We start from the raw sequence: 141,846 nt of genomic DNA, 5'->3' as shown, positions 1-141,846 counted from the left end.
CAAGGCTGAATTGTGGACTCCATGGTCCTCCCTGGAGCATAGCACAGCCTGGCCTCCCTAAGGCCACAGCACAGGGACTACATCATTGAGGTCCTCTTACCGCCATTCACACTGCACAGAGAAGCCACTTTGCTGATGTCACCATTTTGTCAATTCATCACCCTTATCTCTTGTCACCTCCCACGGGCCACGGTGATCGTGACCCTCACTTCTGCCTCTTGAGACACTCACTCCCTGGGGTTCTGACCCTGCCTGTGCTGGGCTCCTGGTCAGGCCGCCTATCTCTCTCCCAGTATTACTGGTGGGTAGTGGGTCACTTCCCATCCCCCTTGCCTCTCTCAACCCAGTATAACTCTGTCTGTGGAAATGCCTCCATGTTCAGAGCCACAGTGACCCCTCAGCTCACCAATGCTGACCTCCGACTGTATCTCACACCTTCTATCTCCCAGAATGGCCAGAAGCTCCCTGGGCCAGAAACCTGGGTCACCTGCAGCTGAGTCCTCCCTCAGCCCAGGGTGCATTCGACATGAGCAGTGATCTGCTACTGCCACCACTGTTGCTGGTTTTGATCACAGCTCGGTTTGGGGTTGTTTTATGTTTTTCTTTCAAATGTTGAATGCTTAAATTTTTTTTCTAATGCGCCAGATACCACACCAACACTTGACACTTAATACCACACATGACTCTCTCACATTCCTTTTCTACTGTCAGCCAGTTTTACTGGGATACCCAGACAGAATGCCTTTCCCAAAGCCACTCAGAAAGGTGTCTGGAGCAGGTTTAGAGATGGTTGACTCCAAGTCTCTCTTTGCATGTGTGTGCATATGCATGTGAGTATAATATGTGTGCATATGCATGTGTGTATAGATATGTATGCAAATGTATGTGTGTATAAATGTGTGTGCCTATGCATGTGTGTATAGATGTGTGTGCATATGCATGTGCATATAGATGTGTGTGCATATGCATGTGCATATAAATGTGTATATATGTATGCACATATAGATCTATACATACATGCATATATGTAGATATGTGTATAGCTGTGTATATATGCATGTGTACATAGATGCACATGCATATATGCATGTATGTGTAATGTGTGTGCACATGTGTCTGTATAGATGTGTGTGGAAGTCAAAGGAAGGGAGTCAGCTACTCTACCCCTTCCTCTGTGTGGGCCCTGGGGATTAAACTCAGGTCATCAGATTTTGATCGACTGAGTCACCTCACTGGAACCCTGACTCCAGGTCTTAACTCTGACATTGATACTACTAAGCTGCTCAAAGCCATGGGGCTCCTTTCCACCCTCCCACTCTGACCACTCTCAAGAAAACTGCAGATTCTAACTGCCCCTGTCTGTCTGCTCTCCCTTTCTGACACCCTTCACTTTCTCTAGGGCTTCACAGACACCACGCTGGGCCTTCCACATGCTGCCTCTTGCCTGGTTCTGACACAGCCACACAATGCCAACCCCAGCTCCTAGCCTCTGAGGAGCTGGAAGGGAAGGCAAAGACTTGGGCAAGCAGGCTGTGGGGACAGCCAGCCAGGCTTAAGGGCACAGCGGTTTTGCTTGGTTCTCTCTCTCCCTTTATCCTTCAATGGTGCCTGTGGCTCTGTGGCTTGACTCTTTCTAGTGGCATGTCTGAGCATCCGCTGACGTGACTCTGTGTGGAGATGGTTTCTCCAGAGTGCTAGGCCTGGCAGAAGGAAGGTGACGCTGTCCTCTGCGCCCAGTGGGCTGTGAGGATGCCACGCTGTCTTCTGAAATGACTTGGCAGGTTGAAAGGTCATCGCAGCTTCATCTCACCATCGCATCACCCAAGTTCCAGGCCCTCCTCAGAGTCTGAGGCCCAGTGTGCGTCCACTCCTACAGCCCTCTCAACACTCCTGTATCCACCCCCCATTACTGAATAAAGGGCTATGGCACGTCAGAGTCAGCTTCCTCTGCTCTCTGGATCCATAAATCTAGGGATTGAAGACCAGACACTGAAACTCCTCAAAAACAAGTGTGGGGACCAAAGCTCGAATGTACAGACTTGAGTACTATAGTCATTCACCCAACCCAAATGTGACAAATAATAAATTATTCTGGCACAGCACCCACTGTGTGCAGGGTGCTTACCTAAGTACCCGAACTCAGTACTTAGAACAACCTCACAAGACAAGTACAACTGTCATTCCTTAGTTTGGGGACTGTGACTGAGGGTATGCCCAAAGTCATATGAGAGGACACAGAACAGCAAGGTCTGACAAGCAGCGAGGGCTTTCTTTCTTTGTCATATGGCAACCGTGTACCCCGTGGTATACAACCGTATACCATGGAGACACGGGCCATGCGCTCTCCATGGATCTCAGACTTGCCTCTTTCTCTGACCTCATTCAACCATTGAAATAAGCAAGGCAAACCAAACTTTCCTTCTGAGCAGACTTCCCACGCCCTATCCCTTTCTGACACAATATCTTCCCACAAAGCCCGGGGCAGTTAAGGCACTAAGAGGAAAACCTGAATGGTTTATTCTTTGCCCCCGGGACACTGTGGGATTCAGCCCTCCCCTACCTGTCTTTCTGATCTTAGCAGGATTGCTCCAGCTCTGGATGACAAACTCCTTCTGGGTCTCAGTCTCCCAGTGCCCCACCCTGGCTCATACACAAGCTCAACCCCAGCCAAGCTCGACTGAGGCAGAAGAGCCGCTTATCCGAGAGGCAACCTTCCAAATGCTCTTCTGGAGAAGCCCACCCTTCGAGATGACTCCTTAGTTAAGAGCACTGGCTGCTCTACCAGAGGACATTGATTCAGTTCCCAGCACCCACCAGGAAGTTGGCAACCATCTGTAACTTCAGTCTCAGGGCTTTCGACATCCTCAGAGGCACCACATGTACGTTTGCTACACACATGAAAGCAAAATACTCAGACGCGTAAAACATAATAGTTCTAAAAAGCCAAATCAAAACCAAAGACATGGGCTGGAGAGATGGCTCAGTGGTTAGGAGCACTGACTGCTCTTCCAGAGGTCCCGAGTTCAATTCCCAGCAACCACATGTTGGCTCACAACGTTCTATAAATGAGATCTGGTGCCCTCTTCTGGCATGCAGGCATACATGCAGTCAGAATGCTATATTTGTAGTAAATAAATCTTAAAAAAACAAAACAAACAAACAAAAACATCTGCATAGTGAAGGGTCAACCTCAGAGCCAACGAGATGCCCACTAGTAGAACCACATAAAAGTGGAAGGAGAGGGTTAGGGATTTAGCTCAGTGGTAGAGCGCTTGCCTAGCAAGCTCAAGGCCCTGGGTTCGGTCCCCAGCTCCAGAAAAAAAAAAAAAAAAAAAGTGGAAGGAGAAAACCGACCCCAAAGTCATAAGTAAATAACTTACTTATCTATTAATTTTAGGTTTTCAAGACAGAGTTTCTGTTTTAGGTTTTCAAGACAGAGTTTCTCTGTATAGCCCTTGCTGTCCTGGAACTCACTCTATAGACCAGGCTGGCCTGGAACTCAAGCAATCCCCCTGCCTCTGCTTCCCAGTGTTGGAATCAAAGGTATGGGTCACCAATGCCCAGCTTAATTTTTTTGTTTTTTAAATGAATCCCCTTCACCCAAAGAGAGCTCTGGCCTTTCCTGGCTCTTGGCCCAGGGGAACAGACTTGGAAATTGCCTGTTGCTTGTCACCAGTGCCTGGTAGGTAACAGTTTCCCAAGTGTTGACTGTGCTGTAGGCCTACAGAACACAACTGTATCCAACTTTACAACAGTCATAGTTAATATATATATATATATATATATATATATATATATATATAACACCTCGGACACCTGTGACCTCTTCCTTCATTGTACAGTTAATATATATATATATATATATATATATATATATATATATATATATGTTTGTAAGTAGGGTGTGGTGGCTTATACCTGGGATTTCAACACGTGGGAGGTGGTAGAGGCAGGAGAATGACCATGAGTCTGAGGCCAGCCTTACCTACATGAGTTCCAAGGTAGCCTGGACTTCAGAGTGAGACCCTTCCAACTTTTTTTATTTTAAAAATTAGAAAGCAAGAAAAAAAAAAAGAAAAAGAAAGAGGGGCCTGGAGAGATGGCTCAGTGGTTAAGAGCACTGTCTGGTCTTCCAGAGGTCCTGAGTTCAAATCCCAGCAACCACATGGTGGCTCACAACCATCTGTAATGGGATCTGATACCCTCATCTGGTGTGTCCGAAGACAGCTACAGTGTACTTATATATAGTAAATAAATAAGAAAAGTAAAAAAAAAAGAAAAAGAAAAAAAAGAAAGGAGGAAGGAAAGGAGGAAGGAAGGAAGGTTGGTTTATGTACTATAAACATCTTCAGTGTTTATTAATTCAATGACAAGAATGGAAAAAGTAACAACACAGGAGGACAAGCTGAGCAACAGGTGTTTCTAGATGACCTTCTAGAAACTAGAAGTCAGAACTAGAGGCAGGAACCTGGGGGGAACCCTTTCAACTGAGGAAAATGAAGGGGTCACTGTAAAAAAGACCTTCACTTCCAGAAAGATGGCAGAACAGGGCATTCACTGCTGGTGGGAGGCAGTGAGTGTCTCACCAGGGCCCTCCTGCATTAGATTAAGACAATGGGCGCAAGGCCCTGGGTTCGGTCCCCAGCTCCGAAAAAAAAAAAAAAAAAAAAAAAAAAAAAGACAGTGGGTTGGGGGCAGGGTGCAGGCTGAGGACCGCTGGGGAATTAATTGGTGAGAGACAGCTCTGTTTCTTGACCAGTGGAGGGCGTGTTTAAACTCATTTAAATAGCAGCCAGCCATTCTTGGGCCGGTGAGATGGCTCAAGGGGAATAGGTGCTTGCTGCCAAGCCTGAGAACCTGAGTTCAATCCCCAGGATCCACACGGTGCAAGGAGAGACCTGACTCCTGGGGGTTGTCCTCTAACCTCCCCCCTGATGCTGTAGTGTGCAGAGATACACACATCCTCCCATGAAATAAAGTAATCTTTTAAAACTTTTTCTTTTTTAAATCAGCCATTTCTCAGGCTTCCGCCTTGGAAGGAACAATCGTCAACCTTGCCCAGGACCTCCTCATAGGTAAAGGCCTCATTTCATGGTCCTGCCTGCCCAACCCAATGTCATCTCTCTGTCTCCAAAGACCTCAAACTGGTCAGAACAGCCGGGCTGGGCTGGGAAAAGGTCTGTCTCCTTCATCCTTCTATGAGGAAGGAGCCAAGATTCAGCCTTCCCAAGATATCAGAGTTTCCAAGGTGCCCCCCAGAGCAGGAAGCAGCTAGGCCTTGATGCTGTGCAAGGCAGACTTTCTTGATATTACTCTGTCTTTCCCCAGGACGACACCAGCAACCTCGGACACCTGTGACCTCTTCCTTCCCTGCAGAAGCAGAGCCAGCGGCAACCCTACGCTGATAAGATTAATCTGCAGGGCTGATTATGGTGTAATTTCCTATGCTGAAACTTTGTAGACTTTTTTTTTTTTTAAGGGTTTCATTTTCCAATTGGTCTGATTTCACAGGAAAATTTACCTGTTTCTCTTTTTTCTCCTGGAAGAGAGATGCTGATTGGCCCGAAATAACTGACAATCTGGTGTAATAAAAATTTCCAACGTAAACTCATTTTCCCTTGGTTTCAGCAACTTTAACTCTATATATAGAGATGTCTTTGTCACCATTGCATTGTTAGCATCTCTTGGTAAACTTAGTTGTCTCACGTCACTGACTGTAGAGAGCTATTGATGGGTCTCAGCCCCCACCTTGCTGTCACCCTGTTCTGCTTTCTCATATGTACCGGGAACGGTATCCACGGATGTAACGACAGCCCTCTGAGAGAGATCATCAACACTTTGAACCAGGTCACAGAAAAAGGGGTGAGTACCCTATCTAGCACCATCTCTCCAGACACCCAGGTGATGCTGCGGGCAGGTCTTGGCTCCGAGGGCTGAGCTGCTAGAGACGTGGATGGCAGGTGGTTGGGGCAGGACTGGGGACGAAGCTCGGCTTCAAGAGACCCTGCTGCTTCCACCTCGGAGGCACAGGGAGTCTTCTCGGGGCTGGGGGATGACGGGTGGAGCAATGCTTTCTCTGTCCTGTGTGGATTAACTTTTATCTTCCGCTCTCATTTGTATCAAGACTCCATGCACCGAGATGTTTGTACCAGACGTCCTTACGGCAACAAGGGTAAGTGGACCGGTAGGGTCGGCTTTGACATATTTGGGAGGTGGGAGAGGACGGTCAAACACAAGTGTCTGAATGAGAAATGTCTGTGATAGAAAACCAAGAGGCCCAAAGGGGGTGTTTTTATACTTCGTGGAGGCTGAGTTACTCTCCGGTGTGTTTTACAGTTTCGGATTTCACTAGACTTAGAAGACATGTCACAAAGAAAGCCAGGATTTATTCGTTGTAACAAAGATAGGGGACAGATATCTAGAGTCCTACCCAGCCTTGACACGGTATCTGGATCAAGTCACACAATTTGTGTTGTTGAGTGAGAAGATTCTCTCTCTCTCTCTCTCTCTCTCTCTCTCTCTCTCTCTCTCTCTCTCTGGCCATGCATTTCTGAAAAAAACCAAATACTCTCTCAGAAACAGATATGAAGATTACAGGCTGAGAGGCTTTTGCTTTGTCTAAGAGACTTCCTATGGTCCCTACAGGTCTCCTCTTTCTGGTCACCTAACAGCCAGCTGGGATGGTGGTCTGCTGCACGGCTCCTCAGATCGCTGTGTCCCACCCCGGTCCCCAGTCCCTTCAGCCTAGGTTGCAACTGTCCTCTGGTGGGAGTCTTGGGCATCTCTCTTCCCTTTCTGCCTCCTGCACGGCCTCGCCCCCGCCCCTCCATCTGTAGTGGGCGGGAACAGATGTGACAGCTGATAGTGCATTTTCTCTGACAAACACATGACTGGCTATGCTGTATCAATAGCTTTGTGCACTTCAGTTCCTGTTTTCATGGAAACACACAACTGAGAATGAAAGGCCCCAAAGCCTTGACTTACCAGTGGTCTCCAGACGCCTGCCTTCCATGTTCGCTGGGCTGAGGTCAGGAACAAAGCCCTGGGCGTGGCTGGGGTCCCAACCCAGCACCTGGGCCGTGGATGGTGTTTGTCCTGCTTCACCAGAGATCTGTCCTTCCGGCTTTATCTGGATGATCTTATTTTATTCAAGATTACTCCAGGAGTCTGATGCAGGATGAGTTTCTGAAGGACAGATGTGTACATATATATATATATATATATATATATATATATATATATATATACATTCATGTGCATATATGTCTACATGTGTTTATCTTTTTCCCTCTCTATCAAGATATATATATGTGTGTGTGTATATATATGTGTATATATATGTATATATATATCATTTTAAGTATTTACCGATTCTGAGTCCTTCCAATGTCCTTCTGGTACCTACCAGAAGCTGAGTCTACTGTCCTGCCCTAGCAAAAGCCAGAGCAGGGACCAGCTCTTGGGGATAAGGCCTAGAGGAATTGTAGGGCCTGGGTGAGAACCTTTGGTTTTGGCTGCGATTCTGCCGTTCACAAGCCAAATGGCCTTCCGTAGGTCTTCACAAACCTCGGAGGCTCGGTGTTCACAATCGGAGATACAAAGGTTGATTCTGAAGGTCATATGAGGGCTGGTTGGAGGGCAGTTGTAAGAACTTAATTGAAAGTGTTTGCGTGTGGCTCTAGGACTCGGCTTTCCTCTTACTCTGCCCCGACACTTACATGTGTTTACATGGGCCTTCCCTGGTTTCCTTCACACTCGTCTGTTTCATGAATCTTCCCCCCAGTTGCTTCTTGGGTTTTGCGCTCCTCCCATTCTATTTGCTTACCTTCACAGTATGGCTTATTATTCTTCACACCCCTTATTTATTTATTTATTTATTTATTTATTTATTTATTTATTTATTTCTGGAGCTGGGGACCGAACCCAGAGCCTTGCGTTTATTAGGCAAGCGCTCTACCACTGAGCTAAATCCCCAATCTCCCTCAAAAGTGACATGAGGAGGACTGCTTCTTTTGGGTTCCCAAAAAAACTACCTTCCCAAAATCTAGTACCTTTAATTCTTTTTTGGAATCAAAAATCCCAGCATCTCCAAGCTGGGTGAGCCTGTTGGTGTTAGAGTGTGTAAATCCTGGGCTTCACACGCAATGCCGCCGCCACCGCCGTGGGCAATGTTGATGGTCATCTGAGGCAAAGCAAGTGGCAAGCGTCAAGCTGGCTGCTTTAGGAAGAGCTTCTGGGTGTTCCATCAGCTGGGTTATTTCCAATTTTAAAAGGAGTTTAAAGACTGAAGCCCTTGAGATGCAGTGTGTGTGTGTGTGTGTGTGTGTGTGTGTGTGTTTATGCATCTGTGCTTGTTCACATGCATGCACATCATGAATACATGAGTGCACATGTATGTTCATGCACATAGTAGCACCCTCTATAGGCTGCCTTTTTTTTTTTTTTTTAAGATACTCCCTAATTGGCCTGGAGCTTGCCAAGTAGGCTAGGCTGGCTGTCCAGTGAGCCTCCTGTCTCTCTGCCTTTCCAGTACTGGGGTTTCTAAGGTGCACAATCACGTCCAGCTGTTTAAAAACAAAAATCCAAGCAGGTTCTAAGAATTGAACTCAGGGGGTTGGGGATTTAGCTCAGCGGTAGAGCTCTTGCCTAGTGAGTGCAAGGCCCTGGGTTCGGTTCCCAGCTCTGACAAAAAAAAAAAAAAAAAAAAAAAAAAAAAGAAGAATTGAACTCAGGCCTCCATGGTTGCAAGGCAAGCACTCTGGCCACTAAGCCATCTCCTCTGGCCCCACTTGGTTTTTTTTAACAGAGTGGTTCATCTGGAGCACTGGCTGATTGGTTTTGAGTCCAGTTAGAGATAAAGAAACGTAGCAGGGACAGGACTAAATTTTCACGGGCCAACGAGGCTGGTGGAGACCCCATGGTGCAGAGGTTGCTCTGTTCTGTTTGTTTGTTTGTTTGCTATATGGAACCCAGGCTCTCACACATGCTAGGCAAGTGTTCTACCACTGAGCTCATCCCCCGTTTTGATAGTAGCGTAAGAGTTATCTCTCGCTGGTGGGATAAGGGAATTCATTTTGTTAAATAAACCTCAATAGTCAGAAAAAGAAAGGCAATTGTGAAAAGTGAAACAGTTTAGAAACTGGTCGAGCCTGAAAGGCTCCCCCTGCTTTCACTACCACACATCCTGGCTCAGTGGGCCCAGGGCGAGCCATGAGAGCTGCTTAGAAGCATAGGCAAGAGGCAGCCTCTCTCAGTGGGATACAGAGACTCACGCTCACACTCAGACACTCTCCATGATCTGTCACGGGTTCCCTACTGGTGCCTTCTGTCTTCTGAGATCTGAGTCCACAGGAAGAACCAGGAGCTCCTATCTCTACCAATGATGGGCAAAGGCTGACCAGGGCTCAGGTCAATGGCAGCCTCTCCCAGGAGCCTTTTCTGACCTCCTAGACCAGGCTCCTGGACGCTTTGCTCACACTGAGCTCCTATCTCTGGCTTTCTTGGGGGCACACCTTAATCCTTCCTCCACTGGGCTCTGAGCGTCTTCAGCTGCTGCTCTCTCCCTTGGGTAGATCCGCATGGAGCAGGTAGTCAGCCGACAGCAAACATGGAGAGGTTCCAGGGCCGTGCAGGAACAAGACCCATTTCTGGCTAAGAGCTCACATGGGCACCTTGAGCTGAAAGAAAAGTCCACCGGGTAGAAAGATGAAGACTGGGGATACAGACAGGTGCTTTTTTCATTGACCTAGGGGGGAAGTGGTCCCCACTCCGCCTTTGACCTAGGGGTGTGATCTTACTGACCTCAAGGTTTTCCTGAGAGGATTTTCAGAAATACTTTCAGATTCAAAGTCGAGGAGATCCACATTCGGGGCAGGAAAACCTCTCAGGCAAGTTCAAAACCAGGTAACCAACAGCCTTCTCTATCATTTCTCTTTGCAGAACACCACGGAGAACGAGCTCATCTGCAGGGCTTCCAGGGTGCTTCGCAAATTTTACTTCCCACGTGATGTACCTCCGTGCTTGAAGAACAAGTCTGGGGTTCTCGGTGAACTGAGGAAACTCTGTAGAGGTGTCAGCGGTCTGAACTCACTGGTAAGTGGAGCGGAGCAACAGGGGACTTGGCACGGCATTAGAGACCAGTAGACAGAGCTCCTGCTCCTCGACGGAATGTTCTAGGGCAGTAGTTAGAAGAGACGAACAGCAATACAATGCCCAGTCATGCTCACGCTGTGAAGAAAGGCATAAGAACAGGAGGGTGGATGGCTGCGCAGATATCTGGATTAAGTGAGGAAGCGGGCCAGATGGCTGACTGCCATCCAAAAGCCTGGAGGAGGGGCATGCCCTCCTGTGTGGCTGGACCAGAGTCAAGAAAGTAGGTTTAGCCGCTGGGTTCACGAGAGCCGTGGATGCTGCCCCACGGAAACACCCAGTTACCTACAGGGTAGAGCCCATGGTGTACACCACGTGCTCTTTGTTTGCACTGACCCCTGGGTGGAGGGGTGCGCGCAGAGAACAAGATGGTCTGACAGAGGGCCATCCTAATATGGCCAGGAGAGAAAAGCAGTGGCTCACCCAGACTTGGGACAAGGGAAGTGGCTAGGTCTTCATTGATGGACAGTGTCAGCGCTCCGTACCACCCCACCGTTGTCCCCAAGGGAAGGGACTAAAGTTTTTGTAAGTGAGGTGACTGGTCTAACCTATGCAGTGAGTAACTGGAGGAGCTGAGACCCAAACTGCAGCATCAGCACAGAGGGTGCGTCCTAGGTCTCTTGTTGCGTCCAATGTCCCCATGCTGAAATGCATCTGCTTCGTGGACAGAAGAGCAGTAAGGCTCTCACCTTGCTCCACAGGCTGGGTGACAAGAGAGCCAGGTCTGAGCCTGTACATTCTGTTACTCCCTCTAGCTGTTTCTGTCCATGACACCCCCCTCTGGAGGCTGGGCCACCCCGATGGCAGACCAGTAGTGACCCTAGCACGTGCTCAGAAAGCAGGTCAAAATTGTCTGGCCTCATGACAGCCAAACTCAAGGCCTACACAGTCTGGAAGCCCTGGTTTGAACACGTTTTGGAGGCTTGACCAAGGTCTGATAGCGAGACCCAAAGACATATTCACACAACGAAACGTTTCTTTTATAGAGAAGCTGCACCGTGAATGAGTCCACGCTCACAACACTGAAAGACTTCCTGGAAAGCCTAAAAAGCATCCTACGAGGGAAATACTTGCAGTCCTGCACTTCCATGTCCTAACTTATGAGTTTTTAATGGTTTTATTTTTTTAATATTTATATATATATTTATAACTCTTAAAATAAAATATTTGTATAATATTTGTATAATGCAACTAATGACGCTTCATTTGGCAATAAGGTCGTAGTTTATACTGTTAGAGAAAGCATTTAATTTACTGTGGCTTCAGTGCTGCGGGTATAGGAGACAGCTAGCTTCCTTTCCAGGAGTTCCCACTCTCCTCAAGAACACAATGTGCAAGATCATTAAGGGACAGATGTGGGCTGGAGAGCTGGCTCAGCAGTTAAGAGAACTTGTTGCCCTTCCAGAGGCCCCAGGTTCAATTCCCAGCACCCACATGGCAGCTTAAAACAATAACTCAAGTTCCAGAGGAGCCGATGCTCTCCTCTGGCCTCCTGTGGGGGGTACACAGACCACATGCGTGCCATGTAGGCAAGACACCCACACACATACAAACAAAATAAAGTAAGGTAGAAAGTCCAGGGAGGAGAATCCAGAGGTAGAAGAGAACTGATTCCCTGGAATTGTCCTCTGACACCCCCTCCAAACTCTCCTCTCTCTCCTCTCTCTCCTCTCTCTCCTCTCTCTCCTCTCTCTCTCTCTCTCTCTCTCTCTCTCTCTCTCTCTCTCACATACACACACGCATACACAAATAAGGGGTATATATATAGACACATATACATGTATACACACACACACACACACACACACACACACACACACAAGTAAATAAAACAGAGAAGAAGAGAGGCATGGCACCACACCACACCACACCACACCTTCCATGGGGAGGGGTTACTGAGACAAGGAGCCTGTGGCTGGTGAAACAAAAACCAGACATTTAAAAAAAAAAAAGATTCAGGGTTGAGGATTTAGCTCAGTGGTAGCGCTTGCCTAGCAAGTGCAAGGCCCTGCCTGGGTTTGGTCCCCAGCTCCAAAAAAAAAGAAAAAAGAAAAAAAAGAAAAAAAAAAGAAAAAAGGAAAAAAAAAGAAAAAAGAAAAAAAAAGATTCTTTCAAAGGACAAGGAATTTAGCACTTACCTACAATGCAGTTTGAAGCATAACAACATGGATCCCCAGAATCGACGTAAAAGTAGAGGGAGAAAACCAGCTCTACAAAGATGTGCTGACCGCCACATATGCATCATATGCACACACAATCATCATACATATATTAAAGAAGATCAAGAGATTTAAGTGTTTAAAACTGTTAACATAATAGAACGACAAAGCTTGACTACAAAAAATTTCATAGGGGAGCCAGACGTGTGGGTGTGGCCTTAGACCCGTGGGAGACTCTGGTGGATTGAAGGAAAATGGCCCCCATAGGCTCATGTGTTTGAATACTTGGGACCTAGTTGGTGGAACTGTTTGGGAAGGATTAGAAGGTGTGGCCTCATTGGAGGAGGTGTGTCGCTGGGGCAGGCTCTGAGGTTTTAGAAAGTCCAGGCCATAACCAGTGTGCTCTCTCTGCCTCCAGCCTTCAGATCAAGACATGAGCTCTCAGCTGACCTCTCTGTTCTGCCATAATGGACTCTAACCCCCAGAAACCTTAAGCCCCAAATTAAACACTTTCTTTAATAAGCTGCTTTGGTCATGATGCCTTATCACATTAAGAGCAGTAACTGAGACAGCAACTGACAGGGAGATTGTTTAAGGAACAGGAGTGATTGGTTAGGTGTACACCTTTAATCCCAACACTCGGAAAGCACAGGCAGATATCTCTGTGAGTCTGAGGCCAGCCTGGAGTACATATTAAGCTCCAGGCCAGCCTGAGCTACATAGTGAGACCCTGTTTCAAAGAGAAGAGAATGAGTTGTTGGGCAGGAGTGATGGCTCAGTGGTTAAGGTCACCTGCTGCTCCTGCCAAGGGTCCAGGTTGTTGCCGAGCAACCACATATGTCTCATGATTATCTGTAACTCCAGGGGATTTGACACCTCTGGCTTCTGCAGGCCCTGAACTCATATGCACATATCCACATGCAGACACATACATCTACACATAATTTACAAGAAAAAAAAATAGCCAGGTGGTAGTGGCACATGCCTTTAATCCTAGCATTCAGGAAGCAGAGGCAGGTGGATATCTGAGTTCGAGGCTAGCCTGGTCTACAGAACAAGTGCCAGGACAGCCAAGGCTACACAGAGAAGCCCTGTCTTGAAAAACGAAAATAAATAAATATTCAAAAAGGGGGGGGGGTTGGGGATTTGGCTCAGTAGTAGAGCACTTGCCTAGCAAGCGCAAGGCCTTGGGCTCGGTCCCCAGCTCCAAAAAAAAAAGAATGTGAGTTATGACCAACCTGAATAAATGGAAATTTTGCCTCAACTTTGTGTTCCCGACCTCCACGACAACAACAAAAAAATCTTCATTTTTCAATAAGGAAATCAGTGTGTGTGTGTGTGTGTGTGTGTGTGTGTGTGTGTGTGTGTGTGTGTGTGTGTGTGTATGATAATTAAGAAAATAGCTAATCGTAGTCATGAATTGAGACAGCTCAGCTCAGTGGTTATGAGCATTGACTGCCCTTCCAGAGGACCTGGGTTCAAGTCCCAGCACTACATGGTCACTCACCACCATCTGTAACTCCAATTCTTGGTCATCTGACACCCCTTTCTGACCTCTGTGGGTACTGCGTGCAGGATACACACACAAAACAACGCGACTAAATCTCAGTCTTAATTAATGCTGTTATTAAAAGGGAAGGAAGCGAGAAGAGAAAAACCCACCATGCTCCACGCCCTCAGACTTGCCCGTCAGAAGATGCCCTGTGCGGTATCCTCTACTCCAGGGATCTAGTAATAGTGACTTGGCACTCTTCTGACCCTCAATCACATGTGTGACAAAAATTAACACCAACACTGACATCACACCAAAAATACATACCAACTTTTTTAACCCCTTCACAATAAGAGGGAAAAAAATCAAAAGCTTAAAATCTCACCCTGACCACAGTCAGTTTCACCCTGCCCACATGAAATACCAGCTTGCCAAGGGTAATAGAGGCTTCTAAGGCCAATCAGGGAAGCTATGCAGCGAAAAATTTAATTTCCTCTCTCCTTTGATTGAAACTCATTTGCATGTCCTGGCTAATGTGAGCTGAGTCTGCCACAGGATATGAGTTGTGGGTTTGCACTTGGTATGTGGGGCCAAGATGATAAAGGGACAGCTGTCAAAAAGAAAGACCTAAAATAAATCAAAGGACCCAGGCAGGCTCTAGGTCAGTCAGTCACACCCTAAGCTTGGACGGTCAGGACACACTAACATTTTTGTTTGCATCCAGACAGGGAGCCCCAGACTCTGGATTTAAACATCCAATCGTCAGCCTCTGATTTGGCCAAGGGCTGAAGAGAACACAGGTTAAGGACAACCATAAAACATGTGTGGAGAACCTTGAGGATTAAGTGAAAGTTGTGATTGGAGCAGTTACTGAGGCCACAGCCAATGCATGCTAGTCACTGAAGATGAAGAAGGATGAACTCTTGGCCTCTCTCCCATGATGCACATCACCTCTGCCTTTGCCCTCAGACTGTGGATGGGTTATCTCTTAACGGCATCTGGCAATGGGTAATAATTCTCTCATGGATAAATGCCTAACAAAACCATATATATACATGCATGCAACATTCTTGGGAGGGGGAGGGCATTAAGAAATGGTGGCCTTGGAGCTATGGCTCAGAGGTTAAGAGCACTGACTGCTCTTCCAGAGGTTCTGAGTTCAATTCCCAGCAACCACATGGTGGCTCACAACCATCTGTAACGGGATCTGATGCCCTCTTCTGGTGTGTCTGAAGACAGCTGTGGTGTACTCATATAAATAAATAAATCTTAAAAAAAAGAAATGTTGGCCTCTGATAAAAATGCCACAGGGATATTCCAGCAAGATTAAGAAACTTCCTCCAAGGTTGAAGACCTTAGTTTGGTACCCAGGACCTACAAGGCGAAAGGAGAGAACTGACTCCCACAAACTGTCCTCTAGTCACCACATGTGCGATATTGAGCGCACACATATTCCTGAGTGTGTTTGCTTCTTGTTATGGTCTCTTTGTACTATTGCCTATGACCCCAGTTTTTCTTCACTCCCCTGTACCTGTGCTCTCAGTTGGCATCCCATAATATCAAGATCCTTTCAAGACTGGGCAGCTCAAGGCAAACTGGAGAACACAGCTTCCTCATGGAAGAGGCCCAGTATGGCCCCTCAGCACACAGGCCAGTGTCTCAACTCTGTCGACCTCCACCCAGGGCAAGGCATGAGCTTTCTCTAGTCTTGTCAATTTGCAGGGTTAACTTATTCAAGGCAAGGGAAGGTTCCACTCAGGTACTAGAGCCCCTTAAGTAGCTGTCGTCGCTGATACCTCCTAAACTGGCCTCTCTTGAATTTACCTAGGTCAGGGTTGGCACACACCTTTAATCGCAGCACTCAGGAGGCAGAGGCAGGTGGATCTCTGTAAGTTCAAGACCAGTCTGGTCTACAGAGCTAGTTCCAGGCCAGCCAGGGCTATACGGAGAAACCCGGTCTTGAAAAACCAAAAGCGAGTTTAAAGTAGATTTCCCCCTTCTGCTTTAACCCATGACTGTGCACAGCAGGGACGCACTTAACTATGAGGTTTACCCCTAGCCCTCTTGCTCTCCCACAGAGACTATGATGTTCCCACCTTTGTGCGTGTGCACAAGCATGTATGTATGTGTGCCTTTACACTACCATGTGAAGCCCAGATAATTTCCTGGGTCTTTCTTAATCACTGTTTTGCTTTCTTTTTTTATAAATGTGTTCGCACACTGTGCACGTGTGCACATAATATGTGTATCTGTGTGGCATGGTGCACACATGGGTATCAGAGGTGGAGCTCAGGTCATGATTATGCAGCACATGCCTTTTACCAACTGAGCCATCTCCCTAGCACAAGATCGCTTCCCATCTAATTACCTCTTCCTGCCACTTAGTGGCAACCTGCAGAAGGAAATCCTGTCCCTCCTTGGAGAGAATCTCTTGTGTACTGTGTGTAAGTGCCACCCATCAATAAACGCTGATGGCCTATTAGCTGAGGCAGGAAATAGGGGGTGGAAGTTCCGGTGGGGAGGGAGGAACTCTGGGATAGAGTCAGGCTTGGGAAGGGACTCTTCCAGAACTCTGAGACAAGGTGCACGAAACTGAGGCGAGGTAACTTGCCATGTATGTGGCACTCATAGAATAAATGGTTAATTAGGCTACTGGGTAGTCAAGGGATGAACCAAAGCTGTGGTCTAGGTATTTACTCATAAATAGTAAGTCTCAGAGTCATTATTTTGGGAACTAGGGTGTTGGTGGAAAAGCCTGAAATTAAACCTTCTTGTTCTCCATTAGCCAGTGTCAGAGCAAACAAAGTATGCTTTCGTGCTGTGGGCCCAGTGCATGCCGAGCGCCCATTTGGCATGTGTGTGGAAGACACGTTTGCTCCCTTGGACTAAGAGTGGAAGCTGGCCCTTCTGCCTATTGTCTCTCCAGCCCACAGCTGGCATTTCTGTTCTAAAGGACGCACTACATGCCTCAGGGGGGAAGGTGGTCAGTAGACTCCTGCTGCAACACAGGAGAGACACGTTTAATTTTTATGATTTTTGTGTGTGCATGCGTGCAGCATGTGTGCAAATGTGTGCACTTGCCTGTGTGGGCCCAAGTACACAGTCCAGAGGACAACACTGGGTGTCCTGCTCTACCATTCTGCCATGTGTCTTTTTTTTTTTTTTTTGGTTCTTTTTTTTTCGGAGCTGGGGACCGAACCCAGGGCCTTGCGCTTCCTAGGTAAGCGCTCTACCACTGAGCTAAATCCCCAGCCCCTTGAGCTAAATCCCCAGCCCCTGCCATGTGTCTTTAAGACAGGACCTTTCACTGAAACGTGACTGTGTCTGCCCCCAGCAGTGCTGGGGTTTCGGGCACCGATGGCCATGTTCCACCTTTAAATGGGTCCTGGAGATGTGAAGTTGGGTCCTGATGCTTCCTCAGTAAGTGTCCTTGCCCCACTGATACATCTCCCCAACCCCAAGATACACTTAGGAGGGCACCAGGGCACTTAAACATTGCCGATGGCAAAGCAAGCTGGGGCAGCCACCGTAGGACTGTATGGCGGTCCTTACTTAACCATAGGTGAATCGTATGATTCAGCTGTCAGCCTGATGGATTGACTGCTCTACGGAGATGCCTGTGCAGCTGCAGTCACTGGAGCACTGCCGTCATGAAGACCTGGAGCCGAGGTGTCAACAGATGACTAGATAAAGAGTACGGAATCAGGCTTAGGCGTGAAGACTGAAGTCACGTTTACAGAAAGAATGGAGCTGGAGACTGTGTAAAGCCAAATTGAGAAAGACAACTTCTTCCATTTTATGCAGAACCTGGACTTAAATCTGTATGTTTAGAGCATGTGTACGTGGGTAAAGGGAAAGGGAGTTAAGAGAAGCAGGAGAAGAGCTGGAGAGATGGCTCAGTGGTTAAGAGCAGTGGGTGTTCTTCCCAAGGACCCAGGTTCAAATCCCAGCACCTGCATGGCAGTTCACAACTGTCTATAAATCTAGTTCCAGGGGATCTGACACCCTCACACAGGCAAAACACTAATGCATATAAAAATAAATTTGGGGCCGGGGGGAGACCATCAGGGATAGGATGGTCAGAACAGCATGTGACCTGTGAGAATCAGAAGATGAGACTATTTGGAGGAAAGAAGGGGAAGGAGAGTGGATGAGGGGGGCTAATTAAACACATTATTAATAGTATATGTTACCATTCCTCCTAGACTCCGCCCCCACAGTTACCTGGCAACGGCCTCTCTTCTCTCTCTGACCCCTTTTCCCCTCGCCCTTCCCCTTTCCCCTTTCTTTTCTATACTCTGTCCTTGTATGGCTGGTACCTCAGGGGGAAGGGATGCCTCAGCATGGGCCCACAGAGGGCACCCCTCCCATCTCACCATACCTCGCTCTATCAAACATATCCTTGGCTCTTTCTTTTTATAAAACACCAGTATGTGTGTATGAGGATGCCACAGTGAGCCGTCCTGTATGCCAACCTAAAAGATTATCAGCAAAAGGGAGGCAGTCCCGCCAGTGAAGGGCGAAACTTGCTGGAGATTAGAAGTTGCGGCTAGCATAGGATTTCTGCAGCATCTCTTGTACCAACTCTTAGGTTGAGTTAGGCAATATCCTCTTTGTTAAGATTGATATCGGACTCTGAGAAAATTTTATTCGGCTGTAAAGTCCCAGTTGAGTTCTTAGCTACAACCGGAGAGATGTAGCCTTTGACTAAACTCAAATTTCCCCAGCCCTCCTAAGGGGCTGGGGGAGGGGAGCAGGTGTGGGAGAGCTTCTGATCTGCCCTACTCGAGAGCCATAACCGTGATGGGGTAAGACAACGTGATGTTCTGATAACACTGATAAAAGTAACTTGAAGGTTGGGTCGCAGGAAGCCCAAGATAAATGCTGAGAGGAAACAGGTTGTTTTTGAAGTAGCCCTCTTCACAATCATTTTCCCACACGAGGGCTCAGCTTCCGAAGGAAGCCGGAATACCTCATTTGCTTTGCAAATGAAAAGAGTTAAAGAAGGAACAAGTCTGCTAATCCACTCACACGTTTGTCTGGAGGCTCTTCCCCTCTGCCTGAAGCTCCCGATGTCCTCCCTGGACTTGGCCTGACTGATCACCATTCATTCAGATACTGCCTAGTTTTACAAATGAATTTGAGTGATTCACTGGAAAAGATGAGGACAGGAAACAGTAGGGTGACTTGCCTTGGTGGCCCCAGCCTGTGATCTCAGCACTCAGGAGGGGGTGGAGAGGGAGGGAGAAGCAAGATGATCAGAAACTGAAGGCCATCCTTGGCTACATACAGAGTTGAAGGCCAACCTGGGCTAAATGAATCAGACTCAAAAAAGGACATTCGGGCTGGGATGAAACTGGATTGGGGTAGAGATTGTTCAGAGGTTAAGAGCACATAGTGCTTTTCCGGAAGATTGGAATTCAGCTCCCAGCCCCCATGCTGTGTGGCTCACAACTGTCTGTAATCCCAGTCTGAGGGGATCTGACACCCCCTTCTGGTTTCCATGGGTAATTACACTCACATGTACATAACCTCCCCACCTCACCCCGACTCAACACAAAAATAAAATCTTAACAGTGGGGAAGGGGCATGGCTGGAGAGAACACTCAGCAGGTAAAGTGTGACCCCAGCACTCAGGAAAAGGCTGAATGAAGTGTTGGCAGAGAAAGCAGCAGCCCTGGAACTAACTGGTCCCCTAGCCTAGCATACCCAGCGAGCCCTAGAGCAGTAAGAGACCTGCACCCACATGTGGGCATGTATGTGTGCACCCCAAAACTATTGTTATTAGTCTTAAAGAAGAGAGGGAGTAGGAGGTGGTGACTCAGAGTCCACCAGGCAAGAGTAAGGAGGCAACCATTAGACCTTACAGTTCAATCAATCAAAGAAAAACTTGAGGGCTGGGGAAACACCTCAGAAGTTCAGTGCACTGGCTGATCTTGCAGAGGAGAGGGGTTTGGGTCTCAGGACCCACATGGTGGTTCAACTGTCCCTAAGTTCAGTTCTGAAGGATGGGATGTTCTCTCCTGACTGCTGCAGGCACTGGGTAGGCTCACAGTGCACAAGCATAGATTTGGGCAGAACATGCAAACACATGTTAAAAAGGAAATGGAAAAACATGAGGACACCCTCTTCTCAGAGGACTTTGGGGCTGTCTGGGAGCCTCCTGAGTGTCCAGCCGTTCTTCCCAACCAGCTATATGTAATTCTAACTAATGGTCCTGGGGTCTTTGGTGGAGAAGAACAGAGGGAGATGGTCCCCTCTACACAGCCATGGAGAAGCCATTATCCCAGAACAGCCACACGGCACACATGTGGTGTACACACATGCATGCAGACACTCGCACACAACAAAATAAAAATGAAGAAAGATGTTTTAAAAGACAGTAGGTGTTGGGAAGGCATTTATTTCTCATCTTACCGTGCTGCATGTACACACACACTGATATATACAGCTTGGACAAGTACATATTTATACATAAAACACAACTCAAATGTGGATTTTGTATTAACACAGCAAACTTTCTGTACAGTTTGTATCCTGGTCGGTAACAGCACTACAGTAACGCTACTCAGGGTTTCACTGATTCTAATTAGTCAGACTGCAGGGGCAGCTCAAAGGCACTAGGAAGAACTATGGGTTCTAGTATTTTAAGGAAAAGGAAGAGAGAAAAAATTATATATGTTAAGGGGTGGAGGAGAAGCTGGGCATAGTGGTTCGTCAGGTGGAGGTAGGAGGATTAGGAGTTTAAAGGCTAACCTGGGCTACACAGAGGGTTTGTGGCCAGCCTGAACTATATTGGACTCTATCTCAAAAGGGAAGAGGGGGAAGGGGAAGAAACTGGGCAGACACAGGTGTGTGTAAATGTAAACTCTGCCCATTCCTTAATTCACAGCTCTAAAAGTAAAAAGGTATTCCTTGTTTGTTAATAGTTCAAAGAGAGAAAGGGGGAAGGGCCACAGCAACCTAAAATGGAAATGAAATCGCGGAAACTATAATCATAACTCTAAATCAGGCTGCGGATGAAGTAACGATTCCCCCTCTCCTTCCAAACTAACCTTGGTGTTCTGGCTGCCAGAAACAAAAATTTGAAAATCACCTTTTCCAGAATACAAATGAGACGGCTTACCAGAGGATTCTGGGACACACACTGGCTGCAGAGCCTTCCTCTCAGCCAAGCCTGAAGTGGGGAGGACATTGAGTGGGGAGGGCCTGACTGTTAGGGTATGTAAGTGCAGAGCCTGCTGTAACATCCTATTACAGCTCCTTTCAAATAAATAAACACTACTCTTTTTTTTTTTTTTTTTTTTTTTTTGGTTCTTTTTTTTCGGAGCTGGGGACCGAACCCAGGGCCTTGTGCTTCCTAGGTAAGCGCTCTACCACTGAGCTAAATCCTCAGCCCCATAAACACTACTCTTAAACCAAGGGAAAAAGGGTGCATCAACAGCCTGTTTATAGATCTGTTCCACTCATTAAAATCTGTACATTTATTTTAAACATTAAGCAAGCAAGTCTATCCATTCATGAAATTAACACTGAAAATACAAATTATTCCACTGTAGATGAGGACACAGTGCAGGAGAAGCAGCCACAGCACGGCTGTGACAGAGTGGGCGTCCTAGCCATCTGCAGCAGACCTCCCCACCTGGCCAGACTTTCGTTTGGTTTTCAGAAGTGAACACTGTCCGCCTGATTGGAGTTTTAACATCAGTGCTTTAATAAGTGCGTGACTTGACATGATGCCATACATCCACAATTCCAGCAACTGAGGCTGAGGCAGAAGGATCAGGAGTCCAGGCCAGCCTGGGCTAACACAGAGAGACCCTGTTTCAACAAAACAAACAAGCAAGCAAACAAAATTACCAAGTCAAGATGCCTAGTCAAGTTTCTAATATTTTTAGTTTATGGAGTTATTTTTGTTACTGTGATGGACTTTAACTAGATTTAATTTCTCTCGTGCTTTAGCCTAATTTACAGCAGCTATTCCTTCTGGGGCAGCTGAGCTGCTAAATAATGGAAACGTGGACTTTAAGACGAAGGCGCACAGAGTCTTCTAATTACTAACAGTTAAACTTACATCACTGCGCTGCGAAATCTGACGCCACCAAGACACTCGGCTCACTTGAGCCTTTGCAAGCGATACACAAGGCTCACCGAGTCACAGCAGGCCACACCTTGAAAATGTCTTGAAAATGCTGCCACAGTGGCCATGCTCACACCAGCACCCGGTACATACAGGATACTCAGTGCTCCAATTCAAGAAAGCTGAAAATGAACCGCCATGCCTTCCTCCACCTCACCAGGGCTGCACCTCTCTGTTGAGCCACCCACAGACACACAGGGCAATGTAATTATAAATCAGTGTTTATCCAAACTTGTTAAAATCGTAGCAATCTGATTAATCCTAACTTGGGAAGTCTCAAAACTTTTGCAATAAATAGCTCAGAGTGGATTGTATAATTCCAAACTTAGGTTTAGGAAGCTCATGACCTTCAAAACATTTGTATAAGTAAACGACGAAACCAAAACCTTCTATTTACTATAACTTATCTCACTATACAATGGACGTAACTTTTTTGTGTAGAAGAATACTATCTAACTGGATTAATCAATACAAGAAATCAGAAGAGAATATATATATATATATATATATATATATATATATATGAAAATTAAAAGGCATTTTTGACTTTGCTTCATTTTCTGAAAAGTGAGTCTGGTCTCGATTTTTATAGTTATTTCCATCAAACTTAAAATGCAGATGGGGAGTGCCTGCAAGCTGTATGTCCAGGGGAATTTTTTAGAATGTGTGTATGACAAAGGTAAATAGCTCCTCCTGGCTTCAGGAGAAGTGGGAGGTCAACTCAGTAACAACAAAGGCTGAGTGTGGAGTCAGAGCGACAGAAGTGGCGGGTGGACAGGTGAAGCGCACGATCAAACTGTATTTAACTGCATTAAAATGTAAACCTGAAAAGCTATCAGATTTTACAATTTCCCACCGGAGATCAATAAAGGCAGTCACTGCACACTTAGATGCAGTTAATATTCCTATAAAGTTGGGCTGCACTTAGGCAGGCCAGGCAGGTGTAGGACCAAGTCTCTGCTCAGATGAGCAGCCCAGCACAGGACACAGGACAAGGAGATCTGCTATATGCTGGGTGCAAACAAGACAGACTGGGTTCTGTTCTGAGACTCTGCTTGTCTAGAGCCACAGGCGTTGAATACAGAGCTAAGAGACGCACAGTCACGAACAACCACAGTGCCCTTACTGCCTGCAGAGCGTGTGACAGACAGTGCACCATGCCCAGCGGTCATGAGCTGCACACTTACATGTTACAGAAACTAAAGAGTCTAAAAAATGTTAGGAAAACTGCTATTCCAGTCTCTCTCCGTCATTGACAGCTTCTATTATGTGAACATACAGGTGTCCTCCGTGTCTTAATTAAGGACTTCTCTCCAGGCATGAGAATATCACTTTTTATTATTATTATTGTAACTTTAATTCTGTAACATTTACTGAAGTAAAGAATCAATTACGGTCTCAGGCTTTGCAGAACGCTTTCTGTTAAGAGAAGAAAAAAATGCAAGGTGAGTGGTTTTCCCTAAGAGACTGAACTGCCAACACTTTTTGTGGTCAGGGTCCAGGAATGGACCAACACTGCCCATGCTTGACATAGCAAGGTTCGCCTGCTACCCATTTTTTCCAGGGTAGGTCACTGAAAGCAAGCACAAGAGCAGGTTGCCACAGCACAGTATTCCAGAGTGGTGAGCAGCTGAGCGTAGGCGGGGTCAGACAAGGTGCAGTCAGGTGGCAGCTAAACTTATCAGGGATGCCCCTTGGTCATCTCCTCCGAGGACGCTAACAGTACAGGCAGCCTCAGAGAAGCAGGAAAAGCAGTCACTTGCCAGGTGCAGGCGCTGAGCCTATAGGAGTCTGTCATGGGCTTTCTTTGTTGCTGTCCAGCACACTCAACTGCAGGCCTCTCAAGAAGCACTGCTCTGTTTTCTTATTTCTTAGGATAACTACGGGGTTTTTCCAGGCCTGGATTCTGTTACAGAGTAGAGTCTGCATCATATGTTGGCCCACAAGTATTTTCTTTACCTTAAGTTAAACAAGAGGCATATATTTTACAGTGGTGCATTATAAAAACTAAATCAAAACAGCTTGCCAAACTATTTGTTATAAGATCTATACAGTTTAAAAAATGTAGTTGAGTAACCTGGGTCCTCTTTTTTTTTTTTTTGGTTCTTTTTATCGGAGCTGGGCACCGAACCCAGGGCCTTGCGCTTCCTAGGCAAGTGCTCTACCACTGAGCTAAATCCCCAACCCCACCTGGGTCCTCTTTTAAAAGGCAATAGTCCAGTAATAATGGGGCCTCTGTTCCCACACTAACAAGGGACAGAACCTCTCTCCCAGCTTGCTCCCCTGCCCTGCTCTGCCTGTTTCTCTGTCAAGCCAACTGTCTCATTATGATTCGCCCCATTTGAAGTGCATCTTCATAATAACTGGCGAGCAGAGACGAGCATCTTCCAATGGCAGAACAGTGGGGCTGCAGGGATGTGTGGTGCTCAAGGGCATTTGTTGTTATTCTGAAGACCTGAGCTCACATCCCAACACTCACATGGTGGCTCTCAATCAACCACTCCAGGGGACCTGACGCCTGGTACACATATAAGCATGCAGGGAGACACTCATATATAGATAATACTTATAGATTTAAAGATTCCATGTACAGATTCAGTTAGCATATAAAAATCTTTAAATCATCTACATGTTACAAAATGCAAAACTCTTGTAATATTTTAACAGGCAACTGATTCCTTCAAGCCCTAGTTTAATGATCTCGATTTTTTAGTATTACATTTAAAGACTATGTAACACCAATTAACCACCCTGCATGTAAAACAAAAGTCTTGTAATTGGTTCAAATCAGTTCAATGTAGGAACACAGGGAGCATTAGCCCCAAGCCTCTGCGCTTAGTGATGAAGCACAGACTACACAACTATCAAAACTGGTGCGAGTCACACGCGCTTCTCTTGAGATCTAGGAAATCAGTGTCCTTGGAGCAATGTCTTTTGAGAATCAAACTAGGCAAATTAATTAGTATCTAAGTAGGAGACTTAGTGTAAAAATTAAGACCCTCAACAAGAGAGTAGGTGGTGGGTAAACACTAGGAAAGGTCTTCCCGGGGCAGAAGTCTGAAAGAGCTGCTCTTTTCCTGTTTTGTTTGAGACAGGTCTTACTGTGAAGCCCTGGCCATCTTGAATGTGCAATGCAGATGAGGCTGGCCTGGAACTCAGATCTTCAGTCTGCTGTCACCCACGTCCTGGGAAAAGGTGTTTGCCACCACAACTGTCCCAGAGTGCAATTCTTTATCTCTACTTTGCTTATCAAATTGTAACTGCATAAAGACATAATTTCAAACTGTGCCATTTCAACTAAAGTTTGACTGCCTTTAAGTGTATCTGAATCTACCTTCTCAACCTGCTCACCTTCTACCGGTCTTTGGCCTGGCCTTTCCCTTGGAGGTCCGTGGCCTTTCTAACTTCATCAGAGACTGACGCAAACTCTCCTCTGTATAGGCGAGGTACACGTGGGAAAGGTCTACTTCAAATGGCTACAAGAAAACACATACGCATGTTAAACCAGAATGGGGAAGATTTAAAACTTGTCGGACATGAGGCAGAAGAACCACTAAAGAGAAAATCAAATAACCCTTAAGGTGTTTTCTGTCCCAGTATGCACGCTGTACTCAAAGCTCGAGAATTACAGGTCCCAATGCACCACAAAGTCCCCAGATGTAAAGAACAACTCCGGCTGACCTCAGCCTAAGGGAAGCAAGGCTAGATCCTAGTCCCTGCCATGTCCCCACAGCCCAGAGTGGTGAGAAGGGCACCAGAGTGACAGGCTGTGCTTGTAGAAGAGGAAAAGTGACTTTGCTGAGTGCAGGAGAGCAGGCCTGTCCTAGCAGCCCCACCAAAGAGCCTGGACTTGAAAACAATGAGCCACACTGTGCCCCATCCTACAAAGACAGAAGCAGTCTGTGTGCTCTTACGTCTCTCTCCTTCTTGTCAGGGACTGGAGTTTGTTTCCTCATGTTATTTCCTGTGTAGGCCACACATTTCTGAAAAAGGAAGAGAGACACATGTGAATTAATACTGTGACCTGGGAAGGGTCATGAGATGCCCTGCCCACTCACTAGTGAGCACCAAGGAGCCTAGTCCAGTACCAGGAAGCCCCGGCCCAACCTACTTCCACAAATGGTCTCCACGCTGCTGTGAATCAGAAAAATAGCCTATCGGTGCACTGAGCTCTGATCTGCTCCGTCCTGCACCTGCTCCTCCACCACCCCCCACCCCCGCAGCAGCCAGCACCCTCCACACTATAATTTCACCACGTGTGAGGGATACTCACCAGCTGCCATTCTCCTATGTCTTCATTCCAGTGGACGTAGTTTTCAATCATTTCCTTCAAAAAGAGTAAAAATCAACAATTAAGGCACTGAAAAATACCAATAGGCCTGTGTATACAAAAGCGACACAGCCATGAGTGACAGACGTCTTCCTATATGTATCATGGCATCTTGCTCATAAAAATCCCTTTGACTTCCCCAGGCCTTGAACTAAGTAAGTTCCTTTAAAGGCCTTGCATTTTATCACTACTGTGTGACAGACATGATGGGGTAGGGACATGTCATGGTGTTCAGGTGGAGTCAGTGCTCTCTTTCTATACCTCTATGCGAGTTCCAGGCATTAAACACAGGCTCCCAAGTTCATAACGAGCCTTTACCTGCTGAACAATCTCACTGGCCTAGTAGACCTACAGTTTCAATGTTAAGTGAAAAAAAGGTGTTTCTAAACATTTTGGACTGCAGTTCTGCTTTTGTTTTGAGACAGAGGGTTTCCCTGTGTAACAGCCCAGGCTATCCAGGAACTCACTCTGGAGACCAGGTTGGCCTGGAACTCGGAGATCCGGCACACCTGCCTCCCGAGTGCTGGCATTAAAGCCCTGCACTATTGTTGCCCAGCCCGCATCGAGCATTTATAAATACACACTCTATGGGCTGCAGAGGTGGCTCAATAGTTAAGAGCAATTGCTCTTGCAGAGGACCTAGTTCAGTCCCCAGCACCTACATGGTGGCTCACAACAGTGACTCACAACTCTAATTCCAGGGGCATCTAACACCTCTTCTCTGTGGGCACCAATCCTATACACAGTACACATATATACATATAGGCAAAACATCCATATACATAAAAGTAAATTTAAGTATACACACATTTCTTAGGAACACATGTTCATAATATTCAACTACATAACAAAAGGCTAAAGTTGGGATCCCAGGAATCAGAAGGACAGACAGGCTGGCCCAGGAATCAGAAGGACAGACAGGCTGGGCCAAGAATCAGAAGGACAGACAGGCTGGCCCAGGAATCAGTAGGACAGACAGGCTGGCCCAGGAATCAGTAGGACAGACAGGCTGGGCTGAAGAGGCTAAGAAATAGAAAAGCCGGGAAAGCATCTGGCTAGAAACAGGTTACAGTCTGCATCTCAGCTCTGATTTGGGTAATGAGTTTGTGGAACTAGGGCATCCTGGAGTATACCAGAAACCCAGGAATGACTCTGGGTACTGAGTCAAAAGGGAAAATTTCAGACAAATTTCTCATAGCTTCACTGAGAATCATAACACACACACACACACACACACACACACACACACACACACACACACACACGTGTATCAAGATATACTAGAAGGTGGGCTGGAGAGATGTCTCTAGGGCTTGAGTGCCCACTGCTCTTGCAGACAACTGGGGCTAAGTTCCCAGCACCCACATCCAGCAGCTCACAACCTCCTGTAACTCCAGTTATAGGGGACCCAATATTCTTCCCTAGACTCTATGCACAAACCCACATTCTCACATAAACACAAACGAAAGACAAAATAAAATTTTTGCTAAGAAAAAGATAAGATTTTAAAGTTATCAACATAACAATTATAATGATAATGATAACAATTACTCATCTGAAAATGATTTCTGATGATGTCAGGTTGTACAAGGAAGTGAATAAATTTAGTGTTATTTTTTTTAATACTTTTTTTTTTTTTTTGGTTCTTTTTTTCAGAGCTTGGGACCGAACCCAGGGCCTTGTGCTTCCTAGGCAAGCGCTCTACCACTGAGCTAAATCCCCAACCCCAAATTTAGTGTTATTGACTGTATGACTAGATGACTAGAGTGAGCAATTTCATGTTCTGTCTATTTACACAGAGAGAGACAGAGAAAGAAAAAGAAGAGAAAGAGAGAAGAGAGACGAGAGAGAGGTGGGGAGAAAGGCGGTGGACAGAGAACATTCATCTTCTGCTTATTTTTTTATTTGAAAGTTATTTACACATGAATTTTGTGTATTTGTGTGTCTCTGAACCACGTGTCTGTCTGATGCCTGCAGAGGAGGGAGTTGGATCTCCTGGGACTGGAATTACAGATGGTTTGTTATGTGGATGCTGGGAATTGAACCTGGGTCCTCTGGAAGGGCCACCAGTGGTCTTAACCATTGACCTACCTCTTAAGCTTCCTCTGTACTTTCTAATAAAGCATGCTAATGAATTAATAGGTCTGTCACCTCCTTAAGCATACATTACATGAACCAAAGTCCTTCCAATGGGCTGACACATTCTTATTTAGATACTTAGATAGTCAAAACGATAATTACATTCTAAAGAAAATTAAGAAAATTAACATCTTTTATGCTGGCTAAATTTATCAACATGATGTGCACTAGAGTTATCTGAAAAAAAGGGACCTCAATTGAAAAAAGTGCCTCCCGGGCTGGGGATTTAGCTCAGTGGTAGAGCGCTTGCCTAGGAAGCGCAAGGCCCTGGGTTCGGTCCCCAGCTCCGAAAAAAAAAAGGAACCAAAAAAGAAAAAAGTGCCTCCCTAAGAACCATGTGCAGGGTGTTTTCTTAGTGACTGGTGGGTGAGGGATCAGCCCATGTGGGCAGTGCCCTACCTGGACAGGTGATCTTGGGTGCTGTAAGAAAGCAGGCTGAGCAAGGCATGAGGAGCAAGCTATTAAGCAGCATCCCTCCATAGCCTCTGCATCAGCTGCTGTGTCCAGGTTCCTGCCCTACCAGGATAAACAGTAATATGGAAGTGTAAGCCAAATCAACACTTTCCTCCCCAAGTTGCTTTGGTCATGGTGCTTGAACACAGCAACAGTAACCGTAACCGGGACAATTTCATATGATGGCATTGGTTCAAACACACTTTACAGAGGACAGTTGAAATGCAAACACTTAACATCCTAGTTACAACGGCTTATTCTCTAGCCTTCGCCAATGACCTAATGTCCAGACTGGAGTCTCCCTCACCTGGTAGTCCTGAGGTATGAAGTTATCAATGATGAGCATCTGAAGTCGGAGCTCACGGCTGAGCTGCCGAATGTTCTCCAGGAGGCCTTCAATTTCCCTCTGATGCTCTTGCTGGAGATCAGCCATCTATCAGAGAACCATGACAGTGTAAAGTAAACAAGACTTGAAGCACAACACACCTGGCCCAGGACATTGAGGCCCAGTAAACACTGGCCCAGTTCAGACAGACTGATACCACTGTTGGCTATTTCAGATCACTTATAACTAGGAACAGGAGGGAAGGTTGGAGAGCTTAATGAGTAGCTTAAAATATATGGAAAGAACTTTAAAACTCAGCTTTAAAACCGTAAGCACGGGGTTGGGGATTTAGCTCAGTGGTAGAGCGCTTGCCTAGCAAGCGGAAGGCCCTGGGTTCGGTCCCCAGCTCCGAAAAAGAAAAAAGAAAAAAACAAAAAAAAAAAAACCAAAACAAAACCGTAAGCACACAAAGCCAGGGCAGAGTGGCACATGCCTTTAGTACTAGCAGAGGCAGGCAGATGTATCTCTGAGTTCAAGGCCAGCTTAGCTACAGAGTTAGTTCTAGAATGGCCAAGGCTACACAGAAAAACCCTGTCTCAAAAAACAACAACAAAAACGAAACAAAACTGCAGGTCACGTTAAGACTCTACACTGCATGATGGGCAATTTTCAAGATACCAACCTCTGACTTTGCAGCCATCAGCATGGTCCAGACTTTCTTTAATTTCTTGGTCTTTCCTTGTGCCTCCTCTTGCAGACTGGTATATTTTTCCTCGATGTCCAAGCGTTCTTGCTATGATAGAAACAGGTTAACTTTAGAGTAATTTCCTTAAGTCACAAACTCAGTGTAACAAACGATCTAGACATTCAGCAGTTGTCGTCTTCGAAATGACCCCTAACTTGCTAGCCATTTAACTTGTGGTATTTAAAGCCAAGCATCTCTCTCTGGAATTTGGGAAAGGTGATCATTCTGCACTCAACACACTCAACATGGCGTCACCTCTTTTTCCTCTAGTTCTTTCCGAAGTTGCTCAGCTCTTTTCCTCCGCTCCTCCAGCTCCATATTGGACTCCTCGAGAAGCTTCTCTTGCTCCTCAGCTTTGGCCAACAAGTCCACACCACCGACAATCACCTTCTTCTCCAGCGCAGACAGTTTTTCCAGCAAAGACTGATGCTCTTGTCTGTAATTAAAAGAACACCCTGAAGTGATGCCATCCGCTCTCCAAGTCTCGCCGCCCCATGTGAGCGGGACTGAAGCCGCACGCTCAGAGAACTCAGCCATGTCATCTCTCCAGATCATAGCCCCACACAGCATTAACTCATCACACTGGTCAATATTATCTCCTACACAGAGAGTAAGTGATCAGAAAGATCCAAGTCTTAGAAACATATCACACTCAGTGGACCCACCATCCACCCCAAAACAGCTATGCTAGAGACGAAAAATCAAGTTTTGGGTTGTTTTTTAATTGATCGATGTCCTGATACACAGTCCCTGAAGAACACTAGTGGCCTGTGGTGAACCCCCAGCGCCCCAGCACGCACACTCACTGGGCTTTCAGAAGGTCCTTCTCCCGTCGCTCCAGCTCAGCTCTAGCCTTGTTTCTTTCTTCTTCCTCCATGTCGAGTTTGGTTTCCAGTGCTTTTCTCTCCTCATCAATTTTCGCTTGCATTTCCATCATCTTATCTGGGGAAACTTTCTTTTTACCTATTTGAGTCATGTAAGTGCAGCAGTCACTAAAACCAGTCGGTGTTTCAGACACAAGATCAGCTTAGTACAGCGGAGCCTGTGCTCCGTCATCAGCACAGAGAGCTAAGCTTCCGCTTCTACTCAGCAGTTCCCAGAATTTTTTAGTTCATTAATAGACTCAAACTGTTGTCCAACTGTGCAGTGATATGTAAAGGAGAAAATGAAGAGGGCAAACAGATGAGCAGAATGGGGGAGACAGTTAACAGAGAGCCAACTAAAAAGCAAAGCCTGGGGGGCCCCAAACAGCACACAGAAGCTAAACAGGAAGATATCTGCACTCGCTTTCACCCTTCACCTGTAAGCTACTCGCTCGAGTCAGGCGTGTCGCCCTGGTAAGCCGCCCTGATCAATCATAAATGAGCCGCCAAGGTAACTTCCTATGTCCAACTGGACCTCACAGGCCCTGACTCAGACCAAACATGCGGGGTATGAGGGCAGCAAAAGCACCACCGCCAACGAGGCTGAAAAGCAGCTTCCGACCGACCGACTGACTGACCGATGGCAGCGTGTTAATGCGCGCAGACATATGCAGCCTGCTCACATCAGTTCGCCAGTGAGCCTCAAGTTCATGCAGTTATATGAAAAAAAATCACCAAGAGAAAACAAGCGCTAACTTATTAAAATGGTTCTGAAACTGAGCCAATGACAATTCATTTGTGGTTGATGCAAGTTCTAAGAAATGTGTTCCTTCAGAACAGCAAGCGTTTCACAGAACTGTCAGCCTAAGGCCCTGAAAGCTTCTCATTCTCAACTTCCTTCCCAAGGACAAGGACAGAGGATTATAGAGTAATACCTCTACCCTAAATTGAGCCCCTCCTGTAAAGAAGGAAAAGGAACTGAAAACCAGTCATGAGGGACCACAGATCTGAGTAGACTCTTGCAGAAGCCATGAAAGGCAGGATCATGCGCAGGTCTTTTCAACTCTTAAGACGAAATCGCATTAGGAATTCGAGAGTTTAACAGCATCCTTCCTGCTTCAGAACCAAAGTCTAAAGCAAAGCCTAAGCACAAAACCAAAGGGGAGCTGAGAGCCGTGATCCAGGCGGCTGGTGTGGTGTGATTCACTGCACTCTGCCCGAGGTGGGCCGGGGCCTGACGGCACGGCCATGTACCCTGAACCTTCTGAATTACACTGCTCAAGAACAGTTTTCACAAATAATTTAATTCCGATTCCCGATGAATGCATGGAAAAACTTCCTATCAGTAATAACTTATTAAAAATTTGAGAACATAAGTCCAAGCTCAGGTTCACAAGGAAGCACATACACATTAAAACATGTGACTTCTGCCTCAGGGTCACACACATTTAGAGAAAAATGGTAAATACGTTAAAAGAAAAACAGCATGTGTAGAAGGCATGGATTAACTAACAGTAGAGATAAAATGCTCAGATCGGTATGTGGATGTATTTTTGGACTCCTAGTGTTTTGTTTTGCCAATAGTTATAATTAACTCCAAAAACCTACCGGGGGCAGTAATACAAGACAGGACTGCATAGAAAAACGTATAGACGCTGTCTCTTGCTCACCTGCCACAGTGACCCCTTCACACTCACGCATTAGATGCAAGTGTCTCACTGTGCTCGAGAGGGCTTCATGAAGACACTGTGCACACAGCGAGGGTCATTCAAAGGTCCACACAGTCAAGTTCCATGTGGCTCTAGCCAGAATCACCATGACAAGTCACATTATTTTTTTCAAGTAACATTTTAAGCTAAATGTGACTCTGTAAAAATTTGGTGACCAAGAATAACTTTTACATAGATCTTTAAAGAATAAATTTTTAGCCTGTGCTCCCCTGGATCCAAGTCTTAGCCTCCAGTGGGCTGCTTTCCACTGGGGTATGCTGAAGGAGCCTGAAGTGGTCTGCCCTCTGTGCCCTCAATGAGCACTTGACCCCTTTGACGGCAGAAGAGCACTTATACTTCTGATGAGATTTTTAAAGGAGACGGGGGCGTAGCTCAGTGCTTGGCCACCATGTGCAAAGCCCTGGGTTCATTCCCAAGACCACGAATAGTTTCACCAACCAAATCAATAAAGCAACAAAACAAAATGAAAGAGCAACCACAAAACCTCTAGAGGGTTCGAAAAGACCCGACCCCAGAGACTTTTCTAGTTCTCACTGACAAAATTAAGCACAAAAAGTTTAAGTAAGTAAATCTAGAAAGGCACATTGATAGTATAAAAAGTATCTAGGTAAGCCAAAGAGAAGTAGGGAGCCGTCCAGGGCCACCAAAGTGAAGGTGACCTGGTGGGGTGGGCAAGGGTGGAGCTGCAGTAAGTGACACCTGGACTAATGCCATACGTGTCACAAGCACCCATGGTGTAGGCACCAAGAACCGACTCTTGGCCTTCAAAAAAGGAGGAACATACCTGGGTAATAAACCAGGTAAGGTGTATTTTCAAAAACTGACTTAATGGATCTTTAAGGATTTAGGGGGGAAAGGTTTTCAAAATAGCTAAAATGGAACTGTTTTAAAAAATAAATACTTACCTTGTAAAAATTATTAAAATAAAAAAATGTCAAGGACTTAAATTAAAGGTCTTGAGAAAATGGGTAACTGCACCAGATGAAGTGCCAGCCAATCACACCAACCTGCTTGGTCTTGCAAAGAAGCAGTAAGCGAGTCGCGGACAGGAAGCATGTGCACAGAGATAAGGAGGGAAGAAGGAAAACATTATTTCCTTGTAAAACAGAGAAAATGTGTAACAGCATTCATTGAGCATGAGCACAGACATGAATCAAATAACCAAAACTGAAATAGAGCGAGCGGAAAGACAAGGGAAGCGCGTTCCATAAGACAGCCACGGATGCTGGGCTCAGTTCCCCTGTGGCTCCCGTGCAGCCTCCGTGCCCACAGTGCCCCACAGTGTACAGCTCAGAGCGGGCGCTCATGCTGATGGATCACAGACATGGAATTGGGAACCTGCTAAGACCTGGAGAACATCTACAAGGGCAAATGAAGTCAATCTTCAAACTTAATAAAGTAAAAGTAGCAAAGCTCTCATTGTCCGTTACCAAAATTTCCCAATTCAATGTTTTTTCACTATAAAAACTCATAACAGGTGTTCCCCATTTAAAGAAAATCTACCAGGTAGGCATGAAGCAACAAAACTAGTTTACAGTAGTTTATACTGATCACATGACTAACAAAAGGGTTAATGAATTTTAAAAGCAGTAAGTTCCTAATATTTTATTTTCCAACTTGATTTGTAACCGGCTCTAATTATGTAAAATGAAGTGCACCTGTATAGTAGCAAACTGACATTCACCTAAGGTAGACTGTCCTGGGTAATTAAATAATGACTAGAGAAGTGAATGGCAGCTGATGATTCAAGCAAGGGACATTAAAAGGCCATTTGTATGTTTTAATGGGAGGGGACATACACACAAGTTACACACAGCAACCACATGCTGGCCAATCATCTCTCCACTGCCCAACATATCCATGTTACAACAACGAAAGGTAAATGTTAAGGATGCAGACAGCAATTAAAGCTTCTTGAATTGGAAAAAACAGGTCTTGAATTGAATAAGGTGCGACTCATTTCACAACCTACTTTCATATAACTACTCTCTAAGAATGGTGAGTTTTAGAACAGAAAAGTAAAGAACAGTGCTTCCTGCTCAGATATTTTCTCCCATCTCACAGTTTATAATAAAACTGTGCTTCTATGTGATGTCTGAACAACGCCGTGTATTTTGTAAATTATCCGGTGAGGTCAGCTGCTCTGGTATCGTGCTTCAACAGTGTCACAGACAGTGTCTTGAGATTCTTGACATAGTCCCTGGTAAAGCTAAAAGCAATGGTCTCTGTCATTAGTCTGGAGAAGGTAAGGATACAGATAATGCTTTAAGAGACAGCAAGCTGAGAGCTGGGGGAAGCAAGCGTCACTTCCATTTTCTTCTGAAAGTAGAAATAGACAAGATTAAATAATGCTTTTCAACTTAATGGTTTACAAAAAAAAAACTAAGCCAGAAGTAAGTCTAGACAGAGTTTATGAACTCTGTGTGACTGAGTTTCCTAATCCCATCTCACAGAGAATCTTAAAAATTGACCTGGTAACGTAGCAGGGGAGCACCCAGCTGGGATGAAACACTGCTCCCATGGTCTTTATCGCCGCAGGCCTCGCACATCTCTTTACTTGGTGCTCATACGGCTTGTTACAATGGGTGCTGCTGCACCAACAAACATTATTTGTACTTGTAGAGATTCAAGATTTGCTGATCATGTCTCTTACACTGACCAGAGTTTAAGGTGTATAATGAGGCATAGAAAAGAACCCTGAGAATGGCCCTCTCACAGCTTACTAGCTCTCTTCACATTATCTCAGCGGCAAAAGCATGATTCTCTCTTTCACTGTCTCAAACATAGGCTCGGCCTATGTTTCAGTTAACTGAAGCCATGGCAGGGTGGGGATCACATGCTTGTTCTACTGGGAGCCCAACATGGACCAGTCATGACAGGGAGTGGGGCAGCATCTCCCAAATGAAGCCCATGAGTGATGGAGAAGCCAGAGCTCTGTTAGAGAAGGTGAGGGCCGCCACTCACGAGGCAAGAACTCATCCAGGGGCTTCTCTATGACAGAACATGTGGAGTCTGAGCTACTGCTGCTGCTACTGCCTGGAAGACAAAGAAACGAGCCCACGACAACCAGAGAGAGGGAACAAGATGTGAGCAAGTACACAGAGAAAACCTGAGTTCCACAGGAGGGACTTAGAGGACACTAAAGCTTCACATTCAAGTGCGACTCCCTCCAGCTTGAAACTAGGTAGTCCCGCCACTGAACTCTTGTCACAAAGCCATGCATTTCTTTTAAGATCTGCGGCAGTGGCAAACCCCACTATTTATCTAAAGTACAATTATTCAGAGGGTTGAAATGACAAAAATGTCACTCGGTGACAGGCAAGTCTACTTAAACTGCTAAGAAAAAGAAACAGCTTTAAAATGTAAAGTCACACAGTTCGCATTATAAAAATAGGCTGTCCTTCATCACAGACAGCACTTCTCCAATTCCCCAGCTTCCCTCAAGACATCAGGCTATCAGACTTTACTTACTTATGTTTAAAGTTTGGGAGTATAACTGACAAGGCTCACTGGAAAAGGTTAGCTTCTCAGTACAGGTTACTCTAAAATATCTTAACATATTAAAGAGTGGCACTTTTTTCTATGTAAAATTTACTTTTAGAAAGTCTACCATCTGCTCTCAGGCCAGAAAACAAACCAGCTATGAAAGCCAGGCCACGTCTTTGCTGTGAAGGGCCAGAGACCTTGCGGAAACAAGCGAGCATGGCTGCTTTCAAACTCTTTATTCACAAAGGCAGGTTCTGGCTGGATCTGGCCAGCACACTGTACTCTGCCAACTTCTGCCCTACAACGGTGCTTTTCCTGTGTTTGGTCGTACAGAATCTTTGGTTTTGATTTGGGTTCCCCGTTAAGCAGTGAGGGGTCTGTTTTCAACAATGTGCAGTAGCTGAGGAGAGCTCTGGGTTTGCAATGAGGCAGGGACATTCTTTTCTACATGCCTGCATATATGTCTATATGTCTGCAGGCTCCAAAACCCAGGTTTAAAGGGTGTGAATGCACACAGTTCACATAGAAAGGAATTCAATGAAACACTGTAATCCTCATTCAAATGTAGCACTGGCACATGGTTTCTAAAAACAACATCGCTTGAAAAGAAATCCTATACTGTCCTAATCTCAAAAGCAGGTAGGTAACTAACAAAGATGTAAACTGCAGGATGCTGTGTCTACACCACAGAGTTTTACAACTTAGAATTTTCCAAGAGCTGATATAGAGCCTAGGTCAGCAAGAGAAACAAGAAAGTTTACAAAGTTAACCACATGTAGCATGCACTCCCTGCTGGAACCACTACCTTAATTAATAGCAAATAAAAAGTAGGCATTGCATCATCAGGGAGCAGCTCTAGCCAGTTCCAACTGGTTAGAACATGAGCAGAACTTACCCCTTCTCTTTTTCCTTTTTTCTCCATCTTCTCCAAGTTCACCCTCCTCGTTGTCATCCTCCTCTGACCCACTGATGTCAGAGCCTGACACTTCTTCCCCTTGGACAGAAATTTAACAATGACTTTTAGTCTGTTACCAAGTCATTATTGGCTATTTAGAAACTGAAAAATCCATTTAAATGTTCATGGATAGTGTGCCTGATATTTAAACTTAGAGATAGTGAAGGGCCGATGGAGACTGCAAGATTCCTGGAGTTTGCTGACAAACTCACCGACTTGGTGGATTCCAGCCCAGTGAGAGATCCTGCCTTCCCCTGGTTCCGCCAAGAGGAACACCTTGCCTCTAAGCCTATGCATGTGCACAGATCACATGCAACCACACACACTATTTACACAGAAGTTTTATTTTAGTTTAGAAACAAAATTAAGACAGGATCTCACTCTGTAACTGGCTGGCCTGGGACTCAGCACTCTGCCTGCATCTGTCTCCTGAGTGCTGGGCACCTTCATGTCTAGCTAGGAATTTCATTTTTACAGTTCTAAAAGAGAAGTTAAAATCTGATCCACTGTGAGGACAGCTGTAAACACACACAAGGATCATTTCTCTAACCCTGACATTTATGTTTTTAAAGAGTCACAAGTCTTTGGAAGCTGTAAGAAATTGAGCCAGGGTTTGAGGCTACCTGTGCCTCTCAGTGAGACTCTGTATCAGAAAGATCAAGTGAACAGTCAGCAAACTGTCCTTTCACACAGGGTCTCAGGAAAAGGGAAGCCAGTCTGGGTAGTCTGCAGGGTGGCGAGTAGTTCTGAATCAGCATTTTCTGGGCTCAGTAACAAGATCCTAGTGTGAATGCTGTCACACATGGGCAGATGGAAACTCTCCATACTACATCAACTTCCACAAGCTTCAAATAACTTTAAAATAGGTTTATAAATTATTCATTTCATGCTTTTGCCTACATTTTACTGTTTATGATCATTCTATTAACTAGATCATAAAAACAAGAGCACAGGGTCAGAAGGATACAATAAAGTGAAACCTGTTCCAAACGTATGCCTGACACCACGCCTGCCTCTGGTACATGCCTGCCTGGCACCATCTGCACAAGGACTTGAACATGTGTGAGCCAATGTGCACAGTCACACCATTCACACGAACCAAGAGGTACAGCAACTCGCACCCCGAACAGAGGAACAGACACTCGAAACAGTGTGCAAGCAGGGTGGGATCCTAGTAATCTAGGATAGAAAGAAATCCGAACAAGGCACAGCACAAAGGGCCCTGAAGCCCTTACACTGTGGAAAAGCCAAACCCAGAAGCACAGATAATGCACAGGTTTTTCCTTATGTGCGGTGCCTAGCACAGTCAAATGTCAACTTCTACGATGTATATTTTATCTACAAAGATGTGAAAAATAAATGAATCAGCAAAATAAAGCCATGTGCTCAGCACTAACTGGGGAGTGAATGATCTCAGAAACAAACTGGCTATAAACGCCACCTAGTGACCATTCACAGATGGCGACTTCATTATCTGTGAGGCAGCTCTCTCCTGCTTTTCTCAGAATCTGGCTTTTCCCCAGATACATGAGTGGCAGGTTGGCACCTCTGAGTTTTTCCCAGAGACTCCAAAGGCTTGGTCCACAGACCCTTCACTTGCGGCTAATACCAATCAGAGCTCTGGTGGACGCAGTGGAACCAACCAGGAAGCTCCTCACCACCACCAAATGGGACTTTATCCTAGAAAGTATTTTCTTAGCAGACACATATTCCTCAGAAATATTACTTTCAATATCAATACCAACAAATGGCTTAGCAGGTAGAATATTTGCCATGCGAGCCTGACATGAATTAGAGTCCTAGAATTAGAGTGCAAGAAGGGAACGGGCTCCCACAGATGTTCTCTGACCCAAGTGCACTGTGGCCCATGGGGGCCTGCACTCACACATGTCCAACACAGAGACACACACACACTTTAAATCAATGTGTGTATCAATGTTAGAGGCTGTTGCCTGACAGGAAGCAAATGCTGTGAGCCCCAGCATGCCTCAGCTGACAGTAATCTTTGTGAGAAGTTACCTTCCTCAAGCTTTTTCTTCAGCTCTTCTATTTCTTTCTGAAACTGGCGAAGCAGAGCGTCCTTTGGGTCTTCGTTAATTCTAGCTTTGTTTTTAATGTTCTTGGCGCGGTTGGCATACCGCAAGGTACTGATGGTTTCATCATAATTATAATCTGCTGGCCCAATATTTGCACACTGTTGAATTAGAAATGTAAATCATTCTACACTTCGAACATCACCGTTACCAAAACATACCCGAAGCACATATGCGATTTGGCCTTCTTTGGCCGATCTTGATTTGGTATCAATCATATAGGTGTGGAAATGATACAACCACGGGCAATTATATAGTGCATTACACAAAGAAAAGGGACTGATGTGTAAAGTGCTACTCACGTCAATTATGGGCATTAATTAGAATCTTAACTCTGCCTTATATGAACTAGCTGCCGTGACTAGTCTTACCATCATGGTTTTTGAGTTCCCTCCTAAGGAATCCTGCAGGAGACGTGTCAGTTTAGAGTTCCGATACGGCACATGAGTGCTTTTTCCATCCACCAAGGCAGAAATGACATTGCCCAAGGTAGACAATGAAAGGTTGATTTTGGTAGCTTCTTTGAGGCGCTGCCCTGTGGCTCCAGTTTTTGCTTGTCTTTCTGACCCCTAGCAATAAACAGACAAAAATTGAACTAATTTTTAAAAATCAAGAATGTGCTTTTTCTAGTCTTTTCTTAAAAGTAATTTAAAATATCGCATATGAAATTCATTTGAAATTCACTTCAGAAGTGAGTTGAGAATAGACAAAGAAGGCTGGCCAGGAGCTCACAGATGTTGATGCTGGGTGGCATACTGATACTATATCCACTTTCAGATATCCCATAATAATAAGCGATTTAAAATGATGTGTAAACCATACCTTTGAGTTTGATTTTTATTAACAGACAAATGGACTTCAGAGAAGAACTTAAGTAGCATCGGGTGACTTACAGCAAGATCCACAAGGTGGAGCTTCCCCATCCTGACGTGCATGTTTCCATCCACGCCTTTCTCGCTGCACTCGATTGTAATTGTGAAGATGGCGTGCGATCGGGAACTGTGCTCGTTCATATTGGTCGCACCAACGGAACCTTTAACAAAGAAAAGAAACGCTTAACGATTTTACACAATGCCTTTATGTTTACTTTGTTCAGACAGGGTGTCCTATAGCCAAGGCTATCCTTAAAGTCTGGGCTCCTATCTCTACCTCTGGACTACTATCATGCTATATATGTGCTAAGTAAGCTTTGTACCAATTGAGCTATCCTCAGCTCAGAGAGTAACATTACTCATTAAATACCCAGGACATTTAAAATGCTTGCTTTCACCACAGTCAAAGCCAGTGACTATGCCTAACTATTAACTACAGGTTGTTTGGCCATTGTATACTTCTTTTATAATTCACACTACAACCAAAGAATCTGTAATGTACTCAACACTGTAACAGAATCACAGCACAAAACTCTGTATTTCACTCCGAACGCTACTACCTAAAGATACAACTATCTATGAAGATGGACATGGTAGTGTCTCCTTAGGAGGCCAAGGCAGGAGGGCATGTCAACTCAGGCGACCCAGGCCAGCCTTGGCAGCACAGCAAGACCTTCTCTCTTGGAAAAAAGAAGAGATTACACCACAAAAAGAAACACACATTAAATAACTGAAAAGAAAAAAAGAGCCTGCTGCTGACTCAACGCTCTCTAAAGGATTATGTTTGGGACTCCGAACTGGAGTGACTGGCAACGCATTGGGTACTGCAGGGAGAATCAGCGCAACACTGTCTGAAACGGTGAGTACCACAGACCCGGCACAAGGCTGCCAATTTACTACAGGAGAGCTAAGGTACTAAGCAGTCACTGAAAACATGAGGTGGATCTACATCCCATAATATCCAAAGATGCCAACACCATGGGGACTTTTCACGACACCAAGAGCTGGGCACAATGGCGCACCCTTGAATCCCAGCGCTCAGCAGACAGAAGCAGGCGCACCTCTGAGAAGCTGCTTCATCTACATATCAAGTTGCAGGCCAGCTAGGTCTACATGCGAGACTGCGTCTAAAACCAAAACTAAACATTTAACACATGCTAAAACAGTGTGGAGGGTCATTTGTGTAATTCTAGTTTATAGAATGCTGAGGCAGGAGGATTACAAGTTTGAGGCCAGTCTGAGCAAAGCAGTTCTGTCTGGCCCAAAACTCCTATGTAGACAAGACTGGCTTCAACCTCAGAGGTCCACCTGCCTCTGCCTCTGCCTCCTTAACACTTGGATTAAAGGTATAAACCATCATACCTGGTAAAACATTTCTTCTCTGGAAGAAAAATCTAAAACAATTACTAGAAAGTGAAAATGTTATTTAATTTTACTTTTCTTTTCTTTTTTTTTTTTTTGGTTCTTTTTTTCGGAGCTGGGGACCGAACCCAGGGCCTTGCGCTTCCTAGGTAAGCGCTCTACCACTGAGCTAAATCCCCAACCCCTTGCTTTTCTTTTCAACAGAAGTAAGGCAGTATAGATTCTGGCTAATTCAGACTAAAAGCCTAGGTTCAATCACCACTTGGCAATTCTATTACCTATTCATGTCTAAACTATGTCTCACTCTCCCAAGTCCCCATGGACTGCAGTGAAGACTAGGCAATCATTCCAATAAAGCACACAGCAGGAGCACCTCTCACTCACTAAGTGTTTGATCAAAATGTTAACCAAAACTTCAACTTGCCTGGTGGTGATTATGGTGGTGTATGCCTTTAATCCTAGCACTCAGAGACAAAGGTAGGCAGATCTCCGAGTTCAAGGCCAGCCTGGTCTACACAGTGAGATCCAGGACAGCTAGAGCTATATACAGAGATACCTGTCTTTTTTTTGTTTTGTTTTCCCTTTTATAAAGCCAATAGAATCTTTATTTAAATGATATTCTAGAAATTGAGATACCTGTCTTGAAAAAACAAAATTAAAAAAAAAATTTAACTAGCAAAACTACTTCAAAGACTGGCAACTGGTCTTGGTGGTGCATATGTTTAATACCAGCACGAAGGAGGTAAAGGCAGGAGGACCTCTGTGAGTTCGAGGCCAACCAAACAGCCCAAGATATTTAGACAAAGCCTGTCTCAAGAAAAAACAAACAAACAAACAACAAAACCCAAACAGGGGCTGGGGATTTAGCTCAGTGGTAGAGCGCTTACCTAGGAAGCGCAAGGCCCTGGGTTCGGTCCCCAGCTCCGAAAAAAAGAACCAAAAAAAAAAAAAAAAAAAAAAAAAAACAAAACCCAAACAAACGAAACCCAAACAAACAAAGAGGCTGGAGAGATGACTCTGAAGTTACAAAGTGTTGATCGTTCTTCCAGAGGACTTGGGTTTGGTTCTCAGCACCCACATGACTGATCACAATGGTAACTCCAATTCCAGGAGATCTGATGCCCTCTTCTGACCTTTGTGGCACTGCGTACATGTGATGCACTTACATACATGCAGTCAAAACACTCATAAGATTAAATAAAAAAATTTTAAAGATTGGTAGTAATGAAAAGAAACTTTAGTATGAAAAAAATCTGTGCTACTGTTCAGATATATTCCCTAGATAGTAAATAAAATGAGTGGACTTAAAACAAAAAAATTTGCCAGGCAGTGGTGGCCTATGCCTTTAATCCCAGCATTCAGGAAGCAGTAGCAGGTGGGTCTAGGTGAGTTCAAGACCAGACTGATCTACAGAGCAATTTCCAAGATAGGCAAGGCTACACAGAGAAACCCTGCCTCAAAAAACAAAACAACAAAATAAAACCAACAACTAATAATAATACAATAAAAGAAGAAAACTCCAGCCTCTATGGGGAAAGCCATCTTACCTGCTTCTGGACCAGCACTCAAACAAGCACCCAGACGGTAGCATGGCACCCAGACAGTAGCATGGCACCCAGACAGTAGCATGGCACCCAGACAGTAGCATGGCACACTTACGGTTTTTGTGGCCCAGAGTCATGATTCTATCCATGTCGTCAGCATTGTTGACTACATATGCTGATAAATCTTTGATATATACTCCCACGTCAGGCCTTTCTTTAACCTAAAAAACAAAAGCCAAGCCTAAGACTTCAGTCTATAACGGTAAGTGTCCACTTACTCAGAGTATCCACTGTTACACATGGGAAGGTGTTAGGTAGGGTACAGTTATGAGCCACGTCTGCACTCATGGGGGAGATAAGGCATAAGAACAGACAAGGGAATCCTGCACACAAAATTACTTGTGATGGGGCCATGAAGAAAATATGGTCAGTCTAAAAGAATAGTTCGTGGTTCTCTCCTTCCACCGTGTGGTCTCAGGGATCAAACTCAGTGCTCAGGCTCAGTGGCAAGCCCTTTCCCGGCTGAGCGCTTGGGAATGTACTTGGGGACAAGCTAGCAAGAGGGACAGGTCAAGCGTCTGCGAGTGGTAACCTACACTTTCAAAAGCCGAAGGCAGACTGGTTTGAGGCAGGGGATACTGGCAAGGATCTTCAAATGGAAAAAAACAAACTGGGCACTTGCAAAAATAAAAAAAAAATCTAATTCTAACAATGGAAAGCTAATCTTTTCCTGTTTGTTTTGTATCTTAAACTATTTTTAAGACAGTGACATCTATCAATGTTCCCGTCTGACTCTGCGGCTGTGCTTCAGTGACTTAGGCTCAAACGGTGTGCACTTGGAAGTTGTGGCATCTGAAGGTGGTGTTTTAACCTTTTATAGAAAAAGAACCTTAATTTGACAAACATTCTATTTCTACTTTTATTTTAACTCTAATTACATCCATACCTCCAACCTCTGTGTCTGATCTTTACCCAGAAGGTCTCGGACTTCTTCATTATATATCTCTAAGTATGACACTCGAACCAGAAACCTATAAGGACAATGGTGGAACACTCAGGGTCGGAAAGATGGTTATAATTTCCATGACTCTAGGTCTTTCCCGCTTGGAACCTCTCAGTATTAGGAAACTGAAGTGATCTTACCTTGTGTCGCCCTCTGCTTTTGCGATATGACCAAATATGTGAGCAAATGAGTTGGGGATGACCCCTCTGAGCCCCGGCACTGCTCGAACACCTTCCATGGTGAAAGTCTTGCCTGTCCCAGTCTGTCCATATGCAAAAATGGTCCCTGAGAATGGTGTAAGCAGTCTGTTACTTCCAGGGTCTGATGAATCTTAAAATTAAGCCTTTTGATGCTGCTATGTAACATATTCCCTGAACTAAAACTTCATTCTCCACCTGGGCACAGTGGCACACATCTATAATCCCTGCAGTACAAAGGAAGAGGTAGGAGGTCACTGCAAGTTTGAGGGCAGCCTGGGCTACATAGTAAGACTCTGTCTTAAAAAAATGAAACAAAAACATATTCTAGCATATGTTCGACTTTTAGTATCGACATGTATACTAGGTGTTATACCAAATAGCAAGTATTGTTAAAGCATCGTGATCAACAAAACACTCCAATATCTATAAAAAGTATCCTAAAGCTTAAATACAAAACTCTTACACTGGCTGGGCGCAGTGGTGTATGCCTTTAATCCTAACACTCAGGAGGGAGAGGCAAATAGGTCTCTGGGATTCTGAGGCCAGACTGGTCTACGTGAGTTCCAGGCTGGCCAGGGCTACACAGTGAAATCCTGTTTCAAAAAAAAAAAATTCACATTGTAGTTAATTCTAAGAAATTAAATTGGAGGGGGCAGGGCAGACGTAAGAACAGGAACACCTGTCTGAGTCCATCATACCTGGAACTCTTTAGCCATCTGACCTCAGATTAACTTTCCAGAGAAGTCCTCAGGGCCAAAACAAGAGTGAGAGGACTTGGGCTGGAGAGATGGCTTAGTGGTTAAGAGCACTGACTGCTCTTCTAGAGGTCCTGGGTTCAATTCCCAGCAACCACATGGTGGTTCACAACCATCTATAATGGGTGGGATCTGATGAATTCTGAAGATACCTACAGTGTACTTATATAAATAAAATAATAAAATTTAAAAAAAAAGAGAGTGAGAGGACTTGCTCTGTACATTGACAGTAAGAATCAAACGAAGATATTGATATCAAGTGTTCTCAACACATACCTGGTTGAGAATATTGGTAAAATGGTATTTTCTTCTTTTTAATCCTAAAATAATTCACTATTTTAAAAGAAACTGTCTAAGAAACAGTTCTGAAATACTACTAACTAGGAAAGTGATAATTATTTTAGGCAACAGGCGATGAGTCACGTCTTAAATGTACCTACCCATTTAACAAGTATTCCCCACACATACCTAAGCATGACCTGGGAGCTGGGCCCCAAGGACAAAGTGACAAACAGGGCCAATACAAACTCTGGTCTTACGGTGGAGAAACAAATCTAGACAGAAGTATGGACATAAACCAGACAGGGGGTGGCTGGGAAGGAAGACGAGAGGTCAGGAAAGTCTTTCCACAGGCAGTGAGGTGACACTAAGTTTCAGTTAGTGCAAGAACCAGAGGTGGTGAGGAGAATGAAGGGAGCCTCCAGGATGGGAGAAAGAGATGGAAGCGGAGGACAGACCCACAGCGAGCAGAGAGACTCACAGGACCCTGATCACGCCAGCTCACAGAGAAGCCAGAGTGACTGTCCTTCAGAGCTGCAGCCTGCAGATCACTGTGGCTCCGAGTGCCAGGATGCTGTGGAGACACAGTGAGCTAGAGAGCTGGGGTAGTTGGCCAGGACACTGCGGAGTGAACCTGCATGGGAGATGAGGATATGGCCACTTCCATGCATCTGGCTCTGATGGGGACAGCGCACTGAGGAGGCTCTGCACACCCAACACTGGGTTCCATCAGAGCTGCCTATTCTTTGCTGTTGATTTTGCTGGGAACCCAAAACTGCTCTAAAAATACACTCTATCATTATTTCTTGACGTATGGTCTTGCTATGTTCACAGGCCAATCTTGAACTCCTGACTTAGGTGGCCCTCCTACCTCGGCATTCCAAGTAGCTGGCTAGTATAGCCATGGCATCACTGAACCTAGCTAACACTATTTTAAAACAGGTAAAGATCAGCAACTACCTTGAGAATCCTAAACATTACATCAAATTACATTCAGAACTGGAGAATGAACTGACTGTTACATCGTTCCTAAGAATCACCTCTTCCAAACTGTTCTACAGTTAGCAGTTTCCACAGTCAGCATGAGACCATGGAAAAGAGGTACAAGCTCCTGATGGTCAAACACCATCCTTCACAGTATTTACTTTTAAAAATTCATAATTCTGTTACCTCAAAAATTAAAGCAGGAACACTCTTGATTCTAACCAAGATGGAGTATTAAGGACATATTAGCCATCCTGGCTGGAATGGAAAGTAGAAAAAATGAGAGAAAAAGTTTTCAAAACAATTAATTAAAAAAACAATCTAATTCAGGTGTGGTGGCATACACCTGTCTGCACTAGCAGACAGGAGGCAGAGGCAGGTGGATCTCTGTGATTTTTCAAGCCCAGCCTGGTCTATGTAGTGAGTTCTAGGATAGCCAAGGCTATACAGAGAGGAAAACAAACAAAAACCCAAATCCAGGTCTCCATGCTCTAGTGATGCCCTGAGGAAACTTCCTTCTGCTGAAAGCCAGGGTTTATGAGTGAGAGGCTTCTGCGGGTCCTTCAGCCTCACCTGGGACTGAGGCTAGGGCCTCATTCACCCCGGGTTCCTTGTCTACAGCAGCCAGGCAAATGCTTCTTGCATAAGGTCAAACACAGAGCTCGGCAAAGAACAAATCCAAGTCACCGGACAAGATAGGGAGACAAGTAGAGAATAACTGGCTTCCTATGAGAACCCCAAAATGAGACTAGAGTCTGAAGGAGGTAGTGTCCGGGGGAGAGGGCCGCAGAGAAAGCATGGCACTTTGGTGGAGGATCCTCCTTCAAGTACCTAGCTGAGTTGTTGGGAGTGAAGTGTAAAGATTATCCTTGCGTTATTCATATGCAGATTTCTAAAACCAGAAAGAACAACTGCACAATAGAAAAGTCACCAAGATAGCAAAAAATCCTAACCATTTATGCTCCTTCTCACAGCTCCCCAAAATATAGGGGGAAAAATTGGGCAGTCCAGCATGGTAGTCCACATATTTAATAACCCCAGCACTGAGTTCAACGCCAGCCAGGGGTGCATAGTGAAATGCTGTCTAAAAGAGAAAAGGGGGGGGGAGGGGCTCTGCTCATTGGTTGTGAGCACTGACTGCTCTTCCAGAGGTCCTGAGTTCAATCCCAGCAACCACATGGTGGCTCACAACCATCTGTAATGGGATCTGATGCCCTCTTCTGGTGTGTCTGAAACATACATAAAATAATTTTTAAAAGTTTTTTTAAAAAGGCAAATTCAGAAAATATACTCCCAGATTTCTCAATGGTTGACAGAACAGAAGAGCTGCACACACCAGCAAACCCTGACTGAGGACCTTAGCACCTCTGCCCCAACACAGAACACACGGCCTTCTCAAACATGCACAGAGCACTTAGTGATAAATCACATTCCAAAGAAGACAGGTCTCAATAAACCTGCAAGACTCCAATCACATGAAGTATGTTCCATAGCTAAAATGAAATTAGGCAAGAATCTAAAGAAGACCCTCTGGGAAAACCCCAAAGCATCTCGACTAAACAGCACACATAGGCAGAGTATCAAAGAAGTAATTGGGGGCTAGGGCAAGGATGGTTCAACTGGTAAAGTGCTTACCACACGGGCACGAGGACCAGAGTTCAAACACAGCATGAAAAGCCAGAGGTGGTAGTATGAGCTTGGATTCCAGTGCTGGGCAGGTGTGGACAGAGGGTTCCAGGCTCACTAGCCTGCCCAGCAATCAGAAACCAAGGGGGTCCTCCTGAAGAATGCACTCAAAGTTGACCTCTGGCCTTCAAACACACGTGCATAACACACATGCATGCACACTGGCACACACATGAAGGTAAAAATACATAAACATGCACACACACAGACACACAGACACACACATACACGCACACACAGTGAAATAGAAAGCACTCTGAAATGGGTATAAGTAAAAACATGGTCTGTATGTCCAATTCTTTTTTTTTTTTTTTTTTTTGGTTCTTTTTTTCGGAGCTGGGGACCGAACCCAGGGCCCTGCGCTTCCTAGGCAAGCACTCTACCACTGAGCTAAATCCCCAACCCCCCCATGTCCAATTCTTTTAATTAACACTGAAGCACTGAGCAGGCGGGAGGCAGGGTACATCACTAAACTCCTCTATCAGAAGGATGAAAAGTCTCCAAACACTGACCTCAGTTCCCACCATAAGAAAACAGAGGCTAGGGGCTGGGGATTTAGCTCAGTGGTAGAGTGCTTACCTAGGAAGCGCAAGGCCCTGGGTTCGGTCCCCAGCTCCGGAAAAAAAAAAAGAACCACAAAAAAAAAAAAAAAAAAAAAAAGAAAAGAAAACAGAGGCTAGACAGCAGTGTCACATGTCTTTAATCCCAGCGCTTGGGAGGCAAAAGAATCTCTGACTTCCAGGCTAGGCTGGTCTGCATAGCAAGTTGGAGGACAGCCTGGACTACGTAGAGTCACTGTTTCAAATAAACAAACATAAAATAAAACAGAGAAAGAGCAAATCTAAAGTCAGAAAACAAAGCAACTAAAATCAGAACAAAAAAACAGGACAGAAAAGATGAGACAACAAAGGAAAAGTGAAAAATACCCAAAGTATCAATCTCTCGCCAACCAAGCCAGAAAAACAAAGACTCAGATCACCATGAAGGGATGAGAAAGGTTGCTGGAGCCATGAGAACAGAGAAACACTTCTTTTTTTTTTTTTTTTTTTTTTTTGGTTCTTTTTTTCGGAGCTGGGGACCAAACCCAGGGCCTTGCGCTTCCTAGGTAAGCGCTCTACCACTGAGCTAAATCCCCAGCCCGAGAAACACTTCTTGATTAAAATGACAACTGTTGCTTTAATTACAGCATGCAGAAGCAAGGCAGGTACATCTCTGTTGAGTTTGAGGCCAGCCTGGTCTACAGAGCAAGTTCCAGGACAGCCAGAAAATGGAGTCCTTGTTTCAAACAAACAAACAAACAAACAAACAAACAAACAAACAAACAAACAGAAAATAAAACAGAGAAAGAGCAAAAGAGAAATGACAGAGAAACCCTGTCTCAAAAATCAAAAGAGAAAAAAAGAAAACAAACTAGCATTATTCTGAAACTAGAAAAACACATTTCCAGAAAACTGTGTTTTATATCCCTCATGAAAACAAAAATTTTAAATAAAACTTTGGCAAATCACAAAAAAAAAAAAAAAAAAAAAAAAAAAGAAACCTTTAGGGGTTGGGGATTTAGCTCAGTGGTAGAGCGCTTGCCTAGGAAGCGCAAGGCCCTGGGTTCGGTCCCCAGCTCCGGAAAAAAGAACCAAAAAAAACCAAAAAAACAAAAAAACAAAAAAACAAAAAAACAAAAAAAAAACTTTGGCAAATCGCAACAAGATTTGGAAAGAACAATAATTCACGTCTAAGTGACAAAGCTAGTTTCACTTATAAAAACCTAATGACAAACTTCGAAAGAACTACATTTGAAAACGTGTGATATTACATCCCTGCAAGAAAGAAAAGACAGACAGACAGATAAGCAAACCAAACACCTGTGAACAAACTGAACCAGAGGAGAGGCGCTCCTCAGTCTGGCTGACAGGTCTGTGGAAAACCTACAGTTAACATGAGGGTCACCAGTCAGCTCAGGAGCAGGACAACGATGTCCACTCTCTCCGACTGTGCTCTACATTTATTGATATTTCTGCCCAGAGTTTCAGGTAACAAAAGCAGATTAAAGGCAAAAGACTGCAAAGAAAAGTAAAAACTGTCTTTACCGGCAGACAATATAATTATTTGTACATATAGAAAATCCTAGACGATTTTTTTAAAAGTGTAAAGGTCTAGATTTTGATCTCCACCCCCTAACCCAGGGGAAAACACTAAAGTGTAACAAGAATTATTAAGTTTAGCAAGGTTGCAGAATACAAGGTCAATGTGAGACAGCACTTTGTGCCATTATGATGATGCTACCAAGATGACAATAACAGATGCTGGAAACTGGACCGCTCGCATTGCTGCCAGGAATGTGAAATGATGATGTCACTGTGAAATACCCTTTGGTAGTTCTTCAAAAGGTCAAAGAAAGTAACCCCATGACTCAGCAACTCCACTCCTAGGTGTTCAGGAAAGTTAAAAGCTTGCACAAGAATATGCTAAAGAACATTATTCCTAACAGCTAGCTACAAAGTGACAACAGCCCAAATACTCAATGGATGGATGTACAAACAAAAAGTATCTATACAAGGGGATACTATTTGGTGATAGCGTGAATGAATGGATACTGATACACTCTACCATAAGAATGAGCACAGATAACACTGTGCTTAATGAAAGAAGCCAGGGAAAAGACTATGCCCACGGTGAGCCTCTTTTATGAAATGGCAGAGCAGGAAACTCCAACAGAGCAGTGGTGTTGAGCGGACTGAGGTGGCTGAAACTGAGATCTGTTCCCTCTTGGGTTGCTGGAAACAGTCTGACAACAGCGGGTGGTGACAGTTTGCACACTGTGATCCACTGAAAACATATTAATCCTATACTGTGAATGATGAGTGGATTTACGTCACTTAAAATTTATCTTAATAAAAATTAGTTAAAAATCAGACGTATTTCTGCATACTAATAACAATACGTAATTCCAGCATGAACTTATGCAAATAATTCTACTCACAACAGAATGCTGCAAAGTCAGTAAGAAAGATGACAAAGTAGGCAAGACACTTGCTACCAAACCTGATACCTGAGTTTGATTCCAGGAATCTCTATGGTGGAAGGCAAGAAATGACTCCCCCAAGTTGTCTTCTGACTGCTATATGAATGCTGTGGCACACATGACCTCATACAGGTAATTTTTTAAGTTCTTAGGAATAATATAAAAAGTACTAAAGAAGTGAGAGAGTTTAAGTGAGCAAAACATTGTTATCTTAGTGAGACAGAAGACTTAACACTGCCAATAGAGGATTTAAACACAATTGTGATCAATATCCCAAAAGATATTTTAAGGAAACTGCTAAGGTGGTTATAAAATCTATAGGAAAATACCAAGGGCAAAACCAACCATGGAAACAGACAGGCAAAAAAGCCAGCCAAGTTGGAGAATGGGTGTTATCTCATTGACACTACCTAAGTTCAACAGCACCTCACAGGTACACTATCAAGGTGGACTAGGCATGGAATAGAACACATGGTCCAAAAGTCAGCAAGGGCACACATTTAGGTCAACTGATTTTTGACAACCCCCACCCCACAAAAACCATTTCAATATCAAAAGAAGGAACTTGTTATTCTGTGGATTTTTTCTTTTTCTCCCCCACCCCCTGACAAGGCTCTTCTCCACGGCTCTCTTAGAACTCGATTTGCCGACCAGGCTGGCCTCATACTCAGAGATCTGCCTGCCTCTGCTCCCAAGTGCTGAGATCCAAAGTTGCTAGAGCAACTGGAGACAAACACACACACACACACACACACACACACACACACACACACACACCCCATTTGACAATCCAATTTCTAGGCAGCTATCCAAGACAAACTTTACATCTTTACAAAGGCATACAGCAGCACTGTCTATCTAACAAAAACCCTAGACGTCAATCAACCAGTAAATGGACAGTATGTTACATACATACAATGGAATTCAATTCAGAAGTGGAGGCTGGAAAAGCAGGAAGAAGTTCAAGAGTTCAAGGCTGGGCTCAACTACTAACAGGATTAAGGTCAACCTGGAATATACGAGACCCTGTCTCAATAAAGCAACACAATTCAGCAGTAAAACAGACACACAGACACACAGACACACACACACACACACACACACACACTATACTAGGTGTGGTGGCACAAGCCTTTAATCCCTCCCTGCACTAGGGAGGCAGAGGAAGGAAGATAGGAAGACCTCTTGATGTCAGCCTGATCTACAGAAGACAGCCAGAGCTATAGGGAGAAACCATCTTAAAAAACCAAAACTAAACCAGCCATCCAAAATAAAATACAATACAATAAAATAGAAAGGGGCTGAAGAGATGGATTGGCAATTAAAAGCCTTTAAGCTCTTCCAGAGGACCTAGATACAGTTCCTAGGACAAACCTACATGGTGGCTCACACAAATCCAAAGCCCCCTTGTGGCCTCTGAGGGCACCAGGGATGTACATGGTCCACATACTTACAGGCAAACACTCACTCATGCATATAAATAAGAACAAATAAATCTTTTTTTTCTTAAGTCACAAAGTTACTGATGACCTTAGAAAACATTACACAAAGAGAAAGAAAACTGCTTTTTTTTTTTTTTTTTTTTGGAGCTGGGGACCGAAACCAGGGCCTCAAGCGCTCTACCACTGAGCTAAATCCCCAACCCCAGAAAACCGCTTTTTAAGGTAGCGTTTTATGGGCTGGAGAGGTGGCTCAGGAGTAAAGAGCACTGGCTGCTCTCCTGAGGCCCCAGGTTGGATTCTCAGCACCTTCACGGTGGCTCAAAACCCTGCAAATCCAGACCAGGATCATCTTCAGACGTCCTCGAGCACTATAAGCATGTGGAGCAAACACAGACCTACACGAAGGCGATACACTCCAATGCATAAAATAAAGGTAAATCTTTAATGATAACAAGATGGCATTTTATGATGTCATTTAAATGAATTTTCAGAAGGACAAAACTATTGTGCTGTGATGGCGGGTCAATGGATGCAGGTTGAGAGGCTGCAAAAGGGGCAAAAGGGACGCTGGAGGATGACACTGGCATTCTAGACCATAACTCGTCAGGCTACAGTCGAGATGCAGAAACTGCCTCTTTTACTGGGCATTCAGCATACAACAATAAAATCGCGTGTGTGATTGTGTGTGTGTGTGTGTGTGTGTGTGTGTGTGTGTGTGTGTGTGTTTAAAGCAAGCTGCATAGGCACTTACCATTGTAGCCTTCCAGGACAGAATCAATAATTGGTCTTGCAGTCAAGTTATATACATCAAGTTGTTTACTCTCTGGTCCAAAAACAGTATCGAAAGTAAATGTCTTCGGAGGTTCGTTGGAAGAGTCGGTCTTATGGACGGTGATAGTCCCCCGCATTTCATCCACGCTGACGGCCTGTCTGTAGCACATTGATTTCTCTCTCTCGTTGAGAGGTCGGCACCTGACAACTACCTTCACGTTGTCGCAGCTTTCTGGCTTCTCTGATTTATTGATCTGGTGGAGATAGTATTTGCAAAGAATGAAAAGAGTGTTCATTTTGCCCTACATATAGTTGGAAAAGACTACTTTTTCAACTCAGCACCCTGAATATGCTAAGACTTAATTAATTAATTTTTTAATGATTTTTTATTTATTTTATGTATGAGTACACAGTTGCTGTCTTCAGGCACACCAGAAGAGGGTATTAGATCCGATTACAGATGGCCATGAGCCACCATGTGGTTGCTGGGAATTGAACTCAGGACCTTTGAAGAGCAATCAGTGCTCTTAACCACTGAGCCATCTCTCCAGCCCCAGCAAATACTTAATACTTTAAATGCAGAAAATGAACTAGTATACAAGACATTAGCTCAACGGTCCACAACATCTGAATTTGCAAAAAAAAAAAAAAAAGAACATGTGAACGTGGTTGTTGTCAAGCTTTATTAAGAATTATGAGGTCAAGCCCAGCGCTGTGGCACACATCTTTGATCCCAGAACTCCAGGAGGCAGAGGCAAGTGGATCTCTGTGGGTTTGTGAACAGTCTATAGAATAGAGAGACCCTGCCTCAAAACAAACCAGCAAGGTCCGAGGTCCTTTGCTCTCCCATGACACCTAGTTTCATCTAGAATGCATTTGTAAAATTTTTACTGTGTGATAACTTCCACACATAGCTTACCTCACTACACAAGTTAAGGACAGAGAAGGCCAATGACATACAGAGAAAAATGTCTTCTGAATGTTTATATAAACCTTTGATTTTCAAAATTTTACATGACAAAGAAACGAAGTCCAATTCTACTACTAATATGCTTCTCTCCAGTTTGGCCTTCATCACCCCTCAGCTAGGTAACATCGCCTGGGCCCTACATTAGGCTCCTGGTTGTGTATGCTCCTGAATCTAATTGAATTGCCCCTCGGTCTGCCCTCTTACATCATGGTGTAAACAGAAATCAAATCTCATTATTCTCCAATGTAAAAATCTCCCCAGATGACAAGCCAAAAAATGTTAAGGCGGTACAGAAAAGCTTCCCCAAGCACTCGTCCTCCTCTCAGCAGAGTTCCGTGATCTTTTCTTCACTGCTGGTTTTCCTGGAGTCCTTCTGCCTAGAACATTCCTTATGCCCTTCTTCACTTAGAACATCTATTTATCCTCCAGTTTTCAGCTCAGCAGCCACTTCCTATGGGAACACTTCTCTGACTAGGTCAAACGCTTTTTCACTTAATAGACTCTGAGAGAGAGCATACTGGGCTTCTAAAGGCTACAGTTTTACTCTGGTTTGCTCCTTGACTGATGTCTGTCATTCTGTCTTCATCTGAGACCCAAATAAGGAGTCAAGGGTCTGAATTCAGCCCATAAAATTCTCTTGTTTGCCTCAAAGTATTTTGTTTTGTACTGGTACTGGGTCTCAGTGAAGCACAGGTCAGCCTAGAATTCATTATGAAGCCAAGAACAGCTTTGAACTTGAAACAGGATTTCTATGTGTAGCCTTGGCTCTCCTGGAACTGACTCCAGAGACCATGCTAGCCTCAGACTCACAAAGATCTGTCAGCATCTGCCTCCAGAGAGCTGGGTTTAAAGGTGCCACCACTGCCCGGCCCAGCCTTAAACTCTAAATCCTTTTCCTCCCCTGTCAACATTTCAAAATGTTGGCCAGGTGGCTTGTGGTAGTTTTAAATATTTTAATCAGCTGCTAAAATTGAGAAATTTCACAAATAGAGCTATTTAAGTCTTTTGAAAACAAAAGTAGTTCTGGTATGTGTAGGCTAGCCTTCCTTAATGGAAACATTTTCCAATTCACCAGAGCCTATTTCTACCATATGTAGCTTAACTGCTTCATCCAGTAAGGCTGACTTTTCTCTGTTTGGTATACAGTTTTCACCTCAGCCTCAAAAGGCAAGCTTCTCTTCTCCAAAGTCAAAACCTTGGCACCCGAGGCTGGAGAGATGGGTCCGTGGCCCACGCTGGGTTTCCAGCACCCACACGACAGCTTACCACTGCTTTTAAGTAAAGTTTCAAATAGTCCCATGCCCTCTTCTTCCTTCCCCTGGCACGTGGTGCACATACATACATGCAGACAAACACATTAAAAATACACATTAAAAATATACATAATGGGGGTTGGGGATTTAGCTCAGCAAGCGCAAGGCCCTGGGTTCGGTCCCCAGCTCTGAAAAAAAAGAAAAGGAAAAAAAAATATATATATACATAATGGGGTTGGGAATTTAGCTCAGTGGTAGAGCGCTTGCCTAGCAAGCGCAAGGCCCTGGGTTCGGTCCCCAGCTCCGAAAAAAAGAAAAAATATATACATAAAATAAAAATTAAATTAATATCTGGCAAGTTTTGCTCAACCAACCTTACCACCTGCATAGCTAACAAATATGCAGTTAGTGTCTAATATTTATTGAATGAATACCCTGAAAGCAACACATATAAACAGACATTGAGCATTTTGTGCTAAATGTCAAGACCTGTCCTTCAAGTGTCCTATACATTAATTTATTTTGCCTTGATAAAAAGCCCAAGAAGGAAAGTTTAATTGTGTAGGAATTAAGGGCCCAGACAATGTAAATAACCGTCGGAGGCCCCATAACCAATAAATAACCTACCATGGCTCAAGTCTTCTCCAATGGGATTTACAACCACCCCCTTATTATGGCACGATAACAATCCGTGAAATCCTAGGAGGTAACCAAATCGCCACCGCTTATTCGCACAAAGACACCTACGGGTTACATTCTGTATCATAAGCTAAGGTGTCCGCTCGGAATAACAGTTTATACCCGGGGAAGTAGGGGGCCAGAGCGTGGACTCTGGGGTCGCGAGCATCCGCAGGACCCTGGTGGCCGCGCGCAGCCACCAAGTCCCTGCTGGCCGCGAGGTGCTTTTTCTGTCCGGCTGCGCAGGCCTGGCGGGATGCAGCGCGTTCCGGGTAGACAGGGCGGGTCCCGGGCCGCCCCCAAGATGCGCCCTGGACCCGAGCCCTACCGCCCCACCACCGCCCTTCCCCTCCAAGGCCTGGCGGCCGGACCGCCCTGCCCCGCCCGCCCGCCTTGCGCTTCTATGGCAACGGCCGCGCCCCCGAGCAGGGCCGCCACACGGAGCCGGAGGCCCTGTGGCCGACTGCCCATCCTCACCGGCATGGTGGCCGCGTCTGGTGGTCCGCCAATGTCCCCGCTCCGGATGCAGTCCAACAACACCGGGTTTGGAGGCGAGGCTGGCCGCAAGCGACCGAAACACCTTAGCGCTCTGGAGACTACGGCTCACAAACCGCAGTGCGCAGGCGCACTCTGAGCTCGCCCCGCCCAAAGTAGGGTGCCCTCGACTTCTCAAAGTACGCTTGCGCAAGGGGTTTCCGCGTCCATCTCCATGGACGCCAGACTGGGGCAACGCCTACGGGGTGCTGCCATTCCTCTGCTCAGTAAAGCTGGTTCATGTTGAGGCCACTGGGACATCTGACCCGCTCAGATTACCAGGAGCTCCTGGCGCTGGCAACGTCCCAAATATTATAAACGGCAGTGGACAATAGCGCACCAGATTCTGAGGAATTCTTATTTTATGAGGACTATCAGAGACTGGGTTCTGTTTATCTCTACTATCTGCCTGCACCAACAGTGTGAGACTTTGAATAAAAAGTTGTGATACATGAACTTTGTGTGTATGCATCTGTGCAAACTTCAACCATTAAACTGAGCGCTCCATTAGACAGGAGAGGGCTTTTGTTTTGGTGGGGCGGGGGGTAATGGGGGGATGGATTGTACCTCAGGCCTCAGGAGTGCTGGGCAATGATCATGTTCTTGTTTAAAACTGAGCTCTTTGAAGAACATAGATTTATTTCTGGCCTGAGGTATCTGAATTAAAAAAAAAAAAAGGAGAAAGAGGGGGGGGGGAGATTGCTCCAAGGTATAGAGAAGAAGAAAGTCTATTGTACATAAAAGGGAGAGCATAGCTAGAGGAAGAGACAAAGGCATCTGAGAGGGTTCAGAGTGAAGAGGACCCTGAGCCAGCCTTATGAGGAGAGTGTCTGGGGGGAGAGAGGAGAGAGAGGATACCTACAGGCCAGGAAGCTAAAGGGTAAAAAAAAAAAAGTAAAAAAATACCATAGTAAAAATGGCTGGATTATATAGGGAAGAACCCCAGAAGGGCAGCCCAGCACCTGGGCTGGAGGGTTCATGGGGTGGAATATGCCAGTCAAACCCTGTAACAGGAAGGGGCTGAGGGATGCTGGGAGAACCTGGCAGCCAGCTCGCTGGGAGAACCTGGCAGCCAGCTCTGCTTGTTGTAGACAATTCAGTCACTTGTTGGGAGTTTGAGACCTAACAATGCCCAGTCCAGAAACTAGCTCAAAGCAGAAGCTCCATCTAGATAGCCATTTGCTCAGCAGAACTGGTTTGGATTTCTCAATTAAAGGAGAGTTTGTTTTGGATTTGGTTTGACTTGGGGTTGGGGGAGTGTCTCACTGGATGAACCAGGCTGATCTTGAACTCACAGAGATCTTTTGACTCACCAGAGCTGGCATTAAAGGCATCTTCATCACTCCCAGAAGATATAGGAGAATTTAAGTTGCAAATAATTATAAGGTGTGTTTTGTGTTAATATTTAAAATGTTCGCCTTGGGGCTGAAGAAATGGCTCAGCGGTTAAGAGTACATACTGCTCTTGCAGAGGGCCCGGAGTTAGGGCCCCATCAGCAGGTCAAGCATTCACAACTCCAGCTCTGGGGGAATCATAAGCCCTCTTCTGGTCTCTGTGGGAACTGTACTCACATGCATATACTCACTCACAGGGGCACACATATACTTAATTTTTTTTTTTTTTTTTTTTTTTTTTTTTTTTTTTGGAGCTGAGGACCGAACCCAGGGCCTTGGGCTTGCTAGGCAAGCGCTCTACCACTGAGCTAAATCCCCAACCCTACTTAATTTTTAAAAAGTCTTTTTAAAAAAAGTTCCTCTTCAATGCACCACACAGTTGGTCTTGGATATTAGTAAAATGTTCTGTATTATTTCTCAAAGACGCTGAGTAGAAGGTAAAATACCCATCTCTTATGATCCAGACCACATAGCACGGCTATTGCTAATAAACAATAATCCCCTGTCCTCTTATTAAAGTTTTATACTTATTTATGTAACTGTATGCTCCAATACTCATATGCCACGACTCTTATGTGTGGAGGTCAGAGAACACCTTTCAGGAGTTGGTCTCTTCTTTCCCTATGTGGATCTCACCGATGGAGCTAAGGTAGTGAGGCTTAGTGGCAAGCTCTCTACCCACTGAGCTATCTTGCTGGACACTGAAGGTTTTTTTTGTTTTTTTTTTAAAGATGCCTTTATTCTAAATGAATCTTGAAGTGGAAACTACTGGTTTCTTTGGAAAGTTATGTCCAACGATGTTTTGCTGGGGCATGAAGTAAAAAGATGTCTTGCTAAAGCAAGCTCATGAAAGAATGTTTTCCTGAAGCAGACACAGGTGAAAGGATGTTTTGATCTAGCAAACACATGACAGGACCCGTGATGAAGGAGTATAAACATGACCCCACAGACAGTGGGAGACCAGCACTGAGCCTTAATTTGGTTTGCTCTGCCTCACTATTCTTCACTAACAACATGCATGTATCGTTTTGCCCTACACAGCGTTGTTGAGCTCAACTTGTGATAACTCCAACACAGAGGGAAACTTGACAAAGAACTGCTCCTGAGGTTCCCGTGGCAGCTTGCTGCTTCCTCGACCTCACCTCAGGCCAGTTTGGTGACCCTGGTGGCTTCTTTAGGATTGAAATGCAGTTGCTGGTTTGTGCCTGGTGTCTGCTTGCTGAAAGGACTGGACTGTAGCTGCAGGTTTGTGCCTGGAGTCTGACTGCCCAGAGGACTGACCTGTAGCTGCTGAATCATATTTGGTGTTTGCTACAGGACTGAACTGCTGCCCAAGAAGATCAAGCTGTCCCCCAGAGAACTACTGCTGAACAGGTCCACTTCCCCCATACCCTAATAACTTTTCTCTTACAGTCCCTCTGCTGGGCTAGGGAAGAAGTTGAACCCTTATTAAAAGTAGGTTGCAAAGAATTTCTGCCTGCAGAATCCAGGTTCCTAGCTTTGCCTATTTTACCTTGTATAATCCTGCATTCGAATGCACGTTATATTACATCATACTATCCTACATGAAGATAGGCTACCACAAGGCTAGACACTTGAGATGCTTTTTCTTCTTGTGTTACATCTCTGGAATAGTATTAAGATGTTTGCTAAGAGAATGAAATTATGTTGGGGATTTAGCTCAGCGGTAGAGCGCTTGCCTAGCGAGCGCAAGGCTCTGGGTTCGGTCCCCAGCTCCGAAAAAAAGAAAAAAAAAAAAAAAAGAGAATGAAATTATTCCATTTTGAGTGTATGGCTTTACATTCAAATACCTTCTACTAATGTAAAGGTTTTTAGTTGTGTAAAAAAATTTAAAAAAGGGGGTTGGGGATTTAGCTCAGTGGTAGAGCGCTTGCCTAGGAAGCGCAAGGCCCTGGGTTCGGTCCCCAGCTCCGAAAAAAAAAAAATAAAAAAATAAATAAATAAATAAATAAATAAATAAAAAATAAAAAAAATCAAACTATTACTACTATACAAAAGTAAAAATAAAAGAAAAATGGTCATCATATATCATGTCCCACATGGGGAGCAGAAGACCTTTCAGAACAGCCATGCTCGTTAGTATTTCCTCTACCACCAACAGAAAGAGCGCTCCTCTGGAATTAGCCCAGAGTCTCACCTGTCTTACCACAGCCTTGCACAGAACCTGGCCCAGAAGAACCAATGATCCACCCTCCTTCTACCCAACCTCTCCCCTGAGCCTCAGTCCACTTGGATGTGGAACAGATATTTTAAGTTTATTGTGTCAAAGTTTAAATCCCATTCCCCAGTCCTCTTAGCCTCCCTTCCTCCACACTGCCCCTGTCACGTATACACAGAAAGGCTCCACCCAGGCTTCCTCAACTCAAAAAATAGAAGCAGAATTCCGACAAGGGCTCCGCTCAAATCCCAGTCTCTTTCTTCCACCCCAATCCCAATCCTTCAACACAGACCATTTAAGGGGCTGTAAAAGCAGATTCTTACCACTGTCACCACCAATGTGGTACACTCTCCCAGGCATTGCTATACTCAGAGCTGGTTTCCATAACAACATCCCTGCGGGGTAACAGCTGTGCCTCGGTTAGCTGATTCCTTGCCTAGCAAATCTGAATGCCTTGGTTCCATTCTAAGCATCTCATCAAGCTGGTACAAATGAGCGGAGGCAGGAGAATCGGAAATTCAAGGTCATCGTCAGTGACATGCTATGTCTGAGACAATCTGAGATCCAGCAGGCAAAGGAAGCCAGGTGTGGTAAACCCAGCCCTCAGGAGATGCAGAGGCAGGTAGACATATGTGAGTTCAAGCCTGGTGTGCATAGTGAGTCCCAAGTCAGAGCTGTATAATAAGACCCATCTGAAACAAAAACAAAAAGCAAAACAAAACAAACAAAACACAATGAGGGGCTGGACAGACAACTCAGTGGGTAAGAGCACTGACTGCTCTCCCAGAGTTCCTGGCTTCAATCCCCATTCCCACATGGCAACACGCACTGTCTGTAACTCCAGGTCCAAGGGATGCAATGCTCGCTTCACCAGGTATCAGGTATCCACATGACACACGTGCAGACAAAACACTTATACATATAAAATAATAATAATTTTTTTAAAACGAGGAGGAAGAGAAGCAGGAGAAAAAGTGGAGCAGGGGAAGAAGTGGAAATTTCTGGTTTCTTTAGAGACTCAGTTGTGTCACGGGATGTTTTCCGGAAACTATCTTATGAGAGGACGTTTTGCTGACAACAGACATATTCTGGAAGCTGCCTGGTGAAAAGGCATGTGATGTTTTACTGGAGCTGATGCTCAAGCGAACACGTGATGGTTGGAAAGGGTTTAACTAGAACCCAACAGACAGTGGACAATGCTCTGGTATTGGTTTGCCTTGTCACCCTTTGCTGGTCTTCGCTGGGCTTTGCTGACACTGGTCTTCACTGATGACACTGTAGCGTTGGTTTGCCTTGGTTTCTTCACTCATGATCACTTGTCGTGACTTCATAGAGAGACACGCGGGGTTGGGGATTTAGCTCAGTGGTAGAGCGCTTGCCTAGCAAGCTCAAGGCCCTGGGTTCGGTCCTCAGCTCCGATTAAAAAAAAAAAAAAAAAAAAAGAAAGTGTGCATAGAGAGACACGCACCACAGAACTTCTTGTGAAAGTCTGGTGGCTTCTCTTGCTGCTTTTGCAGACTCAGTCCAGTTGGAGAGCCTCACAGTTTCTTCTGGCTCGAACTGCGGTGGCTGATTTGTGAATGGTGTTTGGAAGTGGGTCGAGCTAATGCTGCTGCTGCGTGTGAACTGAACTGCTGATATCCTCACAATGAAGATCGCAATCGCCCCCAAAGAACTATTTCTAGACAGGTCCACATCTCCCTTTCTCCTGTTATACTTTCCGCTGCCTCTGGTGGGTGGTGGGCTGGAAGGGAGGTTAAAGCATTAAAGAACCCTTACTAAAGTAGGTTTTGAAAAGGCTCAGCCTTCCAGGGGAGAGACTCGGCAGGCACAGATTAGGGCCTAGGAGGACCCTGGATCCAGTCTCCCATGCGTGTGGAGAAAGGACTGTGTTTTCAGCATTGTACCTATGGGGATGGTGTTAAAACATGGAGCAGATCTTTTCCCTGCCCTAACCCCCTGCCACCTCGCAGTGTATAAGCCACAGCCATCCCTCTGCCTCTCCGTTCTCCCTCTGGGTTTGTCTGAGACAGCCCCAGTTGGCCTCCTTGTTTCCTCCAACATCCCAGATATGATTTCATCTTAGCAAGCAAGGCTTATGTGCTTGTAGATAGGCACTAACAAACACAACTGAAGAACTTTAGCTCGTACATGCAATCCCAGTATTCAGGAGACTGAAGCAAGAGGACCGTCTATGTGTTCAAGAACGATCCTGGAGTCCAGAAGGAATTCCAGGATGGCAAGGGCTAAAGAATGAGACCCTCATCTCAAGAAAACCAACAGAATTTTCCTTGATATGTTGTGCTGTTTTGTTTTTCCTTTTGATTATGAAAGTAGCTTTTTTGGCATTTATTTTATTTCATGTGTATGAGTGTTTTTCCTGTATGTATGTTTGTATGTGCAGCATGTGCCTTTGGTGGTCAGAAAAAGGTATCGAATCCCCTGGAACTGATAGTTATCACCTGCCATGTGGGCGTTAGACACCAAAGTCTTCTGGAAGAACAGCCAGTGCTCTTAACCGCTAAACATTCTCTCTGACCTTTACTTTCTTTTAAAAATCATTTGATCTAGATGGACAAGATTAGTTAGTACATAAAGACACTTAACCCCAAGTCTGACAATCTGAGTTTGATCCCTGGGACCATACAGAGGAGAGAACAGACTCCCAAAAGTTTTCCTCTGACTTCCAGATGCACATGGTGGCCCACGCTAGCACTCACGAGGGCACATACACACATTTACAAATAAGTGAAGAAATGTAATAAAAACATTTTGAAATACCACCTGGGGGCGGGACTGGAGAGATGGCTCAGTGGCTAAGAACACTGACTGCTCTTCCAGAGGTCCTGAGTTCAATTCCCAGCAACCACATGATGGCTCTCAACCATCTGTAATGGGATCTGATGCCCTCTTCTGGTGTGTCTGAAGACAGAGAGTGACCTTGTACTCGCATGTATAATATAAACATTAAAAAAAATATCATCTGGGATCTGAGCAAGATGGTACAAGACTTTTTAATCCTGTCTCTAGGGAGACAGAGGAAGGCATGTTTCTGTGAGTTTGAGGCCAGCCTGGTCTACATAGTGAGTTCCAAGATAGCCAGAGCTATGTAAAAAAAACCATGTCTCAAAAAAGTTTAAAAAGTCCTTTGATCCACACATTAACCTTTTGAAATAGGTAGTAACTGTTGTTTTTGGTTTATAAATAAAGAAAATGAGGGATGAGGCCATCATATAACTTTTTCAAAGTCGTATACACCGACAATGAAGCCCATATACAAACCCAGGCTCACTAACAAGCTCTCCCTGAGGTGTCCACCTGACTCACCCCCCACCTCTCCTTCAGAGTCTTTGTTTGGGAGACATCTCAGTGAGCCCTAACAGCATCCTAATTGAAAGCTCCCCACTCTTGGCTCTTCGTATCTCTTCTCCCTACCTTATATATCCCTAGAGTTCATCTGGTGGTATACATACAGACTTTTAAAAATGGCATTCACTTACTTATTTTGCTGGGAGTACTACTTTGTACACGGGGAGGTTAGAGGACCACTTGGGGAAGTTAATTCCCTTCTTCTACCACACTGAGACTGGAGATCAAATTCAGGTCACCAGGCAAAGCAGATTGGCCTCTACCTACTGAGTCATCTTGCTCATCCTACATACAAACTTTACTAAGCTGCACAATTCATTGGGTTTAGCTAACATGGGTGGAACTTTATGACTATAAACACAGTCAGCTCACAATATTTCCTTCACCCCAAAAAGATATTCTGTTCTTACAGTATTATTAGGGCCCCAGATTTAGTAGGCCCTCAGACCTTAGCATAACCGACTCCATGATGGAAGCCCCATTCAGGCTGTAAAACTCAGCACACGGACAGAGCATCATCTGCCAAAAATGAAAGCAAAACTCTGTAGTTCTGAGAAAGTCTCTAAGTGCACTAACCTTGCTTTTAGCTTCCATAGCTGCGCTTCCGGCTAACTGTCCTTGTTAATTGAAGTGTGTCAATCCCGGACGTGGCCAGCTAATAACATTTTCCATTGGCTCACGCCCATGTCCGAGTAGTCTTCTCTGGTAAATACCCCACAACATTTCATTCCATTTCCTTCAGGACCCATATTGTCCCAGTGCCCTGAGTCCTAGACAGTCATTTTATGTCTCCGTGTCTTTGCATATTTTGGACATTTCATGCAAGTGGAACCATATCATAGGTGACTTTTGTGAATGAGTGCTTCCATATTTTTAGCATGGTTCATGTTATACATATTGTGTTTGCTTGTATATGCATATATGAGCACCATGTGAATGCCTGGTGGTCATGAAGACTGGAAAGGGAGAAAAGAAAAACAAAACAAAACCAAAAAATCCACCCAAAGTATTGCCAACCCAAGGTGAGTATTGTAGTTCAGTTGGGAGAGAGCTCACCCAGCATGCATGAGGCCCTGGGTTCAATCTCCTGGTAATGTCGCTAACCCAGCCCTTGGGAAGTAGAGAAGATCAGAACATTCAAAAAAATTACCAGCTCCCTACAAATACCCTGTTCCATTATTATTCAACATCCCAAAGCTACTGTGGTAGTTTGAATAAGAATGGTTCCTGTAGGCTCATAGATTTGAATGCTTGGTCACCAGAGAGTGGCACTATCAGAAGGAAGTGTATCACTAGGGGGTGGGCTTTGAGGTTTCAAATACTCAGGCCAGGCCCAGTGTCTCTCTCTTCTTGATGCTTGTTGATCTGGATGTAGGATTCTCAACTATTTCTCCAGCACCGTGTCTGTCTGTGTAACTCCATGCTTCCCACCATGATGATAATGGACTAAACCTTGGAAACTGTAAGCCAGCCTCAATTATTTTCCTATTTTCCTATATCAGAGTTGCCCTGGTCATGGTGTCCCTTCTTAGCAATAGAGCATTGACTAAGACAGCTACTTTGTAAATGGATAAACACAGAAAAGACTGACCTCCCCTTAGAGGGAGGGATGACCAATTTTTCTTTGAAACAGGGTCTTGTGTAGCCCAGGACTTCCTTGTGAGATCCAAATTGGACCTCTTCCAAGACCTCTTGAATGAGACTCACGGAGGCTGTGATGGATGCAAAAGCAAGAGGAGTTTAGTTCTGACATGCTGGGGTCATCCCACTTCGAGGGGAGACGACCCAGAGCAGACTCTAACAGGAGTTTTATACCTGGCAAACAATTGGGACAGAATTCAAACAATTGGGGCAGAATTTGCACAGTGGTAACTAGGCAGGGTACTCTGCGCATTTGATGGAGGGAATCAACTTTCAGATCGGACTCAGGTCCTGCAGCACAGGTCTGTGTAGGGAAGAGATGTGAAGCATGGGTAAAAGATAGGAAGAGGTGAAGTCTCTCGCTTACTAGTGGGTTTAGACTTTCACAATCCTAGGTGCCTACCACCCACTATCACAGCGAGGGCTCAGAAGCAGCCACCCAGCAGCGGGGCAATTAAGCCCACCAAGCCCACCCCGTCCTCGTAGGTGCCCCAATTGTAGGGTCACAACAACACACAGCTATGAGAAACCAGCCTGGATCTAGACTCCACCCTGCTGGTGCCTAAGGTGAGAGATATGAGCCATCTCTGAGTCTTGGATAGGCTTGGCTCTCTCTCTGGTGGCCTTGTGATGAACAGCACGGGTTCTGAAAGCCTTGGCCAGGCTCCTACCGCCAGTGGCCTAGGCTGGGTCTCCACTGGCTGCTTCCGTAGTGCTGGCTGCTCGCCTTCTTGATTCGAGTCCCACGCAGAGACGTGTACCTGTGGCTTGGCAACAATCTGTTACCTCCTCTGCGGTACTCAGACCCTGTGCTGCCTGATGTGGTTTCCCTCACCTAACTAGCAGGCGTTTCTGCCTTAAAACAGACCACCAAGGGCCACTTAATTGCATCCGGGTTTAGGATCTTGTAGCCCCTTTGGTTACCTTAATCAGGAGGTCCCTGCCACTGCTGGACTAAACTACCTCAAAACATGGAACTCCCCTCTTTGGTTCTTTTCCTAGCAAGTCCAGATGTGCCACATCTTGTGGGAAATCTTTTCCAGGTTCCTAAAGCTAAGAACAGCTTCCATTTTTCTTTTGGAGATGTGTGTGTGTGTGTGTGTGTGTGTGTGTGTGTGTGTGTGTGTGTGTGTGTTAAATTATGTGGCTGTGTGTCTGAGCATGAGTTGGTACATGTAAGTGTAGGTGCCTGTAAAGGTTAGAGATGTTGGATCCCCTAGGAGCTTAAAGTTATAGGCAACTGTAAATGTATAGCCACCCCATATGAGCACCACCACTGAACTCTGATCCTCCATGAGAGCAATGTGCTCTCTTTACCGCTGAAGCCTCTCTCCAGGCGTTCTTTACTGGTCACCTGCCTATCTTCCTTTCCCCATTTTCCTACAGTTTCAGTAAAGGTAAGGAGGCCTCTGTGGGATGGTGACAGTCACTGGGACAAATGACTTCAAATCTCCTCCCAGAAACTTGACTTGGTTGTGTCCATGAACTGAGACCCTTCTCTGGGGCAGCAGCTCCGGATGAGCTGCAAGTTAGAGTGGCATCTGAGTTTTACTGTGGCTTTCTTTCAGGAGATGGTTTCTCAGTCAGCTTCCCAGCCCTTTACCCTGTCCTCCGACCCCTTCCACTGTGAGGGTAGGGACACCACAGCCATCTCTCCAGTGTCTTCCCAAGGCACTTCCCAAGTCTCCAAGGAAAGAAAATATGGCGTGTGTGTCCAGTTCTAAGTCTTCAATACAAATGTTTATTAAAACAAAATTTGCAGGCTGGAGAGATGGCTCGGTGCTTAAGAACACATTCTGTTCTTGCAGAGGACCTGGGTTTCTTTCCCAGAGACCACATGGTAGCTCACAAAAAAATATTAACTCCAGTTAAAGGGAATCTGTCACCCTCCTCTGGTTTCCTCATCTGCACAAACCCCCACATAACCCCCCACCACACACACACACACACACACACACACACACACACACACACAATTTTAAAAAATCTTTTTTAAAGATACACTTTACGCCCTCTAAAATTTGTTTTTGACAAACAAAACCTCAAATGAACGACCTTTAAAATAAATACTTTTGGAGGTTATGGTAGTATTTGTTTCTCTAAAAATGTAGGACTACGTCATTAATGCACTTGGTATTTGGAAGTTTGCAAAGGCTTCTGAGGATAAAGCGTTGTTCTTTTGCTTTTGGTTTGGTTTTGGTTTTGACTTTCAGAGACAGAATCCTGTATAGCCAGGCTAGACTCAAATTCACTAGATAGCCAGAGCTGGCCTTGAACTTCTGATCCCCCTACATCCCCTTCCCAGTGTTGGGAACTAACATACCTGACAGAAGCAGAGTTTTCTCAGAGCGGAACCATCTCCAATGAAGGCTGAAGGAAGTGGGTGGGGCTTAGGATCAGATGGTAAAGTGCTGGCTGTGATGTGAAGACCCCAGGTAGATTCTCCATACCCATGTTTTAAAAGAAAGGTGGGTGTGGTGGAATCACTAGGGATTGATAGCCTCACTACTTGGCAAGTTCCAGGCCAAGAAGAGATAAAAGACTCTGTCTTAAAATACAAAAGGTGGTTGATGCCTAAAGAATGACGTCCGGGGTTGGGGATTTAGCTCAGTGGTAGAGCGCTTGCCTAGGAAGCGCAAGGCCCTGGGTTCGGTCCCCAGCTCCGAAAAAAAGAACCAAAAAAAAAAAAAAAAGAATGACGTCCAAGGGTATCCTCCGGCTTCCACATGTATGTACACATACACACACATACACACATACACACATACATACTCATACACACATATACACATGCACACATACATACACATACATACTTATACACATACCATACACACATACACACACATATATACATACATACACATATACACAGACATACACACATACATATACATACATACACATACACACATACAAAATACACACATACATACACATACACACATACAGAATACACACACATACACACATACATACACATACACACATACAGAATACACACATACGTACACATATATACATACATACACATATATACACACATACATACATACATACACATACATACACATACACACATACATACACATATACATACACATACACACATACATAATACACACACATACACACATACACAATACACACATATACACTACATACACACATATATATACACATACACATACATAATACATACATACACATACACATACACATACCCACATACACACATACATACACACATACATACACATACACACATACACACATACACATACACACACACACACATACACACACACACAAAGGGAAAATAAGGTTGAAGGAAGATATGAAACTGCAGGGCTGTGAAGGCCATAGGCAGTTTGTCAAATGCATATCTAGGAAGTTGGAAGGCGTCTTTCTTCTTTCTCCAAGTAGCCATGCTGGAATTGGGAGGAGGTGAGCAGACCCCACAGCTCCCAGGAAACTTGGGGAGACCTCTTGCAGCTGAACACACATGACCCAGACCAACCTCTGAAGCACCTTGGAGTCTGAGCTGGCGGGCAGCGGGGTCTCCAAACCTTTTGCAAAGGGGATTCATGTGATGCACATTACAGCATTACCACTTCCTAGCGACTTGCCAAACAGGAAGATGTGGCTTGGTTTTTCTCCCAGAAGTCTTTTCAGTGGTAGGCCGCTAGAAGACAAGTCTACTGTTTGTGGATGCCCGGGTCCCCACGGCTAAGGAAACAAAAGCTACTGTGGCATGGTGGAAGGCTTTGGCCTCTTTATTTATTTATTTTTTTACAGTCAATTCCACGTGTAAAAGACCTCATAAAGCGTGTGGCTCTAGCTGTACCCCGAATGAGCTGCTGAGGATGGGGTTGGCTAATCTGGACAGACTTCATTAGAACCTCCACGTGGGAACGTCGCTGGATTTCTTGATTATAATGAGCATGAGTTTATAGAGTCTCCCTGAGACTCGTCTGTGCCTTTGGAACAGCTGTTTACAACACAGAACAGGCAAGGCACAGGCGTGCAACACGTCCTTGCACATGCACCACGGCGAGGTGATCCACAAAGGCTCACAACATACAGAAGAGTGGAAAAAAAATGTTATCTTTATACCCCACACCCTTCCACCAAATTCTCACGTCTAAAGGACACAGAGTTCACTTGACAAAGACATTTGAACGGCACTATTATGGTCAGTTTCTCTCTTAGATACACACTGCAAAAATATTTAACTTTCCATTCTATGAATATCGTATATAAATATCTGTCTGCCTTTGCTATACTTTACACACATTCACTCAGCTGTCTTTATTCACCTACACACAATCCTTATTGAGGCGTTAGACCGCACTGATCTGGCACTTAAAAAATATCAGGTATCGGTTGGTTTTAGTTGGGGGAATAGGGGCCGTCTTTCAGGATGTGCTTGTTAGTAAGGCAAAATTATGCAAATGAGGAAATGTCATGGCGTTTTGGTCTGTTACAAAGCATGAAGGTTAAATCACTAAGGGCAGTTTCATTATGGAAAACTGGTGCTGTTGACAAAGTTCCTGGTTTCTTCTCAGGTCAAGCGGTTACACGTAACTCCTCTGCTCCCTTTAACAGTAGATTCGCATGTCTCAGAATCCAAACATGGCCATCTATACACTTTAGCCTCAGAGTACCATGTCACAAATCAGACTGTCTGGGAATGAAAAGGGTTGGGCCACACCAGATGCTCCCTGATGGAAATCGGAAACCGTTTGCACTTTTGGTCGTTGATATGTGAAAACTAGGGGAGGGGCCTCTGTCCTAACATTAAAAAAACATGGTCTCCAGTTCCACGCCCTGATGGTCCGGAGCCGGCCCCCGTGTGGAGGAACTGTTGCCTCAGAGGAATCCTTCCCTCCACGTCGCGTCCCTGACCAGGCAGCTACAGCACTGGATGGCAGGCCACCAGCTGCTGCAGTTCAAGGGTTCCACATTTGCTTTGGTCATCATCACCTTAGAGCTGGAGAGGCTCATGCCCGACTGCTGTGCTCCTATATCTGATCTGCTAAAGAAAGCACAGGTAGACATCAACTTGGCCCTTCTAGCTGACCCAGGACCCTTCTTGTTCCTTTATGAGTTCCAGAAGATGCTTGGAGCATGATGGCTATGGCAAGCGCTTTCTGGATGTGGCCATGCTGTGCTCCCCAAGATGGCAGACCCTGAACTCATTGGGAAGGCTTTTGGCAGTGAGGAACAAGAATACAGGCAGTCCATTGGCCAAGAGGATCGGGAATGGGCAGAGGACTCAGAAGCCTAATACCGAGGATTATGATGAATAATGTAACAATAAATGAAAGATTACAGACTTTTCATCTACAGGAGTATATGGTGACAGACACAGAGCGGGGGATGTCATGTCAGCAGCCCTCAGGACAGATTAGAATGAGATGGCAGAGTGATGATAGTTATTGAGGTTGGAGGTGGAGTTTCCCAGGTCGGAAGAGTTAATGGTATGAGGCAGGGTAGTTGTACCGAGCTCATAACGTCTCATGTTATCGTGCTGACCCTTGGCTGCCCATTCCTGTGTCTGAGATGACTCTGTTTCAAGGTTACCGCTCTGTGTCGACCCATGTTGGTGCTGAGCAACACGGGGGCACACTTGAGAAGTTTTGGTGACCTTCCTGCACCACCAATTTGCCTTTGCCTGCCAGCCAGCTTCTCTGCCACCACCATCTCAAGGCCTACAAGACCTGTTGGAACCCACCATGCTTGGATGCTGATAAAGTCTTTGGCTTTCTGAGTCTCATGATGAGACTGGGAGAAGGCTCTACAGCAGTGGTTCTCAGCCTTCCTAATGCTGTGACCCTTTACTACAGTTCCTCATGGTATGGTGACACCCCCCTCAAAAAGAAACCATAACTTTTTTTTGTTGCTACGTCATGTCATAACTATAATTCTACTACTGTTATGAATCTAATGTAAATATCTGATAAGTAAGACATCATATATGCAATCCCTGTGAAAGGCTGTGTTGACTGTCCCTGCAAAGGGTTGTGACCCACAAGTTGAGAACCACTGTTCTAGAAGAAGCTCTGGGGAAGTTCTTCAGTCCTCAGAAAAAAAATTAGGAGAGATAAGGACCAGCAGAGGTAAGGTGGCCTGAAGCTGTGACCCTGCCTTTCCTCTCTGTCCCTGGAGGCCAGGAAGCCAGGGAGAAGGCTATATTCTTACTCTTTCCTTCCTCAGCAAGGGCTGGTTCTGCCCCCTCAGAGCTATGTAAGAACTAGTGAACCCTTCTCAGCCCAAAGCACAGGACTGGTCCTCAGGCATTTTGTTTTGTTTTGTTTTGTTTTGTTTTGTTTTGTTTTGTTTTGTTTTGTTTTTTAGACAGGCTGTCACTATGAAAGGCTGGCTCAGAACTATCAGATTCACCTGCTTCTGCAGGCCCAAAGCTGGGATTAAAGGCCAGGGTACCTGGCTCCCTCACAGACCAATTCTTGCTATTCTACCTGCCAGTCCTGGCCAGGTTGTTCCAGTCTTAGACTTGTCCCAAACGTAGGGGCAGCATCCTCTAAAGGACGGAGCCTCTCTGGACCCGAGGCTCCCGGTGTGGTGATTACTTACACCATCTCCTAAGGCCCAGATCGGAGAGTAGCACACTTGCCCTGTGGACTCTGAAGCCCCACAGTTGCCTCATCCAGAGGACTTCATGCTAAGATGCTCCTGTGACACGTATGGAGGGGATATAAAGGCTGGGGTGGCTGAGTATGTTGAGCCCAGCTTGCCCTGGCTGTCATACTGCCAGGAGGAGGAGGAGGAGACTTGCAGGGAAGAAGCTGCCTCTCTGAAGCTATGCTACTGTCATTCTCAAAGCTGTGGAGCCCAGCTGTCCAAGATGCCAGCTGGAGCTGTGTCAGTCTCCAAGTTAGGGACTTGAATGACTAGTTAGAGCTGGTCCGTGAAGCTCTGTCACTGCGAACGGTTCTTTTATGAATGTGCTAAGCCATGAGGGGGTTGGGTATAGTCTGTTGCCAGATGCTCACTGTGGTTAGGAACCAGACAGGCCACATTGTGAGGCCAGGGTATCATTTTATATTTTCTTTGATTTTGCTTATGGGAGCTCCCCTCTCCTGTTTATTTATTTGTGTGTGTATAGACGTGGGGGTCAGAGGTCAGTTTGTGGAAGTTCTCTCCTTCTATTACATGGGTCTCAAGGATCAGACTCAGGTTGGTGTGCTTAGCAGCAAGCTCCTTTACCTAATGAGCCATTTCGCCAGCCCTTGCTTTTTTTTTTTTTTTTTTTTTTTTTTTTTTTGTTCTTTTTTTTCCGGAGCTGGGGACCGAACCCAGGGCCTTGCGCTTCCTAGGTAAGCGCTCTACCACTGAGCTAAATCCCCAGCTCCCAGCCCTTGCTTTTTTATTTTTACTGTTATTATTTTCCGAGCACAAGTATTGCAGCCCAGGCTGACCTCAAACCTAAAATCTTCCTGCTTCAGCCTTTGGAGTACTGGGGCCAAGGGCTCATGGCATTACACCCGGCAGTTGGGGGTTTCTGTAAAAACGCCTCGGATGCTTCTCAGTGCTGTTGGAGATCTACTTCCCACTAATGGAACCCTGTGCATCTCTCACTAGTCATGTATTCCTGGAACCCTATTGCTCGGATCTTCTACAATAACCATCTACCAGGTAGGTAGGTCCTGGAGGGATAAGAGTAGGGGAGTAGGAACCTGGCATTCAGACATTTCTCGTTACCTAAAGCAAGCAGGCAAGGTAGACTTGCTGACTGGCATCCTGTGTTCCATCCAGAGGACAACATACAGGAGTGGACACTGTGTGGATGGATTGCACCAGGGTGGGTACCCTGTGGCATTGGGTGCTGCTACACAGCACATCAACCTGTGGTCCAGGTGGCTCTAGCTGTAACCTGTCCCCAGGCTGATGTTATTCTCAAGCAGAGGGCAGTCCCGAGAGCCCCATACAAGTAAGGACATGGCCTGTTGCTTTGTATATCTACAAAGGGAATAACTCTTCGTTTTTTTGGTTTTTTTTTTTTCATTTTGTTTTGTTTTGTTTTTGTTTTCGAGACAGACTTTCCCTATGTAGTCCTGGCTGTCCTGGAACTAGCTCTGTAGATGAGGCTGACCTCACACTCAAAGCGATCCCTCTGCCTCTGCCTACCGAGTACTGGAATTAAAGGCATGTGCCACTACCACCTGGCTACCATGAAGTGATTCTTCTAGGGCAGCTCCCACTCCTACTGCCAACACACCACTGTGCACTGTTAGAGACCAAGACTGTGAGGGGCAGGGGTCTCTTCTCCGTGCCTTAGTTTTCAATCACTGACAGCCCTCACTCCAACCTACAAATGGGAGTGCCTATAGTTGGTAATGCAAACACAGTCCACTTTCCTTCTGTCTCAACCTGGGAAGATCAGGGACCAGTGAAGGACTGGGGCCACAAGAAATGGAGGTGTGAGTCAACCCAGAGGTGGCTTGATCTTTCCAACCACCAGAACTCCCAGGCTTCCACCTCCGCAAAGCCACCGCAGGGCCACTCGCGGCCCACACCGTCACACCTTATTTTAACAATGAGCACATTTCCACTCTTCTCCCGTGATCCTGCTGGGATGCCAAGCTTAAGCTCAGGAATTAAGGACACAGATAACTAAGGTTCAAATCCCAGCTCTTCCCATTACTTCCTGTGTTGCCTTAGGTAATTATGAAACCTCTCTGGGTCTCTCCCGTAAAATGGGGGCAGTAATAGTTCGGACGGTGAGGCTGATATAGCTGTTAGAGCATGTTATTACAGGAGCTGAGAACACATAGTGAGCTGTCTCAAGCCAACCTTCCTTAATAACGCTGTAAACTCCCTGGGGGTAGTCGCTTTACCCCAGTCTTGGACCTTATAACTCAAGAGCCACAGACTGCAGTTTCTCTTTCCCGTGATTGCTCCAGCCCACAAGCATTCAAGCACAAGTGAATGCAGCAGGATTCACTGGGAAAATGGCTTTCAGGTCTGCCTCCACAAAGGCCACAGCGGAAGTAGGCTGCTTACTGACACAGCTACAGGATATTAATAGGCTCAAGAAACTCGAAAGCAGAAAAGCCACTGCCCAAAAATGACACCATTAAAAAAACTCAAAATAAATGCAAAATTTAATGAAAACAAATGAGTACAAAGTGGATGGAAAGGAACAGAAACAAGTCCGTGGATGGAGGCGTAAACGGATCGACAGCTGGAGTGGTTTTAGACATGCATGGGAACGTAACAGACAAGCAAGCTGGCTTTCCTGGGCCTCTTACCCAGGGGAGTCCACACAAACGTACAAACACACAAACATATGCAGGGTCAGTCTGCACAGTCACAGGGTGCCATAATTCACGCCACCCAGCACAAGGGAGAATACACATCCTGGTTGGCCTGGGATATATCTGCTTGATGGCTGTTGACTTGTTTTCTTAGTGCTGGGGAGAGAACCTGGTCCCCAATCACGCTAAATACATTTGCTAGCCATGAGTCACATGTCCGGCATTTTTTTTTTTTTTTAAATTTTGACATGGGGTTTTGTTAAGTGACTTACTATGGCCTTGAACTTCTGGTTCTCCTGCCTCAGCCTCCTCAGTGCCTAAGTAGCTGACAGGATCATCAACATCAAAAGTACGGGTTTAGACCGTAACTTACATGGTGATTCTACCACAAAACAAAATGACTGAAGGAAGACACATAACGGTAAATGTCAATGGGGTCCAATGGCAGTCCTCCTGAAGCCAACAGATGACTGGAGAAACAGGCGTAAATCCCAGCTGCGCATGGGGTCACATCCCTCAAGGGGCAAGCCTCATGTTTGTCTTGCATGACAAAGATTAATTTAACCTCAGCTAAATAAAGATAACAAAATTCCACACAGGGGTAGAGCTTGCCACACTGAGGGATCCATGGAGGGAACTTAGATCCTAGAAAATTCCAGTCAGGTTTCCCCGGGATGCGGGCAAGCTTTAGGCCAAAGGTGGGCACTGAGCATAGCAGCCTTCCAATACGCCCATGTTTGGTGAGCTGCAGGGGATGGTGGTAGAATTTGCTGGCTTCGGAGTTCTCTGCATGGACCATGAGCCTGCAACTCTGTCTTTTATGCAGCCAGAATCCAGCCTGGTCATGGGGAATTTTTCCTCAGAGCATCAACAGATCTTATTCCCCTGCTGTGAGTCACCTCTCACAGGTGCCATCGGCCTTTGGGGAGTTGTGCCTCAGGGAACTCACAACCACCTTCCCCTCCAGCTCACTCTGAATGAACCACCATATCAGAAGGACAGGAAGGAGTCAGACTGGTCCTGGGGGAAGTGAAACAGGCCTGGCAGAAAGGGGAAAATGGTGGTGGAGAGGGAGACGAGGGTCAAAAATTGAATGCAGCACGGACCAGTGTGGCCCCCTCTTGTTCCAGAATGAAGTGTATCTTCTCAGGGAGCCCAGAGCCCAGGCTGGAGCTGGGCCAACACTAAGGACGCTAGTCTTTAACCCCAGTTTCGACTCTGAGGCTTGCCAGAAAAAAATGGCTGCTAGTACTTTTCCTGTTCTCACTTTGTTTTAGCCCAAGCTGGCCTCTGCCTCACTGTGTAATTGAGGCCGGCCTCTGGCTTCCTATCTCCTAAGCGCTGGCACTACAGGACTGCACCATCACACCTGGCAGCCATTTTCTTAAAAGTGTCCACCTGGGAAGTATAGCTGGAGGGGACAGTCTTAGTCTCTACTATTTTGTCTTTCTTCTCTCTTTCCTTCTCTCTCAGATTGTCCTAATGCTTCAGACACCTTTATTTCCCTGCCCTGTGACAGCCAGGAAAGAAGTAACAATGACCTTAACGAACAGCCTTCTCCCCTGAGCACACTGCTGGGTGTAGGTGGCTGTTTGGAGTCAAACACTGAACACACATGCAATTGGTCCCTGTCACAGGCAGCACCTCTAGGGTCTGGGGCTGTTGTTCCATTTACATTCACCGTAAAAACGCCGGGCGTGGTCTCGTTCGGGGTCCACTTCTGTCCATAAAGAAGTCCCAAACACTGGCAGAATAGGAACTTTATTCCCCACCTCTCCCTGTGTACTAGAGGGGTGCTCTCAATGTAAGAAGGTTTAGAGATCTCTTTAGTTTAAAAAACAAAAATCAGGGAAATCTGTGTTACTTATGAAAATAACAGGAGAGATAGGTTATTATTTGTCTTTAGGACTGGTGCCAAAATGAAAATTTAGAACTGTTGAAAAGTTATTAAAATTAAGCTCTAGGTTAGAAAAATTAAAACAAAGAGGAACCAGGCAAATTCTGCAGCATGTATCTACCAGACCGCAGGCCAGGCCTAGGGCACCACATGAGTCGCCGGCTTGACGAAGAGTAATGAGGCCTAGCATCACTGGCTGGGGCCATCACCAGAGCGGCACATAGCTGCTCCGTCAAGGAATAGTGACACTGTAAATGGAAGACCAGCCACCGACTCTGGAAAAAATAAACCTTGTCAGTTTTGAATTCCAGCATTCATGGCTTTGACGCATTTGCATAGAGAAGGGTAGCTGGTCAGGCCCAGGCAGCCTGAGGCCATCAGGGAGGGACAAGGCAAGGCTGTAAACACTGGAGTCTGTACGGGCTCCCAGTCCATCCTCACACCATGTTATGGGAGAAGGGTCACAAGGTGTAACTCAAGCAGTTTAACCCATGAAAGCCTAAAGTCCGCTCTTGACATGTAAGTCTGTGCGTGCTTTAACTGAAAAATAAAAATAAAACAGAACAGAACAAAACAAAGACACATTAAAAGACACGCAGACCAAATCGAACAGAAGCAAAAAGACAGCACTGGGCACTGGGAAAGAGCAGTCAGTTTGGCATTTGTGACGAGCAAAGCAGGGAACTCGCTTCAGTTTGTGGCGTCCCGGGCTGAGGGTCAAAATCTGATTGGGAAGTAATTTCGCAAAAAATTGATTAAAATTTAAAGAATATGAGTATAAACCAACCAAAGCCGTTTAACTAAATGGCCGCGAAAGCATCCACTCCCCAAATGCATGCCTGGCCCACCCTATCCCAGTGAGCCAGTGCAAGAGGAAGTGAGCCCTAAACCCTGAAACCCCAACTCTAGCGCCTTAGGTACAGATGCCTGGGAACCAGCATGTGCTACCCACCACACCTACCTGGTCCTGGGGCTTCTCTCAGTTTCTCATTTGGGGATACTGACTGCCAACCTCTACTTCCCCAAGATAGCCTGAACCAAGCTGGCAGGGAGTGGGGCAAAGTCATTGGAGTGTACAGACTTGGTCCTCTGTTCCCCCAAGAAAGAGGGGCATCTCTGAACTGCCAGCTTAAAGCCCACAATAGTTGCACCTCAACCTCCAAACTCATCGAACCAAGCGTTGAGCATGGGACCAACCGTAAAACTTTCCTGACTGACAGGAGTTGGGCCTGGGGTCCTTCCTAGGATCAGGTGAGCTGCCAGGCATCCAGATGGGCAAGATTACAAAAAGGGGGAACTCTTGTCCCAAAGCAGCCAGCAAACCTTGGGAACCCCCATGTACATCTAGTCCTGAGTGCTTTGTCTGCCCCAGTGGGAGGTTTGAGAGAGAGAGAGAGAGAGAGAGAGAGAGAGAGAGAGAGAGAGAGAGATCGTGTCTATGCTTGTGCATCAGGGAATTCCACCTAAAAGTGAGGCAGGACATGAGAGAATTCGTGCACGAAGATGTATCTCAGGCCACAGCTGACAAGCCACTGTGTGGTTCTGACCACTAGAGTCCACTGCCCCCAAGAATGGAAGGCCTGGGTACATGCCTCCTTAAACAATACAGGGGAAACAGGAGCCCAGGGTGAGAATGGATGGGCCTGCTTATTTTACGGGTTGGCAAGAAAACAGTGAGAGCAATGCAGGCCAAGGCCCAGGGAAACTGAGGTTCATAGGAACACCAGGGTATGATGTGGCCTGAGTTTCTGAATGAAGGAAATGGGAGGCCGAGAGCCGCTGGAGTCAGGTACCAGACTCCAGATAAGGACATGGGAAAGTGCTGCGCAGAACGCCAACATGGCTGCAGATGTGGGTAAATGGTAGAGACCCTAGCTGGCATGTGCGAGGCCCGGCTCAAGCCCCAGAACCACAAAAATAAAAAATAAATAGCTTTAAAAAAAAGGCAAAGAAAAGAAGGAGGCAGCCGGGGTGAGTTGGAGTAAGCAAAGAAAATACTAAGGTAGCCTGACTAGGAGTCCTTCTGTCTGTCTGTCTGTCTGGTGAGCCGACATACCCAGGAAGAGCCTCCTTCCTTGCCATCTGCCACTCTCTACAAGAATTGTTCCAGCTCCTACAAGAGGGGCAGCCCTGCTCCCTGACACAGCCCCAGAGCTCTGCCAGGAGCCGCCATGCTTTCAGCCCTGTAGGCCTTCCAAAGTAGCTGAGTAGAGATGACAGTGACTGGGATGGCGGGACCGGCCCAGTGTTATGAGCCACTTCCTGTATGAGTCCCTCTTGTTATGGGTCACCATGTACCAGTCAACGAGTTTCACAAACCCAGCCTCAGAGGCCAAGGGGGCCACATGCCACAGCCACTCAAGCAGAAGCACGGGGTCTGTGGAATCTGGCAGGAAAGGACAGTCCTGGCCTGACAGACTTGTCCCAGCCTCCTGTCGCTATACCCGCTTGGCTTCCTTGCTATTCACTGCCCATGTTGACCCAGCCTCCTTCACCACAGCAGCGAAGAGGCCCCACATGTTGAGGGTGCTATGGGAGAACGAGGGAGGAGAGAGAGCAAAGACAGAGGGTAAGTATAGGGTGCGGGGCTGGATGGAGAGTAGACAGCTGAGACAGAGATCCAGGGGACAGACACTGAGACACTAGTGCAAGAGCAAGATGGAGGTGCAAACAGGTAACAAGCAAGTGAGGAGGTGAGGGCAAACTGCAGTGAGCTGGGGGGGAGGGGGAGCAGTGGGTGTGAGGCTGGGGGTGAGCAGTGAGTGTGAAGTTGAGGGGGGTGAGCAGTAGTGTGAGGCTGGGGGTGAGCAGTAGTGTGAGGCTGGGGGTGAGCAGTAGTGTGAGGCTGGGGGTGAGCAGTAGTGTGAGGCTGGGGGTGAGCAGTGAGTGTGAGGCTGGGGGTGAGCAGTGAGTGTGAGGCTGGGGGTGAGCAGTGAGTGTGAAGTTGAGGGGGGTGAGCAGTGAGTGTGAGGCTGGGGGTGAGCAGTGAGTGTGAAGTTGAGGGGGGTGAGCAGTGAGTGTGAGGTTGAGGGGTGAGCAGTGAGTGTGAGGCTGGGGGTGAGCAGTGAGTGTGAGGCTGGGGGTGAGCAGTGAGTGTGAGGTTGAGGGGTGAGCAGTGAGTGTGAAGTCGAGGGGTGAGCAGTGAGTGTGAGGCTGGGGGTGAGCAGTGAGTGTGAGGCTGGGGGTGAGCAGTGTGAGGCTGGGGGTGAGCAGTGAGTGTGAGGCTGGGGGTGAGCAGTGAGTGTGAGGCTGGGGGTGAGCAGTGAGTGTGAAGCTGAGGGTGAGCAGTGAGTGTGAGGCTGGGGGTGAGCAGTGAGTGTGAAGTTGAGGGGTGAGCAGTGAGTGTGAGGGTGAGGGGTGAGCAGTGAGTGTGAGGTTGAGGGGTGAGCAGTGAGTGTGAAGTTGAGGGGTGAGCAGTGAGTGTGAGGCTGAGGGGTGAGAAGTAGTGTGAGGCTGGGGGTGAGCAGTGAGTGTGAGGCTGGGGGTGAGCAGTGAGTGTGAGGCTGAGGGGGGGTGAGCAGTGAGTGTGAGGCTGGGGGTGAGCAGTGAGTGTGAGGCTGGGGGTGAGCAGTGAGTGTGAGGCTGAGGGGTGGTGAGCAGTGAGTGTGAAGCTGAGGGGTGGTGAGCAGTGAGTGTGAAGCTGAGGGGTGGTGAGCAGTGAGTGTGAGGGTGAGGGGTGGTGAGCAGTGAGTGTGAGGCTGGGGGTGAGCAGTGTGAGGCTGGGGGTGAGCAGTGAGTGTGAGGCTGGGGGTGAGCAGTGAGTGTGAAGTTGAGGGGTGAGCAGTGAGTGTGAGGGTGAGGGTGAGCAGTGAGTGTGAGGTTGAGGGGTGAGCAGTGAGTGTGAGGTTGAGGGGTGAGCAGTGAGTGTGAGGCTGAGGGGTGAGCAGTAGTGTGAGGCTGGGGGTGAGCAGTGAGTGTGAGGCTGGGGGTGAGCAGTAAGTGTGAGGCTGAGGGGGGGTGAGCAGTGAGTGTGAGGCTGGGGGTGAGCAGTGAGTGTGAGGCTGGGGGTGAGCAGTGAGTGTGAGGCTGAGGGGTGGTGAGCAGTGAGTGTGAAGCTGAGGGGTGGTGATCAGTGAGTGTGAAGCTGAGGGGTGGTGAGCAGTGAGTGTGAAGCTGAGGGGTGGTGAGCAGTGAGTGTGAGGCTGGGGGTGAGCAGTGAGTGTGAGGCTGGGGGTGAGCAGTGAGTGTGAAGCTGAGGGTGAGCAGTGAGTGTGAGGCTGGGGGTGAGCAGTGAGTGTGAGGCTGGGGGTGAGCAGTGAGTGTGAAGCTGAGGGGTGGTGAGCAGTGAGTGTGAGGGTGAGGGGTGGTGAGCAGTGAGTGTGAGGCTGGGGGTGAGCAGTGAGTGTGAGGCTGGGGGTGAGCAGTGAGTGTGAGGCTGGGGGTGAGCAGTGAGTGTGAAACTGAGGGGTGGTGAGCAGGGAGAGGGACAGAGAAGTCGAGAGAGGCCTGACGGAGCCCTGGGGTAAGAGCCAGCCCTAGGAGGGAGATGCCACTTACTTCTTCTTGTCCTTGTCTTTCCTCAGAGGCTGCTGTGAAGTGGCATGTAAGGCCTGTGACTGCAGGGCCTCCATGGCTGCCTTCCGGCAGTTGAAGGCGTTGGTCTCCTCTTCCAGCTCCCTGCGCTTCTCCTCTACCTTGCGCTTCTCCTCCTGGTGGATCCGCTTCAGGTGCTCAAACTTCTCATGGAGCTGGGGGAAAAGGGAGGCCCCTGGGTATGGGCAGGACAGGACAGGTCCCCCCACCCCACCCCAGCCAGCCTGCCCGCTGATATTTCCTCCCCTCAGCCATGCTCCAGGCCTGGCACATACCTCCCGTTCCTTCTCCTTCAATTCAAGCTCTGTCTCCTTCACTTTGTTGACAAACATCTGCCTCATCTCTTCCTCCTTCCTCTGTAGCTCGCTCAGGAACTCCTTCCTCTTTGCCTCGTACGTCTCTTGGAGGCTGCGGAGACCCAAAGGAGAGACCAAAGGTAGAACTGAGGCAGTCACAGCAGTCAGGTAAGACGCTGAGGCCAGAGGACTCGGGGCTCCCACCAGCCTCTGCCTGAAGGCTCACAGGCCTGAGACAGCAAGCGCTGGTGTGACAGAGTGGCTCTCACCTGAAGGGCTGGCTGTCACCATCACTGTCCTGGAAGCCCATCTCCTCCAACTTGCAGCGCCGGTAGAGCTCGTAGTGCCGACTGTGGGTCTGCTCACGCAGGTCCTCCATGTTCACCCGGATCAACATCTCCCGCAACTTCACGAAGTCACAGTGGTTCTCGTTCTCCACTAGAAGCAGGGGTGTAAGAGGCATGAGACAGTCATGCAGACAGGCATGTGGGGGCCAGGGGAGTGGGCAGCAGGGCAGTAGTCGGGTGCCTTGGTAGCTCCACAGCATCAGGAGGTAGGTGTGCAGATAGGTGTGGGATGGTAAGACAGGGGGCCTCGGGCCTTCCACAGAGCAGAGCAAGCAGGCAGATGGTTGGGGGTACAGCAGACAATGTTGGGGGCCTCGTGGCTCCACTGCATGAGGTAGGCATAGAGCTGGGCAGAGGAACAACAGCACAAGAGTGGCTGGATGCCTCAGGGAGCTCCACGGAGTGAGGTGGCCATGCAGATGGGCAGAGAGATGGCAAGACAGTGGCCTCAGCTTGCAGGACAAGAGACTGAGCCAAGGCCCCAGTTGGGGATGTGCTTGCCCAACACTCACCCTGCACCACGCCCCAGGGGTACTGTCGTGCTCGAACCAGCTTGTTCCCCACCTTCACCTCCTCTGTGCTGCCCACCACGGCAAAAGGCAAGTGTGCCTGAAAGGGGATCCAGTTCTGTGTGAGCCCTCTGCTGGAGCCAGGGGACAGACTCTCTCGCTACCCCTGCACTCTAGAGAGGGCCTACCGGCCTTTTGCAAGGCTCTGGGGTCAGAGGTTGACTTCCTGTATCTTTCAGAGAACTGTTTTATGAGAACAGAGACCTGGGCGTGCCTGTCTGTGAGGCGTTCTTCTCAGGAGCAAGAGAGATCAAAGACTGTGAGCCTGGTTCCTTCCAGATTCCCAAACCCCACCATGCAACACATTCCCACCCAGAGTAGGACTCGAGACACTCAGATCTAGGGAACCCTTAGTGCAAACCCAACAAACACGTCCTCTAATCCCATGCCCACAGAACATCTGGGAGGGCTGTGATGCCCACTCTCTGTGCTGAAGATGCTAAGGATAACATCCTGGGGATAGGGCTCCCAGGGTATGTGCTTCAGATTGGTGTCTCCAAACCCTCTGGCTCTGGAGCCCTAAGGCCCCGCCCCTCACTCACATTCATGACCGCATTAATCTCGGCGACAGCCTCATCGTCGGTGGGAAACTGGTAGATCTGGACTCCATTGCTGACCAGCTCACCCATGATCTTGATCTTGAACTTGTGGAGCTCGCTCTTGGAGATGGTGTCAGCCTTGGCAATGATGGGGATTATGTTCACCTGTGAAGGTCAGGGGGGCGGGGCAGCAGGTTGGTTGGTTCTTCTAAGTTATGGTCACTGACTGTGGACAAGCACTAGGAGCAGGACACCAGGAAGAGAGCTGCTCCTGATAAGCCAGAGCCACCCGTGACCACTGTGATGACCGGAACTGTAACAATGGCAATGTTTCCAAAGGCCCCACGGTTTGGTCACCCTGGGCATGCTCAACTTGGACCGAGGATGCTCTGAGGGTCTTACTTAAGTGGCCTGAGGCCTGATAGAAACAGTAGTGGTGACCAAGCCACCTAGTAAGCAGGTGAGGTGATGTAGGAGTAGCAGCTATGGAAAGGACTTAAACTCTCCCAGGCCAAGGTTACCCCATTTTTCATGGTGATAATTGACCCCTGGAATAGAAAGGCAGTCACAGCGGCTGAGAGATCACTAGGAGGGGCGCTTGTCCTCCAGGACCCCAACCTTCCTTGACCTCCCGTGAAACTGCACACTGCCCTCATTCGGAATCTAATTCTGAGACAGCATTCTCCTCTCCTAGTGAGTTCAGAAGAGAGCCGAGGGGAAGCCATGTCAGAAAACAAAGAAAGAAGCAGAAATGGAAGGGGATACTGTGCAGAGGGTCACCAGGAGGGGGCAGTCATTTCACAAGGAACAGGCTCCAAATGAGAAGGAAAGGGCTTAGGGCCAGTCTGGAAAAGCGCTCTGAATAGTTCAGTGAGGACCACAGAAAGCCAAGACTCCAGAGAATACCAAGCCAACCATAGCATAGCCAAATGCAGCCAGAGGAAGATGGCAGAGGTCAGGTGAAGGGGGTACGGGGCGGGGGGGGGGGGATGTACCTTGCTATCTAGTTTCTTCATGGTCACCAGATCCAGGGACTTCAGGGAGTGCCCGGTGGGTGTGATAAAGTAGAGGCAAACGTGGATCCTCGTGTCATGGTAGTCAAAGAGGGAACGGCGAATCTTCAACTCCTCCTGTAGATAGTTTTCAAACTGCGTGTCGATGTAATCAACTATGGGCCTGTAACTACAGACAGCTTTATCACCTGGGAGGCAGACACTGGCTGCAGCGAGGGCAGCCCTGCAGAGCCCGAGCCAGGCTGTTCCCACTCTCCTCCCTGGGAACAGTTTTGCCCTATCAGGTATAGAAGGCTGGTTGACCCCTTCTCCTGTAGCCTCCCAGAGGAAGAACGGGTCTGCTAATGGCCCAAGCCCTCAGCCCTCCCCTAGTAGCCTTCCTAGGTCACTTTAGGGCTATACAGAGAGAGCTGTTTGAGGTATAAAGTGCTCGAGAAGTGTTAGGACAGTACTGAGGAGGCTAGGTGGGGCCCGCCCTTCCCGCCTCTTGCCTGTCATCCTTATTGATCTGATCCCCAAAGCCCACAGCATCCACGATGGTCAGTTTGAGATGAACGTTACTCTCTTGGAGGTCATAGGTCTGAGGCCGCAGGCGTACACACTCTTCATGGTGACTGGCTTCTTCAGTCTCAAAGGTCGTGTTGAAGAGCGTGTTCATTAGTGTGGACTTGCCAATCCCAGTTTCCCCTGGAGTGGGGGAGGGGTGAAGGGAAGTGGGGAGGGGGGTCAGCAAGGAGAGAAGTGAATACTAAAGCTAGAATAGGGCTGTCTCTAGCTGGCAACTAGGTGAGGTGGGCTCTAAGACCCTTAGCTCCTGAACGAGAGAAGGGAAGCCGCCTACTCCACCCTTGGTCTCTGGCAGTTGCTCAGTTGTAGAGAACTTGCCTGGCATGTATAAGGCCCCGGGGTTCTATCCCAGCACACACACACACACACCCCGAACAAAAACAGGTCTGTGAGATGGCTCAGAGGGTAAAGACACTTGCTGCTAGGCCTGGTAACTGAAGTTTGATCCAGGGGACCCACATGATAGGACAGAAGCAACTGCTCAACTTGCCCCATCATGGACTCCTCAAATAAAATGAATAAATGTGTTTAAAAAAAAATAGAAGGGAGAAAAGGAAGGGAAAGATAAAAACAGTATTCAGAAGAGTCATGGAGGAAGCTTTTGATGTACGACACAGCTGGGCAGGACATGTGACATTTCCCCAGGGTGTGGGGAAAAGTATTAGGCTATGGAGATCCCACTGTATGCTGGCTTCAGTCACAAAACATCCTGAGCATCATCCTTAGGCCAAGGCTACAGGAACAGGACCTGAAACCATCAGTTGCTGGTCCCTGCAGCCTGGGCAGCCTCAGGTCCACGTGGTCTCCTTCCCAGGGGATACCTGCACAGGGCCTTGCAGAGTCTTTGTGCCTTGGACACATGGAGCCCTGCTCCCACCCCCATCACATTGTGTTTGTTCCAAAGTATGTTAGAGATGATGGTGTCAGAGCAGGGTCTGACTCACCACTGTATCCTTGTCGCACAGTAAGGAGACATTTTTTTAAAAGATTTATTTTTATTTATGTGTGCATGTGCAGTTACCCATGGAAGCCAGAAAGAGCCGTCAGGTTCCTTGGAACTTGGGCCATGAGTAGTTGTAAGGCACCTGACATCGGTGCTAGGAACAGATGTCCGGTCCTCTGGACAGCAGCAAGTGCTCTTGACCACTGGGTCATCTCTGTAGCCTTACGGATTTTTAAAATTTGTTTACTTCTTATTAAGATTTATTTATTTTATGTGTGTGGGTATTTTGCCTGCATGCACAGATATGTGTACCCATGTATGCCTGCTACACTGGAACCTCCAGCACCGAAGTTAAAGACAGGTGTGAGACGCCATAGACGCACTGAGAATGGAACCCAGGTCCTCTGGAGGAGCAGCCCGTGCTCTTACCTCTGAGCCATCTCTCCAGCCCTGATTTTTTTTTTTTTTTAAAGAAATGAGTGAACTAGTGACTGTGACTCTCTAATGATAAACACCCATCTTTAGTGTTTAGACAGCACTTTTCACGGGACCACTTCTGTTTCCTCTTTGTGCCAACTCTGAGACAGATCCTGTATCTTAATCCCATTCTTGACCCTGGCAGAGGCAAAACTAAATCCCGGACCCAAGATCTCTCTCCACTTGGGAGCCCCTCAGCCCAGCTTCGTAGGAGGCCAGCACAACAGAGCACTGGCTCCAAAGAGTCTCGTCCATCTTCTGCCACTGACCAAGTCACTTACCCACACAGAGAATGTTGAAGCTGAAGCCCTGAGTGACTGACTTGCTGACCAGCTGGTCAGGGAGGCTGTCGAAGCCCACATGGCCACCCAGGGACAGGCTCCGGGGCTCAGGCTCTGCGTTCTGCCAAGAAAAGCACAGCAAGACAGTGAGCCCCCAGGAAAAGATGTGTCTGTGTGAGACTAGCCCTGACCTCAGTGCCTGTGTTCTTGGCACAGCCCAGGACATACCTTGAAGGCACCAGGATTCCAACCCCACGCCCCATTCTCACAGAGGAGTCTCTGAGTCCCCCCACACTTTGGAGACAGGCTAGCCTTGAACTTGCTATCCCACGGTCTGGTCTCCAAAGTGTTCAGATGACAAGCGTGTGCCCCCACACCCAGCTCCTTGGTCTTTCTCGTTAAAAAGGAACTCCTGTGGTCCAAAACAGTCTTGAATTTGCTGCATAGGCAAGAACGACATTCAGCTTCCTACCTCTGCTTCTGCCACCCGCGTGCTGATATTACAGACATGCTCCTCGGGCCTGGTTGGTGTGGTGCTGAGGACCCCAGGGCTTTATGCATGTTAGGTAAGCGCTCTGCCACTTGAGCTAGATCCCCAGCCCTCCTCTGGATCTTAAAAAGCCCAAGAGGCCCAGGTTGGAGGCTATATTTCAGCAGGCAGTTCTGAGGAAGGTGGGAATGTTGCCACTCCCTCCTAGGCCTCTCTTTCCCAGGCCCTCCTAATTGAGCGCATCAGAGGTCCCTCCTGTCAGGCTGGGCTGGTGATCCTCTGCCCCTGCTTTCCACTGCTCAAGACTCCAACAGAGTTCCCGCAGGGACCTTGCTAGCAGAACCAAGACTCCCAAGGACAGACGGAGCCAGAACCGGGGCTCGAGGAAGGCTTCTGCTTCCTTCTCAGTGGTCGTCTCTGGAGACATCAGGCTCTGGGGGCTCCATCCTTGCCAAAGCCATGGCTGTTTAAAAAGAAGGTTCTGGGAGAGAATGTGGAGGCATGACCTTGTGGGCAGCAGGCCCTAAGGGTGCAGGAGCCACTGCATTTGGTCTGCAGCACTACTGAGAAAAACGACAAGGCCCAAAGACAGAGTCACGGCTGGACTCAACTGTGTAGACACCTCTCTGGCTTCCCTGGGAGTAGATTTACCCTGAGAGCGGGTTCCCAGGGTCACATGGCTCCATGTTGGGCAGAACCGTGCCTCCCACCCCCATCTTTCTTCCTCAGTGCCTACGCCTTAACCACCACCAAGGACAAGAAGATGCACTGGGGTTCAGTCTCCCATGTCCACAGTCCCAAAGCGGTGCTCTCGGCAGTGTCATGGCAACACCTTTGTAAATGTGGACGCAACACAGTGGGCAAAGAGTCAGGGGCTCATAGGAGGTCCTGCGGCTTCCACTACCCAAGAGACTCCTCAGCACCCGGACACCTGCCCTCTGCAGTCACACCCTGCTGCCTTTGGCCTGTCCCTCTCTCGCCAGTCTGGCCTCTGGCACAAAAACCCAACCTGCCTTAGGGTGCTTGCACCTGTACCAATCATGTCTAACTGCGTGTACAGGCGTCCTAGATTTTATGTGACCTTTCTACCCGTTCCAAATAGCCAGGTTTGCCCTAAACCTGCTTTCCCCAAAGAGACTTTTTCACAATGACCCTTTCTCCTTACTGCCATACCCAGGGCACTATGCCTCAATCTACCCACTCAGGACAAGTCCCCTTAGGGCTGTATATGTAACCTGACAAAGGGCCACCAGGCAGTCTTCTTTGCTTGGTGCCGACATCAGAAACAACACAGATACACCCAACCTTCCCCCGACCCTTTTGCCTGGCAATAAGATCCCCCCACCAGGCTCAGTTCCAGCCCCACTGGTTACTTCTAAATTCCTCTGTGTGTGTGTGTGTGTGTGTGTGTTGGGGGGTTGGGAGGGTGTTTGGTTTGGTTTTGAGACAGGCTGTAGCTGGTTTCGAACTTGCTGTGCCAAGAATGACTTTGAACTTCTACTTCTCTTATACCCATCTCCCAGTGCTGGACTCACAGGCACTTACTGCTGTACCTAGGTGCTGGAGATCAAACCTAGGGCTTTGCACATGCTGGGTGAGCATACTGCCAACTGAGCGGCACCTATGTTCCCCCTTCTTTTGCATTCATTCCATTCACTCATTTATCTACTTACTTACTTACTTATTGATTGAGTGTGGAGTTCAACAAAGCTCCTGTAGTGGTAACAGGACAGCTTGTGGGCTGGAGAGATGGCTCAGTGGTTAAGAGCACTGTCTGTTCTTCCAGAGGTCCTGAGTTCAAGTCCCAGCAACCACATGGTGGCTCACAACCATCTGTAGTGAGATCTGGTGCCCTCTTCTGGCCTGCAGGCATACGTGCAGGCAGAAAGCTGTCTGATGTATACATGATAAATAAATATTTAAAAAAACAAACTAAAACAGGACAGCTTGTGGTTTTCTCCTTCCACCATGTGGATTCCGGGGACTGAATTTAGGTCAGCAGTCTTTACCCACTGAGCCATCTCTCAGCCCCAAAGTCCGCCTTTTCAGCTCAGCTGCTTCCCTGAACTCCTGGGCTCTGGGTGGGGGTGGGAGTGGGGGGTGTGGTTCAGACTCTGTCTTCTTGCTGGCACCTGCTTCTAGCTGGTCCCCCACACTGAACAGCAGGCTGTCCCAGACAGTGGTCCTGTTTCCTGGCACCAATCCTTAACATTTTATGCATCCTGGTTGGCCACCTTCAGAAAGATTGCCACGAACTGGGCCAGCCATGTTCCCTATGCTTTCCCCTGCTTGCCAGCCACGACACCACTGCTCATTTTTAAGTTCATAAACACCATCTTCAACTCCTGCCACACAGGACTTCATTATTCAGTCTTCCTTCCTGCTTGTGGCAGCCTGCGGATCAAATGCAGGACAGAACAGTCTGAAGCTTATTTTTAGGTGAGAATGAAAATCTCTAAAATTGAAGGCGTGCTGTGCTTGCCGAGAAGGCTGCATATTTATTCATGCTCTCCTTCCAAGGGTGACACAATCAGGATGCAATCCAGCATCCTGTAGTCTGCCGCCAAAACTGACCAAGTCAGCTGTGTCTGGACACACACACACACACACACACACACACACACACACACACACACACACTCTCCTCAGCAGAGGACATGAAAGAGCGAGAGAGAGGAGAGAGAGCGAGAGAGCGCGAGAGCGAGAGCGAGAGCGAGAGAGAGAGAGAGAGAGAGAGAGAGCGAGGGAGAGAGCAGGCCAGCCTATGTCTTACAATTCTGGGTCCCAGAGGCTAAAAGCAGCAATGAGGGCCACAGAAGCCTACCCACCAAGGCTTTAGCAGCCTTGTCTGACCTCCCCTCACACACAGTGGCTCTCTCTATAGAAAGTGCAGAGGACAAGGAGATCATCACCCCCAAGTTATTGCTGAAGCTGCACCATGTCCTCCCAAGACCATCAAGGACCAGAACGGGTGTCATCTCTGGTGCACCCATGTAGAGAGAGAAATGGTGTCCTTCTCTGTTCTTAGACTGATGTGACCTTCTGGCTTCCCTGAGGGATGACTCTCACTAATGCCCGCTCTCCTGATCACACATTTGGCATCAATAACTCGTGACCCAAAATGTCCTACTTACTGCAAAGTGTCACCCTCCCCTCAGAGGCTCGCCAGCCTGAGCAGTCAGAGCACAGGAAGGACTCTTAGCAACCAGGGTGTCCCCTTCATGATGCAGTGACCAGGGTTCAGATAGAAGAGCAGGTCTCCTGCTGGGTAACAGCCCTGACGTTTTGGTGGTATGATGCCGAAGAAGGTGACTCAGGGAGGCCTTTATGAACATCTGGGGAGCTAGCCTGAGATGAAGGCCCCCTCAGGATGAAGGCCTCCTCATGTCAGAGCAGTCATGGAGCTCCTGTGGGCCCTACCTCTCTACGTGTCTGGCCTATATCCCTAGCAGAGTAGAACCTTAGCCCTGCAGTTGAGGATGCCTTGACTGCTAGTCTCCATAGTACAACGCATGACAGGGACAGGAGAGAGTGGGGAGACTCAGGAAACTTCAAGAAGGGGCGAAGAAAGCCAGGCATTGAGTTTACAGCCTCAGAGAAGAAGGGAGGTCACTCAGAACCACTGTGTATGAGCCAAACCAAAAGCGCTACAGTCTCTCGGCATTTCCCACCCTGGGCAGCACTAGCCAGTCCGGCAGGGATGGAGAGCAGCAATCCCTTAGCCAATGCACTCTGCTTCTGTTGCACTTGGAAGGCTCCCAATCTATCACAGTCAGTCATCACCGGACACATCTGCTGTGTGGCAGGCACTGGGGCATCGAGAAGGCGAGGGCACTACATCCCCAGGCTTCCCAAGTGTCACAGAGACCAGGGAAGCACATACATGCCAAAGAGGATCGATACAGCGATGCTGGTGACCACCATAGTTACGGCCGATGCACGTTCTGAAAGGTACAGTTCCCATCTTACTTACTCCGCACAGCAGCTCCATGAGGTTGGCTGCAGTATGGTGTCCACTGGTACGGATGAGACCACTGGGGCACTGTGAGACAGCCATACACAGGAGGCCACACTACTCAGGATCTGACTGGAGGCAGCGTGACTGGGAAACACACTTCTGGCCACATTACTCTGGTTGAAAGACGGCAAGTTCCAGAAAGAGGTAGAAATGGCAGAGCCCATGTGAACATGGCCCCCAGGGTTGCCACAGGCTTGGGGCTGCAGTCAACTGTGAGAATACAACAGTGGGAGGGCCGTAGCAACACAGACATGCAATCCCAAAGTCAGGGAGGCTAAGGCAGAAGGATCAGGGGTTCAAAGTTAGCCTGAACCGCATAGAGAGACCCTGTCTCAAAACACAAACAAGCCAGGTGCTGGTAGCTCACGCCTTTAATCCCAGCATTTGGAAGGCAGAGGCGGTTGGATCTCTGTAAATTGAGAACAGTCTGGTCTTTGTAGACTTTATAATGAGTTCCAGGACAGCCAGGGCTATACAGAGAAACCATGTCTGAAAATAACAACAACATCAACAACAACAAAACCTACAAACAAGTCAGCTTTGGCGGCATGGGCCAGTAGCAAATGCTGAAGAGACTATGGCAAAAGGACCATAGTTCAAGGCTTACCAAGGGCTATGGATGTAGCTCAATGGTAGAGCACTTTCCTAAGTAAGTAGGGCCCTAATCTCTATCCTTAGTGCCTCCCTCAAACAAAACCAAGTGAGAAGAAAAGAAAGATGTGGATGCTAAGCATGAACTAGGGATGGTGGTACACACCTGTAATCTCAGCACTAAGATGCACAGGAGAATCAGAAATTCAAGGCTATCCTTAGGTACGTAGCAACCTTGAGGACAGCCTGGACTACATGAGATCCTGTCTCAAAAAGGAAAATGTGAAAAGGAAAGAGAAAAATAAAAACAAATGAAAAAAGAGAATATCAGGCCCAACAATGGGTTTGGCATTTTGGAGAATGTATCTGGACCAGAGACATTACTGTCTGGCAGACTGGTAGACAGACCTGGGGAAATGATGTGTCCACTGCATTGGCTTGGTTGACTCTTCCTTTAGGCTGGCAGGCCCTAGACAGGGGTAGATCTTGCTGATTCTGGCCCTTTTCATATCTAGCAACCAAGGGTGCTCACTAGGGGCTCTAAACATCTTCAAAGACCGCCCCGTGGACAGAGAAAGTTGGCACCTTGGAGATCTGCACACAATATGAAACTCCAAGGCCAAGGTTCCCTCTTTAATCACTAACCAGCTCTTGGATCCTGAGCAAAGCCAAGGGTTTCTACGTCACCCTGTCTTTGGCACATCAGGGAAAGCAACCAAACTAAGGAAGCACAATCCTGCATGCCTGGCCATGCAGAACAAAGCGGAGGACCTGTTTATTACACAGCCCAGTGGGCAACCAGGACATCCCTGTCCTGGTCCGGAACTGCTCTTTCTGAACCCTCGGGATCAGCCCTAATTGACAGACACAGGGAGCTACGTGTTTTACCGAGAATCGAGGTGGCATCTAGGGAGAAATCGGGGCTCACTGTTTACTTCCTCATGAAAACAGATTATCTTCAGAGACTGGGATCTGCTGTAGTACCCACACCAACAAGACAGATGCAAGAACCCCCAAACTATGCTGGTGGCTGGGAGGGAATCAAAGCAGACACCCAGTATAAGAAACGTGGTTCCTGCGTCCTGGATGCTGACAGCTCCCTGAGGCCAGGTCTTCCACATGCTTCTCCAGCGCTGTGGTCTCTGGCTCCTGTGCCTAGCATTGGCTGGCCTCCTAGACTATCTCAGGGCTTAAAATTCAGAACGTTTTACCCTCTTCTTCATCTCAAGGCATCCTCGGGTACACCCTGCCAGGCAGACAGGAACCCCACTCCCCAGGAATCACTGTAACACGGGGAGCCTTCTCCACCCATGTTCCTGGCACAAAGTGACTTCAGCTACTCCCAAGCAGCCTAGGCCTTAAAAATAGCCAGAGCAGAGGCCTCAGGCCAGAACTGTGTTAAGCACAACTGTCCTTGAGCCTAAGAGGAATCCTAGGAATGTTCCCAGGAAAGGCTGAGGCTCTGGTCCCAGGATTCCAAGCAAGCCTGTAGACCCAGGTCAGAGGTCACGGGAAATAACTGGAAGGTTGTGTGTGAGAGGGCAAAGCCAGAGAAGCTGTCATCCCGGGCCTGAGGAGAACAGAAGCAAGACACACCTGTCCTCAATCTGGAGGACACCTGGCCACAGCGTCTCTCTTCTACAGAAGCGGCAACAGAACACCTGGGAGGAAGACTCAAACCCTGATCAGCCTTCGCAGTGCCACCACGGTGCACACATGGTTAAAACTGGGAGGCTGCTGGGCCAGCAGTCATTCTCCCTGGGCTGGTCATTACCCACCCTCTTGAAGGAAGACAGGTTCTCCCTGGCCCAGGACTTGGCCCTGTGCTTCTCTGTCCAGGACACTTTCTCTGTCTTCCTACAGCCAGGCTGGAGCCCACAACTAGGGATGGTTTGATTGACATGATCTCCCAAAATCGGGTTTCCAAGAATCAAAGGAGCAGAGTTCCTGAGCCCATGGCTGTCCCTGCCACCTGCCACCGAGGCCTGGGACACAGACTTTCTCAGGCTTTGATGTGTTGCTGGAGGAGGAGGAGATGTTTCATCCTGCCACTGCACATATGGGGCTCTCTGCTGCGGAAGGCATAGCGACTCCAGTTTCCCACTTGGCTAGGGACTGACTCTAGGGGTGGCCTGCCAAAGGGCTGAGCCACAAGTGGTTCAACCATTCAAAGGAGGGGGCAGCAGCATTTCCTTGTGAATGAAACCCCAGCCTTAGAAGGGGGGATGTGGGTTCCAAAATCTCCCTGCCTTGTTTACCACCACAGGATGGATGATGGCACTGGCGAGCTGCAGAGGATGCCCTAGCACCAACACGGCCAGAGGCAGCTATGAAGGCACAGCTATGCATCTCTGCTTTCCATTTACCCCAACGGCAGACAGAAGGGTCTTCTTTGTGCCTGAGAAGTCTGGCTCCATCCCACAGTTCCCCTAAAGCTCAGGTTCCCAGTGGCCCACACCCAGAAGGCCCTGCAGACAACAGCCAGAGAGCATGATCAGAGGCAGACACACTCTTCCTCTGATTCTGTCCCTCTCACCTGACTCATAAAGTCTTCTATGTACCCGGAAGCTACCCATTCTAAGAATCCCCAACTCACTCCACAGCAAACAAGGCAACTGGAGTCACTGCCAAGAAGCTCCCTGCCCTGTCCTCTCCTGCCTCTTCCCAGCTAGGCTTCCTCACATGGCACCCCGAGGATGCGCGCAACTCCCACTAGAGCGTTCTGACTCTTGGAGACATCCCTTTCCTCAAGCAGATGCGGCTCCCCCACTGCCTAGCCAGCCTCACATCTGGCTATCCACAAATCTAGTGCATTTTAAGATGGGGCTTGGGACTAGGGTGTTGGGGAATCCCAAAAGCCTAAAGGAAGCACAGAAGCAGGAAGCTGAACAGGCCCTAAGAGACACCTGGAGGCCATCTGGTCCTTGCTCCTTTGCTCTGGGACATGGCCCCAAGGAAGCTGAGCTTTGGTCATAAAGACATCCGGGAGTTACTGTCCCAAACACAGACCACTCCCTAGTTCATCCTAGGGCTCAAAAGTCAATCACCCCAAGGGGCTCTCTGGTGGAAGCTAATATCTGGGTATTGGGCCATCTTTGAATGGTCAGCAACCAGAATCTGCCTCCTCACCCAATCTCAGCCTGCTGACGTCAAAAAGACAAAGAGCACAAAACCTCCACTGCCCATCCAAAGCTTTTGGACAAGCCCTGAGTTCTCCTCTGCTTATCCTCCTTGGCTCTGCCGTCAGTCTCTCGCAAGTCTTTCTTTCTTCCTGTCTCAAACAGTCCAGTCAGATGCTCCCTTGGGTCATCAACACCTCATCAGACTCAGCTCCGATCCATTTCATAAGGCCCCAGTAAGGTTGGTTCCTAGTGTGTTAGGGAGGAAAGGGAGGAAGGAAGGAGGGAGGGAGGGAGGGAGGGAAGAAGGGAGGAAAGAAGGAAGGAGGGAGGGAGGGAGAGAGGAAGGAAGGAAGGAAGGAAAAGGCAACCCTACCTCCTGGAGAAGGATGTGGAGCTGTGGCTTTGCCTATGGCATTCGCATGTGACCCCTCAATGCTAGGCACTGGGGGCTACACAGACACCTTTTTCTCAGCTATCATTGCTGCCCAGAAAGACTCACCAAGGTCATTTTCACAGGACAGTGAGCTCTCAGGGGACAGGGCCCTTGAGCCACACTGGGGTGAGAAGGCTGCTTCTTATATCTAGCTTCAGGACAAAATAGGCGCTCCTTGGATAGCATGCTTTTTGGGGATGTGTCAAGATTACAGGGTGACAACGGATGTAACAGATGGTGCTGAGGATAAAGCGGAGATGGGGGGCGAGCGCCTGGCTGGGAAAAATGCCAAGTATGAGGCTGTTTCACGTTTCTTCCCTCTCCCACTCACATCTTTGCTTTGCCCAAGACCCACAGGGTCCCTTACCTAGGAGTCTGAACTTTGTTCCATCAGATGCAGACAGGAGTCACAGGAGCTGGTCAGAGTTGGAGAAGAGTGAGCCTCAGAGTCAGAGTCTAAGAAGAGAGGGACCCCAAAAGTGTGCCAGGAGTCTGATGGCCCGAGGAAGAGATGACAGAACCTGCTGAGGGCTGACCCTGCATACATATGCATACATATGCAACAGCCATCAACCTAAGCCTCTGAGCTGAGCTAAGGCTGAGCATGACCCGCTCAGAGGTCAGAGATATGGGGTCAGCAAGATGGCACCTGCTGTCAAAACTGAGAGCTAAAATTCCATTCCCAGGACCCACATGATGAAAGACTTGAAAGTTGTCCTGTGACCTCCACACGTACGCCATCACACAAGGACGCCCACATACATACATACATACATACTCAAGATACACACAACAAATAAGTAAAATATAAGAAAGATAGGCCTATGGTATGTACATCATGCTGGTATGGGTAAGTCAAAATACCAACATGCCGTCAGGCCTGGTGGTGCACACCTTTAGTCCCAGCACTTGAGACACAGAGGTGGGTGGATCTCTGTGAATTCAAGGTCAGTTTCGTTTACATAGTAGGTTCTAAGACACCCAGGACTGTGTGGAGAGATCCCCAACTCAAAAACAAAAAAGATACCAACACACCTCCATCTCAAAGAACATTGCTGTGTGAGTTCATTTGAAATTCTAGGCAGCATGGGTGGTTGAACCCAGGGCTTCCTATATAAGTTAAGTAAGCTCTCCACCCCAAGCTACAATCCAAACCTGTCTGTGTAATCTTGCAGACTCCAGACTAAGACAGTTTGCAGGTTGTCAGGGGCCCGTCTGACCATCTTTGCACAAGCCAGAGGGGCAGGGGACACCTGCCAAACGTGCCACCAAACCTCGCAGCTGGCAAAATATCCAGTATGTTTCCAATGAGCCAAAAACCTCTTGTAGGAATCAGCATGGTTACCCATGGGATAAGGAAGGAAATCACCTTCCCGGATGAGAAGGAGGGGAAGAAAGAGAGCAGACTTCTAAATTCCAGCCAAACTCCACCCAGGCCCAGAGTGCAGAAGGCAGGGAAGGCATCCACCCCTCTGGCATAGCCACCATACTAAGCAAGGCCCCAAGATTCCAGCATTAGCAGAACTTGAGTCCCCGCTCTGTGCTTTGGCTCACTATAGGATTACTATGAAGACTTCCCACAGAAATGATCCAAAAGCAAACAGAGTCAAGGCCTTCCCAAGCCCCAGCTGTACAATGTGGGCGCTCAGCTGGCCCTCTGAGGATGTCTCTGGCCACCGAGCGAGCGAAACAAACATATTTTCTGCAGCCCTTACTGAGCCCTTACCATGTTCTGACACTATCCACTCAGCTTGGTGAGGGAGATACACTTTTCTCTTACTGTGTAGATGAGTACACGGAGGGTTAACCAGCTTGCCAGAGGTCCCATGACCAACAAGTGGTATCTCTAAGGAATCCTCTCAGGCCACTGATGCTTTACACATACTCTCATCTGGGCAAGATCAACTGTTAGACAAACCTCTGACCTCAGTACAAACAGACATAACCTTCTGGTCAGCTAAGCACAGAAATGCAGCGCTCAGACACACACACACACACACACACACACACACACACACACACACACACACACCCCTCTTTTGGTCTCCATCCACTAGGCAGGTTTATAAGGACTCTGCTGTTTTTCTGCAATACAAAAATTCCAATTTACAGCCATGGGAGTGAAGTGGACCTTGGTTAGGCCCAGCTTCTGCATCTGTTCCCGTGTAGACAAACTTACTTAGCAGACACACAGCCCCCTCTCCAGGGGGCACAGAACACACCAGTCTACACATTATGAAACCAAGAGCTTTGTTATGCATATTTGCAAAGACCAACAAATGTATTTTCAGATTAAAGAAGAAATTTGCATATATAAATTCAGACAACAGTATTTATAGCAAAATTACATAAGTTCTGGCTCCCTTATTTAGCCCCAGAACCAATTCGTTATCGGTCACACATTCAAAATTCTCCCTCCTTCCAACAGCCCCGGGCCCTCCTCCACCTCCTCCCCCCTTCCCCTCCTCCCCTTCCAGTCGACCAGGGCCTCACAGGCTGGCAAGAGGACACAGCTTCCTTCACCGTCACAGCCTAGCCTCTCAGACACACCCAAATCCAGCCTTAGACACCAAGAGAGTGCAGACAACCCCCAAAAGGCCTCCCTCCGCATGCCATGGTCTGGCTCAAGTCCACAGACTCCCCTCTTAGGACCACCAAGGTATGTCAGCCCAGAGAGAGGCAGACTCAGACTGGGGCCCAAACAAACACTCAATGGTCTGGATCTGGAATCACTTCAGCTCCTGGGAATGGCTGCCGCAGAGCCAGAGCCTACCACTGAGGCCCTGGACCTGTCTGGAGTCGCACCCAGGATCCAGGTTCCTGGGAGGGCAGTGGAGGAGGTGAACAGCGGGCCTGGGTTCTTCCGACCCAAAGTCTGCAACTCCCCTGAGCTCTTTCGGGAATGTGTGTCTGTGTGCTGGGGAAAGAAAAATTCCTGGATCCCTGGGGCTCCATCCTCATTCCTTGCACCCAGATAACAGCACCTGCGCGGCAAAGGCAAGTCCCCAGAGGTGCAGGAACACCCTGGGGGAGAAGAGTCGGGGGCGTCCGGGATCCTCCCCTCTGGACAGGAGTCTGTCTTCACACCTACCCAGATCAGCCCAGATCTTGGCTTCTTCCCGCAAAAGGAGCTTACGTCGCGCGAAGCCCAACACTCCGAGACACCCTCCCGGGGTTGGCTCCCAGGTCCCGGGGTTCGAGACCCCGCCGCGCAGTGCTGACAGCCCTCCTCGCGCCCCCTCCCGTGTCCCTGAGCGCCGCAGGCCTCACCGAGATGCGTTCCAGGTCGGTGGCCGCCATGGCGAGCTGCGCACCGGGCGGGCGGGTTGCGGGGAGCGCCGGGGCCGCGGGAGGGACGAGCCGGCTGCGGGACGCGCTCCGCCGGGGCGGCTGCGGCTGAATGGATCCAATATGGCCACTTCCTGGAAACTCCCCTTGGCGGCGGCGGCGGGAGAAGCCGCGGAGCCGGCCCCGCCCCCGCCCGCGGGACCGGCCTCCCTACCGCTCGGCCCCAGCGCAGCGCGCTTCCCGAGGCTGGGACCGACCGGGGGTCTCCGCGGCTTGGCAGGAGGTACTAGCTGCGAGTGCTGCTGGGACTTGTAGTCTGCGAGGGGGGGCGAATTGCCACGTCTGGGAGACCCGGGCCGCTCTCCGAGGCCTGCTGCGTGTCCCTGAGAAGCTGGATTAGTGCATAGCACAGAGGGGTGCTACGTGTGCCCTGGGGGTTCTGCCTCCAAGCTGACTGTCCCTACTGGAACCTGCAAACGCAGGTCTGAGAGAGATCCTTCAGCCTCTTCTGCCTGTGCCATAGGTCCCACCTGATGCTCTAAGCAGGAGCTAGGGCGGGAGCCCTGGGCTGGACCGGTGCATCCTGCCAGGCAGCCTTTGATTCCTTGCGCAATGATGAACCGGAGAAAGATGCACAGCTTGGGAAACGGAGCTCGACCATCTACGTAGCATATTGCTAGTGATCCTCATCCTGCTTGTCATACGAGTTTGGAGTTATGTCACTATGCAGAGAGGACCTTGGTTCTCATAGCACGCGCATCTTCTTCGCCAACCATACCACTGAAAGCAACCTGCACAAACGTCTCAAGGGGCTCCGTAATTTTTTCATTGACTACAAGATCCAGCTTGTCCTATCTTCCTTTCCCTAACTTTCTCTCTAGTCTCCCTGATATAAGGCAGACTTTGTCTCTCCACTACCCAGGAATGTGCACCCCACCCCCAATATCTTCTTGAGAAACAACCCTGTCCTCACACTCAGTGGAAATATATGCCTTCTAGAGGTATCTGGAGACCACATCTGGACTTGGCACACCCTATACTGTGACACCCTTCCTGTCCCCTCCACCCCTCCATAGCTTCGGGCTTCTCTCTCTCTCTCTCTCTCTCTCTCTCTCTCTCTCTCTCTCTCTGAAGGGGCTTTTCCCTTCTTTCTTTACAAACCATATCTTGCCTCCAAGGTACCCAGCTGGAGTGCCTTGGAGTACTTAACAGTATTTTTATTCTGTTGTACGCCCCACCATGCCATTATTCCTTGGACATTTTTCTGACAAGAAATGGGGCCCCATGCAGCTCAGTTTGGTAGAGTGTCTGCTTGCTAGCATGCAGGAAACCCTGAGTTCTGTCCCCAGCACTGCATGAGCCAAGATGTAAGGGGCCCATTTATAACCCTAGTATTTGGAAGTTAGATGCAAGACGATACATAGTTCAAGGTCATCCTCCACTATAAAACAAATTCGAGGGGTTGGGGAAATTTAGCTCAGTGGTAGAGCGCTTGCCTAGCAAGCACAAGGCCCTGGGTTCTGTCCCCAGCTCTGAAAAAAAGAAAAAGAAAAAAAAAAACAAAAAACAAATTCGAAGCCAGCCCAGGGTCAGAAGAGAGACTGTCTCAAAAACAAAAAGCGAAAACAAAACAAACAAAACTCAAACAAACAAAAACCTGGAGGTGGAGGTGGTCACAGCACAATGGTTAGAGTGGAGAGGTGGACCAGTGGCACACTTTCCCTTTTGAACCACATCCCCATCACTTAGTATAGCTATGAAAACTACTCTTCTGATTGTATGTATCCATGGGCCAGCAAGATTGCCACCAACTCTGATGGCCTGAGTTCAGTCCCTGGGATCTGCATAATGGAAGGAACTGAGTCCCTCGAGTTGTTCTCTGAAAATAAAGAATAAATAAGCAAGGGGCTTTAAATTGTGGTTGAAATCCATTGTTCATTGGTATCTCCTTTAGCTCGCAACAGCCCTGATGTCTGACCCTGAGGAGCATATGTGTAGTTGAGGATTTCATCATCTGAAACATTTGCTGTAAGGCAAGATGTTTCTCCTCATTGCCTTTCCCTTTCTCACCCCTCCTTGGCCTTAAACTACCTTTCCAATGGCCTTTCATTTCCACTGAGCATTACCTCAAAACATCCACTTAGTTCGGCATGGTGGCACTCACTCCCAGCACTCAGAAGGCAAAGGCAAGTGGATCTCTGTGAGTTAGGGCAAACCTGTTCTACGGATAAGTTCTAGGCCAGCCAGGACTACACAGAGAGATCCTGTGTCAAAGCAAAGGAGGAAGGGATGGGAGATGGCTCAGCAGTCTTTTGGAAGACCCATGTTTGGTTTCCAGCATCCAAATCGTGGGGCAGCTTAAAACAGACTGTAACTTTAGATCCAGGGGTGTCTAAAGCCTCTTGGGCGCGCGCACATACACACACACACACACACACACACACACACACACACACCAGGGAGACAGGTGACTTCCCTCTCTTGAGATATGTCCACTCTCCTAGGAAAACTTTCTCATCTCCGAGCCTCCAATTTCTCATATTGTGGGTGTTGCTCTCTCTCTGTTCATGCAGCTGTGGGTTTGCACTTGTGACGGAATAAGGACTGTCTGTGGGAGGTGAGTAGACCGATCTTTTCACGTGTAGCAAAGGATTTCCTACAGCAGTTGTCCATGTGGTCCTTATACACACCCAAGGATACAGCTGGGGCAGACTGGTCCCAAAGTCACATGATCAAAGGCTAAGAAGTCCCTGAGGAAGTCCTCAGAGCTTTTGGTTGCCTGAGGAACATTGTCCCAGAGAAAGCAAACCAAACCACTTTCTACCCCACCCTGCCCTGACCCCATCCCTCCCCACCCTATATGCAAAGCCAGCAGGAATCTAAACAAGGCAGACTTCACTGCAGGAAACAGGGCCTTCCTGGCCTCTTGCTTCTCTTGTGTCTGTTGATAGTTTGTCATTTCTTTTGTTGCATAGAGGTTCCGATATTTCTCATGGTTCTCCTGTTATTTTTGTTATGACTTTCATTTTTCTTCTTTAATAAAAAGCCTGGAATGTATCTCTGGAGAGGGTTGCCTGACTCACAGGAATGAGGCCCCTGGGCTGGCTCCCCAGTACTGGTGGGGAGGGGTTGTAAAAGAAGATCTTGATCTTTATCTCACGTTCAAAAAACGTTCAGATGGTGGGAGGCTGGGATGTGGCTAAGTAGTAGGGAACTTGGGTAGCAGGAGCAAGGACCTGTGTACCATCCCCAGCACCAGCTACCACCAGCTCTACTCTAGTTCCTGATGGACCCACAGACCTCTTGAGGTGGATTTACTAGTTGGTTTTTATAAAGTTCTGTTCATATTGTTTTGTTGCTGTTGTGGTTGTTTTAATTATATATTGGTGAGGGGGTGGAGTGAGACTGTGTCTCACCATGTTGTCCTGGCTTTTGTAGAATAATCGAGGCTTAAACTAGTGATCCCCCTGCCTCTGTCTCTTAAGTGCTTTGATTTCAGGGGCAACCATTGCTGGCTTCGAACCCCCTCCGTGTGTGTGTGTGTGTGTGTGTGTGTGTGTATTTGTGTGTGTATGTGTGTGTGTTTGTGTGTGTGTGTGTTTGTGTGTTATGTGTGTGTGTGTTTGTGTGTGTTTGTGTGTGTGTGTTGGAGATATAAATGTACATGTATGTACAGGTGCACTCTAGAAATTCTGTCTCTTCCCCACTTTTTTTTTTTGAACACGGAGCTCCCTTTCCCACCAGACATGACCATCCAGTGAACCTCTGGGATCCACCTGCCCCCATGCTTTTCATATAGGTGCTGGGGATCTGAATACAGGTCCTCATGTTTGTACGGATGCGCCATCTCCCTGACCGTTTTTCTTTTCCAGGCTGGCCTCACACTTGCCATCCTGTGCCTCAGCTTCTCAAGTGCTGGATTATAGGAGGGATCTCCCCTACTCCTTGCATGCTCAACTTTATAGATGATGTAGCTAAGGGTATGCCAAGCCAGTCGCTTCATATCCTGCGCTGACACACAGTGTAAATCGAATTATAAACTATATTTCCGTATGTGTATAAGTCACTCACATTACCAGTTACAATTAGATCAGTCACTTCAACGACATTAAAGTTTTCTTCCTTCCCCCTCTCTTCTTTCCTATGTTGTCCAGGATAGCCTAGTGCTTAGCTGACTCTTCTACACTGTTGTTGGTATCCATGGCTTTGCCCTTGTGGCCCAGTGTGGTGCTCACACTGTGTCTGTGAACCAGATAGCAAAAAGGAATGGAGAAGGTACAAGGGAAACACTTTCAAATGATTCCTGGGGATGACACGGGATACTTCCGGTACTACTGCTTGCATTCCATTAGCCAGAGCTGGGAAATGAGGGCTTTATTCTGCCCTACATGTGTATAGCTAAAGATTTCAGGAAATACTAGAAAAGGGACTGGGAACAGGCCCAGTGTACCAAGTGCCTACTGTGCAAACGTGGGGACCAGAGTTCAGATTCTCAGCACCCATGTAAAAAGCCCAGTGTGGTAGCACACATCTGTAACTCAGTTCTGTGGCGGTCAACCTGCTAGACTGTATAAAAACAATTCGTACACTTTAAATAACTAGGCAGTGCAGTTAAATTTAAACAACCCCAATGTCACCACCTGGAAATGACCAGCACAAGCGTCACTTTACATTATTCTAGAAAGCTCTATGGGACTGTTTACAGACAGAAGGGAAGATAACAGATATTGTATAGAAGTGTCCCCGGTGGGCCAGCGAGATGGCTTAGCAAGTAAAGGTGACAGTCCACCAGTCTGATGATTCCTGGAACTCCCATTGTGAAAGAGGGAAATGACTCTGTTCTCTGACCTCCATGGCTCTGTGGTCTGAACAAACATACACATACATACAAGAAATAAAATAAACAACAGTAAAACAGGCATGGTGGTACACACATTTAAGCCCAGCACTTGGGAAGCAGAAGCAGGTGGATCTCTATGAGTTCAAGGCCCACCAATCTGGCTCACATCAATGAGATCTTATCTCAAAAAGTAAACAAATAAATATTTGATCTGTAATACTGATGCTGCTAAAATGAAGCACGTTACTTAATGTTCCTTAAACTTAATAGAAAAGAGCGTTGGAGTGGAGTTTTAAGAAAGAGTTGAACCTCAAAGAATGTTTCCTGATTGCAGAGGGCTTTACTTCCTAAAGACACCTTTGAGGTTAAACACAAAGTTGCAACACCATTCAGAGACTTGTTTACATTTCTAGTGTGCGAGTGACCTTGGTTTCTCCCGCCTTCTCAGCATTGTCAATTGTTACTTTTACAGTGTCTGGACTAGGAACAATCACATTCTATTCTGGAGACAGAATTCCACAATTACTCAGAATACAGTTTAATTAATTTGATGCTCATCAACTGTCCTTTCACAGTATGTTTCCATTTGCAATAAAAAAAAAAAAACTCAGTTCAGCTCTTAATAGGAGAAATCTATTTAGTTGTTTTTCCAAGAAGGGTTAGGATATTTAAAAATGTCAATCTTGCAGGGCATAGTGGCACTTGGGAAGCCAAGAGAAAAACAATTTAGACAAGTTAGCCTCAGACCTCCACAGGCGTTCTTCCCTCTTCCTCCCCTCCCTCCTTCTCTCTCACACACCCAGACCTGAATTTTTTTTTTTTAAAAGTTGTTTTAAAGAATGTCAATCAGCCAGTAACTGTGGCTGTGCATTTATTCCCAGCCCCCTAGAGGCAGAGGCAGGAAGATCTTTGTGAGTTTGAGACCAATAGTGAGCCCGGCCAACCAGAGACGCACAGGGTGATCTTTTCTGAGAAAGTAAACAAACTTGAGTGTCAATTGCCTGTACCTAGAAACCAGGTGTGAGCTGGGAACCGTCACTACTGCTATTTTGCTCTGCTGGGGATTGAACCAAGGGCCCTGTGCACACTAGTCCTCTCTCTCTACCCCTGAGCCTCATTCCCAATCCTGCCTCTAATACTTTTAAAATCATTACTCCTTTCTTACAGAATATGGTAGGTTTGCCTTTTTTTTTTTCCCTAGGAAGATATCTAATGCCAGCCTCAGCTTTTTCCCTCAGGAGAGATGCTTTTCTCTTTGGAAGAAAAAAAAAACCAGTTTTCACCTTATTTATTGATTTGTTTGTTTGTTTGTTTGTTTGTTTAAGACATGGTCTGTCTACATAGTCCTGCTTGTCCTGGAACTTATGTAGATCAGACTGGCACAAAATTTAAAGAGATAAACCTGCCCTTGTCTCCTGAGTGCTGGGATTCATGATGTGCACCACCATGCATGGCCCATTTTTAAAAAATGATAATTGTGGGGTTGGGGATTTAGCTCAGTGGTAGAGCGCTTGCCTAGCAAGTGCAAGGCCCTGGGTTCGGTCCCCAACTCCGGAAAAAAGAAAAAAAGAAAAAAAATGTTAAGTGTGAAATGTCTTAGTATTCACTCTTCCCAGTTTCCTTTTCTGGAACATTGTATGTCCTGAGTCAGCAGCAATGGGAGGTTTTTGCTTTGTCTTGTATACTTGGGTTTTCTGCGTTAGAGGAATCCTGCCTGGGCCCTGGCTTTTCTTCTAGAACATCAGCCATGTCATCTCTGTTATCCTTCATTCCTCGAGAAGTGCTTTGATCTCTTCATCTTTAAATACTTTAGCTTTCTGTCCTCAGCAGACACCCTTTTGCTTTTAGTTCTAATTGACCATTCTGTTCTGTAATGATTTTTTTGTCTTCAGCTTGTATCTTTTTCCTCTCATTTTACCTTCTTTGAGCATTCTATTTATTAAATAAATTTATGTATTCACATCTGAGTGTTTTTATTATTAGTGTGTGTGCATGCATGTGCACAGTGTGTGTGTGTGTGTGTGTGTGTGTGTGTGTGTGTGTGTGTGTGTGTGTGTGAAAGGAGGTCAGAGGACAACTGCTGTCAGGAGTCAGTTCTCTTCCTTCCACCTTGGGTCCTGGGGATTGAACTCAGATCTTCAGGCTTAGAGGTAAGCTGCTCCTTACCTGCTGAGCCATCTTGCCAGCCTGTGTGTTCTTATTAACTTTATAGCATGAGGCCGTTATAAGGACCTCCTTCCTTTAGGATCTTTTAGGAACGCAAAGAGGAACATATATCTTCTTTTCCCTAGTATTTTGCTCTCTGCTGCATAAACTCTTTTTTGTTTGGTAGTTTTCTCTCTCTCTCTCTCTCTCTCTCTCTCTCTCTCTCTCTCTTTCTCTCTCTCTGTGTGTGTGTGTGTGTGTGTGTGTGTGTGTGTTTTGAGATAGGATCTCTCATGTGACCCAGGTTCTCTATGTACCCAAAAGTGACCTTGAACTCCTGATCCTCCTGCCTCCTGAGGGCTGGGATATGGGGGATGAGGAAAGACAGGCGTGCACCACCAGCCTAGCTTTGTCCACTTCTCTATGCTTCTGACAGACGTTCTGACCACTGTCCCACTGCCTTCCAGTCCGGTTTTCCCTCTGAGGGCAGTACCAAATCTCTCTTTAAAGCTGTGAGAGAGTTTAGCAGTAACAAACTTCACGCTCTGTTGTAATCTTTGTGTAAAATTTAAGTCTGGTTTGAAGCTCTGTTTAACAAATTGTTTGGGGACACACAGACACACATAAAGACAAAGTAGATATGGATATGAAGTTAGCTACTTACTTAGAATATATATATCATGATCCAGAAGGGACACCTTCCTGTGAGAAGCCTGGAACTAGAAGTCTCTTTGTTTTTCTGAGGCCCAGAGAGCCTCAGTAAAGGAACCCCAAAGACACTCCCAGACCTCCAGTCCCAGAGGATCCCTGATGCATCCCTATGGTCCACAGTGGCTCACTAGGGAGGAAACACCACTCCAAGCCTGTCGAGAAGAAGCCTTCAACTTTGCTATATCCTCTGCCTGTGGCTTGCCCAGATCTCAGGCTCACTAGAACTCTGGTCTACCACAGGGTGAAAGCTTTCTCTTGCTTTATCTATGGCCCAAAAGAACTTTTGGGATGGACTAGGGGATGGGCTCGGGCGAAGGAAACAGAATCTACAGCACAGAAGACTTTATGTTTGAGTGTGGATTCCAAGCATGCATTTATGAACAGTGAGATATAAGCTGGAGGCAGGTTACCTGGCCAGGATGATAAAATTTAAAAAAAAAAATCTCTCTCTCTCTCTCTCTCTCTCTCTCTCTCTCTCTCTCTCTCTCTCTCCCCTTCCTTTCTTCCCTTTTCTTTCTCTACTTCGTTCATTTATTCACTTTACAACTTTACATCACGATTGCAGCCCTCCTCCCTCCTCTCCTCCAAGATCCACCCTTATAAATCCCTTCCCCCATCACCCCCTACCTTCTCCCCAGAGAAGGGAAGTCCCCACCTTGGTACCAGCCTGCCCTGGGATATCTAGCATCTCCTCTCCCACTGAGGCCCAACCAGGCAGTTCATTTAGGGGAAGGGAGTCCAGTGGCAGCAACAGAGTCCAAGACAGCGTCCACTCTCATTGTTAGTGGACCCACATGAAGGCCAGGCTGCACATCTACAAATGTGTAGGGGGCCTAGGTCCAGCCCCTGCCCTTTGGTTCAGTCTCTGTGAGCTCCCATGGTCCCAGGTTAGTTGACTCTGTAAGTCTTCTTGTGGTGTCCTTGACCCCTCCAGCTTGTTCAATTCTATTCCCCTCTCTTCCACAAAATCCCTGAGCTCCATCTGATGTTTTGGATGAAGCCTCTCAGACGACGGCTATGCTAGTTATCCCTGACTGCAAGCACAGCAGAGCATCATTATAGTGCCAGGGGTTGGCTCTCTCACATGGAGTGGGTCTCAAGCTGGGGCAGTCGCTGGTTGGCCCTTCCCTCAGTCACTGCCCCATCTTTGTCCCTGTGAATCTTGTACGTGGGACGAATTCTGGCTTGAATGTTTTGTGGGTGGGTTGATGTTCCCCTTCCTCCTGGAAGTCCTGCCTGGCTACAGGAGGTAGCCACTTCAGTCTTCATATCTAGGTCACCCCTATAGACTGCCCAGAGCCTCCCCTGTCCTAGGTCTGCAGCTAGTCCCAAGATGCCCCCCACCAAAAAAAAATCCAATTTTCAAAAAGTGCGGTATAAAGCTAAACAGGGAATTCTCAACAGAGGAATTGTGAATGGCCGAGAAGCACTTAAAGGAATGCTCAACATCCTTTGTCACCAGGGAGACGCAAATCAAAATGACTCTGAGATTTCTTCTTACACCCATTAAAATGGCTAGCAAACTCAAGTGACAGCAGATGCCGGTGAGGCTGTGGAGCGAGGGGAGCACTCCTCCATTGCTGGTGGGAGTACAAACTTGGACAACCACTGTGGAAATCAATGTGGTGGTTTCTCAGGAAATTGGGACTAGTTCTACCCTAAGACCCAGTTATACCACTCCTGGGCACATACCCAAAAGATGCCCCACTATACCACAAGGACACTTGCTCAGTATGATCATAGCAACTCCATTCATAACAGCCGGAAACTGGAAACAACCCAGATGTTCCTCGACTGAAGAATGGATAAAGAAAATGTGGTACAATGGAATACTACTCAGCTATTAAGAACAAGGACATCATGAAATTTGCAGGCAAATGGACGGAACTAGACAATATCATCCAGAGTGAGGTAACCCAGACCCAGTAAGACATGTGTGGTATGTCACTTAAAAGTGGACATTGGTGATAAAGTACAGGATGCTATAATCCACAGACCCAAAAGAGCTAAGTCACAAGGTGGGCTTATGGGGGGCGATGCTTGAATCTCACTTAGAAGGGGAATCGTCATTGGAGGTGGATGGAGGGAGGGAAGGAAGTAGGTAGGAGAGGGGGCGAAGAGGGGAATAGGGTTGAGGATCAGGTATAGGGAGTTAGGGGTGGGAGAGGGCTGGGTATGAGGATAAAATGTTTTTCTTTGGGGGGAAAATGTGACCTTCAAAGAGCGTAATAGAACAAATGCTTCTTGCTGGCTGTCACATCAAAGAAAGTACTTAAGAGAGACCAGATTCAAAATGAGAAGGCCCTGCAGAGCCGTACAACAAAGAGAGAGGGCCCAGCAGGTGGAGCCCTCCCCCTCCCCAAATAACTCTCCCATCTGCTTTATACATCAAGTTCTCACTTCAACAAAGGCTTCTTCTACAGCTAAAAATAAGTCAGAAACCGTGTCTCCTGGGGGAATTTATTCAGAGACAACGTGAGTCCGGAAAAGGCTGCTGGAGGGAGGAACCTAGGCGAACCTCTGAGGCGGAGTTAGGAGAGCAGACAGGAAGAATTTCACCTGATACCATGGCCAGGTTGGCCAGGAAGACTGGGGGGGAAGTTCCCTGGAGAGCGGTCAGGAATTACTCTAAGTAGGAGAGGAAACTAGAATAAATGAGCCACAGAGGGAAGATACATCCTTGGAGAGAGCAGAGGGCCAGACTGACAGACAGAACCCACCTAGATAGCCTGAGGAGTAGAGGGCTAAGGCCCCGTACATAGCCATTGTTCATAGTACTGATTTGCAAGTGTTCTGGAGGACAACGTAGGTGAGTCTCTGTGAATCCCATGCCAGCCTGGTCCACGTAGCAAATCCCAGACCAGCCTGGTCTATATAGCAAGTTCCAGGCCAGCCAGGGCTACATAATAAGACCGTGTCTCAAAATACTCTCTCTCTCTCTCTCTCTCTCTCTCTCTCTCTCTCTCTCTCTCTCTCTCTCTTCCCTCCCACCCCCCACATATATGTGAGCAATGTAGGTAGGACTAGACTAAGCCCGAATGTGGAAGACAGCAACAATCTTGCTCCTTGCTGTCGACCTTGTTTGAGACAGGATCTCTTGTTGCTTACCCATGAAGTATGCCAGGCCTCCTTGCTTTCAGAGATTCTCCCTCCTGTTTTACCAAGGAGCACTGGGATCTCAGATGTGAACTATCATGCCTGGGTAGACTGGGGTTCTAGGGATCCAACCTCACGTCAAAATACTGGATACTGAAGACATAGGCAGAGAGAAGCCAATGTTGTCTTGTGTGTATGTGCATGCGTTTGTGTGTGTGTGTGTGTGCGCAGGTGTATGTGTCCACAAGGAGTCCAGAGGAACTCAGGGGTCATTCTTTGGGCACTGTCTATTTAAATCACAAAACAACAAAAACAGAATCTCTGATTGACCTGGAACTCATCCCATAGGTTAAGTTGGTCGGCCAGGAACCCCAAGGATCCCCCTCCCAGCACTGGGATTACAAGCATTTATTACTATGGCTGGTGTTTCTTATGTGGGTTCTGAGGTTTGAACACTGAGCACGGCACCGGTACCGATTGAGCTAACTCCCCAGGCCCTGCCCTCCCTTTCATTGAGGAAAACAGCTTTCCCAGAAGCCTCCTGATCTAGTTTTGAATGTAAAGTGTGTCCAACAGGCTTATATATTTCTATACTTGGTCTGCAGCTGGGGGAACTGTTTTGGGAGTTGTGGAGCTGAGAGGATGATGGCCTGCATGGCTGGGATAGGTCACTGGGAGTGTCCCAGTTCAGCTTGTTCTGCTAGCTGAGCTGGCCACAGCAGGAGCTCCGCCACATGCTGCCACTCCCCCTATCATGACTTCCGTGCCTGAACTAACTGAGCCCTCTGAAACTTGGAACCTAAGCTCTCCAACGTTATTCTCACACAAGCTTAAAAAGCCATCTGGGAAGAGGGAACCATAGTTGAGAAAATGCCTCCAAAAGACGACGACCTGTAGGCATGTCCTTGGGGAGGTATTTTGATTAGTGATTGGTGTGGAGGGGCCCAAGCCAATGGGTGTGGTGCCTCCCTTGGCCCTGACCTGCATGAGAAAGCAGGCTGAGCAAGCCATGGGGAGCAAGCCAGTAAGTATCATCTCTCCATGGCCTCTGCTTCAGTGCCAGCCCTGACTCTTTCCTTAGTGATGGAGTGTGACCTGGGAATTGTAAATTGAAATAAACTCTTTCCTCTCCAAGTTGTTTTTGGTCATGACGTTTATCAGGAAAACAGACAGCAAACCAGGACAGCGGTGTAAGCCAAGTCCTTTGTCACGACAACAGGACAAGTCCCATGGGGGACCAGAACTGAGTCATGTGACTACAATAGGTCCCAGGATTGCAGAAGGCAGGACCAGGCTGATGCAACACTTGTCAGCTATGTTGAGAATATTTAAGGCTGAGGGAGAAGACAAGAAAAATAACTTAAGAAACAGAACAAGAAGGAGCAGGCAAGGTTGCCGGGGCATGCTCGACGTAGATAGCAAGTTGGCAACTTGTGGGGCACACTAGGTGCTGAATAAATGAAACCCAGGTCCTAACAGGTAAGAAGATAAGGCACAGAGGAGGGTTAGTTGTAGGTAGAAAGGCACTGGGGCTGCAGAGCGGGCTCAGTGATCCTGAGCACTGGCTGTTCTTCCAGAGGACCCAGGTTCAATTTCCAGCACACACACGGCAGCTTGCAATTATCTGTTAACTCCAGCTCCAGTTCCAGGGGATCTGACACCCTTCTTATAGTACACACAATACATAGTGTAGCCTACACTGACATGCAGGGAAAACAGCCATCTGCGTTAGATAGATTGTGAAAAGGCATCAAAACTCTGAGGAGGTAAAGCTCTGCCACCCCCAGCCTGACTGGCAGTTGTTATCCTCACATCTGACCCCACAGAGACTCCAGTATGATGCTCGTCCCTCCCTGCCTGGTAGGTTTCTGGCACTCATTAGCTCTAACTAGGTAGCCCTGGACCAGTGTCTGCAACACAGCCTGTCCAAGACATTTAGTCAAGGATGACCTGGAACCTCTGATCTCCCTGCTTCCACCTCCCGGGCACTGGGATTATAGGCTTGTATCACACCAGGATTTTACACGGTGCTGGGGACTGACTGTCTCCATGTATGCTGGGTAAGCATTCTACCCACTGAGCTACATCCATAGTCCCTCACTGTGAATTTGAAGAGGAATTGATAAACATGTAATTTTCAAGCATCTTAAACTCGTCAGTGAGTCACGACCTCTGGACCACTTGCCTGAGAAAGGACTCAACGGCTATTCCTACACCCAGATAATTCCACTGGTGACAAACAATAATGACTTGTCCCCTAGGGCTGGAAATGCAGCTATGTAAGCAAAACCAGAGCTCTGTTAGTCAGGCAAAGGGGAGGGTGGCTGTTGGCCAGAAGCCTGAAGGCATCAGAGCTCCCAGCCAGATCCTCTGAGTTCATATTGAACAAATGGAAGAACTCTTTTCTCTGATAAATCACAGAGCCGGCCCTTCAGAATTTGCTTGTTGGTGAGGCTCCTGTTGAGGAAACAGGCCAGCTTCTCCCATCCTTCTGACCACGGAAGTTTCTGACTTGTGTTAGTTTTCCTTACCTGTGATCACACACCTGAAATGACTGGTTTACAGGGAAGAAAGGTTTATTTGGGCTCACGGTTCCAGTCTGCAGTCACGTGGTCTTGTTTGTGGCCCGTGATGGCATCATTCATTATGGCAGGGAGCATGTGAAAGAGAAGGCTTGCTCACCTCATGATAGCAGCAGTGGGGGTTGGGATGGGTCCTGTTATCCCCTTCACGGGCATATACCAATGACCCAATTTCTTTCCATCAGGCCCCACCATTTAAAAGTCCCGAGTCACCAGGTGATAACAGGCCATGTACAGCTCTCACTACCAGTCTTTACCTGTCCTTTTTTTTTCTGTCTCTCCACCTAACTAGCCTCAGTGGACATTTCCAGAACCTATTCCCTGGCAAGCACCCACATTCCTGTTCCTATTGTCTGGACTGTGTTTACTAGAAGCCTGCAGACAGACATCTGAGGAGTCCATCTTGCAAAGACTGTACCCTGTGCCCAGATGGCCTGGGGACACAGGGACACACACAAATCAGGAAGTGCCTTGGCCTGGTTTCCGTTGCTGGCACCCAGAGGCCAACACATGAAGGGATGGGGAGTTGGAAGGCTCCTTTGCCCATGACATTTGGGCTAAGGCTTCAACGCTAATTTGCTGTGGTCAGCAGCAGCTTCCAATAGAAAAAAAAATGAGCCCACCCAAGGCAAAAACAGTCTCCAGGAACGTAGCCAGGGCCTGGGGGAGCTACATGACTTTTCCAGGTCCCCACTGAGAGTGTGACAGCAGGTCAAATCTCAGTACAAAAAACCCATCTGCTTTCTCGGCATGCTCCAAGCTGCTCAGAAATGCATGAAGAGAAAAAGGACCACAGCCTGCTGCCTGACTATGTTACATGCCCAGCAGGCCTCCTACAGGGCAATCCTGCCTGGTCACCTCCCTGCCCCATCCCCTGACACAGTTGCCCCATGGATTAATACCACCATCACCACCACCCCCCATCTACCCCTGTCACCCACCATCTCTTCACACTCTGCCTAGGCCTTGAAATCTAGTCAACAAACATAACTGAGGAGCCCACTTGGCCCTGGAGCCATGAATCAGGCCTTGTTCATGTCCTCACAGGGTCATGGGGGCCAGGAAAGAACACCCAGTAGGCCTGAGTGGCCAGCTGGCTATCTCAGGCTAGCCTCTAAAACCTTCCCCTCAGGTCACCCAGCACCGAGCACCCACCCAAGACTGTGACAGTGACTGAGTTCCATGAAAGCTCTGTCCTAACTGCTCCTGAGAGGACTTACTAATCTCTTTTCCTATCTCCATTCATAAGTAAGAGTGGTGTGCATGCATTTACACAAATGTTTTCTCTTGGGGTTGGGGATTTAGCTCAGTGGTAGAGCGCTTGCCTAGGAAGCGCAAGGCCCTGGGTTCGGTCCCCAGCTCCGAAAAAAAGAACCAAAAAAAAAAAATGTTTTCTCTTTTACCTTATTCACTGAGGTATAGTCTGTCCGTCAAACCCAGAGCTTGCCAAGATGACTCATCTTGGAAGCCAGCAATGGAGTTGGGGGGCAGGGAGAGGGGACCATCTCTACTTCTGAGGCTGAAATTACAGGTGGGTCAAACACCAAGCAATATTTAGGAACTTACTTGGGTTCATGTAGTCTAAACTCTGGCCCTTACTTTGCAAAGCAAGCATCTTTACGACTGAGCCATCCCCCAGCCCTTCTCGGGGTATTTATTCTTCTCTGCAACCTCTTTTTCCCACAGCTGAGCTCTCTTTCATCTACCCTCTTACAAGAAACACCCCCCCCAAGGCTCAGCCAGCTAGAAAGCCTTGGATGGACCCCAATTTCTTTGAACCCTTCTCATTGGTCCCTTGTCTTATGCTGTCCCCGCTCCTGAGGAAATAGTCTATTCAACGGCATCCTACCATGTAGCCCTGGCTGCCCTCAAGTTCAGGACAACACTGCCTCAGGGTCCTCTGTGCTGGGTGTTCTGCTCTCCAGCTCACTTGGGTCTTTGTCACACACCCTAAAGCAAGTGGTCTTTTGTGTCCTTTCAGAGCTGGGAACAGAGGATCTGGAACACATAAGCAAGGGCTTTATCACCAACCTAAGCCTTGGCTCTTGAGGAAACTGTGTTGTAACCATCAATGGCCCCTCAATGACTAAACCCACTGTTTTCCTGAAGGGTCTGAGCCTACTCACAGAAACACACCCCTGTCACCTTCTCAGTACTACCCAATATACTCAATGAAAGAATCCAATATATCAGAGATACTGCAGAGGAAAGAGGGGGATCCTTGTCACCCCACTCTCCTTTCTGGGTTGACACATCTTTTTTTTTTTAACATTTATTTATTGTGTGTGTGCACATGCACACACATATATGTACACATGTGCGTGTGTCCCAGCACTCAAGTGGAGGTCAGAGGACAACTCGCAGAAGTGAAATCTGGTCTCCAAGCACTGCACAGATGCGGTACACAGACATGCTCTCAGGCAAATCACCCGATTCCATGAAATACGAATAAAGGTTGATATGTAGAGAAGTAGATGTTTTCAATGTTTTAAGGAAAAGGGCACTAGAACGGTGGTTCGGTGAGCAGAGTATTGCTCTGTGAGCATGAGGCCTGAGTTCAAATCCCCAGCAACCGTGTGGCAAACACGTGTGCAGTAACAACTCCTGCAACTTCAGTGCTGTGTGAGGAGAAGCAAACCTGCAGACCATGCTGGTTCGTCAGTTAGGTAAGTCAGTGAGCTGAGCCTTCATAAGGAGCAAGAAGACGCCATCTTAAAGTAAATAAATAAGGCGGACAAGCAGGAGCGTTGGCTCAGCGATGGACACTTACTGCTCTTGCAGACTATCCAGGTTAGATTTTTAGAACCCAAGTTGGGTGGTTCACAACCATCTAAAATCCCAGCTATGTGGGATCCATTGCCTTCTTCTGGTCTCTGAAGGCACGCATGCGTGTGCACACAAGTGCGGGCACACACACACACACACATGCACGCACGCACAAAAATAAATCTTTGAAAAAAATGATTAAGTTTAGACATCAACCAGACAGGTACACAGAACACCAACATATACCACACAGCCACTCCCATACAGCCACCCACCCACACATCGAAAGGTAGAATGTAGACCACATAACAAGAAAAACAAAACCCAGAATGGCTTAAAATTTCTCATTAGGAACATTGATTGCTTAGAAGAAAATGCGTCAGAGTTCTCAGGGAAAAGTATTTTCAACTCAGAATTCTATAAAAAGCCACAGCATCAATTCACCACAAGAGAGGGGCGTGGGAGCTGGAGAGAGAGAGATGGCTCAGCAGTTAAGAGCGTTTGTGCTCGGCACCAGCATCGGATGGCTCTGATGGCCCATAACTCTGTTCCCGAGGATCCAACGCCCTCTTCTGGCTTCTGAGCTACACAGATGTGGTACACAAATAGAATAGACATGCACACATGCATGAAGACACCACACACACACACACACACACACACACACACACACGCAGTGGCATATGAGTATGGGCACACTCATATCTACAATAAATGAATAAATGTATGTAAAACTTCTTTCTTTTTTTCGGAGCTGAGGAACGAACCCAGGGCCTTGTGCTTGCTAGGCAAGCGCTCTACCACTGAGCTAAATCCCCAACCCCTGTAAAATTTCTTAAGTGAAATTTTTTTCCTTTTCATCATTTTCATCCATGGTTCCAGAACATAGCTTCTGCTCGAGTCAGGTCATAGAGACTGAATTATACAATCTGCAATCCCCAGATTTTTCCCTCTTACCCCTGATCCTAGCTTGGAGCTGCCCCTAAAGAAATCTTTCGCCCCAACCCTGTGAGATAATAGGTAGCGAGAGTCTCATTTACCGAAGAAACGGTGCCGCCCACTGCCCGCAAGGACAAACACTACCACTTTTTGCAACACCAGGCTTTTGAATCCAGGGCTTCACCTTAGGGAAGCACTCTTCCACTGACAGTAGACTCAACCCCAAATACTAAAGCATCTGAACAGACCGGCCCTACTAGGTGTCCCCGCCCACTCTATTTGCATAGTCTGACAACCTCCTTGCCCAATCACCTTTACGCACAGTTGTCCACACTCACATCATGCCTGTGGAATGCATTATTCAGAAAAACCCAACGGCCAGGATTCAGAGAGCTTTTGGACAGCTGGCAGGCAGGGGTTTCTGCAGGACAGAGGACTCAGAGAGGATGAGGAGACTTTGTACCCATCTCCTGAGCCTCAGCCCACTCATCTCTCCGTGTTTGTAATATCCTTCATAATAAACAAGTGAGCCTGTTTCCCAGGACTTTATTGGCCAGTCACTGATACCCTGTTTTACAGCTGGTCAGAAGGAAACATTTAAAAGGGAATGGGGTGGGGGTGGCTTGGTATTTAAGAGCACATTTACTATTCTTTTTAGAGGATCCAGGTTCGATTCCCAGCACCCATAGAGCAGCTCCCAAGCATCTGCAACTCCAGTTCCGAGGGATCCAATGTTTTCTTCTGGCCTGATTAGAAACCAGGCATGAGGGACTGGGGATTTAGCTCAGTGGTAGAGCGCTTACCTAGGAAGCGCAAGGCCCTGGGTTCGGTCCCCAGCTCCGGAAAAAAAGAACCAAAAAAAAAAAGAAACCAGGCATGAGGGGTTGGGGATTTAGCTCAGTGGTAGAGCGCTTGACTAGCAAGCGCAAGGCCCTGGGTTCAGTCCCCAGCTCCGAAAAAAAAAAAAAAAGAAAGAAACCAGGCATGAATGTAGTGCACAGACATACATGCAGGCAAAGCATCCAAACACATAAAATAAAATAGGAACTGTGCTAAGACTGAGCCCTTGATCTCTGGGATATGAAGATCCCTCCCTCTCCCCTCCCCCCTCCCCCCTCCCCCCTCTCCCTCTCCCTCTTTCTCTCTCAGGATCTCTTTAGGTAGACCAGTTGTATCAGAACTGAACTGTACTAAGGATACTTGGCCAATGCCCACTACAGAACTGCTCTCTCCTAATTTGCCTCTAGGTGGCTGTGATGATTTGTATATGCTTGACCCAGGTAGTGGCACTATTAGTAGGTGTGGCTTTGTTGGAATAGGTGTGTCACTGTGGGTGTGGGCTTTAAGACACTCATCCTAACTGCCTGGAAGCCAGTATTCTGCTAGCAGCCTTCAGATGAAGATGTAAAACTCTCAGCTCCTCCTGCACCATGCCTGCCTGGATGTTGCCATGTTCCTGCCTTGATGATACTGGACTGAACCTCTGACCCTGTAAGCCAGCCCCAATTAAAAGTTTTTTATAAGAGTTGCTTTGGTCATGGTGTCTGTTCACAGCAGTAAAAGCTTAACTAAGACAGTTGCCATGATAAATCTTTGACTAAAACCAACCAGGGAAAAAAAATAATTTTCCTTTGCCTTCTAGATCACAGCCTATCACTGAATGAAGCAGGTAGAAACCTGGAGGTTTGAACTAAAGCAGAGACCGGGGTATATGGCATGACTACTCTATGTTCTTCTCGACTCACCTCCTGAAACCACCCAGCTCCCCTGTCCCTGTGCCAGGAAGTCACTGCTTCTACCCTGGCCCTTCCTTTCCTTTGGGGGTGGAGTGAGGAACAAGGAGACTGCTTACTCGCTTGCTCCTCACGGCTTGCTCAGCTGCTTTCTTATACCATGAAGGACCACCTGACTAAAGGATGCCACTACCTGTAGGCTGCTGTCTATAGGCAGGTGAGGGCTGGCACGAGTTAGGTCAAGGCCATGATTGGACAGTAAAAAAATAAGGAGGGGACAAAGCTTTTGTAAGGTAGGAGAGAAGGGGAAGGAGGAGGGAATCAAGATGGAGACAGAGATCTGGGTGGTCTTGAATTGCCAAGATAGTTATGTATATTTCTTAAGGGATGGATTTCTGTAGGCAAATTTATCTTATCTAGATGGGTAGTTTATATCTTTATCAATTTGTTGTGAGTTTATTGTGGACTGAGAATTTAACATATAAATCTAATTGATAAATTATAGTTTATTGAGTCCTGATTTCCCCGGGTAGTTGGGAGTATAAGCAGAGTCCGTGGCAAGAAGCCTCGATGGGCCAGCCCCATGCTGGACTTCTAGAGCCCTGATTTTCCCAGGTATCTGGAACCAGAGAGTTCCAGGCTAGCAGAGAGCCTCCAGGAGAGATACTAGCCAGAGATAAACTATGGTTGGTCCCATTTGGCTGCATGGGTGCCAGAACTAACACTAGAGACCAGTGTGGCAAGGCGCCCACGGGTGCTGGCACTACCGCAGGATAAAAGGAGTTTCTAATATTTACCACAACAATTACCCACAGTGGTCTGGACCCTCCTACATCAATCATTAAGAAAATGCTGGCACCCACCAGCATTTTCCTAGGATGTGGGTGGGGGGAGGCAGGTGGGATCTCTGAGTTTGAGGTCAACCTGGTCAACACTTCTGAGTTTCAGGATAGCCAGAGCTATACAGAGAAACCCTGTCTCAAAACAAAACAAAAACAAACAAAAACCCAAAAAACAAAAAAGAAGAGAAAAGGAAAGAAGGAAGGAAGGAGGGAGGGAGAGAGAGAAAGAGAGAAAGTTTGCTCCACAGACTTGCTTACAAACCAATCTTATGGAGGCATTTTCTCAATTCAGGGTCTCTCTTCCCAGATGAGCCTGGCTTGTACTAAGTTATCAAGCAGCACACCCTGCTTGTTAATAGAAAGCAATCCACACACCATTTGTAGTCTTCTGTGTTCATTGTTGAGGTGAGAGACCAGAGGAGATTAACCAAAAGACCCCCCTAAGCAACTCCCTCTCTCCCTCATCCTCTCCCACACAGTGAATTTAAGGACATGAGAACTTGTCTCCAAAAAAAAAAAAAAAAAAAAAGAAAGAAAGAAAAAGAAAAAGAAAAAGCCAACATATTGTCTTAGTTAGGGTGTTACTGCTGTGAGCAGACACCATGACCAAGGCAACTCTTATAAGGACAACATTTAATTGGGGCTGGCTTCCAGGTTCTGAGGTTCAGTCCATTATCATCATGGCAGGAAGCATGGAGTCATCCAGGCAGGCATGGGGCATGGGAGACCTGAGAGTTCTACATCTTGTTCTGAAGGCAATCAGAAGGCTACCTTCTAGGCAGTTGGGAGGAGGGTCTCACAGTGACACACTTCCTCCGACAAAGCCATACCTCCTAATAGTGCCAGTCCCTGGGCCGAGCATATGCAAACACATGAGCCCACAGGGGCCAAACCCATTCAAATCGCTACACATATTATCCGGGGCCAGGAAGGTGAACAATGACCACACTGTCACAGTTGCTGCAGCAGTAAAGCAGACTGTTCCGGTTCTTCCGGGAGAAAGGTGTCCTGAATCCCCAGGGACCGCCACACCAGAACATCCCATCTTTTGTCACGAGCTCCTCCCTGCTTGCAGCATTTCCATCCAAAGCTGTGTCCCTCGGGGCCTGTGAGCCCTTTTGGTTTATAGTGTTTTGCACAGAAATCTGGATCAGATGGTTTTCTAAGTAGAGTCCTCTGGTATTAGGGACTGGCCATGGCAGTGAAGAGCCAGACTAGAGGGCAGGAGGAAGTTTTGGGGGACAAAGGAAAGGAAGGGCCAGGGTAGATGTGCAGGGGAAGCAGTGAGTGCCTGGCCCAGGAGCAGGGGAGTTGCGTGGTTTCAGAAGGTGTGGCGAGAAGAAGAACATAGAATCATGCCATATACCCAGGTCTACAGGACTGGATGGGTGACAGTGACACCTCCCAGGAGCTGCAGAATCCCAGGGGAGGGGCAGAGAGAAGCTGGCCAGTTCCTTTGGGCGTATTAGTTTGAGTCACGGAGCGTGTGTACTGCATTGAGTGTCTAGCACCGTGCACCCTCTCCAACCTATTTCTGTGCTTGCCTACTCGTCTGGCCCTGTACGGTCAACCTCAGCCTTCATTCGGCTGTTCAAGCCACCAATACCCACGATTCTTTGCCCACAACTCACACTTCTTCCTTCTCAAGCTCAGAGTGGTCCCAGTCACAAACCTCTGACAAGGCTTCTTCCTCCTTTCAGAGCCAGCTGGCCCACTGGCCGTCTTGAACACACTCTTCCTATATATTTGCTTATATGGATGCTGCAAAGACAGAAATGACACAACTCTCCCTGTATAGCTTTCTTGGAAAGGAGAAGGACAAGGTTCCACATTGTCCTCTGAGTATTCCCACTGCCTGGATGCTATCTTATCAACCATTCCAGAGGGATGCGGGCGATATAAATGGGATTGGAACTGGGAAACTGAGTGTGCCACAAGAATGCAGGGACCAGTTCAGCCAACTGTTTTTTTTTGTTTGTTTGTTTGTTTTTTTTTGGTTCTTTTTTTCGGAGCTGGGGACCGAACCCAGGGCCTTGCGCTTCCTAGGCAAGCGCTCTACCACTGAGCTAAATCCCCAACCCCTCAGCCAACTGTTTAAAGCTACTTCTGTCCTAAAGGGTCAGCGCAAAGATAACTCTTACAGAGAGAAACTTTCCTTGCAATCTGGATACCTTAGTACTACGGATATTTTATTATTTTTGAGATAGGGTCTGTCTCATATAACCCAGGCTAACCTCAAACTCAGGATGTCGCTGAAACTGGCCTTGAACTCCTAACCTTCCCATCTCTACTTCCCAAGGGTTGGGGTGAGGTGTGCACCACCACACCCCAACACTGGGTATCTTAAAACAACTGAAATTTATTTCCCACAATTCCTTCCTGTCTCCTCCATGAGACTCCTCCATCGCCTCTTCCAGCCTTTGGCAGGGTCACCTCTGTCAGCTGCTTCCACCTTTTCTCCTCTTCTGTCCTTTGTCTTTGTACACACCTCCAGGCTCATTGTCTTATCCAGGATCCACTCAAATAACCCCACAGGAAAGAAGGTCTTGTTCTGAAATCCTCTATTTAATTATACCTGCAAAAATTTAATTTTCAAGTAATGCCACCCTCATGAGTCTTGGGACATATACCTTTTAGGAGGTCAGCAGTTGGCCTGCTATAACTTCTAAGTGCAAAATAGACATTCGATGTATTTGAAATAGAAACTATTTGCCTTTTTAAATGTTAGTTCTACTCATTATTAGTGTGCACATGCTGCAGCATGCAGGGGGAGGGTCAGAGGACGACTATTAGGATATGTCTTCTCCATCCATTGTGGTTCTGGGGACTGAACTCCAGGCTATAAGCTTGCTGGAAAATGCCTTTGCTGGATCCACTGAGCCAACCCTCCAGACCAATAAGTAATTTCTATTAATGGGAAACATAAATAATATTGGTAAAAAATTTAGATCAGACACTGGAGTGGAAAAATAACCACCAAGAAGCAGCTGTTTGGAAAAGAAAGGAAGGAAGGAAAGAAAGAAAGAAAGAAAGAAAGAAAGAAAGAAAGAAAGAAAGAAAGAAAGAACGAAAGAGAAAGAAAGAGAGGAAAAGGGCCAGTTCTAGCAAACATTAATCTGATTGTTTCTACCCCAGCTGTCAGAGCCACACAGAAGGCTCTGTACAGACTGTGGTCTTATTGTCTGTCCCCTGAGAGCTTCTGAGGCCCAGTGATGTTGAGTTCTCGGGACACGAGAACATTGTGACATTTTGCCAAAATTTTCCAGTCTAAAAAAAAGAAAGAAAGAAAAGATTCTTTTGCCGGAGAAATTCTATGATCACTGCTAATGAAGGGAAAGATTGGACCAGGAAGAAGAAAACACAGTGCCATACACAAATAACCAAGCATAACCCCACCCCCTCGGGGCCACATTCAGGGGATGAAATAGGAGAGGCTTTTCTCTTTCCAAGTACCCCAACACTATTTTCTTTTTTCTTTTTCTTTTTTCTCTTTTTTTGTTTTGTTTTTCGTTTTGTTTCTTTTTTTTTTTTTTTTTTTTTTTTTTGGTTCTTTTTTTCGGAGCTGGGGACCGAACCCAGGGCCTTGCGCTTCATAGGCAAGTGCTCTACCACTGAGCTAAATCCCCAACCCCTTTCGTTTTGTTTCTTGCTCTGACTTCTGTTGTTCTGTCTAGAGCTGGTGCCTTGCAAGGCTATTGTGGTGTTTTTTTTGTTTTGTTTTGTTTGAAGAGGGAGAGATGTTGGGACAAAGTTTCCCTCTGTAGCCCAGGCTGGCTTCCACCCTCTGGAGATCTTCCAGTTGCAGCTTCCTGGACACTGGGATTACTGTATAAGCACCCATATCTTGTCTAATGAATTTTTGTATTGTCAACTAGGCTATGCTCAACTGACATCTGAACTTGATCTTCAGGAAAAAAAAATGAAGTTGAAGCAAAAGGATTAGGAGTTAAAAGCCATCCTTAGAGCAAGGCATGGTAGAGCTGACTTGTAATCCAGCATTGAGGCTAAGGCAGGAGAATCATGAGCTGGAAGCCGATTTTTGTTTGCTTTTTTGTTTGTTTTGTTTTGTTTTGGCTATAGTGATTTCAAGACCAGCCTAGGCTACATGAGATGCAGTCTCAAAAAATCCAAAACCATTTCCCTCTTTTGCAACATATCCTAGTACTGACTCAATCAAAGATGCCTTTCCCTGACCTCATTTTGAAATGAAAGACCAAAATGATGACATTTACTACCATAAGGCAAATTGTTACCATTGTATAACTGGAGGTAGTTGTTGGACACTGTATGCCTTAGTTTCTGATGCTATTACAAAGTGCCTGAGCCTGACTATATATTTCCTAAAGAGGTTTATTTGGCTACCTATTCTGGTGGCGGGAGGGTCCAAATAGCATGGAGCCAGAGTCCTGATGAGGCACCTCCTATAACAACATAATTACAACTATAGCAACTATTATAAATATAGCAACAACAGAGTAACAACATAGCAGTAACATAGTAACAACATAGAAAAAGCAGAAGATGGGCTGGAGAGATGGCTCAGCGGTTAAGAGCACCCGACTGCTCTTCCAGAGGTCATGAGTTCAATTCCCAGCAACCACATGGTGGCTCACAACCATCTGTAAAGAGATCCGATGCCCTCTTCTGGTGTGTCTGAAGACAGCTACAGTGTACTTATATATAATAAATAAATAAATCTTTAAAAAAAAAAGAAAGAAAAAGCAGAAGAGGGAGGCTATGGCCTGACTTTCTATGACCCCATTCTTGTACTGGTAACTAATTAGGAGAGACTGAACTTAAATTCTTGAAGAAGAGTATAAATTCCTTCCAGAAGTCTCCATGGTTTAAAACCCTTCTCGCTAGGCTTACAACTTCTACTAGCTCTTTTTCTGAGTTAGTGTTAGGACTTCTATCACTGTGAAGAGACACTGTGACCACGACAACGCTTATAAAGGACAGCATTTACCTGGGACTGGCTTATAATACCAGAGGCTTAGTCCATTATTGTCATGGTGGGAATCATGGCACCTGCAGGGAGACATGATGCCGGAGGAGCCTAGAGTCATCAGGATTCCCAGGCAGGAAGAGACAGTGAGCCATTAGGCCTGGCTTGAGCTTCTGACACTTCAAAGCCCACCCCTTAGTGACACACTTCCTCCAACAAGGCTACACCTCCAATAATGCCACACCTTATGCATCTATGGGGGCCATTTTCATTTAGACCACCACATCGGCACCTCATGTAGCCAAGACTAGCCTTAATTTTCTTTCTTTCTTTTTTTTTAAAGAATTATTTATTTATTTTATGTATGTGAGAACACTGCTGCTGTCTTCAGGCATCAGATTCCATTACAGATGGTTGTGAGCCATCATGTGATTGCTGGGAATTGAACTCAGGACTTCTGGAAGAACAGTCAGTGCTCTGAACCTCTGAGCCACTCTCCAGCCCTAGCCTCAATTTTCTATCCTCCTTCCTCCACCACCATCCAGAATGCTGAAATTGTACTGCAAGCCTTCAACAGTACACCGGGTTTGCACAGTGCTGGGGCTCGAGACCAGGACCTCGTGCACACTAGGCAAAAGTTATTCCAAATGAGCTCCATCCCCAGCCTGCACCCTCGGATCCATCTCACACTGATAGGATTTCCTTGCTGTGTGTTAGGAGGTAAATGAAAGCAATTTCATCTGTAGACTGCATGGGATGGGGAGGCAGGAGGGTGGGGTGGGGCTGGGGGTTGAAGTTCATCTCCCTATTTCTTGTGCATTGTTCAATGTCACAGATGATCACTCTGAAGACTGCTAATAAATCTGCTCCATATTTAACTGACAGTCTCAAAGAAGCAAGGACCTGGGATAAAGCTCCTGCTGCCAGCCTAACCTCCACCTTGACGATCATCCACAACCTCAGCCTGACCTGTCTCTCAAACGCACTATTCCTAGACAGCCTCAATCAACACCTGACATTAGGCTCTTCCCATCGCTCACTTCCCATGATTGATGGGGCCCCTCTGTTAATGAGCACTTAGGACTACAGACACGGAAGCAAGACAAGCTGACGTCTTTCATCGAGGTAAGTTAATTATGGCTATGGAAGAGGTTAGGGACAAATTGAACTGTGCCTACCAGGCTGTCTTTAAAACCAGGACAACTCTCTCTGTCCCAAGGGCAAATGCCCATTGGTGGGTCTCACACCTCCAAACACTGGTGCTATCATTTCAGATCCTGGCTCAATTGGTACTCATCTGTCGCAGCAAGAAGTCTGGTCTCTGACTCATCCAGCTCCGCCAGCAGGATCACTACTTCACAATCAAGGTCATAGTTAGACAGCGTTCTGTGGGCTTCTTAAATTAGGCCCATCCTAATTCAGGCAGCCTCGTGAGAAAGAAAAACTAAGCTCCAAATTCTCTCAGAGGGGAGGTGGTATGGGTAAAAGAATCTTTTCCATTAAACCTATTACCACATGTGGGTCTGGGAAGATGGCTCATCCTTTAAGGGCACTTGTTCCTCTTGCAGAGTTCAATTCCCAGCACCCACACTGGGCTGTTCACAACTTAACCTGCTCCAACTCCAGGGCATCTGATGCCCTCTTCTGGCTTCTTTGGACACTTGAACACAAATATGTATGTATGTGTGTGTGCGCACATGTGCATGCATGTACACACACACTTGCTCATACAGGCACATGTACGTATACATACACATAAGTCAAAATAAAGTTTATACATTAAGGGTGGGGATGTAGCTCAGTGGGTAGAGTACCTCCCTAGCAAGTGAAGAACCCTAGGCTCAATATTCAGCCCCCCATAAAACAGACATAATAATGCATAGCTATAGCCCCAGCCCCCCGCTCCCAGAGAGGAGGAAGATAGGACGATCAGAAATTCAAGGCCATCCTTAGGTACATCACAAGTTTGAGGCTAACCTGAGTCATATGCAACCCTATCTTAAAGCAACAACAGGGCTGGAGAGATGGCTCAGCCGTTAAGAGCACTAACTGCTCTTCCCAGAGGTCCTGAGTTCAATTCCCAGCAACCACATGGTGGCTCACAGCCATCTATATTGGGATCTGACGTCCTCTTTTGGTGTGTCTGAAGATAGCAACGTTGTACTCTCATAAAATAAATAAATCTTTAAAACTTATTTAAAAAACAATAACAACAAAATACCTCATATAGTAGAATTAAGCAGGCAGAAAAGAAATAGGGAGGAGGAAAAGTAGCGGAGGACAGCTTGAGAAGAGCCACCTCACCGGTACCCAGCTTTTCCAAGTCTCTGAGGACCAGGCTTGTTGCTTTCCCTACTTAGCAACCTAGCAACCAGTCTGACCAATCAGAGAAACAGCCTGGAAAAAAAAAAAAAGAATCGCAGATGCAAAACTCAGTTTTCAACTCGGGCATGTGACCCGATGCTACCTAGGATTTAGAACTATGACCTCCTGAAGATCAGGCAACAGACTGCCAGCCTGAGAAAGGCCGTCTCGCTTCCCTTGGGCTAGTAAGCAAGAACAAAACATGATTTGTTCCGGAAGGAAGCCGTGACTTAAAAAAACCAGCTTGCTATCTGGGCAAAGTCCCTTTGCAGCCTCTGCTGTCCACCCATCCCCCTCAAGTCCCTTTTAGCTGGAAACTCCCCTGCTGATGGTGTTTGGTGAGACACAAAGGCCAGAAGGGGCCCATAGTGAGAGGCCACACACGAAAAACAAGAGACTCCCACTGCCACAACAAGGATCAGCATGGTCGAAACCATAAAGCGCCCACAACAGCTCAGCGGGCTCGGCGGGCGGGTGTAGGCGTGGAGTTCAGCGACTAGCGTAGGCTTAAAGTCATAATAGAGTCTAATGTTATATAATGTATTCGAATTATGAAGACTTTTAAAATTACATGTATTTATTTATTTTGTATGTGTGTGTTTCAGTGTGACTGTGGAGGTCAGAGAACAACTGTGGGGATCAGTTCTCTCCTTCCACCGTGTGGGTCCTGGGAATTGAACTCAGGTACTTAGGTTTGGTAGCAAGTACCTTTATCCACTGATCTATTTTACCAGTCCCTGAAGAGGCTAGAAAATAAATAGATTTATTTTATTTTTAATTATGTGTATGTGTGTGGGTATGTGCCCATGAGTGACAGTGCCCATAGAGACCAGATGAAGGTGTTGGATCCCTGTAGTCGCTGGGAATAGAACCCCAGTCATACGGAAGAGCAGTACCGACCCCTAACCACTGAGCCATCTTTCCAGGCCAAGGTTTTTTGGTGGTGGTGTTTTTTCATTCTGTTTTGTTTTTTCCTGGGGGCTCACTATATAGACCAGGCTGGCCTTGAACTCACAGAGACCCATCTCTGCCTCCCAAGTGCTGGGATTAAAGACAGGTGCCACGGCGTCTTGCTTAGCCTGAGCTTTTAAACTTTACATTTATTTGACCAATTAACCTTAACAACTACAAAGAGCTTGCCCCTCTTGCTTCTGGAGTTTTTAAGGTATAAGCCTAGGCCCTGCAGCCCCCAGCGGTCACCCACCTGTCCTCACTTTACCAAAGAGACAAGAGATAGCTAAGTTTAGGGAAAGAGGTTTATTCCATAGGACCATATTGGGAAAGGAACAAATGTTTCAGGTCCCAAGTTCACGTTTCTGGCACTGACAGCTTTAAACCGAAAGCACGAGATACATTCGTGATATATGCGTGCATAATTAAACACTCCTAACCAGGGCTTGTTCCCTCTCATCACTGACCGACCCATTATTGTCTGGCTCCCGTGTGTCTCCAAGGTGGTCTGACGAGTTGTCAGAGCTCCTCCTGGAAGACAAGTTCCTTCCTCATCCGATGGCATCAGGCCCTAGCATGGGATTCCGGGGACATTCTAATTCTTGAGCACTTTGTATCACTAGTCTGATCGCCAAAGGGAGAGGCATGACTATCTCTTTAGAGTAGGGCTTCTTATCGTGTAGGTCGAACAATCCTTTGACAGGGGTCTCGGAAGACCATCGAAAACCACAGGGAACAGTCATAAAAGTTGCAAAAGTACAGTTATGAAGCAGCAGTGAAATTATTTGATGTCTGGGGTCACCACAACACAGGGAACCGTATTAAAGGGTTGCAGCAATAGGAAGGTTGAGAACCACTGATTTAGAGTATCTCCTCTTTCACGGCAGTTATAGCCTGCCAGCCTGCAAGCTTAAGCCACCGAGTAAAAGACAATACTCTTCTTACTGTCTCCACCATGTTCAAGGCAAAGTGTGGAATTTTACTCTTGCCATAAATACACATTTTACATCTGATTTTCCTGATACCTGTGGGCACATTGCTGAATCACTGGACAAATTGATTCAGTGACCTCATTGGCAGTGGGGCACCCAAATTAAAAAGCAGCCTGGGGAACATGATGCCGGGAGCCGCCTCACCCTGATATTTACTCGAATTAGAAAGAAATCATTTAAAATATTGACGCTGAGTGTGTGCAGGTGACCGAGAAGGGAGATGCTAATTCTTAGGTGTTTTCCTTAAATTTACTTATTGAACGTTCAGAAGGGCAATTTTAAACCTTGGTGATCTAACTTTGCCTGGGAATCCAGCACAGGCAGTCCCGGGTTTGAGGTCAAGCTTGGCCAATCGTGAGCTGTGACCTTGGGCGAGCTTCTCTGTGTAGCTCAAAGCCTGGCATCTGCTGAACCCCATCAATTCACTTTGCCTGTGGCAGCAATTCCTGTTCAGCTTTTAATCTCCTGTCTCTTCTTGGTGGACACTGTCAAAACGAGCTCAAAGCACATCAATGCTGATGGGCTGGTGCACTGGCCCTCCCTGCCCCGCTCCAGACTTTGAGGACTGAGACTGTAACAAACACCCAAGGTTTCCTGTTGTTGTTTGTTTGTTTTATCAAGCAGCCTAGGTTCGCTTTGAACTAGCTATATAGCCTAAGATGAACTTGAACTTCTGACGTTTCTTGCCCCCACCTCCTGAACACAGGGATTCCAGGCACAAAGACCAACAGACCTGGTTCATGTGACGCTGGGTTGAAACCCAAAGCCCGTGCATTCCAGACAAGTCCTCTACCAAGCATCCCCAGCTTAACAAATATCCATGTTGATGGAGTCTTCCCTACTTAGGAGATCACTAGAAAGATTTTCCAAGGACGCCAGCAATTTACCCAAGTGGGAGGTGACCACGAAAAGGATGCAGCTTAGCTCATGTCACAATAAAACAGGACGATTGACTTTAAAAATGAAAGCAAAGCACTATAATCTAAGTTTTGCTTCTGATAAGAGTCTTGGCTCCTCTCCCCTTGTTCTCTGTCTCTCAAAGGGACGCGCTCTTATACACCAACTCAGTTGTCATTGTCATATAGCCCAGCATTGATCACACCAGTCTATGATGAAGATAGAGTTAGGAAGTGACATGTGGGGCAAGTAACTTGGCTCAGCAGGTAAAGGGGCTTGCAGCCAAGACTGAGGACCTGATTTCAATTTCCAGACCAGCCCCACATGGTGGAGGCAGAGGACCGACTCCTACAAGTTGTTTTCAGCACTCCACACATACACTGTGGCTTGAATGCACTGAAACAAACATGCATGCAAAATCGCACACATATAAATAAATAAATGCCAAAAAAGTATTTTAAGAAATGAAGGGAGGGCTGGAGAGATGGCTCAGCGGTTAAGAGCATGGACTGCTCTTCCAGAGGTACTGAGTTCAATTCCCAGCAACCACATGGTGGCTCACAACCATCTGTAAAGAGATCCGATGCCCTCTTCTGGTGTGTCTGAAGACAGCTACAGTATACTTATATATAATAAATGAATAAATCTTTAAAAAAAAAAGAAAGAAATGAAGGGGCTGGAGAGATGGCTCAGTAATTAAGAGCACTGACTGCTCCTCCAGAGATCCTGAGTTCAAATCCTAGCAACCACATGATGGCTCACAACCATCTGTAATGGAATCTGATGCCCCCTGGTATGTCTGAAGACAGCTACAGTGTACTCATATACATAAAATAAATATATAATTCTTTAAAAAAAGAAATGAAGAAAAAAGAAACAGAGTGGAGAGATAGATGACTCAGTGGTTAAGTGCCTTCTTCCAGAGGGCACAGATTTAGTTCCCAGCACCCACATAGGGTATAACAATCCCAGGGTAACTGATGTTTCCTCCTGGCCTCCACTGGCACTGCACATATGTGGTATACATACATACATACATACATACATACATACATACATACACACACACACACACAGGCAAAACACTCATGCATATAAAATAAAAATAAATATATCTTTAAAATTAAAATAAAGGGGGTTGGGATTTAGCTCAGTGGTAGAGCTCTTGCCTAGGAAGCACAAGGCCCTGGGTTCGGTCCCCAGCTCCGAAAAAAAAAGAACAAAAAAAAATAAAATAAAATAAAATAAAGATGGTCAGGCATGGTAGTACACGTCTTTAATCCCAGCATTCGAGAGACAGAGGCAGGTGGATCTGTCTGAGTTCTAGGCCAGGTTGATCTCTATAGCGAGTTCCAGGACAGCCAGGGCTATATAGAAAGACCATGTTTCAAAAAAAAAAACAAAAAACAAAAAACAAAAAAAACAAAAATATCCCCCGGCAGTGGGCAAAGAGACACCATGTTGGTGGTGTTCCTATATCAGTTGGGGCAGAGCCGCTGGTGGTCCTAGCTTGATGCCTGTCTTGGTGCCCAAAGCTGTCTTAGACTCATAAATAATCAAATTAAATCAAATCAAGTCCAGGTAGCACAGTGCAGCAGGAGGAAGACAAACAGAGACCTGCAGATCCCCATGGCAGCCACAGACCTCCCATTCAGTGCCCAGCACAGGCGAGCCCTAGACAACCCACTTGCCACCCCGCTGCACAGCAGGATTGGAGGATATCTTCAGAGGGCCCACCGGCCTCGTGGTCAGCCTGCAGTGATAGCTACCACCTTGTGGAAGTCAGATGGGCGGGAGAGAGAAGTGGAGCAGCGTGAGTATTATAAAGAGAGATGGAACTGGACTCGGGGTGGAGAGTAGCCTGTTGTGAGTACCCAGCTCTGCCACCAGGGGTGAAGTCCTAGCCTTGTCAGGTGGCTATGCAGCAGCTCATATTACCACTAGAGAACATGGGGATGTCCCTGGTTGGTGCAGCCTCTGAGGACCACATGGATGTCCAGGGGCTGTGCATAACCGGCCCTGCCCCTCTCTGGCTGTAGTGCTCTGGAGAGCTGGCCCCACCTCTCACCAGAGGCAGCCCTAAGGGATAGCAGGTCTTGCGACACACCCAAGCCTCCCAGTAGAGCTGGTCTGGTGGCTGGGGTATGAGTGACAGTCCCTAAGGTCATGAGTGTGAGACAGCTGACCCTACTACTCTAACGTGCAGTGGCACGAATCGCAGAGGTGAAACCCTCCCCACCCCAACCCCTCACAACATCGGGCAGTTGGAAAAGCAGCCTCCAGGGTCATGAGCTCAGGAAAACTCACCGGGCCTCTCACCAGCTGCAGCACTCAGAGAGCACACACCCTCTTCCTCTCCTGAACAGCAGAGCAAAGCTGACCCCGGTAGTGGGGCACAGGTGATCCAGCCTCGAGAGCGCAAAGGAGAGCTGGCTCCCCCACTCCTCTGCTGTGAGGTGAAATGGTGCCGGCTGATGCCTCGTCCTCCTTGCTCCTCACCACCAGCAGCAGTCTGGAGAGCTGGCCCTGGGGTCACGAGAGGGGGAGAGATAGCCCTGCCTCCTCGATAGTTGTAGCATTCAGGAGATCAGGCCCCGCACCTCACCTGGACAATACAGTGGAGCTGGCCCTCATGGCAAAGGACAGGAGAGCTAGTCCCCGAGGTATGAGAGCAGGATAGCTGTCCCAGGCCCCACCGGTCGCAGCACTCGGGAGTGGGCTCTGCACCTTGATTGGACAGCACAGTGGAGCTGGCTCTGGAGGTGTGGGTTCGGATGAGCCGGCCCTGAGGGCGTGAGATCAAGAGAGCAGACCTTGCCTCCTGCTGATAGCAACATCGGGTGGCCTAGCCAGAGTAGTGCAAGAGAGCATGCCCTGGTGGTGTGAATAAGAGAGAGCCTGCAGGCCGACCAGCACAGCTACCACCCAGACCCCGATCCAGGGATCTGAATTGGCCCATCCCAAAAATCTATTTAATCTGCAAATGGTTAGGATACATGAAAAGGCCAGTCCTACTGATCCAAAGCTGCAGGATCTCCATGACACAAGGCAACAAGATAACTAGAATTCCTGATGAGGATCTAATATTGATGGTGTCACAGAAGCCTGAGATCTCAAACCAGACCAATGACTCATTGCAGTGAACATTTGCAAGTGAAGATGTGTGGACAGAGGGATATATGGTGGGATACACTGTGACACACTACAGCGTCTACGATGAGATGTTTTCTATGCTTTTTTGTTCGGCTGTTTGTGCATTTGCGTGGGTGAATGCCTGTGTGTGTGACTGTGTGTGTGTGTGTGTTTAATTTTGGGAGGGAGGCTGCAAGGGCAAAGGGCAGATTTGAGAAGACAGGGACATGGGTGGGACTGGAGCACATGATGTGAAACATACAAAGATTCAATAAAAAAGTATAAATAAATAAATACATAAATAAATACATAAATAACAATATGAGCTGGAGAAATGGCTCAGCAGTTAAGAGCACTGACTGCCCTTCCAAAGGTCCTAAGTTCAATTCCCAGCAACCACATGGTGGCTCACAACCATCTGTAATGGGATATGGCGCCCTCTTCTGGCAGGCAGATGAATACACAAGTAGGGACCTGGCACAGTGGCAAATATAACCCTAATACTTGAGAAATTGAGGGAAGGAGATCAGAAGACTCAGAGTTCAAGGTGATCCTTGGTATTCTGTGTGTGTGTGTGTGTGTGTGTGTGTGTGTGTGTGTGTGTGTGTGTGTGTGTGTCGGGGGTTTGAGACTGTCTCTCCGAGTAGTCCAGGCTGTCTTCATTTGTTATCAAGTTCAAGGCTAAGGTGGTTGATATAAGGTGGGTTATATGAGACAGGGTCCCCAAAAACATAAATAAATCTGACTAGAATGCAGTAGGAAAATACTGAGTGGCTCTCTAACAAATCATAGTTCTTTCTGTATTTTGGAAACTCTTGCAAATTGGGAAACCATAAATACTGACTTTCTGATCAGAAAATAAATAAACTGTGACGTATAAATAGCGACTCGCACTTGAGGCTAAGATTGAGGATCTTCCCGAGTTCAAGGACAGCCTGGGCTAGGGAGTAAATTTTAGATCAGTCTGGGCAACAGTGAGACCCTGACTCAAATAATAAACAAACAAACAAACAAACAAACAGGGCTGCAAGAATGTGCAAGGGGTAAAGGCCCCTGCTGAGAGCCTGAGAGCCTGAGTTCTACCCCAAGAAACACAGGGTGGAAGGAAAGAACTGACCACTGCAGATTATCTTCTGACCTTTGCTCACATGCCATGGCGTGAGCAAACAGAGAGAGAGAGAGAGAGAGAGACAGAGACAGAGACAGAGACAGAGACAGAGACAGAGCAGAGAGACAGAGAGACAGAGAGACAGAGAGACAGAGAGACAGAGAGACAGAGAGACAGAGAGAGAAATGTGATTAAAAACCAAAATGATAACAATGAAATATAAATATTTCACTTTTTAAAATATTTTTATTTAAAAAGTGTTTATTTTAGCTGGGTGGTGGTGGTGCATGCCTTTGATCCCAGTACTTGGGAGGCAGAGGCAGGAGGATCACTGTGAGTTCCAGGACAGCCAGGGCTACACAGAGAAACACTGTCTTGAAAAGCCAATTTATTTTATTTTGGGATGTGAGTGCTTTGATTATATGCATGCATATGCACTGTATGTGTACCTGGTGGTCGTGGAGGTCGACAGAAGGCCTCAGATCCCTTGGAGCTGGAGTTATGAATAGTCGTGAGCTGCCATGTGGGTGCTAGAAACCTCTGTGAGAGCAACCAGTGCTCTTAACCCCTGAGCTCTCTCTCTAGCCCTTTATTTTAACAATTCAAAAAGATTTATTTATTTATTACATTCACAGTATTCTGTCTGCATATATGCTTGTACACCAGAAGAGGTCATAAGAGCCTATTACAGTTAGTTGGTTGTAAGCCACCATGTGGTTGCTGGGAATTGAATTCAAGACCTCTGGAAGATCAGTCAGTGTTTTCAACCTCTGAGCCATCTCTCCAGCCTTCTTTTAATTTTTAACTATATGCATATGTATGTGGGTACATGAAAATGTGCGCCGTGCTCCTGGAGGCCGGAGGTGTCAGGCCCCATGGAACAGGAGTTACAGGTGGTTGTTGGGAGCCAAACTCAGGTCCTCTGTGAGAGTAGTGTTCACTCTTAACCACTGAGCCAACCCAGGAAACTAAGAGGAAGAAAGCTGTGTGTGGAATTCTGCTACAGACAGGATAAAGTCCATACCAGCACCCAAGGCCTCTCACCCACAGCAGGAGTGCTAACCCAGTGTTATCTTCCCCTGGAGCTGTGGGACAGACACACCCTAAACTGCAAACAAGCTTGGCAGGCCTTTTGCCCTGAACTTAGCTTTCTGTCCTCCTCTCAAGCCTTCACCTGGCCCTGAGGACCTCCCAGCTTCCCCACCCGCTGCCCTTGAGCCACCCTTCCGGCAAGCACCCGGAGAGTCCATTTTCTGTGCGAGGTAGCAGAATTGCTTGGCAGCTTTTCTCTGATACACTGAGCGGTGAGCTCCTTCCTCAAAGGCTGGTTATATCTTCTTCACGGGGGCCCTGGCTCATGGCCTACACCCCAAACAAGGCAATGGATGCTTCTGGAGTCAGCTGTAGACAAAGGCAGTGTCATGGATTTGAAGAAGGCAAGGCAGGTTTTATTAGGGTGTGTCTTGGGGTAGATTTTAAGAAAAAGTAATATGGACCAGGCTAGCAAGATGGCCCAGAGGATAAAAGTGCTTGCCAACAAGCCCACAAAGATAAGAAGAGAACATTGGACTCCCTGGGCCTGGAACTACAGATGGTTCTGAGTCACCATATGGGTATTAGGAATCAAACATGGGTCCTTTGAAAAAGCAGCCAGTAGGGGCTTGAGAGATGACTCAGAGGTTAAGAGCACTGTCTGCTCTTCCAGAAGTTCTGAGTTCAATTCCCAGCAACGACATGGTGGCTCACAACCACCTATAATCAGGTCTGGTGTCGCCTTCTGGCCTGTAGTTGCATACATGCAGGCAGAAAGCTGTATGATGTATACATAATAAATAAAATAAAATTTAAAAAAAAAGAAAAAGCAGCCAGTAACATCTAAGACTTCAGTGCCCTGGACTCACACAGTGGCAGGAGAAACTGGTTTCTGAGAGTTTCCCCCAGGAGGATTCCTGTCTCCTGAGACTTGTCCCCTGACTTCCACACACATGCAGAGGCATGAAGGTGCCTGCGCTCACACATATGTACAGACAAAACAGATAAAAATCAATGAATATGTTGAAATACACAAAATTTTCTCTCACGTATGTCGGTTTCACTCTCTATGTTTGATTGACAATACAGGAGACCTCGGTCCTAAACGTTCTTTTACATGGTAGAGATACTTCCTCTTTTTAAAATTAATTTATTTTCTTTCTTTTTCCCACGTGGAAAGGTTTAATGAGAGAAGAAGAGTAGAAGAGGGGAGAAGTAAAGGCCGGCCATGAGCATGAGGAGGGAAGGGGGAGGGGAGTTCGGAGAGAAGGGACAAAGAGGAAGAGGGCACGAGAGCAGAGAAGAGCAAAGAGAGCTTTTGTTTTTTTAATTTTTAAAAAAGATTTATTTATTTTTTTATGTATGTGAGTACACTGTCACTGTCTTCAGACACACTAGAAAAAGGCATCAGATCCCATTACAGATGGTTGTGAGCCACCACGTAGTTGAATTTATTTTCTTTTTTTTCTTTTTTTTTTTTTTTTTTGGTTCTTTTTTTTCGGAGCTGGGGACCGAACCCATTATTTTCTTTTTTAAAGGTTTATTTATTAAGTATACAATGTTCTGCTTGCATGTATGTCTGCACACCAGACAGAAGGGGGCACCAAATCTCATTATAGCTGTCTGTGAGCCACCATGTGGTTGCTGGGAATTGAACTCAGGACCTCTGGAAGAGCAGTCCGTGCTCTTAACCACTGAACTATTTATTTCTTCGGTGCAGTGTTACCTTCTTGTTTTACATTTATAACTTTCAGTGAAAAGACGCAACACTTACAAAGAAAACCAGTTGTCTAAAATGAGTGTCTTCAGAAAACAAAATTAAAAGACAGATGACAACTAGAAAATATTGATAATGTAGAATAAGGAGATAATGGGGCTGGAACAAAGGCCCAATGGTTGAGAAAATTTGCTGACCTTCCTGAGGACCTGAGTTCAGTTCCCAGCTACCATGGGGCAGATCATAACTTTTCACGACTCCAGCTTCTGGGGATCTGATGCCCTCTTCTGGCCTCTGTTGGCACAAGGCATACATGTAGGACACAGACAAAACACATGAAATTAAATGAAAGTTTTAAAAATTAAAAAGGAAAGATACTAGCCACACAGGATGGTCCTGCCTTTAATCCCAGCACTTGGGGGGCAGAGGCAGGCAGACCTCTCCGTTCCAGTCTATCCTGGTCTATAGAGAGAGTTTCAGGACAACCAGGGCTGTTCAGAGAAACCCTGTCCAAACAACAACAACCACAACAACACTACTCAAAAGCCCAGCGTAGCTAGCCAGGCCTGATGACACATGCCTTTAATTCCAGCACTCAGGTATTGGCAGAGGCAGGTGGATCTTTATAAACTTGGGCTAGCCTGGTCTACACAGTTTCAGGCCAGTTAGGGTTACATAGAGAGACCTAGTCTCAAGAACAAACAAAAGACAAAACCAAAACCAACAAAAAAAGCCCAATCTGATGGTACACACCTGTAGCCCCAGCACTCAGAAGAGTAAGGCAGGAGAACTGTGAGTTCCAGGCTAGTCTGGGAATGTATGTATTTTAGTTAGATCAGCGTGCGCGCGTGCGCACGCGCGCGCGCACACACACACACACTGTATCAAAAGTCTATAATCTCAGCATTTAGGAGGTGAGGACAGGATGATCAGAAGTTTAAGGACAGCATCTGCAGGAGTTTGAGTTTGAGTATGAGAGAATTTCTCAGAAATTCACACGGTGAAAGGGGAGAACTCCTGGACGAAGTCTCCAACCTCCATCCTGCGCCATGGCGCCTGTTTGTGCCCACCACATAGGCCCACATAAATGAAAGGTGGAAACAATGAACAACAAAAATGAAACAAGCAGCCCCGCCCCTGCCCTCACGGCTTTCTTTTCTGAAGAAGCTCTTTCTCATCTGCATAACTCCCTACCCCAAGCCCTTGGTTCACCATCACCTTCACAACGGATCCTGCCCTGTACCACTGCCCAGTCCTGTCCCTGTCCAGCTGTCCAACCTGTCCCTGTCCAGCTTCACACGCTCTGTTTGCTGGAGTATTTGTAGTGTGTGTTGTAGCTCACATGACATATTACAGAGCTTTCTGTCCTCTGCTTCCTCCTGATAAATGAACTCTGCTAGGTCAAAGCGTTTATCTCTGCTAACATGTATCACAGCCTGAAAGCTCCTGGCTCTCAATAAATATTTGTGAAATAACTGAAGTTTTAGAAACAGCATGGGCTGGAGGTGTGGTGGTGTAGCCTGGCATTTGTCAAGCCCTGGGTTCCATACTTAACACCTCAATATAGTTCCTGTTTTGCTTTTTTTTTTTTTTTTTTTTTTTTTAGATTTTAAAGTATAACAGACATATGGATACATAGCGGGAAAAAATATGTCAAAATGCTAATGGGAGCTTCTGCTGAGTTTTTTTCCTTCTTTGTTTTTCCCTGGGTTTATTCCTGAAATCCTATATTAAATGGGTTATTTTGGGCAAGCATGGTGGTACACACCCATAATCCTAGCACTCATGACTGAGGCAGGGACATCACAAGTTCCAGACCAACTTGAACTGCATATAGAGACAAAAATAAAGGGGGTATTTTTGGAATGGTTCAGTGAGTAAGGTGTCTGCCACCAAACCAGATGACCTGAATGTGCACTCCAGAGCCCATATGATGATGGAAAGCCAATGCCTCAAGTTATCTTCTGACCTACCACCACCCCACACACACAGAGAGAGAGAGAGAGAGAGAGAGAGAGAGACAGACAGACAGACAGACAGACAGACAGACAGACACAGAAAGTCAACGAATGATAAAAATATAGATCACAGAGCTCCACATTTTAAAAAGTATCTTTTTTTTTTCTTTCTCGGAGCTGGGGACCGAACCCAGGGCCTTGTGCTTGCTAGGCAAGCTCTACCACTGAGCTAAATCCCCAACTCCTTAAAAAGTATCTTATCATGAGAAAATTGTTTCCTAAGCCCCCTGTGAGCCTCTAGTATCATGCACTCAATGCCACACAGCGAATTGTTCTTGTGAATTTTGTGAGTCCGGTTTTGTTTTTTATTTTTTTCTGTATGAAAAGCATCTGAAGTTGGAGAAGTATTGGTGCAATATACGTAGTGCAAGGACATTGATACGTAGAATATTGCTTTTATTTTGTGGTGAATAGTGCTGAAGGTAATAAATATCCACGCCTCACCCATGCACTGCAACCTCCCCAGGGAACACACCCACCTAGCAACCGCGAGCGGAGCTGATGAGCGACACTGCGCCTTTAATTCCGGGGCTGGGGTGGGGGCGGTGCAGAGAGGTTCCGCTTTCCCATTCCCTCCGCACCTCCAGTGGCAGCTGTCACCTGTAAACCGAGCACCGCGCAGGGGCATGGAGCCAGAAGCCCATTGGATAGGACCTCTCAGCAGCAACCTACCCCCCAATCTGGGGGCCAGGCCTGGCGCGGGCGGAGGGCAGGAGTCCCAGGTGCCCTTCGCCCTGAGACTTCCCAGTAAAGCGGCGAGGGCGTGACTGCAGTCCAGTTTCTGGGATCAGAGCCCTAGGTGAGCCGGGCTGGGAGGCTGGGGCGACCCCAGAGTCACAGGGACCGAGCATGGCGCTGGCAGCAGCCGCTGCTGCGGCCGCCGCCGCGGCAGGAGTGAGCCAGGCGGCGGTGCTGGGCTTCCTGCGGGAGCACGGCGGGCAGGTGCGCAACTCCGAGCTGCTGAGCCGCTTCAAGCCGCTACTGGACGCTGGGGACCCACGGGGCCGCGCGGCCCGTAGGGACCGCTTCAAGAAGTTCGTCAACAACGTGGCCGTGGTGAAGGAGCTGGACGGGGTCAAGTTCGTGGTGCTGAGAAAGAAGCCCCGGCCGCCGGAAGAACCCGAGGCCCCACTCCCCTCCAACCCTGGGGTGCCAGACGCGCTGGCCGAGTGCGCTGCTGTCCCAGCGGAGGACAGCTGTGCCCCAGGAGCTCCCCACTCCCCACAGCCATTGGGAGAACAGCCCGAGGACTCGTCCGCACCATCTGAGATACAGCACACCTCTGAGACCCCACCCTCCGGGGTCACCCTGGTTGAGGCTCCATCAGACTCAGAGCCACAGGCCAGGGAACCCGAGAATCCAGAGCTACCTCAGTCCTTGGAGGTAGCGTCCGAGCTAGCCCGACCCGCCAGCGTGCCCTCCGGGCTGGTCCTGTCGAGCACAGAGTCGCCAGGCCCGGAGCCTGCACCTCCCACGGCGCAAGTGCCACCGAAGAAGCCTTGCATGCTGCCGGTGCGCTGCGTCGTCCCTGGCCCCGCGGCGCTGCGGATCCGCGCGGAGGAGCAGGGCCTGCGCCGGCAGCGGTCGGAGGAGCCGAGCCCGCGGGGCTCCCCGATGCTTCTGCGGAGGCTCTCGGTAGAGGAGTCCGGTCTGGGACTTCACCTGGGACCTGGCCGCTCCCCGCATCTCAGGCGCCTGTCGCGCGCCGGCCCGCGCCTGCTAAGTCCGGACATGGAGGAGGTGCCCATCGCGCCGCCACCGCCACCCGCGGTGCCCCTGGAGCCCACGGAGCACGAATGGCTCGTGCGCACGGCCAGCGGTCGTTGGAGCCACCAGCTACACGGGCTGCTCCTGCGGGACTGTGGCCTGGCTGCCAAGCGCGACTTCATGTCGGGCTTCACCGCCCTACACTGGGCAGCCAAGAGCGGCGACCGGGAGATGGCTCTACAGCTGGTGGAGGTGGCGCGGCGTGGGGGCGCGCCCGTGGACGTGAACGCGCGCTCGCACGGTGGCTACACGCCGCTGCACCTGGCGGCTCTGCACGGCCACGAGGATGCTGCTGTGCTGCTAGTGGTGCGCCTGGGCGCCCAAGTGCACGTCCGCGACTACAGCGGCCGGCGAGCCTACCAGTACTTGCGGCCTGGCTCCTCCTACGCGCTGAGGCGTTTACTAGGTGACCCTGGCCTGCGATCTACGACGGAGCCTGATGCGGCCAGTGGTGGCAGTGGAAGCCTTGTGTCTCGGCACCCCGTGCAGGTGGCCGCCACCATCCTCGGCTCCACCACTAGCGCGTTTCTGGGCGTCCTGGCCGATGACTTGATGCTCCAGGACCTGGCCCGTGGCTTGAAGAAATCAAGCTCCTTCAGCAAGTTCTTGGGTGCCTCGCCCATGGCTCCCCGAAAAAAGACCAAGATTCGTGGTGGCCTGCCATCCTTCACTGAAATCTCTCGTCGACCCACTCCAGGACCTTTGGCTGGTTTAGTGCCAAGTCTGCCCCCTCCAACCTGAATAGCATTGAAGCTACCAAGGCCTTGGTTGACCTAACAGAGCCTGTGGCATGCCGACTAAGCCTGTCCAAGACATGGCCAACCAACACATGCAGCCTGTCTCTCTTCCAGCTTTATCTACTGCACCCTGCTGTAACCAGATGGGCCTCCACCTTCTGTTTGAAATATGATGTGCCTACAGAGGTGGGATTCTTGTTCCCCAGAAGAGGAACCAAGCTGTCATACTTGATCTTGGAAGGAGACTTGAAGTTTAGGGTCAAAGGTTAAGGGGCAGCAGCTGGTCTGGCCCCTAGAGGTGTTGACCAGAGGCCTCTGGGTGGACACATTCCCAAATCAGAAGTAGAGGGTGGCTCTCAAGATGTTCAAAGATGGCAACTTTAAGAGCTGTAGTGGCTTTGTAATTTGATGCTTTTATTCTGTTTTTAAATTAAAATGAGGTACAACAACTTTGATAATACCTTTTGAAATTCTATTTTTTCCATTTTTAGGCAAAGTGGTAAGACATTTTCAGTTTTTTGCTAAATATTTTGGAAATCTGTCTTTTAAAAAGAGATGGTTGAGTCTAAACGAAATTAGTCCAACAACACTCAAGTTTATCTACCTCATTGTAGGCAGTACAGACTCTGAAATCTTGAATATGGAGTAACTATTGTGAGCCTAATGAATGTAACTAATTCTAATTATACTGTGAATGTCAAATATTGAAACATAAGGGTATGATTGGGCTTGTAGCCCAGGCCTTCAATCCTAGCACTTGGGAAGCAGAGGCAGGCAGATCTCTGTGGGTTCAAGACCAGCCTGGTCTACAAAACAAGTTCCAGGTCAGCCGGGGCTACACAGAGAGACTTTGTTTCAAAACAAAACAAACAACCACTCCCACCAGGAAAAAAAAAAAAAAACTCAAAATGAGCAAAAAATGAACAAACAAAAAAAAATCGCATCTTGAGAGTAAAAGTGATTTAACATAGAGAGAGAAAGAGACATTTTGCTAAACAAGTTTAAACTACTCTGGAATGTATTTGTATTCAGTGCTAACTGGTGGCTACTTTGACTTGGCATGACATTTTAATTTTTTTAAATTGTGATTTAATTGTGAATTCTGACTCTGTAGTTTTCAGTGCAATGGATGACTAGTCAAGCAAATAAACAAACAAAAACGTTATTATACCAGACAAAAAAAGAACTGGTTAATAGAAACGGAAGTGATTGCTACTTTTTTATGTGAAAGTTCTGAACAAATAAGTATGTGATATTCGTTTTTCAAAAGTCATTTGAGATAGCAAGTGTGGAGCAGTGGCCTAGAATGATTAGTTTAACTTCTGCACCTTTGCTCCCTCCTGTGAATGGAGCAGGCTTATGGGCCAAGAGGTCCGGGTGGGCAGAGTAGAGTTGTAAATGCACCTCCCCTTTAAAGGTGTGAAATCTGTTGGCCCAGTCAACCTTTTGTATCAAGTCATGATTCTTACTGTTTTTGAAAATTATGTTTGCATGGCATTGGTCATACTGAGTGGTTCTTGTGGCACAAGGACTATGGCTTCCTTCCCCAATTCTCGTCAGGGAGACCTTTGAAATCATTAAAGGCATCCCAAGAGTCAATCATGAAATGATTTAAACAATGAAATAGTTCCTGTTTTTATTTCTGCTTGTGTGGGGTGCCCTTTTCTGTTTTTCCTTATTTAGTGGAGTGTTATTATTGGGGCTGGAGAGATAGCTCAGTGGTTAAAAGCATATAATGTTAAAACTCTGGAAATGGACCCCAGTTTGACTCCCAGTTCTCACATCAGTCAGTTCACAGCCTCCTGTAACTTTGGACTCCATACCTCTATAAAGACACACACCTGTATACACAAATAAAACCAAGTCTTTAAAATAGCAATAACAATAACATCTGGTTCTGTGTGAGGAGGACAGAGTGTGGTCCTCATGTGCTATGGAGCTTAGGTTGAGGTCAGAGACACATTTCAGGAGTCGGTTCTCTCCTTCCCTGAGATCCAGTATTGAATGTAGATTGTCAGGCCAGCAAGGCAAGTGTTTACCTGCTAGACCATCATGCTGGCTCCCTCCCCCTACCCGCCAGGGTAAGAGAGTGAATTCAGGATGTCTCCCATATTGGAAAAAACCACCCACTGGCTACATCCTGCTCCTGTTTTATCTATGCAACGTCCTCTTTATACTTCCATGGCTCCTTTCAGGCGTTCTATATTTCGAAGAGTTCAGTTTCTTTGCAAAGGAATGGCATCAATCTCACAGGCCTTGCAGCTCTGAACCGTGGATTAATGCAAGATCTGATCCCACTCTTTCTACTTCCCCTGCTGGGAACTCTAGCTAGTCTGCATAAATTATTTTAAAATGCAAATTAAATCTTCTGCCTCTGCAGTGGAGAGGCAATATTCACAGCAGCTTGGTGTAGCTGAAGCTCCAGGAGACAGAATGAAACATTAGAGGTTTTCCCTGGGGAAGGAAAAGCCTGCCTGAGAAGGGGTGACAAAGGTAACAGGGGCAGATGTGGCCTGCCTTGAGAGACAAGATTCCGGCTAAGGAGCAGTAGAGAGAACCGATGATCAGAGAGCTTATCTTGCAGGAGAGCTATTTCAGCCGCCAGAGGAATCTTCATATTTCCTCAGTACCCTGAAAACCTCCAAGTGACATGGGTCATTTGCTAAGAGTTAGGAATCAGTAACCCCACAGCTTGGGTGTTAGGGATCATTGCTGATTCTTTACAGGTCAAGACTATGTTTATTTTCTTTTTTTTTTTTTTTTTTTCCGGAGCTGGGGACCGAACCCAGGGCCTTGTGCTTGCTAGGCAAGAGCTCTACCACTGAGCTAAATCCCCAACCCTGTTTATTTTCT

At 47.1% G+C, this 141,846-nt stretch overlaps 4 protein-coding genes across 26 annotated transcripts; 2 read left to right on the top strand and 2 right to left on the bottom strand.

Moving 5' to 3' along the window:
- The first annotated feature begins 5,700 nt into the window (after positions 1-5,700).
- On the top strand, positions 5,701-11,247 carry Il4 (interleukin 4). Its single transcript, NM_201270.1, has 4 exons — positions 5,701-5,862; positions 6,125-6,172; positions 9,940-10,092; positions 11,136-11,247. The coding sequence occupies exons 1-4, from the start codon at positions 5,731-5,733 to the stop codon at positions 11,244-11,246; spliced, it is 444 nt and encodes a 147-aa protein (NP_958427.1). The 5' UTR covers positions 5,701-5,730; the 3' UTR covers position 11,247.
- Positions 11,248-20,187: 8,940 nt separating this feature from the next.
- On the bottom strand, positions 20,188-56,862 carry Kif3a (kinesin family member 3a). 11 transcript variants are annotated; one of them, XM_017597556.3, is made up of 19 exons: positions 55,827-56,862; positions 52,957-53,230; positions 43,981-44,125; positions 43,784-43,868; positions 42,953-43,058; positions 39,953-40,092; positions 39,431-39,628; positions 38,986-39,160; positions 36,907-37,005; positions 35,490-35,561; positions 33,533-33,541; positions 30,739-30,895; positions 30,188-30,368; positions 29,870-29,980; positions 29,170-29,295; positions 26,214-26,267; positions 25,855-25,923; positions 25,292-25,416; positions 20,188-23,359 (listed from the first exon to the last, which is right to left on the bottom strand). In XM_017597556.3, the coding sequence occupies exons 1-19, from the start codon at positions 55,827-55,829 to the stop codon at positions 23,311-23,313; spliced, it is 2,178 nt and encodes a 725-aa protein (XP_017453045.1). In that variant the 5' UTR covers positions 55,830-56,862; the 3' UTR covers positions 20,188-23,310. The 11 variants fall into 11 exon arrangements, with proteins under 11 accessions (XP_017453045.1, XP_006246409.1, XP_063126057.1 ...); XM_006246347.5 differs by having other exon boundaries at positions 56,355-56,862; XM_063269987.1 differs by lacking the exon at positions 33,533-33,541 and having other exon boundaries at positions 20,188-23,899; positions 56,355-56,862.
- An 11,885-nt stretch (positions 56,863-68,747) lies between these two features.
- On the bottom strand, positions 68,748-97,796 carry Septin8 (septin 8). Of its 13 annotated transcripts, none has more exons than XM_063268976.1 (10): positions 97,662-97,796; positions 85,738-85,858; positions 83,961-84,156; positions 83,452-83,638; positions 82,460-82,621; positions 81,861-81,957; positions 81,271-81,439; positions 80,981-81,113; positions 80,670-80,860; positions 68,748-70,029 (listed from the first exon to the last, which is right to left on the bottom strand). In XM_063268976.1, exons 1-10 carry the CDS (start codon positions 97,689-97,691, stop codon positions 69,867-69,869), a joined length of 1,449 nt encoding a protein of 482 aa, XP_063125046.1. In that variant the 5' UTR covers positions 97,692-97,796; the 3' UTR covers positions 68,748-69,866. The 13 variants fall into 13 exon arrangements, with proteins under 13 accessions (XP_063125046.1, XP_006246330.1, NP_001401276.1 ...); XM_006246268.3 differs by having other exon boundaries at positions 68,748-70,032; positions 83,452-83,632; NM_001414347.1 differs by having other exon boundaries at positions 68,748-70,032; positions 97,662-97,793.
- Positions 97,797-137,050: 39,254 nt separating this feature from the next.
- Positions 137,051-140,617, top strand: Sowaha (sosondowah ankyrin repeat domain family member A). The gene is given in 1 exon segment (NM_001398842.1): positions 137,051-140,617. A coding segment is annotated over 1 exon segment (1,659 nt). The 5' UTR covers positions 137,051-137,338; the 3' UTR covers positions 138,998-140,617.
- The last annotated feature ends 1,229 nt before the right edge of the window (positions 140,618-141,846 follow it).

The sequence above is a fragment of the Rattus norvegicus genome, chromosome 10 (assembly GCF_036323735.1).
Source record: "Rattus norvegicus strain BN/NHsdMcwi chromosome 10, GRCr8, whole genome shotgun sequence".
Taxonomy (NCBI): domain Eukaryota; kingdom Metazoa; phylum Chordata; class Mammalia; order Rodentia; family Muridae; genus Rattus; species Rattus norvegicus.
The sequence above is the reverse complement of the archived record's forward strand: the minus strand, read 5'-3'. Positions and strand labels throughout refer to the sequence as shown.

Coding starts and splice junctions, on each gene's coding strand:
- Il4 (NM_201270.1), top strand. CDS start 5,731: ATGGGTCTCAGCCCCCACCTTGCTGTCACCCTGTTCTGCTTTCTCATA. Junction 5,863..6,124: donor ACCAGGTCACAGAAAAAGGG/GTGAGTACCCTA, acceptor ATTTGTATCAAG/ACTCCATGCACCGAGATGTT. Junction 6,173..9,939: donor ACGTCCTTACGGCAACAAGG/GTAAGTGGACCG, acceptor TTCTCTTTGCAG/AACACCACGGAGAACGAGCT.
- Kif3a (XM_006246347.5), bottom strand. Junction 35,562..36,906: donor AAAAAGGAAAAAGAGAAGGG/GTAAGTTCTGCT, acceptor TTTGTCTTCCAG/GCAGTAGCAGCAGCAGTAGC. Junction 23,360..25,291: donor AGGCCAAAGACCGGTAGAAG/GTGAGCAGGTTG, acceptor TTCTCTTAACAG/AAAGCGTTCTGCAAAGCCTG.
- Septin8 (XM_063268975.1), bottom strand. CDS start 90,284: ATGGCTGTCTCACAGTGCCCCAGTGGTCTCATCCGTACCAGTGGACAC. Junction 83,639..83,960: donor CAGATCAATAAGGATGACAG/GCAAGAGGCGGG, acceptor AGCTGTCTGTAG/TTACAGGCCCATAGTTGATT. Junction 70,033..80,669: donor AAAGACAAGGACAAGAAGAA/GTAAGTGGCATC, acceptor TGCTTTCTTTAG/CAGATCAGATATAGGAGCAC.